Source organism: Perna viridis, chromosome 5 (assembly GCF_037379345.1).
Source record: "Perna viridis isolate PV_CMFRI_1.1 ecotype Kerala chromosome 5, ASM3737934v1, whole genome shotgun sequence".
In the NCBI taxonomy this organism is placed as follows: Eukaryota; Metazoa; Mollusca; class Bivalvia; order Mytilida; family Mytilidae; genus Perna; species Perna viridis.
Genome location: NC_142449.1, coordinates 15176215 through 15277499, shown reverse-complemented (window position 1 = coordinate 15277499; position 101285 = coordinate 15176215). Strand labels below are relative to the sequence as shown.

The 101285-nt window shown below is 32.4% G+C and overlaps 2 protein-coding genes and 1 long non-coding RNA gene across 12 annotated transcripts; 1 reads left to right on the top strand and 2 right to left on the bottom strand.

Moving 5' to 3' along the window:
* Positions 1 to 4010: 4010 nt before the first annotated feature.
* LOC148616205 (uncharacterized) lies at positions 4011 to 12843 on the bottom strand. Of its 5 annotated transcripts, none has more exons than XM_088583019.1 (2): positions 12707 to 12843; positions 4011 to 5359 (listed from the first exon to the last, which is right to left on the bottom strand). In XM_088583019.1, the coding sequence occupies exon 2, from the start codon at positions 5243 to 5245 to the stop codon at positions 4424 to 4426; it is 822 nt and encodes a 273-aa protein (XP_088439145.1). In that variant the 5' UTR covers positions 5246 to 5359; positions 12707 to 12843; the 3' UTR covers positions 4011 to 4423. The 5 variants fall into 5 exon arrangements, with proteins under 5 accessions (XP_088439145.1, XP_088439142.1, XP_088439141.1 ...); XM_088583016.1 differs by lacking the exon at positions 12707 to 12843 and adding an exon at positions 11600 to 11700; XM_088583015.1 differs by lacking the exon at positions 12707 to 12843 and adding an exon at positions 11197 to 11291.
* A 10218-nt stretch (positions 12844 to 23061) lies between these two features.
* LOC148616203 (neural cell adhesion molecule 1-like) lies at positions 23062 to 99045 on the bottom strand. 6 transcript variants are annotated; one of them, XM_088583009.1, is made up of 22 exons: positions 98904 to 99045; positions 69802 to 69958; positions 68825 to 68964; positions 64860 to 65000; positions 59318 to 59449; positions 58349 to 58461; positions 56574 to 56736; positions 55354 to 55502; positions 54392 to 54557; positions 53534 to 53733; positions 52070 to 52175; positions 51150 to 51296; positions 49976 to 50107; positions 46273 to 46400; positions 45365 to 45575; positions 44596 to 44616; positions 34125 to 34190; positions 31848 to 32043; positions 30747 to 31241; positions 27493 to 27561; positions 27053 to 27122; positions 23062 to 23806 (listed from the first exon to the last, which is right to left on the bottom strand). In XM_088583009.1, exons 1-22 carry the CDS (start codon positions 98959 to 98961, stop codon positions 23711 to 23713), a joined length of 3156 nt encoding a protein of 1051 aa, XP_088439135.1. In that variant the 5' UTR covers positions 98962 to 99045; the 3' UTR covers positions 23062 to 23710. The 6 variants fall into 6 exon arrangements, with proteins under 6 accessions (XP_088439135.1, XP_088439137.1, XP_088439136.1 ...); XM_088583011.1 differs by lacking the exon at positions 34125 to 34190; XM_088583010.1 differs by lacking the exon at positions 44596 to 44616.
* LOC148616204 (uncharacterized) lies at positions 34930 to 42678 on the top strand. Its single transcript, XR_015922121.1, has 2 exons — positions 34930 to 35137; positions 42370 to 42678. It is a non-coding gene; the product is annotated as an uncharacterized LOC148616204 (long non-coding RNA).
* Positions 99046 to 101285: the final 2240 nt, after the last annotated feature.

Here is a 101285-nt window from a genome sequence, read left to right as displayed (position 1 = left end):
ATGATATTACATTTTTAATTTTTGTATATACTCACGGAACTACTGGACGTTATCTGTAATTATATACAATTAACATAAAGGTTGCTGACTTAAATAATAATTAGTAGCACTACTGATTGTTCAAACGACGGAATTCAGTGGACAAAACAATGCTTGGACCACCAAAAGAAATAATAAAAAAATCCGGGGCGAGCACTCTGGTGTTATTGAATGCAAGACAACCCGTATGCTGATGGTTAAATTTCGAGTTTAAAAGAGGAAGAATGTCAATGACAGATTGATGTCTTTTGTAATATTGGAAACGGATACTATATATATATATATATGATGTCATGGTGACGACCGTAGAATTTCTTGAGAGATGACCTTAATCTGTTTACAACGTATCTTGTCAAAATGACTTTTGCTTAAGCCGCTGAGCTCTATACAGAAAATGTGTAATCGCAATATCTAGCAAAGTGTAGGAGCTCCATACATCGGAGAAGCTTGAATATTACTGCAAAGAAATAAAAGTTGAAATTGGGAAATCATAGTCATTGCGTTCGTCATAGAGTTAAGTTGAAGGCTTTCCTCTGTTAACAATATTGAGATGAAGGGGTAAAATGTGAGGCAGACTACAGTTTATTTTATTTCAGACTCTCATGAGTATATCACCAAATCCAAAATTGTTTATTGATTAAAAAATAGTTATCTAAATACTATTAGCTGAAGATAAAATTGTAGGCGTTCGTTTTTTAAGTACGTTTTGGATACGTCTGCCTCAAAAGAGTGTAGAAAAGATAAGCAAGTAGAGGAGCGCAATGGCTTATAAGACAGTTTTTCCCTTTCCAACAAGATATTACATACATTAATGAATACATCTTACAAAAAAGTAACATTACATTGTGTCACACTATAGATGAACGTAAGACGTGCAAATGTACTTAAAATCGGCAAAAATACCGAAGCGCCAATATAAGGACAAGTGACGTCATAATCCAATGAGAGCTGGAGACAAAGACGATAACCACATAAACAAGGTAGCGAACGGAATGAAATTACATATAAAGCATCATGAGGTAAATAAAGTAAATACATGTAATGCGAATATGGACAAATTAGATTAAGAATATCAAAAGTCACCATAAAGCATGACAAATATCAACTACATATGTAAAAACGTCGGAACATTTGATCGTGAATTTGATATAACATGACTATAAAACATACGAAAAAACTGACATCGTGTCAAGAATTTTGTAGAGGATTTCAAAGGAAATGAAATTGTATTTCTGCATTATTTTAACACCCTCGCATGATGGTAATGTATTTAATAACTGCAATTGAGACAATAATGTAGTGAATTATATGAACTTGACTTGCTCCATTGACTTGTTCCAATACAGCTCTGTCAAAAGAGCTACACTACTGCATATAGTAAGTGTCAAGTTCGGTAGGGTGTCAATTCGGTAAGAAGTGGAATCAGATTGAAAGAGAAATTAAGGGAACCAAGATTCTAGCGGAAATCAGAAGAATATAATCAAGGGACGAAGACCAGATATGGAAACCAGACCCACACAACAAAGAACATTAAATAACCAAAATGATGCATACAAAGTAACAAAAAAAATGAGCAACTCGGACTCCACTAAAATTTACTGGAAGCATGGACAACGTGTACCGGTAGGGTAAGCGTCCTCTGCTTTTCTAGAAACACCCGCCAATTTGCTCATATAAAGTCAAGTCCAGGGTAGACAAAAGAGGAAAGGAAAACTATGACATGGTAAAAAATTAGTTCACATTGTGTCCAATGGATACACCATAATGATCGACTAGTTCATAATGACGACCATAAAACTTCTGTAGTGATGACTTTAATCTTATAGCAACATAACCCTGTTCCAGAAGCCTAATTGCAAGAAGTCTAGCGCGATACAAGTAGTCTGTGTAGTTACAACAAGCTTTTGAATAACGTTTGAGATGTGATTTGAAAACTCCAAACGCAGGTGCAGAGGGCTTGTTGCAACAGATGAAAGGAAAGTTGACAATACGGGATGAAAAGTCAACGCGTTCGTCGTATAGTTTTGTAAACAGTTTTCCATTACCATCGATCTCTAAGTGTACGTCAATATATGAGGATGACTTCACAATGTCTGTAGTATCTCAAGTTGTTTGGGGTAGATGCGATGTATCAAATCCCCGATATATGGTATTTACGGAGGCTGAACGTACCCCTGTTTAAAATTTTGATTTGACAATATCCAAGCTTTACAGAAAATGTCCATGTACCGATCACAGCCACGACCATAACGGATCAGCTGTGAAACTCCACAGGCTAGGAATGTAGGTAAATTGCAACTTAGGAGGGGAAGTATACAATTGGGAAGTTAACATCATCACATCATAAAGTTTTAATTTTAAACGTCCTGTATTATATATGTACAAGTTAAGGACTACGTATGAGGCAGATAAAAGGTGTATCAGTTGTCTCTTTAATTTCAAGTTCATTTGATAAGCCTTTAAACCTTTTTTCAGAGATAATACACCTTTTATATAACGGAAAGTGAAATTAAAGGAGTGGGCTGCTCGCTTCTCTTTTTATGTAGTAGCCGTTTTATAAATCTGGCTTCATACGAATGTATGAACGTTTAATATCGACCAAAAGTAGCATACAATTCGTTCCAAAAGTTCTGTTGGCATACAAAAATGTTGTAGACCAGAATTTCCAGCATTTTAACGTCAGACTCGGAACACTTTTTGTTGGATTGTTTATGGTTCTCCACAAATAAGCCCTTTCTCTTTCTAATACATATGCTAGATAAGCATATCTTTAGTTCCATGCTTTGTATAAAAATATCTCGTAGAACTGACTTTAATTGTGATGTACAAGGTAGGAAAATCAAAAGTTTGTATACTGTTACAAAAGGTAAGATTACTGGAAAAAAGACACTTTTGTGGGTCTTTTGAATTCTTGAGAATCCACACTTGATGAATATTACTTATTATGAGCACAAAACATCAACTAAGAGAACTATCAAGTTGAAATATATTTGTTGTATTTCATTTTCAATTTCATTATGTAAGTTTGTTTAGTAAAGTTGGAAGGAATAAAAAATAGTCATAAAAAATATAGAAAATTCATATCTATATAAGTTCATTGTGTAACTTGACAGCACTTTATCATTTACAATTACCATACCAGACATACTTTTTTATTGCCCAATATTGTATTGGGTATTTCATTTTATGTATAAGTAGTCGTTAAATGATACAATATAGCATTCACTGATATATAAATCAGCTACAATTCTATTATTGAACAAACACGTCTAGAGTTAACTCCCGTAAGCTAATTTTATAAGGCTCATCAGCTATGTGTTGTTTCATCATTTCAGCAAGTTTGATTAATCGTGCGGTTATATTAATATAAAGTCATTAAACCTTTGTGATGATCGGAGGCCTTTGATGAAGTTTATGAATATTTCAGTAAGGCCATCTTTAACCGTTGCACGTCTTTGAGTAAAGTAAACCCACTATTTGATGGCTTGTAATGGATTCATTACGTGATGAACCTGAAACAAATCTCATGAGAAATAGTCTACAAAATGTTGTTTCGTGGCAAAATGATGCATCAATTCATTATTTTCAGCCAGTCGCTAATTTACTTTTGTTACTTTGTATGTATTATTTTAATTACTTTATGTTTTTGTTGTGATTGTCTGTTTTCCATGTCTGGTCTTTGTTCCTGGATTACATTAATTTGATTTCCGCTAGCATCTTGGTTCCCTTGATTACTCTTTCAGACAGACATAGAGCCAAAGAGCAATAGACCATACGCAAACATTTTTCTTCGGACGTTGCGTTTATACCTTTGCGTTTGAACTAATAGAAAAAACGCTAAAATTTGTAGTTTATGGATGCAAGGGAAAGATCAGAACACAACCAACCGTATACTATTTCCTTCATTGTTACCAACTACCGGTATTTTTTTTGTATGCATAACTTTGTTATTCTAAATAAATCACGTGCAATTCGGTGCTTAACATTTACTTAAAAATACACTCAAATTGTTTTATGATTTACAATAAGTTATATTGTTCAGCATCTCAATTATTGATATAACGATTGAAAAAAATCCTATCTTAAAAAAAATTGATGTTTTTAACAACTTTTCTTTGTAACAACATGTATTTCATTCAGACAATGTTCCCATTAAACTTTTTGGCAGTTTAATAGCGCATATTTTTCTCGTACCAGGAGATATTTTTCACAATGTAATAACCGACTGAAATAAATCGGATATGACAAGGGCTGATTGCACTTGTGGTTAAAACCAACTCACCGGTGCCAGTACAAATGACAAGTTAGCAATTAATGATTTTACATAATTTCACTGTTTAATCACTTTAATCCTGGTTTCGAAACAAAACTGAATGTTTGCATTCTATACGTTATTACCGTTTACCCTGAATGCCTCGTTCACATATTTACTGTATCTGAGAACTCTTTGCATTTCCCTAGTATTTGCTCTATTTACAGCCCCTATAATGCCATTTGTCTTTCTCAAATACGACAGTCTGTGAGCTTTATTTGGATGATCAGGTATATGTTCTGATCGGAATGACCTATCGCTACCGCGTGTTTCGATCAATTTTGTCATACTTGAATTCAATGGTGTGTTATTTTTGTACAACCCAAGAGCATCCAAACCTCGCCTGCTAACATGTTCACTTTTCATTTTAGTTTCATTACTACACTCTCCTTGAAAACTATTCAACATTGCCTCGTTATCATCCCTACCTCTACCACGTGATTCTCTTGAATCTGATCGCTGTTGGAGCTTTATAGTTCGTGGAAAGTAATTCGGCTTAATTGGGGGTGCACATGATAACGACATGTATCTCTGTTTTGTTGGCTTGTTGGCCTCGTAAACGATGTCAATATAGTCCAAATCTATCTCCTCGTCTAACACTGTTCTCAATCGTTCTGAATTGTATGACATTTTCTCTATTTCGTCTACACTTCGATGATGATATTTCAATCGATGTTCATCACCAATATCTAAAAAACTAGATCTGTGATTTAAAGGAACGGATACAGCAACTAATCCCTCTCCATCTAGTTTTCTTTTAAAATGTTTTACTGCATTTTCAACAGATGGAAAATCATATGCCTTTGTTAATGGAAGTTTATCTCTCCTACGTAGACGTATTAGGCTCGATTCAGAAGAAGCCCGTTTCGTTGAACGAAGTGACGGTTGTTCCATTCTCCTCTCATCCAGTGTTTGTAAAGCAACTTCCAAATTGTTATTACGTAGTGGTAAACATGCTTTGTTGTCAGAATTACTGCTGTTGTCACCACAGATAAATTTCACTTGTTTCTGTAAAAAAAAAGATAAATTTTTTGAAAACAGTGCTTCTCCAAAAAAAAAGAATAACGTTTGGGGCTTGATTGTTAAAACTAACACATACTCACAGTTATTTAACTAATTAACTACATACTTATGTAAAACAATCTTGATTTTAATACGTACGATGTTTATTTTAACCCACGTCTTAATAACAACCCCTTTTTCGTTAAAATGAACAAATATGTAACAAGTGAAATCAAGAAAAATCAAAACTTGAAAGTAAGATTAAAATCAATTTGGATACAAATTCATGTTTAGAGAGTACTTTATACCAGTAAATGATATTGTACGACTTTCGGTGGAGATTCGTAACAGTTGACAACAGTTTTAATAACTAAATTTATTTCTACATGTTGGTTAAGAGCCTGTAATAAATGGGTCGTAATAATAGTAATCAACACTGCCATTTATTTGCATGAAGTGATCACTGTTGTACAATATTCAAATAATCTTTCAAATTAAATCCAACACAGGCTCATACAAGGGTTTGTGTAAATACTTAAAAATGAAATTTACTTTCATCATGTAAATGTAGAACGAATACAGCTAATATCATCTTTAAAAATGTTATCTGTTCAAATGAACAGATATCACACGTATAAAGCTTTTTATTTTATATATTTTCATTGTAGACTGTAAATATTTAAAGAATATGTTATTATATTCAGTTATTAAAACTGTTGTAAACTGCTATGAATCTCCACCGAAAGTAGTACAATATTATTTACTGATATAAAGTACTCTCTAAGCATGAATTTGTATCCTAATTGATTTTAATATTTAAAACTGTTATCTGTTCAAATGAACAGATATCACACGTATACAGCCTTTTATTTTATATCTTTTCATTTACTTGAAGACGAAAGTCGTGTATAATAAGGTTCTATACCAACATCCAGAAATCTCTCTGATATAGACGTGAGCACATATTAGTTATATAGTACTGTACATATGTTATATAAGTTAATTTATGTTTGAAACATACTTTCTGATTGTTTGGTTCCTTTTGAGCAAACCAGGTTATTCTGTATAATCTGGCTTGTTACTATGACGTCATTAACGCCGATTAGTCCCTATACTCTCCCGATTTGACCTCAGTAACGCCGATTAGTCCCTATACTCTCCCGATTCAATTAGCCCCAAACAAAATTACATTTTGATTAAGAATAAGTTTTATTTTTCACGTTTCGCTAGTATAGTGAGAAATTATTGCATTTACGGTACTGGTGTATAAATTTTGGTCACAGGACGATGTCGAAAGTTTTAGTGGGAATTTTCCCAGTGGTCACTTTTTAGCTAAACGCAACTTGAGTTCCTAAGATTTATTTCTAGGTATCATTTTTGCATAATATACAGTACGGGTATATCTCTTAACACGGTTCTCGCATTGGATTCGGACACATGTTTCCTCTTCCCTAATAAAATGGAGTTTTCATGGCTGCCTAGGTCCCCCATGATTGAGTATGCAGATTATTATTAGTGATTGTATTTCATATTGTCATTATTTTATGAGTCACTTTTTCCAGTTAAGTTATGCATTTTTTGAAGATATGTAAATTGCAGATGTTTTGGTTAACAACATGAATGTTATTTGTAATGTGTTAAAACCAAGTGTCCGTTTTGGGTAATATCATATATTATATTATATAATTAGGTATTATGAGCGTATAGAGTATTTTTAATATCTAGACTGTCGTTTATTAGAAATTTAATTATAAGGAATGTATCTTATTTTTGAACAGGTTATACTCAATAATCTGGTTTTGGGCAAGTTTACACCTTTTATAAACCGCCTTATTAAATGTTTGAGTACCATGATTCTGGAAAGACAGACAAGCAAGCAGTGCCTCTGGTTATTAATTTCAATTGGCTAATGGGAAATCAATTTTATGTGATTATTAAAACTCAAATACTGTTCTCAAAATTGATATATTTGACACTTTGTAACCTTTCGTTAATGTACCGCATTCTATAAATTGTTTTATCTCTTTTGGATAATCTTCATACATTGTAAAATTATTTAATTTTTTTTTCGATGGAATTGGAAATTCCCATTTAGAGTTTTGTAATGATATTATTATTCATGCTTTTACTGATAGTAATTTGTTACGAAAACAATTTTTTCTGAGAAAAGTTGTAGAAAAAACAAAATGTAAGGTTAATAAATTATAGTTTAAAGCAGATTGTAAAATAAAAATTTAATATCACCAAGACAAATGTTATACTTGGGTCCCAAATCCAAGTCAGAATGTCTTACTGTCGTTGTTAAATAGGTCAAGAATAAAGTACTTGAAAATGTCGACTAAATGGTTTTATTATAGCATTTTAAGAAGTTAAACAATGCATAAGAGGATGATGATTGTGATTTTGTAGAGTTTGGTAGAAATACTGTTACTCATCTAAATAATAATGTTAATGCTGTTATCACTGAACAAGAGGTTAGAAATGCAATTAAAATTACAGGGCTTACTATACTTAGTTGTTATATCGACACTTTTTACTGCTGTACTAGATAACACACTTAATTTTTATCTTGAAAATATGAATGTTCTCTGTGAAAAGCAGGTAGGTTTAAGAAAGAAATGTGGAATGAACGATCGTATATTGAATCTTAAATGATCAATAGATTTGTACTTCCTCAAGAACAAATCATTGTTTTGTGCCTTTATTGATTATCGTTAGGTTTTCGATTCCATAAATAAAACAGTTTTATGCAATAAGTTACTGCCAAAATGTATTGATGATAAAATGTTTACTACTGTACATGCAATGTAAGGTAATGATAAATCTTGTATACGACAGGGTAGTAAAAAGTGTCAGATTATTTCCAAAGTAATGTTGGTATTAGACAGGGAGAAAACATGTCTCCTGCACTTTTTATTGTTACTTAATTATTTAGATCAGTTTATATCTAATCAATATAACAGGTTATCATATATTTAATATTTATAATGCTGTTCAGATGCTTTGATGCAGGTGGAATTTCTGTTTATTTAAGATTGTATCTATGCTGATACTGAATAACAATCTGCACTTAATTCAATGTATTTATATGGTAAAACATGGAAACTATAAATTAATGCTGTTATATTAAGAAAACGTAAGTATCCCGATAAACCTGTTTCAAAGCTGAATGGGGAGTATTTGAAAATTGTTGATGCATTTGCTTGTTTAGGTATAATACTCATGTATATTGGTTCATTTAAAAATTACCAGGATAAACCGTAAGAACAAGGTAGAAAATGAAGAAGTTCAGGATTACCTATTGACTTGCAATTATATATGTTGACACAATGGTAGCACCTATATTTTATACGGTTGTAAAGGAATAATAAAGAGAACCAAGATTCCATCGGAAATCAAAAGAATATAATCCAGGGACAAAGTCCACACATGGAAAACAGACTAATACAACAAAGAACATAAACTAACCAAACTGATACATACAAAGTAAAAAAGTAAATTAGCAACTCGGACTCCACTAAAATCTGGGAGCATAATCCAGTTGCACCGTTTAGATAAGCGTCTCCTGCTTTTCTAGTAACACCCACCGAGTTGCATTCTTTTGATTACCGCTTTAACCTTGGTTCCCTTGATTACTCTTTCCTATTGATATATATATAAGATTCATGTGCAGTAAGCAAGATTGGATTTCATCCATTTTGCATAAATTGTTATGCACCATGCATAACAGAAATATGTACCATTCTTAATGGATATACTCTAAATGAATGTGGTTGTTCTGAATATTGGTTTACTCAAAATGCATCTAAATATGTGAATCTAGATGAGATTATGTGAGCAATGTAAGCATAAATGGTGTATTTCTATGTATGTATCACATAAATGTATCAATTATAATTTTCTTTAAAGAAACCATTATTTCGAAGAAAAATATTCGATAGATCTTCCTGCAGACTTAAAGAAATCTTTATGTCATTTTAGATGTGTTAATAACAAAATATTAATTGTATTTATTCTCATACATTGAACATTGAAATAATTCCCTAAGAGACAACTTACCTTTTTCCTTTGTGATTGACAAACCATGATCCACAAAATATCATAAAATAATTCAACATTATTGATATGAATTTTTAAAACAAGTAATTATTTTCTCATGTTAAGCAAATACATGTAAAACATTTCACCAGGTAAGTCAATAAAATAGTAGTATCCATCACTCAAACAACAATTATAACAAGCATATCACATTTTCACTCGGTGTCAAAATATACATATAGTTTCTAAATGCAGGTATAAATGCCTAAGTGTTGATTAGATAACACATTAGCTTTCATTGTGCTTTATATAGTTTCCCCTTTGTTCCACAATAAAATTAACAATCTGTACAGTGCCATAACCATCCAATGGATCATTAATCCCTTAGTCCAATACAGAACTACGTAATTTTGGGTCGACATGACACTTTCACCCTCTTGAACAATGAATATATACAGAAATCATTATAAAGTATTCATTCAAAAGCTTCTCGATTTTTCAGTATATTCTTATTTTGTTTTATTAGCCGAAGAATGAATGCATTAAGTGAGGATTTATTTCCCATATTACACTTGTATTAGTAGGACTTATCGTTGCTGGATTTGGCTCCCTTTTTCATAATTTGTGGTTTTGAGTAAATCTGGTATATAATTTGTTTTTTATTAAGATCTATTTATTTTGTTATAATGTTGATGATGAGAGGTCAAACATTTAAACACGTTTACATCATACCGGCATTTGCAATTATAATATACGTGGTGTTTTTTGTATTTTCTACTTCGAGAATTTTTGTTGTTGATGAATATGTAGTGTATTATTTTCAATGATCTTGAATTAATCCAAAATATGGAAATTTTCATAGAATTTCTCCCTTAAGTGGATTACTATGCTACAAAAGTGATAAGTAGACTTTAAAAAGATATAAGATACTCTTATCAACATCAGACAATCATTTACGTTGATATCGTGATATGTAGAAACCCATCCCACGATTTCCTCTCTGCCTTTTACGATCAATGGGCTGTATATTACAATACATCACATTAAATTACAATGAGTTGGTAACTTTGAATTTTCATCATAGTGACTATGAGAGATGAATTTCTAATATTAATTGTTATTGAGATGTTTTATATCTACCATATATATTTAAACGACAATTTAATGATGTTTAACATTTTATAATTGTATTATTATTCTTTCTTTGATGTTGCAAATTTAAAAATAACGTGCAGTAAAGTAATTAAAATACAAACAGAATCTTAAGTAGAGTAATGGTATGAAGATTGCTGTTTCGTCCAATTTTATTTGACGTTTTGACCAACAATAATTTGCTATTATCTGCTAAATATCAATTAATGGAGTTAGATTAAAGTTAAATTGTCAAGTGACAGAGAAAAATAAGTGAAATACAGAAAAGTGCAAGGATCACAGATCGTTTGTTTATCATATGAAAATCAAACTCAAGAACTAATAACATGACTGCCCTATGTATTTATAATGTTTCGTGTTTCGTTCTCTCTCAAGAAACCATTAACAAGACTGTCCTATGGAATTAGAACGTTTCGTCTTTCGTTCTCTCTCGAGAAACCATTAACAAGACTGTCCTATGGTATTAGAACGTTTCGTCTTTCGTTCTCTTAGTTTAATGCACTGACAACGGTCCATTAATTTTACTTCGAAATTCATCACTAAACGCGTACTCCATAGCACTAAAACTACATATATTAATTAACAACATACATGTAGGATAGTTAAGATGTTAATGATTTATACTACAAACTATCATGTAGAATAAAACTGACCTTCATATTGTCTGACAGATAGTTTTCCAATATCCCCAATGCAGTGTTCACCGTAACATCTTCCATTGTTATAAGGATATTTTATGAAGTCAGTAAGATACTTACCATGCATCACCAGTTGTAACGCTATAACAAGTCTGATTTATCTTTCATGGAACTTTTATGTATTGGAATATTAATTGACATGATTATGAGAGCTTATGTGAATGAACCAAAAAACAAAATATAATAGCAAATGCACATGTCAAAAACCAAAACCAAACAACTGGAACCAAAACTAACACAAAAATATAAAAATATAGAAAACTCAAAAAGGGCAGCGCAACAAGGGCATAATATGTTTGTTTTAAAGCTACATACAACTGTTTAAAATTTAATAAATTTGATAGAGTTAATTTCATACCGTATGAAGTACTCCAATGCTTCCATTCGCCACCATGTGGTTATTAAGTTTGAGTATCTTATCATTTACATCAGAAGATTAAATAAGATATATGATTTACAACAGAGGAATAATTTATTTTTGAAACCACTTTATATAATCTAAGTTACGGATCAAATTGTAAAATACTACATGCTTTTGTGAATACATTGTTGTCCGAGAGAAGCTAATACCTTTATATGATAAGAAGTGATTTCTGTATAATCTTGAATTTTTCAATTCATGTATGTTTGTATTGTCTATAAAACGCACTTGTGATACTATTTTTCTAACGTGTGACACGCCTCGGGATTATTGTTAAGAACTATAGTGTTACAGTGTGTTTAGATTAGATCAATATATGATGAATGAAGATTTAGATCTATATCTATAAGCATGCATTATATAATGGTACCTGTAACGGATACTTATTGTTCTAGTTATCATAAAGGAGTTATACACAAAACCAAAAATTAAGAAGGATAAACCTGATTTTTTTCAATACCCATCAGAAAGATCGTTTGCTTAAATGTATCTATTTACCAACTTTTTTGTAAGAGGAAATCTGTGACAAACATGTCTTCTGTGCGATTTTGTTATGCTGGTAAAATTAAATAAAGCGGGTTGATATTCAAAGTTTACAAGTTATATAATCTTTTTCTCTATGATTCGTCAGCAATTCCGCTCGACATTCTGCATTTGCCATGACGGAAATTTTAGCATTTGTCATTTATAACTAGGGTTTGCGAGAAAACAATGTAACAAAACTCATAACGTCGCTTTTTGACCAATTGAACATTATTGTCACGAACAACCAATCACAACGACGAAATTTTCATATTACTGGTTCATATCACATCGATGATGTGATATTGGAAAATATCCAGCCGTCCAAGAAGTAGATAAAACGACAAAAATATAGAGAAAGATCAAAGTTAACATCAATTCATTTCTCAAGGGCGAGCAATGCTCTGTTTTATGTGCCTTTTATGAAGAACTATTTCCAAAAATTCATTCTTTTGGATGACCAGTTTTGTTATGTTCAAAGCGTATATAATGATTATTTCAAAGATAATATAACCCTCTTACCTTTGATAAATTTATCCTACATGTATATTATTATTATTTTTCAATTTCAACAATCATTTTGTCGTAAAAATCCTTCGAGTTATAGTTTTAACAGAAATGTAAAGCTCTCGACTTTATTCAATATTACTAAATGTAATACCACAGTGAGTAAATTATTGATAAAGTGTTTGATCAAAGATGGACTTGATAGAATTGTAATTTTTGTTATGACATTGTTTGCTTTATATTCAGGCAGTGAAGTGACGTTGATACAAATCGTTCCTTTGTCTCTGAATAACATACTGATAGGGTCGCTGGTATCAAATTTTATACTATGGAAATATTATATTGTATATATCGACACAATTAATCAGAAGTTAATTTCAAATCATCAATTGTATGAATGTCAAAAGTGTGATCGTTAATATTTAATCATTAATGATAACAATTTGAACATCCTGCTTGCGAAACAAATATTTCTATTTCGCTTTTGTAACTTATGTTCATTCAGTGGTTTAGATTACTTATGAGTGACGCTTATGGACGTTAACAGAGGACTACAATCACTGATCAAGATCATACCAGCTTTGAAGAATCAGTTGTTAATATACAAAATAACAAGCGCCCTTAAAATATACAGACGAGAACCCTGTATGGCTCAGTTCTGTAATGTTGTTTCACAGCAAAAGAGTCAACTTCTTTGCATAGATCTCAGATGTACTTAAATACTATAAAAACTGTGCATATTACAAACATTTGTATATCCGGGTTGTTTTGGATTATGGATTATGATATTCACGAAAATTGCGCCAGGGTCTCATTAGTAATAAGTACAAAAAAAAACCTTCCTTACTGATCTTGTCAAAATTGAAATATAGCCATGGCAGCCGACCACAATATTTGTTTTATGTGTCTTATTTTCGCGGTTTCTCTAATGGTTTTTTCTGTTCCAATTTTTGATTTTGTTTGTGTGTTTGTTTGTTTGTTGTTTTTTCGGTTAAGTCTTTATCCCTTAGCGTTTGGGTTTCTGGTTTTGCTGATACCAAGTTTTTTTTCTCGATTTTACTTTCTATAAACAACCATACAGTATGTTATTTCATGTTATTCATAATGTATACAAATTAATAAGGTTTTAAAAAAACTTTTGAAGTATTAAAACTTTCTGTGAGAATACTTATAAATTTCGGCATAGTCTTTAACTATATATTCAAATAGATTTGAGATTTATTAAGCAGGATGTAACGAAATAGAAATAAAAGGATACTAGAAAAACTGTGTGCAAATTTTACTATTTAAGGTATAGGTCTCACTAACCACTTCCGGGTCAAATGGTCACCCCCCTATGTAGTACCAAAAACACACTGAACCTAGACATATGCATTGTAAGTGCATTATTTGTGTGTATTATGATTAAAAGTAGTCAAAATGAAGCTGAGAATGTGTACTTTAAAATCATATATGTAATTAACTACAAAAGTGTATGAATATTGTTTACATGTGTGAGTAATTTGCCTCCATGCTGTCAGTTAGCAGAACAGGTAAAAATGTGGATTTTCAGTATTATTTATTCAAGTAAATTTTGTGAAGAATTTCTACTATCATCGTACCATTAGTATAATGATTTTGGAAGCCTTTTTTTCCAAGCTTCGCAACGGTATGCAGCTTTAAGATGTCATTTGTCCTGGGAATTCACAGTGAGACTTTGAAAATTATTTTTTAACATGTAAAGTAATGGAAACGTTAGAAGTGGTTAGTGAGACCATACCCCCTCCGAAATTATATTGTCAAATTTAAAAACATGTTTCGTAAATCATGATTTTTTTTTCAAATTCATAGCGTGTTCAAATTGTGCACTGTATGTGGTATTAGATTGTCGGTAAAATCAAACTTATAATAAAATTGTGAAATAATTCGTATCATGGGATACGACGAAGCAGATAATATTGTCAGGTTGAAGTTATCACTACAATTTATTTTCGTCACCGTTGATTATTATGATGTATCCATCCGCGCCATAAGAACCGTCCTGTCATAGATTTCCTTTACTAATTCGTCTACCGCGGACGTGACATTCTATTAGCAACTTGCCGGGTGTTTCCAGAAAAGCAGTAAACGCTTCCTTTACTTTGCACCTGGCCAATGCACCCAATGTTCAATGGAGTCCGGATTGTGTGTGTTTTTCCTGTCTAATGTTCATCCTTTGGTTTTAATTCATCCTTTTGATTACCATTCGAATCCTGTTTTCTTGATTTCCCTTGCACCAAATTAAACCATTTCATTCTACCCAAGTACTTTAATAAGCATTGAGCTTGAGTTATCTCTCTTGTTCCCTAGAAATTTTAAGTCTTATGAGAGAAGTTTCCAATCGATTGAACTTGGTCGATTTTTTCTATGGATCTTTAGTATATATTCCAGAAAAAACCGTCCTTTGTTGCAGTTAGTCCGATGTATTTCTCAATTATTGCTAGAATATACAAAGTCTGTTGTGTCTTATCCACAAATATGGTTACAGATTTCCTATGGTGATGGCACATTAAGGCGGGAAAAAATCAATCAAAGCCGATACAGATATTTGTAGAGAAAAACATAAATGTTTCCTTGTTTACATCACGTTACTATCGACCATGTATGAGGTTTTTGTTATAGAAGTCAGATAATGTAAAGAGTTGTACATTATTATTTTTATGTATCCAGTGGTAGTCTTCATCAACAAATGGACCGTAAGATTTCAATGGTTAGAGAATACAATTTTCGCTCTTAGAGAACATTCTATTCACCAATGATAAAATTCGGATATAAGGCGAAAAACGAAATAATATGTCTGTTTCCTGCTACGATACTTAGCCTAAATTTTTATGACCATTTTGGCTAAAGCACCGTTAAATTGTTTCCCCATTAACTCAGTGTAAAATGTTTTTTGAAAAATAAAATAATTTTCCCACCCACCTACCTATCCTATGTTTTTCTTGCTGATAGTAGGAAACAAGACTAGAATAAAATGATATTTATTTCCATAGACAATCTCGAGTACATATACACATGGTGACCCATGAAACATTTTGAGCTAAAAAAGCAAAAGAAATGGTTTTATATACGATTTAAACAATCATTGTAGTTCTTTGCCTTGATTTAGGAATCAGATGACGTTATTGACACAACAAAACATGGTTAAAGAAGCCAGAAATACTATACTCTTGTAAATGTCGATTGGTTTGTTACTTTGTATATATGATTTTATTTACTTTATTTTTGTTGTTGTGTATGTCTGTTTTCCTTGTCTGGTCTTTGTCCCTGGATTACATTCTTTTTATTACCGCTATAACCTTGGTTCCCTTGATTACTCTGTCATAAAGGACGGTTATAGTTTCACAAGGTGAGAGTTAAATAAATTTACCCATCTCAAACAATGCTTGAAGTTCCATCCTACTCTTTCGGTACATTTTAACAAGATGAAGGTTCGAGTTTGACACCATCTTGTTCATTCTTTATGAAGGTTCAAGTTTGATACCATCCTACTTACCCTTTATGAAGCTTCCGGTACATTTAACAATAGGAAGAATAAGGTTTGACACCATCCGACTCATCCTTTTGTTCTATTTTGACAATATGAATGTTTGTGTTTGACACCATCTTGTTCATCCTTTATGAAGGTTCGAGTTCGACACCATCCTACTCATTCTTTCCATTTTAACAATATGAAGGTTCGGGTTTGACACCACTCTACTTATCATTTATGAAATTCGGGTAGAATACCATCCTACTCATCCGGTACATTTTAACAATATGAAAGTACGGGTTTGACACCACCCTACTTATCCTTTATGAAGGTTCGAAAATGAATATTTGGATTTTACACCATCTATTTCATCATTTATGAAGATTCGGGTTTGATACCATCTACTCATTCTTAAGAATATTCGGATTTGACACAATCTATTTCATCCTTTATGAAGATTCGGGTTTGATACCATCCTAGTCATTCTTTAGAACGTTCGGGTTTGACACCATCTATTTTATCCTTTATGAAGATTCGGTTTTTTATTCCATCCTACTCATTCGTTCTATTTTGACAATATGAAGGTCTGGGTTTGATACCATCCTACCAATTCTTTATGAAGTTTCGTGTTTGACATCATTCTATTCATACCTTCTTTTGCGGCATAATGAAAGTTTCACACCACAAGAAGTTTCGGTTTTGACACCGATCTGAAGGTTTGGGTTAGACACCGGTCTAAAGGTTTAGGTTTGACATCACCCACCTGAAGGTTTGGATTTGACACCTCCTGAAGGTTCGGTTTGACAACACCTGAAGTTTCTGGTTTGACACCAGTCTGAAGGTTCGGGTTTGACAACACATGAAGTTTCTGGTTTGACACCATTCTGAAGGTTCAGGTTTGACACCTTGTGAAGGTCCGGGTTTGACACCAGTTTGAAGGTTCGGGTTTCACACCACCTGAGAATTTGAGTTTGATACCATCTGAAGGTTCGGGTTTGACACCACCTGAAGGTTCGGGTTGGACACCACCTTGCCTATCCTTTCTTTTAAAAAGTAATCAAGGGAACCAAGGTTATACCGGTAATCAAAAGAATGTAATCCAGGGACAAAGACCAGACATTAAAAACAGACATACACAACAAACAACACAAAGTAACTAAAATCATACATACAAAGTAACAAAAGTAAATGAGCAATCCGGACTCCACTAAAAACTGGGAGCGTGGACCAGGTCCACCGGTAGGGTAAGCGTCCTCTGCCGAGTTGCTCATAAATAGTCAAGTCCGGGGTAGACAAACGAGGAAAGGAAAACTATGACCCGTTGAATAAATCAGTTTTCATGGTGCTGATGGATACACCATAACGATCCACGAGTTCATGATGACGACCATAAAACTTCTGTAGTGATGACTTCAATCTTGTAGCAACATAACCCTGTTCCAGAAGCCTATTTGTTAGAGTGCTAGCGCGATACAAAAAGTCTGCGCAGTTTCGGCAAGCTCTTGCATAACGTATGAGTTGTGATATGAACACTCCATACGAAGGAGCTGAAGGGATGTTGCCACAGATGAAAGGAAAGTTGACAATTCTGAATGAAAAGTCATCACGTTTATCGTAAAGTTTGGTCAATAGTTTTCCTTTGCCATCGATTTCTAAGTGTAGGTCAAGATATGAGGCTGACTTTACAGTGTCTGTAGTATCCTTTATCTCAAGTTCTTTTGGGTATATCCGATGTATCAAATCCCCGAAATTCGGATTGTTTAAAGATAATACGTCATCTATATAGCGGAAGCATTGCAATTATTTGTAAATTATTCTTTTCATAAATTGTCTTAATTGCAATATGACTGAAAAGGAAAGAACAGGAAAAACAAATTTAAAGCTTTAATTAATTGACACCACCTGAATTAATGTTCATTTAATTTATATGATTTAAATTCCTGTTTATATGCTTTTATTATGTAAGAATTTGTTTCTTGGTACAATTAGAAAAGGTTTCAGATGTAGATGTTTATCACTACAAAAGAAAAATCATTTATAAGCCCAGTGCTAAGGAAATTATGTTTTTTTTTAAATACTATCTCTCTAAACGCAAAAAAATGTTTAAAAAAGTCTTTGCAGCGAATTTCTATTTTCCTTTTACTTAAGAATAATCAAGGGAACCAAGGTTATAGCGGTAATCAAAAGAATGTAATCCAGGGATCAGGACCAGACATGGACACACACAACAAAGAACATGAAATAACCAAAATAATACATACAAAGTAACAAAAATGAACAACTCGGACTGTACTAAAAACTGGGAGCATGGAACAGGTGAACCAGTAGGGTAAAAGTCCTCTGCTTTTCTAGAAACACCCGCCGAATTGCTCATAAAAAGTCCAGTCCGGGGTAGACGAAAGAGGAAAGGGAAACTATGACACGCTGAACAAATCAGTTTTCATGGTGCAGATGGATACAACGTTACGGTCCACGAGTTCATGATGACGACCACAAAACTTCTGTAATAATGACATCAATTTTGGAGTAACATAACCCTGTTCCAGAAGCCTAATTGTAAGATGTCTAGCGCGATACAAAAAGGCTGCTTATTTACGGCAAGCTCTGGTATAACGTATGAGTTGTGATATGAAAACTCCATACGCAGGTGCTGAATGGATGTTGCCACAGACGAAATGAAATTTGACAATACAGAATGAAAGGTCCCCGCGTTTGTCGTATAGTTTTGTCAATAGTTTTCCTTAACCATCGATTTCTCTAAGTGTAAGTTAATATTTGAGGCTGGCTTGATAGCGTCTGTTGTATCCTTTATCTCAAGGTCTTTTGGGGTAGATGTATCAAATCCCCGAAACTAGGATTGTTTAATGATAATATGTCATCTGTATAGCGGAAACTGAGATAAAAGGATCTAACCAAACGATGTTCATTCTTTTGAATCAGATCAGATATAAAGTCAGCCTCATAAGAGTGAAGGAATCTTAAGAGAAATTCCAAGGAGTAAAGGTTCTTCAAAATGTCAAAGCGGTCTTTACAGGCCATCGTGAAGATCACAAAGCAGACATGCTGTCCGTACATAATTACATTTAAATACAAAAAATAGAAGATGACAACGTTAAAGATCTATCAAGGGAACGAACCAAGGGAAAAGCAAATGAGTAACTCAGACTCCACTAAAAACTGGGAGCATGGACCAGGTAGGGTAACCGTCCTCTGCTTTTCTAGAAACACCTGCCGAGTTGCTCATTAAAGATCAAGTCCGGGTGGACGAAAGAGGACAGGAAAACTTTTACACGATGAACAAGTAACAGACTACGATATCGTTTGGTTATCATATTACCAACACTCCGTTGATAGAATTAAGTAACAGATTATTAAGATCTTATGTTTTTTCGCTTTAGACTGGTACTGGTAATAATACAAAAATCATCTTAATATAAGTTGTGTTTCATATACATCTGTTGTTTCATAAGTGTGTCAGTATAAATACAAAATTACCAATCATATGATGAATACGTGTTTCAAGGAGTAATATTTCTTCAGCAACATTGAAATAAAATATATAAGAAGATATAAATCCAAAAATTACTTGAAAACAATAAGCACTTAAACCAAAACTATCGAAATAAGACGTCAGTTCCACCACTAAGAGGGTCTACCATTACAGTACAAAGATTGGAGTCTCCGTGTTTTCGGTATTTTGAAATTTGTATTTCTGCAAATTTGGATAAATATGATAGATAAAATATAATATGATTCGGGGTCAGACAAGTCTGATTACTGGGTTGGTGAATACCCTTTGGGACCTTTGGTCCACCATCAGTGGCATCGACCCGGTGGTTAAATACAAAAATTCAAATCAAATATATTCCGAAGTTCAATATGTTTTACACACGTTACACAAGAAGTAACCTCTCATCAGCAGCAAAGATATTTGTACTATGTAATGATGCACGTGTTTCTCTTTTTACATTTGTATTATCGTTAATTTCAGTAAATGTTTAACGTGTACTTATTTGTAATTATAATTTCTTTTTTCTGTATTTCAACGATTTTCTACTTTCATTTATATTTTAAAAAGATGTCTCTAATTCCTTCATTTCATTCAGAAAAAAGCCGAATCAAAACATTTTTCAATTTTTTTTATTACACACAACACATACAAAATGTGATCATAAAATAGAAATAATTACAATGTAAGCGACTCTATGCTTGGAAGCACCACTATCTATCTACAACATTTAAACCAAGGTGCTGGCCGTCTCTCTTGGTACAATATGCTGATTAAATATCGAAAATAAACCACAGACATTGTTGAATCGAAAGTTATGTCACAGTTTGTCTTCGGTATTAAAGCTAGATTCATAGACTTATTGCTTTTATGTACATGTAAAATCATTTTTCATTCGTAATGTATCATAACTTTTTCTAATTTTTGATTTAAACAAAAATAGTGATCATCTTTTTCAGCTGAAAAAAATCCTGACATTCAAATTAGAAAATGGAATAAAATACAAAACTATACAGAAACTCGTGTTTAATTAGCTTATTCAATTATAATTAAGCTGTTTATTCATTTGTTAAGGAATGCTCGCCGACATAAATATTAGTGTTTGGGATTTCTATTATTTAATAAATTAACTAGTCACAACCAAACAATATCACAATTCTTAACACGCGAAATGAAATAAACCTTAGTATTATTTTCTTTTAAGTATTGCCTATGAATGTTGAATGGTAAGTTAGGGTAAACCAATTTGATGTAATTTTTCAATAATTTTAAAATTATTCGTCTGTTTTATGAAAAAGTTGCCTTTCCCGAAGATACTAGCTCTATAGTAAAATTATCAGCAAATTACTAATATGGCACATTTGTTTAAAAAGCACTATCAGTAAAATTATAAACGCAATAATTATGTGAAATGGCAGTAATTTGAGTATAACTTTATTTTTATTGCATTCTTTATCTATTCAACATACTAGTTTAAATCGCATTTTTATAATGCGTATATTTAAATTTTCTTATTCTAACCCTATCTATGAAATAAAAATGCCTATGTAAATTTTGTTTTCCTGTAAGTATTTTTAGTTTGAGTATTCTATCCAATAAATTTTGTTAGGAAATCTATATATATATATACCCTGAAATATTGAGCAAGACGGCAAATACAAAACCATTCAATAAAAATCCTGACTCTCACATCTATCACATTCCATTCCCGAATGCCTATAATCTGACAATGAAATGGACAACAAATCTGACTAATATTTACAGAATATTTCTCCATGTTTTACATTTTTGTATAGCCGTATTATCCCGTTTTACCCTGAAAGTATCGTTTAAATGCAATATGATATCGATTGATTAAAAAACCAACATATTTTCCTGTTTGTACTGTCTTACTGATTGATTTATTGATTATTGGGGTTTAACGCCCGAGCAGCATTAAACCCATATAATAAATCAATCAGTAAGCAGGAAAATGTGTTGGTTTTTTAATCAATGGTTATTATATTGTATTTACTACTTTAAATTCCAGTTGATTGACAATTATACAATTAAATGATTATCTCATCATTGCAAAAGTGTATTTGTGACAATTCATATATGTATAAATATCTCTTGTATATTCTTTCACAGATTTTTTTAAATGCATTTAATTAAATGAAGTCTGTATATGAAAACATACTCTTAAAATACTGTCAGCTTCTAAGCATACTAAATTTCACAACATATTGAACACTTAACAAAGACCTTGATATCAATAAATGCATTAATATATTACAAAGCACAAACTATGAACATGGTCCAGATGAAAGTAAAATGTTTCCTCTTGTGACTAATGGTAGTCATAAGTAAAAAAAACATCCGATAATATTCCAAAATAATTTGATAAAACGCCATTTTTCACATAAAAACAATAAAAGCTTCATAAACAAACCAATTATATCTGTATTTAAATTATGGTAACAAATCTCGTATCAATGGAATATATCATATTTAATTTTCATCTGGCCAGAGTATGGTGAGTTATGAGGTATACATGTATAAAAATAATATAATCAAAACATATAACATTAGGAAAAACATAACTAGAAAATGATAGATGATTTACCTTGAGTATAAATGGTGCATCACATTTGAACAGAGCCCTGAATATTTCTAAAATACAGCTTCCCTTCCTAAATGTTTTTGCAAAGGAACAAAAAATACCGTACCGAATTTTGAATTTCTTCAACTGCACGTGGTTTAACTCCAGTAAACAGCTAATTACAAAGCGAGTAAGGTAAACTAGGCGTAATAGTCCCGACTTAATGAACTGTATGTATTTCAATGAACATTTTTCTGAATAGAGAAGAACAGACGTGAAATATAATGAGTAAATTATTAAAATGTCAATTTAACATGCACAAAATTTTACATCATTACTTAATATTACAAAGATGCTGCACATGGAAGCTATAGATATTATTATACAGGAACTTGGTCCCTAATCTTACAACACTACAATAGACTGACCAAAATTTTAAAACATTTCAAATAACAACAGTAAACAATACAGATTGCATGTTTGGAAAAACGAAGTTGCCAATAACAGTCAAGACTGGTAATAGTGCATACTTTCGCAGAACATGATTTATCGAAACCTGCTCATTTCACGGGCGTTAAAATGTCATACTGTTATGTTTTTTGATAGGCTTCCCAAGCAGTTTTGAAAAACAAGTTCTGCGAAATTTTTCACGGGAGTATTGAAAATAGTAAAGGATAATCCTATCGATTATTGTATCATTAGCATCTAAAGTATCTTTGCATTGTATTTTTTTAAAAGAAGATACATGAAAGAAATCAAGTTTGATCAGTAATTTAAATAATAAAATAGAATCATGCAGCGAATCAATTTTATTCATCTTAAGAACAAACAAAAATATTACAAGTAACCAAATTTACATAATTACTGCCTATAACCAACGAACACTGAGATTATTTTATTGTTCACTATTTTTCCAAGATTGTCATTAAGGTATCAGTATCAAATTACACCAAATTTCAAATTCATTTCTTCAATCAAATTAAATTTACAACTGATATAAGTATTTTACAATACTTTTATACTTGCATAATCAATTGTTGCTTTCCTGAAAGTTTACAGATGGTTTTGTGGTTATTTCGCTAATTTTCATAAACTATTTCATCGCATATAGGATTTCATTTAAGAAATTCTGATGGAATGTTTACATGGACAGTCCATGGGGATAAAGGTTTATCGACTAAAACATACAAAAATTACGTAACTTTCAAAACAACATGTACAGAAAACGTTTAACCAATACTATTCAAAATAATATTCGGAAATCATTCGCTTTAAAATAACAATGATACAATAGGTCAAAATAACTTCCTCCTTCGAAATGTCTTCTTCTGTGAGTTCTCTGACCTTATGTTTTTCTTGGAACACGTTTGATATCCAGAAATTGAAATGTTTTTATTGTAAATGTTAAGAACAAAAGGCTGTTTAAGACATTTTTCCCGATTACTGCTTGCTTTCATCTGTCACTCCTTTACTTTCTTCCTTTGGAGACTCGGGTTTCTCTTTCCCTTCTGGCTTTGCCTCTTCAGCCTCCTCTATCTATTTTTAAGAATGTGAATTGAAATATAACTTAGTGCAAGGTTTGCTTACTAGGGCAGTATTTTAAAACCAAAATGTTCAGTGTACAATAGCGGTCAAAAAATGGAAATATTAAACAAAAAATCAGGGCATTAGTGAGTCTCTGTGAAATTATGAAATACAAGAATACATTTGTACGTTTTTTCTATTGTAGAAAGGGAAGTGCGGACTAAATGATAATAAACATATTGTGTTCAGAAAGACAATATATATATATCTTCTTACGGAATTATTAAAAATTGGAGTCCAGAATAGACCATTGAAATAAATTCTAAATTAGAAAAATTGCGAGTAATGCTCACTAACTTGATACCTTTACTAACCCATTTGATAATATGCACCTTTGATCACCAAATTGATTCCGATCAAAATCTTAAAGCTGAATTAGCTGTCATTTTCGTAATTTTTTGTTTCTGTTGGAATATGCGTTAACTTTGAATTATTTCTACTAAATTGCACTTTTCCTGTATAATTTCATTTGATATCCACAAATAAAATGCATTAAATACATGAAGCAGGTGTCTATATATTTATTGCCTTACAAGACAAAAAATCGACCTAGATAAATTCGTATGCATGTGACTTCTGGTGACCTTAATCCGCGCATGTGCTATAAGGGTCGCTTCTTTAGTGACAAATATGATTGCAAAGCGAAAGTGGTTATTTAACGGCAAGGAAGACCGACGGATTCAATCCGTAAAAGGTAAAAGTTCGAAAATAATGCAAGATTCCATTTGAATTTACGTATTGTGATATAATGTGGCTCAAATATGTCATTATTTTTTTTGAAAACTAATCAGGAAATAGATGAAGTGAAATGAAAACAAGACACGTGCTCACCTGGGTATCCGTTATGGCTATTTTTTTTTACCGAGATTAAAGTATTTTTAACCCAGCTGTATGACCTGTCGACAATCTCCGGAAGTAATGGCGAAAAATAATTAGACCAGAGCTATTGATCTTCTCTAATTAAAAAAACGTAATCACAATATTCTATAGGTATTATTGACATTTATTGCTTCAACTGCCTTTCTACAAATTTATTTCATTGAATCAGCAAATTTCAGTAGAATCAAAACTGAACAAATTTGGCAGCTAATGCAGCTTTAAACAAGAAGTGCATAATGGGAACATGTAATCAAGACTCTGTGAAATTTTCAAACAATTCCATTCAGTGGTATACTTTTTTTTATGTTTTTCGAGAGGGTTACACAGTTTACAAGCTAATCTTCACTGAGCCCCTCACACACCAAACTATTACTGATAAAACACACACAAATAAACTAAAGCTGTTCTGACAATATCAAAGCACTTAAAATCAAATTTGGAACATTAAAAACTGTGAACATTAAGAATTCTCTTTTATGATACTCTTTTCAGAAGTCTTTAGGTTCTTCTTTATATCGATTTCGAATGTGTTAGTAGTGGCTTGATTACGTAAATGTTTGGGTAACTTATTACACAGGACAGACTCAGAATATATGAATGATTTTCTGAAAAGTTCAGTTTTAATTTTGGGGATTATCAAGTTTCCTTGTTCAGTATTTCTGAAGGAATAAGGTATATTTCCTGAAATATAATTAAACTTTACTGATATGTTACTTGGTGCATCCCATTGAATTTGATTTATAGATTTATAGGTATTTGTGATATTAAATCCTTGCTTCTTCTTTCAAATTTCTAATTGTTTGAACAAGGGTTCTAATAGAGATAAGGCTTCTGCATCTAGAATGAGGCCCTTTTTGAATTTTAATAATTTTGTATAGACCTTCAGAGTCAAACCTCCATACAATACAACAGTATTCAATTATTGGAAGAATGTACCCATTAAAGAAAGTTTTTTTTTTCTAATTTCATTGTTCAGATCTTTATTTGCTAGGATATACTATCGTGATAAAATATTAGAGCATATATGATCAACATGAAATTTCCAGCTTAGAGTATCATCAATATTAACATCCAGTAGTTTTTTTTACAGGATGAAAATTTAAAAGCATTATCATCAGCTAATAAAGAGGGTATATCAACATTTGTCAGTATTTGTCTAGTTCCAATAATAATATATTTTGTCTTGTTAGCATTTATAAGCATACAATTATTACTACACTCATTTTCAACTTGTCTTAGCATGTCCTGTTGAATATTTTTATCAGATTTATGTAAAGTGGTATCATCAACATGCATATCAACATATCTATCGGGGTAGTAATGGGTAAGAGATGGGTCCCCCATGTCCCAAAATTTACAAATGACAAAGTTGATGTTTTGCTTTGTGAACCCCCCAAATTGATTCGAAGCAAATTTGAAATAGAAGTGCACATTGCGAACATGTCATTTAAGATTCTGAGAAAGCTTTATTAAATTCCATCCAGGGATATACAAAGAGATGGGTCTCCCCACGTCCCAACATTCACAAATGACAAAGTCCATGTTTTGTTATGTGTGATCCCCAAATTGATTCGGAGCAAAATCTAAAATAAGAGATGCAAAATGGTAACATATCATAAAGATTCTGTGAAAGTTTCAATTAGGTTCCATACAGTGGTATATGAAGAGTAACGGATGCCCCCGACTTTGTGTAACGGAAGAGAGGAAGGAAGAAAATCCTTCTATAAGTTTACGTTATCTTCCCTGTATCAATTTGATCCGATGGAGCAGTGTAGCGAATAGAGTCGTCACATTCTGAGACGTTGTATAATATTGATTTGTTGTGACATGCATCATTAAATTGATCCTCTATCCTACATAATAACACCTAGATGAACTGTCCCGTACTACCATACATCGTGTACTAAGTTACAGCCCTAGATTAATCCTACGAGGAGGAATGACCCGGCCAGCGAAAGCTATATTTTTATATAGCCTAGCTGACCGAGTGGTCTAGGGCGCTGGATTAAGTGCAGGCGGTGTTGCCATAGATGTCACAGCGGTACGAGTTCGATGGGAATTTGGGAATTTTTCAGACCCTTTTATAAGTTTACGTTATCTTCCCTGTATCAATTTGATCCGATGGAGCAGTGTAGCGAATAGAGTCGTCACATTCTGAGACGTTGTATATATATATATATATATATATACCAGCCATTATGCGGGTGGGATTATAATAACAAAATTAAATGCAGTACATTTACAAGTGTTTTAGTTTATATCATCAGATATATTAAAAGACCTATTGACAAAAGTGTACACAAATGATAATCAACATACATCTTTTGTTGGTGTTGCTGGCTTTTCTTCTTTGTCCTCTGGCTCTTTCTCTTCCATCACTTCTCCAGCTCTGTAAAGGGCCAAAGTTTAATTAAAAGATATTTTTTGAAGTACTTTTAATGTATTTCATGTGTCTTGAAGACGACCTTTTTTCTGAATCCAATACGTTACTGGATTTAATGATAACGGAAATAGCTTGAAGGGACTCTTAACTGATGATATCTTTGCTACGATACTTAGTTTTTGTCTAATATGCAGGGGTTTCAAACAAAAAGTTTACTGTCCACTGTTTTAATTGTAAATACAATAGGCATAAACTTTCACGGAAGCAGGTTTTTTATGGCTTGAATTTAAGTTTAGCCAATTTCAAGGCAATTTGTGTATCTGACTTATTAATCAACGATTTTGATGCAAGACGCCGAATATTGTATTTTACATACTCGACAGCCTCTTGATCAGCCTCTGTTCCTTCCTGGTCCTTGTCACCCAGTAGCGGCACTTTTTTATCTCTAAAATATACAATCAATTTTAGAAATGTTAAAATGTAATCTTATCACCAGACATCATTAGTTATTTGACAACATCAATACAACAAAATACCCATACAAGATAAGCATTTAATTGTATTTACAAACATTTAATAAATGAAAGTTTCGGGAGACAAAGAGAATAAAAGGAGAAAAAATATGGTTAATAAAATTCAAAACATGAAGCAATCGCCAGAGAATACTGCATTTTTATTCTACTGAAAATAATGAAAGGCATGCAGGACAAAACATTGTGGTCAATCTGTATTTTTGTGTGAAACTCGTGAATATTCTATACTTTTTGAGAAATAAAAATGACGTTTTACTTTCTTCATTGTCTATATTTGTACTTTGTTGGGAGTAAATTAGAATAAGAGTAATCAAGGGAACCAAGGTTATAGCGGTAATCAAAAGAATGCAATCCAGGGAGAAAAACCAGACATGGAAGACAGACATACACAACAAAGAACATAAAGTAACTAAAAATCATACATACAAAGTCACAAAAGCAAATGAGCAACTCGGACTCCACTAAGAAATGGGAGCATGGAACGGAAGGGTAAGCGTCCTCTGCTTTTCTAGAAACACCCGCCGAGTTGCTCATAAAAAGTCAAGTCTGGGGTAGACAAACGAGGAAAGTATGAACTGTTGAATAAATCAGTTTTCATGGTGCAGATGGATACACCATAACGATCCACGAGTTCATGATGACGACCATAAAACTTCTGTAGTGATGAAATCAATCTTGTAGCAACATAACCCTGTTCCAGAAGCCTATTTGTTAGAGTTCTAGTGCGATACGAAAAGTCTGCGTAGTGTCGGCAAGCTCTGGTATAACGTATGAGTTGTGATATGAACACTCCATACGCAGGTGCTGAAGGGATGTTGCCACAGATGAAAGGAAAATTGACAATTCTGAATGAAATGTCATCACGTTTGTCGTAAAGTTTGGTCAATAGTTTTTCTTTTACCATCGATTTCTAAGTGTAGGTCAAGATATGAGGCTGACCTTACAGTGTCTGTAGTATCCCTTATCTCAAGTTCTTTGGGGTAGGAAAGGCATAGTTTTATTACTACATGAAAGGAGTCATACAATCGCATGCAAAAAAGAACTAATACATTGGTTATAAAGAAATCACTTGAGTTTATAAAATGATTAAGAAGGTTTGTATAGCACTTTACCATAGGAATGCAATATTATTTGACATCTTTGTAGAATAGTTGAATTAAAAATTTCGTTTAGGTGTTTATGATTAATGAATGTGTAAGAGATGTCAAGCCTTTATTCATGCAATATATTGAATTACAAAGCTAAAGAAGCTAATGCTTTTGACGAAACAAACAAATGTTTGACTACTGAATAGGTTCAATCATAATCCCGACTTAAAAACATTATATATCGTTGTTTTTTTTTTTAAAAAAAAAAAAGGGTACACCTAGATATAAATATATAGTTCTTGGTAGAGATTCCTCATACTTTGTAAGAAATAATTCCAAATCATCTTCCAAATATACACAGGAAGATGTTTACAAAATGCTGGAATTTTTAATCGACAACATATTTGTCCAGTGTGGTGGACGTGTTTTTCCACAAACGGTCGGCATTCCAATAAGAAACAAATTGTGCTCCTTTACTTGCTGACCTATTCCTTCACTCTTATGAGGCAGACTTTATAGCTGATCTGATCAGAAAGAAAGAATGACGTTTGGCTAGATCCTTTAATTTCAGTTTCCGCTATATAGATGACGTATTATCTTTAAACAATCCTAATTTCGGGGATTTGATACATCGCATCTACCCCAAAGAACTTGAGATAAAAGATACTACAGACACTGTAAAGTCAGCCTCATATCTTGACCTACACTTAGAAATCGATGGAAAAGGAAAACTATTGACCAAACTTTACGACAAACGTGATGACTTGTCAGAATTGTCAACTTTCCTTTCATCTGTGGCAACATTCCTTCTGCGTATGGAGTGTTCATATCACAACTCATACGTTATGCCAGAGCTTGCCGAAACTGCGCAGACTTTTTGTATCGCGCTAGTACTCTAACAAATAGGCTTCTGGAACAGGGTTATGTTGCTACAAGATTGAAGTCATCACTACAGAAGTTTCATGGTCGTCATCATGAACTCGTGGATCGTTATGGTGTATCCATCAACACCATGAAAACTGATTTATTCAACGGGTCATAGTTTTCATTTCCTCGTTTGTCTACCCCGGACTTGATTTTTTATGAGTTTTTATAGGTGTTTCTGGAAAAGCCGAGAACGCTTACTCTACCGGTGCACCTGGTCCATGCTCCCATTTTTTAGTGGAGTCCGAGTTGCTCATTTACTTTTGTTACTTTGTATGTATGATTTTAGTTACTTTATGTTCTTTGTTGTGTATGTCTGTTTTCCATGTCTGGTCTTTGTCCCGGGAATACATTCTTTTGATTACCGCTATAAACTTGGTTCCCTTGATTACTCTTTCGCCCATGGGAACATGGCAGTGCACCGTAATCAAAGAGTTTGACAGGGTAAATCTTAGATTCACAGCACTATTCATGGCTGTTTTCGTACTAATTGTCCAGAAAATATTTTTAAATAAAGTCATGTTTAAACTGTTTATTCACAGCAAACAATTTGAAACCTATAGTAGTGACAGTCAGAAAGGCAACCCAAATATAATTTGTACATCTTAAAGGTAGTTTAAGGGCACACACTGAGCTCCTTCTATTCATATTCTAGGCATATTCTTAAATAAAATTATTTTTAGAAATGCTTTCATTTTGGCAAACTTTGTCTCAATGAAAGCAAACTTTGTCTCTCCATACACTAACACAGGGGTGGGGAGGGGTTAACTGTTGGAAGACTATTGATAACTCGTGCAGTTCATACTAACATGTTAATGAAAGAACTTGTTAGTCATGCATAAATACAATGCAAGTCTATAAGGAATTTCCGTGTTGTACAAATAATTTGTCGATCAAAAATAAATGAAAAAATGTACGATATATTTTGGCTAAAGGAAAATGCGAAATCAAATTGGCTTTGCCTCCACCAGGTAATGTATGCTTTGCATGGTTATGTAAGTGCTAGACGTTTCATCACTCTGTGCACATGTCTGCAAATTTCATGCTATTAGTAAAAAGTGTAACTGTCATTCCTTGCGGCTTACGCGTCAGGAATATCTTTGAAGTCCAGTTTCTTTTTTGCGGATTTTGTTTCATCCGTTACTGTTGATTTCACTGGCACAGTTGAGTTTTCAGATTGTTTTTGGTCCTGGCTTGAGGGTTGCTCTTCATTTTTTTCTGCCTTGTTTACGTCTTTTTCAGTTTCTTTGGTTTCCTTTGCGGTCTTATTCGTTAGTTTCTTCATCTCAATTTGTTTTCCATCAGCCTTTTGTGGAGTTGTTTCGGTCTTATTTTCAGTCTTTTCTTTTGGTTTAGCATCTTCTTCAGATCTGTGTTGTATTTTCCCATTTTCTGATTTCGTTTTTTTTGTATCCGATTCAGATTTGATGTCGCCTTTATTTCCATCTGCATGTTCTGGTGTAGTATTCTTTTTATCACTATTGTTTTTCTGTGTATCGTTTTCATCTGGTTTGTTTTTAACAACATTATTCAGATCTTTCACTCCATTTTGGTTTGGTTCTTTCTTTTTTGTCGCCTTCCTAATTTACAAGTATGATAGTGGTTTATTCTAATAGTTACAATTGGACTCTTTGTTCAAATGAACTTGTTACGTTCATTCAATTTTCTTTTTGCGAATAGTATAACTAGACGAACTAACGTTGGACGTCAACCAAATAGAATATATTGACAAAACAAATATATTGACAAAACAATATCCGAAGTATCAAAATAAAAGTAGAATTCTGACATCAGAATCCATAGACAATGTCAAAACATATTGGAAAACAGGAAACAGAACCGACTCGTATACACAATGCAGACAACAGAATAAAACACAATTACTTGAACAAGAAGTACTTAAAATATTTCTTGTTACAATCAGCGAGGTTTTTCACAAAATAAGGCTTACTAAGGAGGTTTTTAACGTCCTTGACTACCCTGTCGGGTCTCGCGCGGACGGTATAAGGCTTTTTTACTTCCTCGTATTAAATAAGCATAACTCCCCTATTTTTTTTATTTAATCATTGGTGAATAAGACAAGATCACGGATCATGGAAAGTAGGATTTCAACAGAAAATGAGTGAAATTCATATCGATTGACATCTGTATGATTAGGTGATTTTCGACCTTAACTTTAAACTTACCCATCAGCATCTCCCTCCTCTATGATCTTCTCCTTACTTCTGGTTTCCATGGAACCAGTTCTACCAACCTTCTCCTTGATGCACATGAAAACTCCGCATTGCCTTTTGTAGTAGCACGTGACGTCAATCACAATAAACAGGATGATTACGATGATGATGATGATGGCGATGATGAGCCCAAGAGGAACACTATCGGCTACAAAAGTAGACATTGCCTGGTACAATAACGAATCGTTATATTTTGCTACTTTTGTAAGTAAATGCAACTCATATGAAAAGGATAAGCATATTAATTTGGTATGAAATTATTTAACCATTTTTTTCTTAAAAGGAATAAAGAAACATACGCAAAAACTTATTAGTCTTACGAAAAGTTACATTGTCGCAGAAATTATAATCTATTGGCATCATTACAATAGATCTCAAAGATGGCATTAAAAGTCATGTAAATAATAATAAACCGAAAACTTGCTTTGATGTAATAATATAAGACTGTCTTCTGTCTATTGAAAATATTACTTACCTGGTTAGTACTTTGCAAATGCATGCAAACAATATGCATAAAATGCACAACATCGAAAAAATTCTAAAATATATACAAACAACAATGACAAACAACACGAATAATTTGTAAATATCAAAGACAATAGATGCATAATTCAAAATGCAACACAAAACTGAGAGTGAAAACATTAAAATTGAAAATAAAATGACAGTTGAAAAAGTTTAAAAAAGAAACATGATTTTTTCAGCAGTTTTTCTCTCTCCTATTTGCAATTATTTTCAGATTTTGACGTTAAACTAAGCCTGTAAGATGTGGTATATTTTCATTGATGACAGAAAGTTATCTAAGAACGTTTTTTTCTTCATTTTTGTTTCCGCAAAGTTTTTATATGGACAATTAACATCATGCCAAAACATGTTCTGTTATACATTCATAATGAGTTTAAATGTATCAATGTTATGAAATGTCAGAAAACAACATTAAAACATGCCAGGGAAATAATCAAATAGATGCTAACTTCATGACAAATAAATAAACTGTGAAGCTCTGAAAGGCAAATATCTGCCAAGGTGAAGCCGTGTAATTTTATTCAAGGCATGGGTCTAGCCTAGTTCTATCTGCACACAATTGAGCCTTAAGAAGCAAATGACCAAAGCCGAGACTACCAAAGCTAACCATGTACAGACTTATTGGAAGTTAACGTTCAAAATAACTAACTCAGCTTTGAAATACTCATTTCACCATGTTTTTTCACAATACTGATAACCATATAGTAGGTAACCAACTATAAAATAAATGTAATCAAATTTCTTTCAAAATGAACAAAGCTTGCTTATTTTAAAATGTTTTAAAAATGTTAAATATAAGTAATAAGTATTTCAATAACTGAAAAGCCAAGCAATCACGTTCCAAACTGAAGAGCGAGCTGCAAAAATGTTATAAACCCATGACCTATAAGGTTAAGCTTACAATGATGTTTTCATAGCGCAGTCAAATTAAGAAAGCACGGGCTGATAATTTAGAGTGAAATTTTTGTTTTCTTGTTCGGCAGTTCTTTGAATGTTCTCATTAACATAACTTGATACATTTGTGAAAAAGAAATATCTTTCCATGAGGTATAAGACATCAGTTATCAGTTCATCTAAAAAAGTCTCTGGAATAATTACCTAATTTTAATTATGATGTGTAGCGAGGTAAAATAGAACATAGATTTGGTCTTCATAAAATTCCAATACGATAATCGAAACCTTTTTAGGCCAATACAAACTTGCATTTCTGCAAGTGTACAGTATATACGAGAGCATGCATTCGAAATTCGGATTTTTTTTTTATTACAGTTGACCATTTGAATGATGTCCAATTAACATTTAGGTCTTAATCAAGGACTTACCTTCTATACCTTACTTCAGAAATAATATCAAAGAGAGCCAAAGGAAATAAGTTGATGGAAAGGAACAAATCTCTATGTCTTTCCAAGTACTTGCAGTTATAATGAACCGGTTAATAATTGAAGGTGCATCCAATTTCTGTTGACGTATCATTTCAGTTAATGTATTCAATTTGTTGCAGTTTCTGCGAAAATAATCTACAAAATGTTGCTTTCGTGGTTCTGAAGTAAAATAAAACTGGAATATAAATTGTAAACTTATTATGGTTCCAGAAATAAATCAGCAAAACTCAACTCCCTACTGTTTGTATATTTGTGAAGATCATCAGGTAATACTAATGAGAACGTTCAACTTTGAACTGCCATGAAAACACGTGACAAGTACCAGAATCAGAGCCTTGAGATTTTTTGCTAGGTGGTTTCCCAGGTGTTGTAGGTTCTTCAGTATTCTCTGTGAAAGAGTAACAAGTAAAATATAATACTAGCTGTGTCTAATAGGGCGTTAAAGGCCATAAAATGCAGTTAATATTGTTAAAATGCCAAAATAAAAAGCAACATATCAAAATTCAAATACGTAGAGAACTATAACCTCTAATAACCAGAAGATAGATTTCTACCATGACAATGAAAGGTAAAAGTGTCTCTTCGATGGAGTCTTGACAACAAAGTAGACTAAAGTTACTAATGTGAACAGAATGACATAGTTGTCAAAAAAAAAGAGAAAACCACTGAAATCCTTCTCACACAATCCAATGCCCACACTCCTCAAGAACTGAACAAACGTTTTGCTTTCAGCGATATTAAAAACAGAAATGTGAAATGAATTATTTAATGTACTATTTTGTAAATAGTAATTACCAGAGACACGATTGGCACTGGCAAAATTAACCGAATAAATGTTTATCCAGGAGTCACTTCAAAAGTTGTTAAGGAATGACAAGAAGGTTGGTGGGGAATGTTATCTACAAGGGCAAGTCTAGTTAAAAGTGTTAACTGCAGAGGCAAGTCTAGTTGAACATTTCATACAATCACAAATTTATCACTTGTTTGTATCATTATGAATAATTAAGATAGACTGTAATACTATACATAACTCCACAGCAACAGACATGTAAAATTGGTAAACACAATTCTGTGTAATAAAGGTCATTTTGTGATGTTTTATGTAAAATGTCAGCTTCATGCTACACATTCAAATTGATTGTAAAGTTCGTTAAAAGTTTCTTTTTTAAGTCACTATTACTTGCTATTGTTGCTGCGACATGTGAAATAGAATTACTGAAAAGATTGAAGTCTTCAAAAATCTTTGCAGAGTGTAACTTGATATGGAAGCAGAGGAAATGATCCATAGCTCTTTTAACATGTCGCAACATTCTTTTTCTAGAAAGGAACCTACTTGTAAGTACAGTTTAAGTTCATACACTTTCTCTAATTTAAAAAAAAACAAAAACAAATAAACCAACAAAAAACAGATACGTGTTGTTTTGCCATTTTGGTACCCCATTCCTTCATGGAAAGTAACCATCAATAAAATAATTCAATGAAATCCGACTTTAAAGATATGAAATCCTGTGGTACAATTTCAGAGATTCATACACATATAATTGAACTAAAAATTGAATTCTTGTTTTAGTCCCTCGTAATCCCTATTTCTATGCAGTGATGGTTTTAATACAAAACAATCAAATAAAAACAATTCCTTTGTTGTATTACTGATTGAGGTACAAATAAACGTTTACTCATGCTATGATTGGAAACCAGTAAATTATTGTTTTATCCCTTATCAGACTCTAATTCTATTACTAAATAATCTAAACAATCAGTTTAGACATTAGTGTTATAGAACACTGTTACCATTGCATTCTTACACTCACACTTGACTTGTGAAATGTTTGTATGTTTATGGCCCCTCACCCCTTAAATCAATGCAAACCTTCCTTTTACGATTTAAAGCCTTGAGGTGAAACAAAACCCATTACTACTTTTGAAGTTATCACACAAAACTCATGGGTCTACAGATGATGAAGAAGATGACAATGACAGAACAATACGTCATAAGTACACAAACAAATAGCGGTTGTCTAAGAATTCAAAAGCTTAGTATTTTGTCGGCTTTTATTTTCAAGACAAGTGTAAAATACTGAAGTTAAAAAAAAAGAATCATGACATAAAATGACTATCACTATAATTACTACACAAATCAAGTTATATTTACTCACACCAACAATAAGCAGTAACAATGTATGTAGGAAACAGCAGTTATCTGCCAGCATCAATACTGTAACTCGTATACTTATCTGCCACGTTATTTCAGATTAACCAGTAAAGACACTTACAATTATTGACAAATCTCTTCTTTGTTTAAGTCTTCAAATTGAAAATCACTGATGACATATAAGATACAAGAATTGTACAAAAACAATGGCATTCCCAAATTGTAATAATTTCAACAGATCTAATACCGGAAACAAGTCAGATTCTGATGTTATTACTAGTTAAGTCTAATAAATAAAAGTTCATCACATTAGGCATTAACTGTACATAGATCGACAGATAGATAGATAAATAAACTGATATAATTTGAGCTTTGTATAACCTTTCTAACATCAGCCTGAGAAAAAAAACCCTGAACCATATTGCATGTTATTTGCAAATTAGATACAAAAAAATTTAAAGTATGGTTTGCTAAATTCTGACATATTGTGGCATCATCAGATAAGATGACACTGATTGCCAGCACTTGTGACCCACTTTTTAAAACAATTAGTAAGGAGGTATTACTGAATCACAGAATAAAATGTTCCATGAGCGCAGCTTGATACATCTGCAGATGTCCAAGACTGATTCAAGAGCTAGTTAAGACACCAAACCTAAACTTAGCCAAACACTTATGGAATGCCGTCATCCAAAAATTACTTATTTTGTGGTTAGGAACATTGCTGTAAAATGATCCATAAACTAACACCAAAATCATTGCATCAAAACAAAGTGTCTACAGACAACAACAGAGCCATACCAATATATGACCTCAAAGTTTTTGTGATCAAAATCCTACAATACATTTCTAAATCCCTGTTTTATCTGCAGTTATGTACAAAAGCCATTCAACATCTACACATGTTATCAGCACACTGGGTTACTAACTAATAATATCATTGGCAACAGCTTCCTATAGCATTTTATGAAAGAAATGGATCTGTATATGAAATACATATACATCAGATCAGACAACGTTGTCATCATATATATATGACATAGTATACAATGATACAAGAAAAGCATAAACAAACACAAATGATACGTATACTAATGTTTATACAAACATCCATAAAATCATATAAAATAATGACTACTGTTTATACAAACGTTCATAAAATCACATAAAATTATGACTACTGTAAAGGGACTATAAAATTCAAAAGCAAACTGCTTTTTGATTTGGTCATAAAAAATAATAACTAATTATATATAATATATTTGTAAAGAAAGAAATAAAACAACCACCATGAGCTGCATACAACTTGTTCTAGTAATTAATGAATGTAACAAAATTATTGAAGAACTATGCATTCCCACATTACTTGTTGGAGCTACTTATATGTAATAATTTTCAATGCATCTTTTTATTTGTTCAAGTATAACACTCTTGGTCACACATAAGACTGGACTCATGATTGATCTTAGATGATAGACAATGCAAATGTGATGTTATGATGCTAAGGGTCTTTAAAATTGGACTAATTGTTTATGAAAACTATCAAATTTGTAAAAAGATACCAAAAAATTTCAATCATCCCTCAACTTAAATACAGGGTTTTTAATAACAATTTTACGAGAATTTTAATGGAAGTTTAGCATGCTATAAGACCTGGTTTGACCGACCTTTTATTTTGAAATGCCTGCACCAAGTCCTTTGCTGTGGTTTTTGAACTTTCTGGTTTTGGCCTTGATATTGCCATTGTTAGACTATTCTTTTTGACTACTGCCTAGATTTTATCAATTTGGTAATTCTGCTAATACCCTTCATAGTCATATGAAATGTTAAATGAAAGTGTCATACAAGAAGAATTTACATAAAAAATCCAGTAAGTTAACAAATCTTATGTTGAAGATAAAATTATAACAATCGAGAAGTCAAAGTATTAATATCAATATAAACTTTTAAATATTGTGTTTTATTGGTTTTAGTGGAGTTTTTAGTGGAGTCCGAGTTGCTCATTTACTTTTGTTACTTTGTATATATGATTTTAGTTACTTTATGTTCTTTGTTGTGTATGTCTGTTTTCCATGTCTGGTCTTTGTGCCTCGATTACATTCTTTTGATTACCACTATAACCTTGGTTCCCTTGATTACTCTTTGACACTAGAACTTTTCTGACAAACATGGAAAAGTTATACATGAACTCCAAAAAAGAACATGTAAAGTTAAGAAGCAACAATATGTATTTAAAAGAATGTTTAAATGAATATATGTACTGAAATACAGAATTAAGGGAAAATGTGCATCTCAAATTATGTAAAATACTGTTCAACTTACACAACTTAAGATAATTACTTCACTAATAAAGATTTAAATGATAGACCAAATCTTTCCTTACTTTTTAAACACCTGAACTATAAAGGAATGTTATGCTGATACCAGACTCAGCAAGGAATGACTTAGTAAGCACTATACAATACTACAGCTCAATCTAAACTCACTACAAACAAAACAATTATACTGGGTAAATTAGGCTTTTTGACCTTAACGACAAACATTTCACATCATCAAAAAATCAAAAATAAATTAAAAAATTATTTCAGCAACAAATTAACAGGTCACATAATAGATATATCATTTTTCATAAGCCTTCTTCATTTCTTTCTGAAGGAAAATTAATACTTGGTAACTTTGACATGTATCATCATTATTAAGCTACAGTTGGCACAATGCCATAAAAGCTTAAGGATTCTATGAGCTTGCATCCAATTTACCTGAGAAACATGTGTGTGCATATTTCAGTGTATGTTTTTTGTTTTCTCTATTTAAAAGTTTACAGGAAGCTTTTCTTATGTTTGTTTAAGTGTACCATAAAAAGTAGGTAAGTAGACATTTTGGAAAGGAGAAATATAGAATCTAACATGGCTATAAATGAAAAAGTGAAAAACAGTGAAATTACGAATATTGATACTATACCAAGTGACAAAAATGTCATTTCTTTAAGATTAATATACAATTAATGACATTGACATAAGCTGCTTTTTTTAATGCAAATGACTTGGCCAAAAGAGAGAGATGAATACAACATTTTTAGGGTCAAAATAAGAATTGTTTTGGTCTATGAAGAAATAATCTCAATCATGTGGTGCTCACTAGACAACTTGTGTAGCAGTTTATTTTTAGGTGTGAACTATGGGCATTGAGGTTATTTAAAATAGACCGGAAAAATATAACAGTCAGTTCTTATAATTTAATTTTAGTATCAAAAGTCAACAAGAAAACCATTAAAAAAGGCTGATGATGTTGCAGTCACATTACAAAATTTTGCCCATGAGATGATGGACAAAATATTTAATCCAATCAGAAAGGGTGTTACTTCTAAATTAAATTAAATTTTCTTATATCAAAATCATTATTTGTTTATGACACGAATCAAGACAATTTTATTCAAGCATGTGAACTCTTCTAACTTTCTATTTATAGGTTTAAAACTATTCACTATTCAGTGAATCTTAGTAAATTTGAACTTCTTTTAATGATTTGACACGAACTGAAAGTAATTTAAATGCCAATCAGTAACTAGACAAAAATCTATTCATGTAATAATTTGAATAATAGTTTTGCTTGTTCAATCTTTTCAATGATACTAGTATGACAAGGCCATCATTTCATGTGCATCTTCTTATACATAAGGTCACATTGAAATTTAATGAAAATCAATTGATATCAGAGAACAAAATGAAAGGTCTTGAAGATATTGCAATATGTATTAGATACTGTAAAGCATCATAACTTTAAGTAGAGACCAAATTTAGAAGGATTAACCTTAATGTCCCTACAAATATAGACCCTATGAAATAAAGTAGTAAATTTTCCTGTATAGAAAGAAACCAGAAAATCTACATAAAATGGAGCTACAAATAGAGTGGCAATAAATTAATAGAATACTATACTATGTGAAAACTGACTGACATCAATTCTGTGCTGTAAAATATATTTTACCAGAGACAAATATCATTTCCTCATAAAACATCAAATTCTTTGTAGATTTCCTATGCAAAACAATCCTCCCAACTGTTAATGCAATAATTCTCTAAGATATTGTTATTTGACATATCTACATAGTAAAGAAAAATATTTACAGATTATAAAGTACAACTCTATAACTTCACCCTCAATTAACATATACTGTAGTACTCACCAATAAACAAAATCTACATTAATTACAAGACATATATATATATATATACAAAATAGATACAAAATATTGCACTTAATATGATGCACATCCATATGCCAACCATGGCAACAAATTTAAATACACACAATGAAGTTTCCATACAGCCACTTAACCTCAACTCATTTTCACCAACCAAATACATTTTGTTGCTGAATTATGTGAGATTCACGATATTTATCTATTAAATATTCTTACAAAATCTACGATCTTAACAGACATCTTAAATGATATCGTTATAAGGGTATATTCTGGGAAGTGTATTGGAGGGTTGGACGGCACATTACCCACTACACATAGAATTAAAATCAAATTTTCAAAACTATGTTTAACTATGTATGCTTTCAAATACCCCCATCCATACAATTTAAAAAAATAGTGATGTCTAACCCACCTATACACTTTTTCCTGGAATAAGTTTTTAAATCAGGTTACTTAATCAGTTAGTTGCCAAAGATCATGTATTACAGAACTGTCACATCAGATAATCATTGCCTAATTTTCTTTTTGCCAAAATGGCAACAGAGTTATATACAATACAATACTTTAACTCACATTTTGGAATTTTAATATAAAACCTGATTTTTTTCTCAGTACAGCAAAATTTAGATCAATTTATTCTTCCATTAAAAGACATAATAACAGTATGGATGCAATAACTTCTCCATTCTCAGTAATTCTAGTTATCAATACAAAGAATTATGTTTTATTTCTCATTTGTATACTTATAATTTGATATTTCTTCACTGCACAATGTAAGTGTTTGTAAGAATCAGGCAAAAAATCAAAAATATCCATGTCAAAACGCCACCAATCTGACAATGTAATATCACTCTATTTGAAAAGACCATTATTTGATCTCTGCATCACTTGCTAGGCTCAGAAATTTTTCAATATAATGTTAGAAAAATAAGGTTTTTGATAGTTATCTATCCTTGAAATGTTCATTTTCAATGCATGTCAATGAAATCATAACTCAATGCACAAAAATGATATCTAAAATATTGTCTTTATTCCTTGATTCTGATGGTGCAAATAGTCAAATTACATTATCAAAATGATGTTTTTTTTTCATACCATGTTTCATCCACTACCTGATTTTTACAAAGACTGACACTTAACTGTATAACTTTATCATAAAATATGAATTGATCATGTTTTGACATTCTATGGCAGATATTTCATTTCATAAAGAGAACAATTACCAATCAAACAAATCTGTGAAAATATAGAGTTGAATAAGTATACATACTTTATGAATGAATGACAAAACTATCCTGATAATTGGCAACAAACCAACAGAGTATTTTATAGGCAAAATTGTTCTCGCTTATATAATACAGTAAAACCTGTCCTTGGCAAGCATTGAATTCGGCAGGCAAGGAACTTCATTCATACCATTGTTTAAGCAATTTGCCCATGATGTAATTTTGATATGAACATAGGGAGTTTGATCTGGACAAGTTTTACTGTAGCCTACCAACAGCAATATGACAACAATATACAATGTTATATGCCCTACAATCAAAAGATTTCTGGTTTTTTTTTAGTTGTCATCATGATTAAGACCTTCAACAGAACTGTACATTGATATAAGAAATGGAACTTGTCAAAAATGCCCATATACAGTAACAAATGCACAAATCACACATTGGCTCATTCAATCCTAAAATAACTTTCTTCCCAAATATATGAAACTATAAGAAACAGTTTAGCAATGGTCCCAAGCCTTTTTCAATCATGTGTACATTAAACCTGATTTGAACCAATGTGTGAATGAACCATAGCATAACATGAATATTAGCATATCTATAACATTCAGAACACACTATACATGAGTCAGTTACAACAAAAAAAACTCAATGAGCAGTTTAGAGTAGTAGTTATTTGAATTGCACTCATATCAAAAACAGAACTTTTCACAAAAATAATTCCTCTTCTAGCCTTGATAGTACAAATGTACTTTGATAATAGCAACAGTGATCCATTATATTAATATCTACAGTTATTTTAGAATATATATATTCACTCACTAACAGTGTGTTACGGTAACTACAGAAGCTATTACAATGTTTTGGTAATGAGTATAAATTGAATGCATACAACATAAATATGTTTTTGATCATGCTCTTAACAAGATGGCTGGTGTCCATAGCATGTTTCATGCATAGTATTTTTTTTTATTATTTAAAGGTACATTCAATAGTATGGCACTGTCTTTGTGGAATTCTTCAGTTGAGAGGAAGAAAAAGAGACTTGCAGAACCCATCTGTGCTGAAGGTTACAATAGTATTCCTAAGCATGCCGACAGAACAGTTGCCATGGTGACTACAAGTTTAGACGGGAGCAAGGCTTGTGCAAAATCCACGTAACCAGATGATTGAACTGAAAAAAGCAGAAAAAATAAAAAAGTGAGTCACTGAAGCAACAAAATAAAAGTTATCACATTGCAGACAACAGAAAACAAAGGACAATCAGAGAGACTGAATCTGCATTACTGCAACTCATTTTTACATCAATACTACTGTCATTCAATTTGTAACTCTTTTTAAAGGAGAAAAGACCTCAAAAGGCATGGAATACCAAGCAGTACCTGTGCATGAAAATATTTATTTTAAATATAAGTAATCATAAAATGCCATGAGGACTAACTAGAGCAATAAAATGAACTATTTTTTTTTAACAAATTCTCTCTGATCATACTCTGTTCAAGGAAGCAATGACATGTAACAAGGTACTGTGTGAAAATGGAATTAAGTTTGATTTTAAAACACTGAGTTGTACAAATGTTTCAGACTAACATCAGAGAAGAAAAGAACTCAATACTAGTAACTAAACAATATCGTAAGCCCCATTTTTGTGACTTTAGCCTAAATTAGAGTAAAATGGTGTACTGATATATTATGCACATCTATAATAGAATAACCAATTTTAGCAAAAAAATGTTGGTCTTGTATGTTGATAGAAGTAAATTTTCCTTATTTCTCTCTACTCACATCAAAAAAGCAAAAATAATTCCATATTCAACTAACTTGTTTCATATATAAAACAACATTCGCTATACTAAACATATAAGTAAAACATGATGACAAAGTGCTCACTTCTAGTTATCATATAATGAAATTAAAGTTTTTTTTTCTTATACTGTATCCTTCTTGCTACTTTAATTATCTACAGTTACATTTATATATCCGAAATTTTGGTCTGAAAAAAATGGAGTATTATGCAAAAATATGAGATGATTCTGTTCACTTAGTAAAATAAAAACTATTAATTACTGATACGTTGTACATGTCATTACTAGGTCATGGAGCAACACCAGTAGAGTGTTAAGTTCTCATTTTTTTTTAGGTTGTAGCTATTCTCTTCTTTCTCTAATCTTCTGCTGTAATCTTCTGATTTTGATAAACAATTTATATTATATATATCAGATATACATGTCTGATCACAAAATATACTGTTAATTCAGAAATTATTGCCATATTTTTATCATTACCAAAAAATGTGACAACAATTATCAAAGTGTTGCATTCCTTTATAAAAATCACAAAAATTAAAATCATATTTTTGTTTAAAATACAGTATACTGTTACTTCAGAAACCATTGCTGTTTTTTTAATACTGCCAAAAATGTGACAATATTTAAAATATACATTGATGGGGATTCCTTTGTAAAAATCACAAAAATTAAATTGCAATAATGCATATATCATTTCCGAATTAAAAGAAACAATTACACCTGCCTGTGCAGTTAACCGATTTTTGTATGTGAAAATAACAATGAATTACAAGCAAAGGGGAATAACCCATTGACATAAAAAAAAGTACCTCATTAGAAAGTACTTAGCAAAATAACAGAACAAGGTTCAATTATACACAATAGCTCAATAATCTTATCTAATATTAAGTTTTTACAACTCTCCAAGGAATTATTAGAGGATACTTAAACCTATGGTCCATTGGGGAACCAAAGAAGACTTGTAACAAATGAAGAAATGCAGGGTATACATCATCCAAGAAAATAAATGAAAAATGACCAGAAATATTTGACCTACAAATTCTCCTAACCCCCAACAACTTCTCCACAACTACCAAAACTCTAACATTTTCCAAGAAAATCAAACCTATTTAGTAGTGTAAAAACTTGAGGCTAAACACAAAAAAGTAGTTTGAGTAACACATAAATATGCAGTATATGAGGGTGTTCTGGAGGGACCAGTCAAAGAAGACTTAGCATTATCTGTTTATCTGTAATTTTCAACATTATTCTGAACTAAGAACCAAGAACTTCCAGACAATAAATGTCCCATACACCTTATGGCAGGGATTAAAAACTGAATCCCTTTAACAGGTCCCATTAATCACCATCTAATACATGCAAGACATCTGAAGATTCACACGATTTCTTGTTTTCCTTACCAGGCCCTGCAATATACGCAGCTGTAATAAATAATGGCCAATTGTATCTACATATATTTATCATTGGGCATGTTTTCACAATCATAGCTACATAGGATTATCATTCGGCATGTGTTCACATCTGTAGCTACATATGTTAATCATTGGGCATATCTCCAGTAACAAACAACTTATATATGCATTACTTTATCATTAATCATTAAAATGTAGAAAATCAACCAATAATATCTATGAACAGTAAAAGCTTGTTTACATTCATAAGGAAAAGTTCTAATTAAATGTTGATGTGACGGTCCATTTAATTGCCTATTAGTTATATAATGAACAAAATTTACTCAATTTTGTTAAGTACTGACCTTAAAATTTTTTAACTCCTTTTTTGATTTTTTTTTCTCATTTATTTGTGTCCTTGAACCTGACACATAAACTCTACTAATAACTAACCTTCAATGATTATGAAATCACTGAATTTTTTTTATAATTTTCATATAAAATATCAATTGAGAAGATCACAATTGGCTAGGCAAAAACAATAGTATTAAACTGTTAAGAAAATATTAAAACATTTAACATTCTTTTACAACTACCATCTGAAAGATTTCTTTTTAAATTACCAATTAGACAAGTTTCACTTTAAAGGATTGTTATGAAGTGGCACAACATATTTCATGTTGTATTTCAGCCTGAAAAACATTTTGAACATAAATTTTGTATGTAGAAATTTGATAACTTGTGTGAATCAGAGGGGTATATCAAACTTGAAACCTACTTGAACTGGTTCTGAAAATAAATGCTTCAGGATCTGATGTTCCCTTTTGGTTTGTAGCTGTTACTTCTACTTCATAGTATTTTGAATGATGCAGGCCTTTCAGCTGATAAGATGTGGCGTCATGTGGCACTTTTTGGGTTGGGTACCATCCAGACAGATGTTGCTTCAACTGGTATTTATTGTCAACGGTCTTATTTGAGAACACTTCCACCTGTAAAATGATTCAAGGTAGTCAAGAGAATCTTAAGTTTTTAGAGCCAATACGAAACGATCCCAGAGGTCAAACCCCACACAGTTAGAGTAAGTATGGACTTGATGCAGCTCTGAACTTGGATTCTGATTAAGTATTTGAGACATCATAAGAATCTAACACCAAATCAGTGTATTGTATCTTATTATTGGTTCTAAGACCACCTACCTCCATATATCTTATCATTGGTTTCTAAAACTATCTACTTCCCAATGTCTTGTCATTGGTTTCTAAAACAACCAACCTCCCTATACCTTATCATTAGTTCCTATGACAACCTACCTCCCTATATCTTATCACTGGTTTCTAAGACTACCTCCCTCCATGTATCTTATCAATGGTTTCTAAAACTATCTACATCCCTATGTCTTATCATTGGTTTCTAAGACAACCTACCCACTTATATCTTATCACTGGTTTCTAAGACTACCTCCCTCAATATATCTTATCATTGGTTTCTGAAACTACCTCCCTATGTCTTATCATTGGTTACTAAGACTACCTACCTCTCTATACCTTATCATTGGTTTCTAAGACAACCTACCTCCCTATATCTTAACATTAGTTTCTAAGACTGCCTGCCTCCCAATATCTTAACATTGGTTTCTAAGACTACCTGCCTCCCAATATCTTATCACTGGTTTCTAAGATTACCTACCTCCCTATATCTTATGTTTATTTCAGATATTGGAAATCCTCCATTGTTAAAAGGCTTCCACTGCAAATCAAATTTCAAAGGATGTGTTCCATCTGGTCTAGATTCAATAATTATAGGATAAGGTGCACCTAAAACCAAAAAAAAAATATCTTCAGTAATTGAATAATTGTGTCAATATGAATCTTTCTTGTCTAAGTTAAAGATAATTCATAGCCTTAAATCATTAAAGGACAAAAAATTGCACTGCAAAAATTTACAAAAATCCAAACAGATGTCCTGGAAACACAAAAGTTGATAACATCCAAGACAAAAACAAATTGTAATACGAGTTTAAGCACAGCCTGTAACTGAGTATCACACTTATGAGGCTTCATTCCTTGCAGTGCTTATGGTAGAACATCTCAGTGATGGATTTGGCTTCTTCTTTCAAAAGTTTTTGCTTTGAGTACTCCTTGTATACAACTAATATTTTGATTATGATCTTCCTAAATATTTGATTTTAACACTGCTGATGAGAGGTTACTCCTTGAAACATGTGTACAGCATATTGAAATTTACAGTACATAAAACTGGTATTTTTTGTATTTTAAATCATTGAAAAAAGGGACAACAGCTGAAAGGGATGAGATAGGATAGGTAAATCATTTGTCTACTTAAAAAAATAATAATTAGGCTTACCGGATCAAGATACTGTAATTAGTTATTTTAAGTTTTTTCTTGGTTTTTGGATTGCATATTTTGATTTTAAATATAAATTTATAGGCTACTGTCACAGTGAAAAATGATGGGTTTGAGTCTCATAGTGTGGCCAATGTTAAAAATTGAGCCGTCCAAGGAAATATAATTTTATTCTGAAAGTACATATCATGGTTCTGCATTTATAATATTGAAATGCAAGTAAATTTGAGTAAAATTAATAAACTCTCAAACATAATACATAAAAGGAACAACCTGAAACCTGGGAAATTCAATAACATGCAATGCACGTAACATGCAATATCTATATAAAGTATTTCCGCAAAGTAAACTAACTTAGTAATCATGAATTATGCAAATGTTTGAATCACATCTTAATTCAATTTCCAAACTTTAGAGCTTTTTATTCACAAAGTAAATGCTCTAGTCTCAATTACTAAAACCCAATCTATAAATTACCCCTCTTAATAATAAACTTATAAACCAAAAAGAAATTAACAAATAGAAATTTTTAGATATTCCTCTGCCTTACCTATCTACTAGACAACAAATATTGTCCTATTCCATTTAAATACCAGTGAAGTGCAGATGTTCATGCAGTAAACATATACTGTTAAACATAGTCTGTCCATGAATTAAAGTCCATTTCTAAATACTCGTTAATATGATAAAAGTAAAAAATGAATGGATGGATGGATGAATGAACGAATGAATGGATGGATGAATGAACGAATGAATGAATGGATGGATGAATGAACGAATGAATGGATGGATGAATGAACGAATGAATGAACGAATGAATGAATGAACAAATGAATGAATGGATGGATGAATGAACGAATGAATGGATGGATGAATGAACGAATGAATGAATGGATGGATGGATGAATGAACAAATGAATGATTAAAGAAATTTATTATGCAAATAAACCCAGTGACACTACTTTCATTTTGAATTCACTTCCCTGATCCATTTCTGCAGGCCTGTCTGATACATATTCCAGTTTGACTGAACGTCTTATCATTAACCTCACATGCTATGGATGGTATAAACTGTGTGACATGCTGAAGTTTCATAAACGGTCAAAAAAGCAAAATTCTGCTTTAAAGCAGGGATGTAGCATGATAAATGCCAAAGGTTGAAACTTGAACTGTTGGGGCAAATATGGATACAACATTCATGCTTAAAACAGCTCTGAATTTGAATTATGAATACATATTTGACATAAGGTAACATTTTGACTGGAATGGAAGTGGTCAAATAACTAATATACTAGCAATAAGAATAATTGAAGATTACACTGAAAAACAAACAAACTAGTAAACAATGTGATATCTATATATTCCAAAAATATGCTTCTGGAGGGGAAAAAATTCAACTTTATCAATGAAAATAAATTCATCAAAGGTCCATGAAAATGATATTTTTTTTTGAGTTATTGTTTGAAAACAAGAAACTACTTCATTTTGGTAAACAAAGTACTGTTAGCACTAGGGGTTTTTGATTCTTGTCAAAATAGTACTATTCACTGAATTTTAAAGATTATATGAAGTAAAATAAAACAGTAATCATAAAATTGCATTTCTCATTCAATTTAGAACTGGATCTTTTATTTGTTTTTTTTGTTTTTTGTGAAACTGAATGTTAGTCTTGATACATGTACTGATGTACGAGATATGCATATTGTTAACCTTTATAACAGTTCCTGCCGGAGATTCTACCCAACTGATTCAGTCTCGTGTGGAAATTTTTTATGTAAAAGCAAATTGTTCATGTAAAAATTTAATTATTTCATATTTTTCAGAGAAAATAAAGTAATTTTAACCAAAAACCTAACACAAATCTTACATATTTATGTGGGAGATTCTAGTTTTTTCACTGATTTTGTCTCTTCCCTAATGTGTGAGGGTTAACAGGTATGGATATCATCTACATCCAACTTTACACACATTAACAGATTTGGTTTCATTCCATCTTTTTTTGGCAATGTGTTGATAATGTGTAATATAAAAGAGCTTTTAATTTGGGATAATGATTATTTCTAGCCGAAAAGATCTGCATCAGTTGTTGATTTTTTATTGTTATCAAGATGTCTCTATTATCATTAAAGACAAATTCTATTTTCAGCATTTCTGTGTATTATATTATATATAATATGTAATGTATTAATCATGACAGTCCTATAAGCTGTACTTGTCTCCGGAATAAATCATTATTATTATCATTATAACTCGTAGTCAATTTATAGTCCTGACTTCAAAAAAATGCTTGATTCTGGCTCCTTTTTTAGCCCCTCACTATACTACAGTTCAAATCTAATCCCCTAAAAATAATCCCAGTATGACCTAAGTGGTATTGAATATTTAAGAAATAAATCATGGAAACTCCATTTTATCATTGTTTTACCACAGGCTGGCCATTTATGTCACATTGTTTTACCCCAAGCAATAACCATTGTAAACAATGATAAAAAGGAGCTTCCGTGAAATATTTCAATTCTAATAGGACTAGGTATTCCATATTTTTGAATAGATGCAGCCTATGAGTTGCATTAAATTTTGGTCATGTATTTATCATTTTTTTACCATGGCTGCGGTCTAAAGAGCTTTAAAGCACGACATATTAGAATATGGAACAACATCAGTCGAATAGCTAACTTTTTAGTTTGTTTTAGCCCCTTTTTGGCCCCTAGTTCCAGAAAAGTTGGAGCCATAACCATCAAAATTATACATAACCTTCCTTTTGTTGTTTGAAACTTTGGTGCAAAATGTATAAAGATTAACACACTACTTTTCAGTTTTTCAAACAAAAAAAACAAATTTATATGGTCAACAACAATAGTGCCACATTTTCATTTGCAGTCATATTATAGATTGAAAGGAAGCAAAATGTAAACCATTTTCCTTAAGTTTTTTGAAAATGGTGGAGTTATAGTAAAAAAAAATAAAGGGAAATCCTTCCATTATTCTGTGAAGTAAGTCCCAATGAGTTGGTAATATTACTTACGTGGTGCAGGTGTAGTTAAGGGCATTGAAAATGCAGGTCCTTTATCAACATCATTTTTGGCATATACTTTAATATTGTACTGTGTACTGGGTGTTAACTGGTCAATCATCACTTCTACCTTCCTCTGTCCAACTGAAAATATTTCACCCATAAGAGATTTTAGTTATTTATATGTTTTAAACAAGGACAATGTTACATGTGGCATCCTATTATCATGCAAAGTTTTAACTCCATGACATAAAGTTTTGATTGAAAGTGGCATTTCTATATCAATTCTGGTTCTCGTATTTTCACAAATAATGTGTTACTTAAGTCCAGTGCCATTATTATATTTATTCTATTTTTCAAGTGTTCACTGTAACTGTATCAATTTACATTATTGTTGGCTAAGCTAAAGATCTTCTAAAAATTGCAATATTCTAAAATTCACAATCATACTTATTTCTGCCCTATCACCATCATACTTATTACAGCAGTAACACTATCATACCTATTTCAGCAGTACCACAATCATACCTATTTCAGCAGTACCAAAAATCATACCTATTTCAGCTGTACCACAATTATACCTATTTCAACTGTACCACAATCATACCTATTTCAGCTGTACCACAATCATACCTATTTCAGCTGTACCACAATCATATCTATTTCAGCTGTACCACAATTATATCTATTTCAGCTGTACCACAATCATCCCTATTTCAGCAGTACCAAAAATCATACCTATTTCAGCTGCACCACAATTATACCTATTTCAGCTGTACCACAATCATACCTATTTCTGCTGTACCACAATCATACCTATTTCAGCTGTACCACAATCATATCTATTTCAGCTGTACCACAATTATATCTATTTCAGCTGTACCACAATCATCCCTATTTCAGCAGTACCAAAAATCATACCTATTTCAGCTGCACCACAATTATACCTATTTCAGCTGTATCACAATCATACCTATTTCAATAGTACCAAATTCATACCTATTTCAGCAGTACCAAAATCATACCTATTTCAGCTGTACCACTATTATACCCTTTCTGTCCTACCACAACTGTACATATTTCAGCACAATCATACCTATTTCAGTGCTACCACAATTATACTTAATTTGCAAAAGGTATAATGTGATACTACAATAAATCTACAACTAAGTGTGAAGATACCAACCAACAGGATAATTCCTTGGGTTTCCACTCCACTCTACCTCTATTGAACTAACTTGAGGTCCATTGAGTACAACAGGTACTGTTACGTCAAATGTTACTGAGGTAGGGGTCGTCAACTTGATGCTACATGCTGGACTATCTGGCCTGTCTGGAAGGGAAAAAAACAAACTGCATCTACAGATGTATGTAAAACCAAATCATAAGATGTGAATAAGAAATTTTTATGCCCCTACTTCGAAGTTGGGGTGCCATTTATTCTTACCATGTCCTTATGGACACAAGTACATCTGTCACATAATTTTTTGTTGAATAAATCTAGGCACTCCTTCATTGGAATGATTTGAAATATGATATGCAGCTTCAGCATGATGAGTTCTATCACTGAAAAAACTTTTCAGCTCATTTTTTTGTCACTTGTGTCAAACATCTGAGCAATTCTTCATGAGGAACAATTTGAATTGAGTATGCAGCATCAGCTTAATGGGAAGTACTATGCATATCTTCTTGACACAGTTTCATCATTTTTTGTCAAATAAAAGTTGATCAACTTTCATTGGAACTACATGTATTTGAAATCGGTTTAGTGGGTTGTACTGTCTTCAATGTCACTTAATCACTTTTGTTGTATTAACTTATGGTGCAGCCATCAATGAATAAGGAAAAGAGTTTTATTTTTTATGAAATTACAATAACCTGATGAACTGGTAGTAAACTGAACTAATGAAGACAATTTTATAAAATGGAGAATTTTTCATCAGAGTTGTAACAGGGAAATTTTATATTAATGTACTTTTTATAGCAACTAACTTTTTTTCTATCAAAATCAGAGTAAGTAAGAAATTTAATGGAAGGTGATTTCTTTCGATCCTCAACTTACTGTGGAAAGTTGTAATCAATGAACAATTACAGCACACTAATTACCTGCTCTCCTTAGTGTGAAGTTTTTGCTGCTTTCACCAATCTTATTTCCAGCTTTACAGGTGTAATCTCCAAACACTTTGTTTTCATTGGCAAAATCAACTTCAACCTATAATTGTAATAAAGCCTTCATTGAGTCTCAAATAGTAATAACATTTCAAAGCAACAGAACAGATTTATGGCAAAAGACAAGGCCAGATTAAATAAAGATGTGTGTTTCCTATTACCCTACTCACCATATTCTTTTTCAGCATAATATAGTGTACCCCAAATTTTTTTATCAATTTTCAAGAAGTATATTGAAGTCCAAATGTTTCTTCTATAAATGCATTATAATAAAACAATCCCTACCTACCTACCCTATTTTTTTATAGGTGTAATAGGAAACATACATTATTTTTTATGGCCTAAAAAAATTATTTCATGACTCATGTACTTGTTTTTTGTATCTGACCCCTCCATGCATGTTTTATAATAAGGCATTTAAGTTGTCTGACCCCTCCATGCACAATATTCTGTATCAGGGCATTAAAGTTGTCCGACCTCTCCATGCATTATGTTTTGTGATAGGGCATTTAAGTTGTCTGATCCCTCCATGCACGATGTTCTGTATTAGGGCATTAAAATTGTCCGACCTCTCCATGCATTATGTTTTGTGATAGGGCATTTAAGTTGTCTGATCCCTCCATGCCGATGTTCTGTATTAGGGCATTAAAGTTGTCTGACTCCTCAATGTACAATGTTTCGTATTAAGGCATTTAAGTTGTCTGACCCCTCCATGCATGATGTCTTGTATTATGGTACCGTATTTAGGTCTGTATAATGCATACATTTTTACATAGAAATCATTTCCAGAGCATGGGGCGTGTATTATGCATCAATATAAGAATTGACCACGAAATGAAAGATTTTGGTACGAGAGAAGACATGGCGTAATGTAAACAAACTAACCAGAAGTGGAATGTTACTGAAAGAAATTTTATCTAATCATCAAATACATCTTTAAGTATTAAATTTTTAGTGATATGTTCTTCAGATCATGTTCAAATGACTAATAACATGTTCCAAACAAAAGTTGTACAATATTTCCTTCTTATAAAGCATGGTTAGAAATTAATATGAAACAACTAAAAACCAAAAAGTAAGAGAGTCCTTTTTTTTTTGTCAAACATCAGAATGTTTATTTATCTGACAATTCACTTTCAGAATGTTGATTTATTTCACTCACTTTCAGAAAGTTTATGTATCTGACAACACACTTTCAGAATGTTGATTTATTTCACTCACTTTCAGAAAGTTTACTTATCTGAAAACACACTTTCAGAATGTTGATTTATTTCACTCACTTTCAGAAAGTTTACTTATCTGACAACACACTTTCAGAATGCTGATTTATCTCACTCACTTTCAGAAAGTTTACGTATCTGACAACACACTTTCAGAGCATTTTTTCTTCTGACAACTTACAGTTAGAGTATTGGTTGTATCATCTCCAATGGTGACTTGTTGCATGGAGTAATATTGGTCTCCTTGAGTGATTTTTTGTTCATCCTTATACCATGTTATATTAGCTGTTGGGACACTGCTGGCAACACATGGTATCCCAGTGCTTTGACCTCCCCAGCTGTATATCACATCACTCTTAACTTTGGAGAAATTTGGTTTGTCTATAAAAAAGATTTATTTCCAATTTTCATTCATAGTTTTTATTCATTATAACATAAACATTTGCCATTTCAAAAACAAAAACAAAAATATGACTAGCTGAGGATGCTATCTTATAAAAAAGAGGTATATCAAATAGAGGGTAATGAGGAATGTATCAAAAAGAGGTATATCAAATAGAGAAAAAAGGGTAATGTATCAAAAAGGTAACAATGCTACTAATCATATCAATCAGTGGCAGATCGGGTCAAAGACAGTCTATGGGACTGCAATGAGTGAGGAAAAATTTCCGAAATCAACAAAGTACTGTGCAAAATGACTGCATCTTTTAGCCATTGTTAACAAGACTGTCAGTAACACTTACATTGGACTGTAAGATCAACACTGTCAGTAATACTTACACTGGACTGTAAAATCAACACTGTCAGTAACACTTACACTGGACTGTAAGATCAACACTGTCAGTAAGACTTACACTGGACTGTAAGATCAACACTGTCAGTAAGACTTACACTGGACTGTAAGATCAACACTGTCAGTAAGACTTACACTGGACTGTAAGATCAACACTGTCAGTAAGACTTACACTGGACTGTAAGATCAAGACTGTCAGTAAGACTTACACTGGACTGTAAGATCAACACTGTCAGTAATACTTACATTGGACTGTAAGATATGTCCCTTTCTCTTCAGTTCTAGCTTCATTAGTAGCTTTACACAAATAAAATCCAGCTTCACTAGACTTCAAGTTACTGATGGTCAGACTACCAATCACTTCCATTCTATCTACATGCTGCTGACTTGATACAACAATGTTAGTGTTATCCTGTAAAACATAAAATCCTGCATCACACAGCTTCCTTACAACAATAAAATGAGTGTATCTCTACCCTATTGTAGCATTTTATAGTCAAAAAATATTATTAGGTTATCAGAATTACCACTTTGTTATTTTGAGACTCTTAAAATAGAATAAAATAAAAGGATTAATTTCAGAAAGGCTACAGTAAGTGACATAACAAGGAGGTAGACCTAGGGTAAGGGACACAACTCTTACAAATCATTGGAATGTTTGTATTTACCATTTTACAACCATCTCATGTAAGCATCAAAGTACCTTGGGACTGATTTCATTCTGTTTCAAGGCAAAGCTTGAAAGGCTTCGGTGAAATTGAATATAATACAAATATATGGCTGATTTAAAGAGTTATGTCCCTTACCCTAGGTCTACCTCCTTAAAAACATCGTATAATTCTGAAAACATTTACACTGCAACCCTTATTTTGAAGAAGTCAACATGTTATATTCATATATAATATACAATTACTGACTTTTTTTTTAATGAGAAGTCACATTGCTTTGAGTTTTCTTTGAAACTCTTGCTGTTAAAAGACATTATAAGGACACTGACTTGACATGATTTAAATACTTGAATTTGGCTTGAACTAATGTAAATACTAAGCACAGCCTCTAATTTACTCACAGAACAATGACCAATTGGCTATAAATCAAGTAAGTACTAAGCTGTCCATGTATTATAGAAGTCATACAATAGCACTGTTGTATACAAATATTTTGAACTGTGTGAAAGTGAAAGTTTTTGTACACAGTACAAAATGTACCTGTTGTGTTCCATCAGTAAAATCATTCTGACTTCCTTGTCTCTGCCAGACTATCTTAGGAATTGGATCACCATGAGCGGTACATTTCAATGTAGCAAAAGTGTCTTCATCTGCAGTGGTATTGTCTAGTTGTACAATAGTTGGAGGAACTACAAAGAGGCAATTTTATAAGTAAAACCAGGGTCATAAAGGATAATAAATATAAGTCTTTCTAAGAGGGACATAACTGTTTAAAAAAAATAGTGGTCTTCAGCAATGCAAAAAACAAGCTGTAACCTAAGTTGTTTCAGAGGTGCAACAATGGTATGATACTTAAAGTATGTACTTCAGGAAACATATTTCAAAGGGGTTTAACTCCCACAATATTTGAGGAATCCTAATTTCCAGTTAAAATACACAACTACATATTATGTCCTTACTAAATACAAAAATTTGTGAAATTATGTTCAGTATTTTGAGAGCAGTGGAAATGACAAAAAGAGGACTGACATATAAAAAACATTATACCCTTTATGACATAGTTGTTTGAAATATAATAATTATATGTGTAAATACATGTTCATTTTTACACATTTGAAATAATTTCTGATTATTGACACATGAATATTTCTCCAAAATCACTTAAATTGAACGCTTGTAAAATGCATTAGAGTATAAATCCAGCAGTTATATACAAACTTGCTACAAAAAGAGGTCCCTTTGAAGTTTGCACCTTCAAATGTTGTTGGTCAATTCAAAATTTAACAGAAAACATAATATGTTATAACTGTTAATTGTGTAACACACAAATGGCAAATGACAAAAAGTACCAACCTACAACATATATACACTTAAAATTTACTTAAATAAATAGTACTGAAAATACATATTTTTACATTTTCTGCTAACTGACAGCATAGAGGCAAATAACTCACACACATCTTAACAATATTCATATACTTTTGTAGTAAATTACAAATATGATTTTAAAATGCACATTCTCAGCATTATTTTGACCTCATTAGATCAGATGCACACACATTATGCACTTACAATGCATAGATCTTGGTTCAGCGTGTTTTTGGAACTAAATATGGGGTGGCCATTTGATCTAGTAGAAGTGGCAAGCGAGACAATAGGTGTTCTTCTGCACTTGTGATTATATTTCGATTTATCAATCTTTCCAAGTATTTATCCTGTTAGTATCTTTTAAATCTTATTCGAGTGCAGCTATAACTTACTTAGCACAGTTAATACAGCTGATCTTTCATCCGTACTATCTCGACTCTTTGCTACACATCTATAGCTTCCTTCGTCATCCTTTATGACTTTCTTAATAATAAATTCTCCAGTCTGCTGCGAAATGACGTATCGTTCTCCGCCCAACTCAACTCCACCATTATCCTGAAAAATTAGTGAAATAAGTATTGTACTTCTTCATAAATGAGTTCCCTCAAACCAACTTCAGTATATTTAATTAAATTCAGGAATTATTGCAAAAAATGCGCCTAAATTTGAATAGCAATAATTAAAACTTGCATTATGAGCTTTTTAACATAACTAATGTGGGAATTTCTCCCAATCACAAAAAATATAAAAAATTGCATCATTTACCAAAATGACGCAATCACAGTACTTAATACATACAATACTTTCTGAATTTACAGTAATCAATGAGACAGATAATCGGATTTGCTGATTTTTATTCAATAACAATATTATAAGTCACAAACAGTCAAAATATTTACACGTGTCAGCCATTGTAGACAATACTTTATTTTCTTGTTGTCTTCATGCTTTTTTTCTTTTTTAAATTATTATTTACAGTCAAAAAGTCATTTGAAGCAAAATCTACGTTCATTAAAAGCAAAATATCAATGGAGAATTGGAATAGACTTGTACACAAATGCAACACATAAGACTCCCTTAATAAGGAAACATGTTTGTAGTAATGTATAATATCATGTGGTATATCTTATAAAAACAGGGTATAAATGGAATACTAAGTGATATCCTGCCACATAATGGTGAAAAAGGGAGATGGCAAAATGTTCATAATGGCCTTACTGGAAAACTATAATTGGATTTAATCTGTAATCTGTAATCTGAACTTAATCTGTATTTTATAGGACTTAACAAGTGTGCAGAGTTTCACGATAATTAATAGATTCTATCTCAAGTTATCATCTTAAAATCGTGAGGGGACATATAGATAGATGGACACATGACTTTTTGGAGGGTATCGCATAATATCTCACCACATTGTGTAGCAGGGTATAAAAGGTGGATGAATCTTGGTAGAAGTATGAATAAACTAAGTTAGTATGACATAATTATACCAGAAGATGAAGCTGATTTAGTATGACAAAACTTATACCAGAAGTATGAAACTGATTTTTTTCTTTTTTTTTCGTTGGAGTAAACAAGGTATGCTCATCAGTTGCTCTTGGATTTTGAACAAGCTTACAGAAAAAGCAAGTTCTCTTTTGAGGTAGGTACAGTATGCCGTCTTTTGTCCTCTTTGTTAAAGCGTTTGTATTCTGTATCTATCTCAAGAGTTAAATCCAAATTTAACAGATTTTTATATTTCATTTTATTGTTGTATTTTCACACCACTGTCCTAGGTTAGGGGAAGTTCAGAGCTCACAAACATGTTTAACCCACAAAATACTTTCAGTGGATGTCATTTTTTATTTTGCTTTATGGTATGGGTTTTGCCCATCATTGAATACCATGTAGTGACCTGTAGCAGTTTAATTGTTTGTTGCTTGGCATTTGTTGGATGACTGTCTCATTGGCAATCATACCACAACTCCTTTTTTTATATTAGTATTACATACATTATACCACAAAAGTATGATCCTGATTTAATATGACATACCTTATACATGTACCAGAAGTACAAACCTGATTTAATATGACATACCTTATACATGTACCAGAAGTATGAACCTGGTTAAGTATGACATACCTTATACATGTACCAGAAGTGTAAACCTGTTTAAGTATGGCATACCTTATACCAGAAGTATGTTGGTTCAGGTTTAGCTGTAGCTACACATTCAAATCTGGCACTGTCATCTACAGCAATACTTTGTGATACAGGAGCCTTTACTATCTTTGGTGGTACTGATAATGAAAAAATTCTTATACCTCACTTCATCAAACAGATATGTACAAGGCATAGATATTTTATTACATTAAAATCAAAAATCTTATGCAAAATTGAACAATATATTCCAGCTTGGTCCATAACTAAATTTTAATGGTGATATGGTACTTGACACAAGAATTTCTGACACAGCTGTGGTCTAAGCACTTTAAAAAAAAAACAAACTTTTACTTATATACTACAGATGAAAATTAAAAATCTGAATACATGTTGAATTTAGTCTATAAACCACAGAACTTCAATTTTTGTCCAAGTTGAAGTTGATTTTGGATTTATTTGACTCTGAATCGGCCAACTTAACATCAAATGTTCTGCAGAAAGCAGCTTAATACAACCACAGAGGTCGATTCCAGAACAGCAATCGTTTCTGGTCCCTTTCACCTCTCATTCCTTACTGGTTTAAGTCACAACTCCTAAAGTCAACCACATTCTTCCTGTTAAGGTATGGCACATTGTGGTGTAATTTAAAAGAGATCCCTTATTTACCCATAATTCCTGAACAGTTTAATCTTAATTCCACAATTTGTCAGACTGTCCTTTGTGATAAAGAATATCATGTAACAATTATAAAAGACACCCATATGCTTTTCCTGGAGCATGAAATGCTTTTTTTGGTCCCCCTTTTGGCCTTTAATTCCAAAACTGTTGGAGACCTTACGCTAAAAAATCCATTTGTGGTTTGGAACTTTGATGTAGAATTTTATAAGGTCAACCAACTACTTGAGTACAATGATGCCATACTATTGTGCAACTGCATTGTTCTGCTGTCATATAAAAAGGGTACAAAAAATTTTTTTTTTAAATATAACACACCTGTTACTGTCACTTGAATTGAAATCTTTTTGAATTCTAAAGCTGCCAAAACCAAACAGTAATATGTACCATCATCAGTCCTATTTATGTTGGGGATCTCCAAATACCCAGGATGTATAGTGTATCTATCACCTAAATTATTAACAAATAATCAGTTAATTTATTGCATAATAGAGTACATTGAATCTGTTGCCTAAATTAAGTATTAACAGATAAGCATGAAATCTATTGCCTAAAAATATAATTAACAGATAAGCTTTGAATCTGTTGCCTAAATAAATTATTAACAGACAAGCATTGAATCAACTGCCTAAATAAAAAATTAACAGATAAGCATTGAATCAACTGCCTAAATAAAAAATTAACAGATAAGCATTGACTTTATTGCCTAAATAAAGTATATTCAGATAAGCATTGGATATATTGCTTACAGAAAGTATTTTCGGAAAAGCATCAAATCTGATGCCTAAATAAAGTATTTTCTGATAAGCATTAAATCTATTGCCAAAATATAGTAGTACGTGGGCTGAGATAACCCCCGTGCATCCCCCTCCCATTCATCATCCAAAATATGATTTTCATGTACCCTTATACCTCCCATTTCAAAATATTTTTGACACCTAAAAATTCACTGGAGCATTTTTTGTATTTTTCGGATACTTTTTATACCTCGTTGAGGCAAAAATCAATTTTTTGAGTATTTTGATTCTATGAACTTCTTCTTTCTTCAAGAAAAAGTAAACTTACATATGTATGAATCATTATGCAGCCCAATGTCTCAGCTTTACAATGGTACCAATACCGTTGCAGTAACACTTAGGGTTTTGGGTTAAATGATTAAAATGTACCCCAACCCCGCCGAAAAATTGCTTAAATTGACATATTTTTCAATGCCAAAACCCCTCGAATATTTATACGTCAGTAAAAAATGGTTTATTTAGTATTTTCTGTTCCGTATTATCACAATTTATACTTCTGGGGTTCTTTTGATAAATTTTGCCGATTTTTGTAGTCAGAATTTATCCAAAAATGCAAAAAATGGGATTTTCAAATTTTCCGTAAAGGTTGGATAAATTCCACTCTGCAAATTATTGCTCAACTAAAACATCTCAAATTTGGTATCATTCGATAGATAATTTTATTTTCTACATAAATAACCCATAAAAAATTAATTTTCAAGAAAGATTTTTCAAAAAATGGTAAAAATATTACCCCTACTCCTAGAAAACTGGTCACAGTATCAAATAGAATTCTCATTCACATCATACCAAGATTGTAGAACTCATATTTTAAGCATTCATTATTAAGATAAAGATGTATAAAACATTGCTTATCAATGCAGGTGCTTAGTTTTTCCTTTTAGGGTGACAATTACTATAAAATCGGAAAAATGGGAAATTTCAGAATTTCAGAATCTTCTTTTTTTTTTTTTAGTATTCCGTAGTTTAAACAAGCCTCAACATGAATTTAAATGTGAATTTTTGGCAAATAGAGGGTGTACAATAGACAAGTTGGGTTCTTTTGTTTTAATTAGCAAGGATACTTGAAAAACAATACCCATTACATGTGCGATGGAAGAAAATATGAAATTCCGAAAATTACCCATTTTATGAAAAAACTCGTTATTGTCAGCTTCAAACTGAAAATACTCGCCTGAAATAAGAACATGTTTAATACATCGATATATAAAACACAAGTACTCAACATGTCTTTTTTGCATATATATTATATGCTTAAAATTAACATTTTGGTCCATGTTGAGATATTCTTGGGTAAGGGTTGCAGTTTTTCACTTAATTGATCTTGGAAAAGTTCAAATATTTATTACTTTGGTTCATTAGCTAGACACTATATAATTGTGTTTGAATATACAAAAGCTTGTTTGAAGTACAGTATTTGAAAAATGTTGACAATTACATGTGAAATATCAAATTCCGAAAATTCCCCTTTTTTATGAAAAACTCATTATTGTTACAATGAAACTGAAAAAATGGCGCTTAAAATGAGAAGATATGTTAGATACATCGCTAATTAAAATAAAAGAATCCAACTTGTCTTTTGTACACCCTTTATCTGCCAAAAAATAACATTTAAGTTCATGTTGAGGCATTTTTTTTCATTGGGGTGGCATTATCCCACCTAACATGGCATGAAAATGTTCAAATATTTATTGCTTAGGCTCATTTTAAAGATTAGACATAACATTAATGAGCTGTATCATGTAAAAGCTTGTTTAAACTACGGAATTCGAAAAAAAAGACTTAACGGGTGATATAGAAGAAATTTCTGAAATTCTTAAATTTCTGATTTTTCCGATTTTATAGTAATTGTCACCCTAAAAGGAAAAACTAATTGCCTGAATTGATCAGATATGTTTTGTATGTCTTTATCTTAATTATGAATGCTTAAAATATGAGTTCTACACTCTTGGTATGATGTGAATGAGAATTCTGTTCGATACTGTGAGCAGTTTCCTAGGGGTAGGGGTAATATTTTGACTATTTTTTTAAAAATCTTTCTTGAAAATTAGTTTTTTGTGGTTTATTTATGTAGAAAATAAAATTATCTATCGAATGAAACCAAGTTTGGGATGTTTCAATTTTTTGCATTTTTGGATAAATTCTGACTACGAAAATTGGCAAAATTCATCAAAAGAACCCCAGAATTATAAATTGTGATAATACAAAACAGAAAATGCCAAATAAGCCATTTTTTACAGAAGCATAAAATCTCTAGGGGTTTTGACATTGAAAAATATGCCAATTTAAGTGATTTTTTGGCAGGGTAGGGGTATATTATTTTCATATTTTCCTTTAACTCTAAGTGTTACCGCAACTGTTTTGGTATCATTGGAAAGCTCAGACATTTGGCTACATGAAAATACCTAAATATATTAAGTTTGTTCACACATGCTATCCCAGGAAGACTTAGACGGTCAAACAATTGAGTCACAAAAATCTTGGCTTTTAGACCCAGTTGGGAACAAATATAGGTTTATACTGAAATAGATTCCAAGAATATTCTTTAGCGACAAATTGAATCGGTAATGGGAGGTATAAAGGTATCTAAAAAACATCATGAAGTTGATGAGTTGGGGGGGGGTGCACAGTGAACCCTCCCAGCCCATGGACTCTAGTATTAACTGATTAACTTTGTATCCATGAATCTTACAAAAACTAGAGGCTCTAAAGAGCCTGAATCGCTTAAATGGTAAAAGATAATCTTTTTCATCTTTCTAAAGCTGGACTCCTGACCTTACTGTACTATTGTCACAAGAATCATTTAATCAATAGAGAGCATCTTAGTTATCTACAAGGTTTTCATATTATAAAATTAATTTCTCAAAGTCATCTTCTTATTCAGGGGCAATAACTCCAACATTGGTCAACCAATCTTCATGAAAATTTTGGCAAAGATGGTTCTCACACAGCTGATCAATCTTACACTGTCAGAAATTGTTTACAGGCTATTTCCAAAAATCATCACCTATGGTCTATTTTTAGTAACATTGGCCATGGTTTATGCTAGATCAAAAATATCCACATATAGACTGTTAAGGATATTGTAAGGTACATTCATGCAAAGTTTGGTTACAATCAATCCAGTAGTTTAGGACGAGAAGATTTTTAAAAGTGGAAATACAAAAATTCTGGAAAAAATCCATTTCAGGACCCATAACTCATTTGTCTGTCAATTGATATTTCTGAAAATTTTGGCATAGGTTCAACTCATCATGTTGAACAATTTTTCCCGCTGCCAGATTTTAGCTAAACCCAACTGCTTTTGAGTTGTACACAAAATTCTGCAATTTTATCCAATGGTTTATTTTAAGTAATGGCAGCCATGTTTTTCACAAGATCAAAAATCCACAAACACAGATTGTTAAAAATGTTATAAATAACATTTATGCTAAGTTTTGTTTCAATCCATCTAGTAGTTTCAGAGGAGACGATTTTCAAAGTTCAAAATGTAAAATTTGGGAAAAAATCCATTTCAGGACCCATAACTCATTTATTCCTCAACAGATCTTTCTTAAAATTTTGGTGTGGGTCTACTCCATCATGCTGAAAAATTTTGCCCTCTGCCAGATAAACACAACTCTTACTGAGTAATTTTCAAAATTCTGCAATTTGACTCCTGTGGTCTATTTTTAGTAACAGTGGACATCTTTTTTTGCCAGATCAAAAATCCCAACCCAAGGATTTTTATAAATACCCACAGGAATATTCATGCAATATTTAGTTACATTCTATCAAGTAGTTTCAGAGGAGAAGATGTTTGAAAAAGTTGACGGACGATGACAACTGACACATGGTGATGGTAATAGCTCACATGGCCTTTCAGCTAGGTGAGCTAAAAAGTTATAACTTTAGAAAAAAATGAAAACAAATAATAAATTTTTACAAGGCTTAAAAACCAAATAAATAGTTGATAGAACAAAGTCATAAAGGAAAGATTCCTTACAAAAGTAATGACTAGATACCGATATCCATCATAAATGTTTCTACACAGTTTCCAAAAAATAAGTCTTCAAAGTGGTTTAACGAAAGATTGAATATTTTATCACCTGCTGTGATACAAAAGGCCAATTTGAAAAAAAGTATTGAGACTACCAATGCATGCAGCCTAAATTTCCTATATACCAAGGCTATGGAAATTTTGACAGGCCATGTCGATCATTTCATCACACTTCAGGATTGAAGTTGGGTGTTTGTGTTGGTCTTTTATATGCTTAGATTGAGAATAAACTTAAAAAAACACTTTTTTTGCAGTCATTTCAAGATAAATACAGGAATGTGTGTTATTTCATCACATGCTATGTCTGTTACAAAATATCTGAAAGTGTAAAAAATTAACAAAGTTGGTTTCAACCACACGTGGACATTTGAACAAGTAAACAAAACATTGTATTTCTCTGACTTTTTCATCACATCAGAAAACAGTCAAGATGTTCCTAGTGATGACCATGTTGGTAAATAAAAGAGAATCATGAATATATTGTTTCAAATGGTGTGTTGTCTGTAATTAAAAGATTCAATCGATAAATTAATGATTAAAAACTCCAACTGAATGATTATACTTAACAGACTGTTTCAGCACCACATGCCTCCTTTACCACTGAAAGATTGACAGGAAAATGATGGAGTTTGTAGAATTTTGTATATCTTTTTCTTAAATTTATAAATCAATTATTCACTATGTAACTTCAATTCATTCGTAGACGCATTGGTGCCTGGCAAAGGCATGTGTACCCTAATATAATTATGCAATCAACTCATCAAATACAGACAAAACACTATCACAATAATATGTTGCACACCAGTCAATTACTTTCCAATAAACAATTAGGGGACATTTCCTAAATATTTTGACTTAATGGTCAGATCCTGTGTTTGTCAGTAATGTTTTCATTGATTTAATAATACATTCACAAAAAAATAGCAATTAAACTAAAATGATTTTAAATACTCAAGTTCATGGACAATATTTTGTAAGTATGAAACATACTCCACTTTAATTCTTACACTGTTAAAAATCTTACCTGTGGATGTGATGGGGACTTCGTTACGATCTGTCCAGCTCACAGTAACATCGCCTTGAGGGTTACATTTAATACGGGCATCTGACCCCTCTGCAAAGTACTGTGTTCTAGGGGCTTGTTCCTCTGTAACTACCAATGGCACTGAAACAGAGGGTTAGAACTTAAACACCAAGTAAATGTGTACAGCTATGACACAAAATAAAAACATTTGAAATTCCCTTTACTTTCATAAGTTCATACTTTGATGAGCTGTTATTCTGTCATTTTTTATGTGAATTCACATATTAATTTGATTGGTTAATGGAGGGAATTTAAATTGACTAGAAACCATTCGAAACTACCAAGTCCATATTCCAAGATGGAAAAAACCTTATTTATCAATCATCAAATATCTACATAACAGAAATTAATACTTTAAATGTGCCTTTGTCACAGTGGAAATGATGGGTTTGGGTCTCCTAGTGTATAAATATGGCCACTGCTAAAAATTAAGCCATCCAAGGAAATATAATTTTATCATGAAAGTAAATATTACAGCACAGCATTTATAACATTGAAATGCAAATAAATTCAAGTAAAATTAATAAACTCTCATAATATTGAAATGCAAATAAATTCAAGTAAAATTAACAAACTCTCAAACATAATATATGATAGGAACAATTTGTTATTATGAATTATGCAAATGTTCGAATCACAGCTAGATTCAATATCCAAAGTTTAGAACTTTTTATTTAAAATGATGATGTTCTAGACTCAATATACTAAATTCCGATCTATAAATAACCTCTCTAAATTATAAATTTATAAACCAAAAAGAATTTAACAAATAGGAATTTTTAGATAATTGCCTGAAAGATCGCATTTAATTCCTCTGCCCTACATGTAACAATCTACTGGACAAGAATATTGTCTAATTCCATTTAAAAACCAGTGAAGTGCAGGTGCTCATGCATACAGAGTGCAAAAGCATATACAGTTAAGTATAGTAATCCATAAGTTAAAGTGTGTTTCTTCAGAAAGTAAGTACAGTCGACTCCACTTAATCGCATATCGCTTAATTGCATATTTCGGTTATTAGCATAATTTTCTCCTGCACAAAACCATTTCCTATTATTCTATTAGGGAAAAAATCGCTTATTTGCATAGGCCTTGGAGGTGCATTTCGGTTTATTGCATAGAGAATTTTGCCTCACCCAGGTAAAGACAGGTTTTCCCAAATTCTATTTTAAGCCTTCGGGTCATAAATATGTCAATCATATTTATTGTTGTAAAAACTAGATTATCATCAATCAGGAGGTGGTAATAATGGATTAAAAAATCATGGACATAAAAGACAATATAAATGATTTCTAATTACATTAAAATAAACAAGCACCTAGGTGAACAATGACTTCTGATGACATGCCGAACATCACCTTATGATGCGGCTTGAGGTTCGGCTTGGGGTATTTTTTGTTACTATTTAAATTCTTCCGACTACAAATGATTATCAATGTAAATTTAATTTTCTTTAATGAGCTGAACAGTTTTGAGTGAGCTTGGGTTACTAGGCATAAATATCATACGAAAATTAAAAGTCATTCATTCAGTACAATGTCTAATGAAATTCAACTACCCTAAGGTGCCCCATACTATCCACTCTTCATAGGAATATATCGAGGTCAATGACGCGTATAATACACAACTATCAGTGTAGGTTACAGACCACCAATTCAACCAATGAGCATTTGGAACGTACGCAAAAATAGTCCTATGCAGAAATTACCCCTGTTCCTCATAGTGCTGTGAAAAAAGTTCTCATCTTATTTAAAAAATTTAAACAGTTTCTGAAAGGAAAAACATTTCTGTACATTTTATAGGTGCATTTTGCTTCTTGTGATGTGAAGCCTAATCTCCATAATGATTTTTAAATATACCCCTATCTTGTGAAAACACTGGGATTTCCCATGCTATTTATAGACCCTTCACTTCCGGTGACCAGTACTGCACTGCAAGTCTGCTAACCCCACTCTGCCATTCTGAGGATTGTGAGCTGACATATGTAGAATCATGCTGATATATAGTCCTCTGCAGGTTAAAGTTAAGGTAAAGTCCAGAGAAGCCATTGAATATTGTGAAATTAGCATAGAAGCCTATGGAAAGTGGAATTAGTGGTTTTTAGCCTGTACAATGAACAGAGGAATAAAAACACACAGACCATTTCAAAAGCCCAAAAACTGCAAACATTGATGATTATTACACTGAATCCTGCCTGAAATATGAAATATGGGATTTGCTTTCGTAGAAAGTTCAGGAAATTACTTGACTATTTATAGATGAGAAACACGTGGTTTTACTTATAAATACACAAAGCGTAAAGAAGGTCAATAAACAAGACAAACACAATATATATTATTATTTATTGATAAAAGAACAATACAATGAGAAAGTCTATAACAATTAAATACCAGATCAGAAATGTTGAACAGTGATATCCCTGGTTGATCTACAGTATCGTCGTCTTACCTGAACTCGCACTTCCGGTAAAATCGAAATTTCGGTTATAAGAATAGCCCGGTTATTTGCATAATTTTTACTGGCAAATAGGCTATGCAATTAAGCGGAATCTACTGTAATGAAGAATGAATGAATGAATGGTTGGATGGATGAGTAAATGAGTGAATCAAAAAATTTATCATGCACATCAATCTGGTGACACCTTGGATTATCTTTTAAAAAAAAGGTTGTTTAAAGGAAGAATGAAGATAGGGCAAAAAAAAAAAAATATGGGTGTTTACTGTCATATGCTGAAAAAAAAATAGGGTCTGTAGGTATATTTATTTTTTCCCCTGGGAGGGGGAGTTCCATTGTTGTTTCTTGACTAATGAGCAATACAGAGAGAAAAAGAAGACACTGTAATGGTGCACATGCATGTCTATCAGCTAGTTTTCTTTTTAAATTGGCCCCTGTGCAGGTCCGGGTGTTAAGAGAATAGGCCTGCAGCAGCACTAAGCTTGTCGTAAAAGGCGACTAAAAAGTGCTCAGAACCCTAGCCGGGGGCAACTGGGATGTGTACCCCAGGTGGTGGAATGGGTTATCCCTGGCGTGTTACATGCTGGGGTTGTCAGGCTATAATACGGAAAACCTGACCGCAAACCATAGTGGTGCACCGTGTTGGGAAAGATGCCACGTTTCTCATACGTTAAAGAACCCTACTGTGGTATTCTCCCAGAGTAGGAACCATAGGGCTCCGCCACAGGAGGCTAAATTGCCCAACCCTACCCACCTCTCCCTATTTCCAGTGGCAATCAAAATTTGTCGACCCCATTGTCCTTGTGTCCCATCCCTTTTTCATTTTATCATCATTTCATGTTCATTTTATCATCAATTGCATGTTCATCGTCTGAATATAGCTGGAATATTGCTGCTCGGACGTTAAACCCCAACAAACAAACAAACAAACAAACTTTTAAATTGCTGGGAGTGCTGGCACGGGAGGTTGCCATTGTTGTTTAATAATAAATATTGTGACCAGCAGGAATTTCCAGAATTTCAGAAAATTGCTGATAAAAAAAAGTTAGGGTCGCAGCGATAAAATGAGGGTCGGTCAGGTGACCATAAACACACATTTTTTTTTTTTGGCCTAACTGCAACATATTTTGAATTAGCGTTCTAATCTTTACCTAAGATACCATAGGCATTTATGAAGCTTCACCTTGCTACGCCTCCTGTATCTCAATCCTTAAACATGTTGAACTTCCTGTTTTTACGCATTTCAGTCTTGTATTTCTTCTACAACCAGATTGTCTGTATTCAATTTCACATATATGTATTGAACCAGAGCTTGAATTGGTTATTTTAAAATAAATACATTCATAGTTGTAGGCAGTGTGCAATCAAGGTACCTAGCCTGAATTCAACATAGTGTATGCAATCTAAGAGTGGTTAAGCCTTTGCCTACAACAAAGGGAAGAGGTACCTACTTTTTGTTTTAACAAAGACATGAGCACTTTCAAGTTTGCCATTGATGTTTCCTGTACAGTTGTATGTTCCAGCGTCATCCTCCTCAACGTCATTTATTAACAACTTCAGATGGTGATTATCAACTTGCAAGACCATTTTTCTGAATAAAATAGTAAAACGCATTAATGTAACATCACTAAGGCCAACTTTCCCAGTATTTTGTTGATAGAGAAATTTCCAGGCATTTAAGGCAGTGTATCACATTCAGTTTTAAAAATGTTTGGCTTAAAGGGGTATATAGGTATTATAACTTGAAATTTAAACCAAAAAAACTATCATTTGAAAAAATTAGACAAAATGGTCAATAAAACTAAGAAATGTCAAAATTATGGTTAAATTTAAACCATAGACAATAAAAAAGCCTACACTGAAACAAGGCTTAGAGGTTAAACAAAGTGCTGTTAGCACTGAAAGTTTTTGATTATGGTGAAAAGTTAGAATGAACAAACTTTCAAAGAATGCACGATGTAAAATAATTCAATAAATGTTTTATTACTAAACATCTTTCTGGTTTCAAGGACAAAAAGGAGTCCCTCAAGTCTGCAGTTGATTCTGATTTTATTTTGCAGAAATAATAAAATATTATGAGCTGAAAAATTGCTAGAAACATATTTACTGGTTTTAAAAGAGATCTTGAATGATATAAAATTAATTACATTTGGACAATATTTTTGTGCAGAGTTTAGAAACATTAGGGAAGTTCCAGGCATAAATTGGTGACATAATGTATTTTGATCATAAAGGATAAAAAAAACCCAATACTTTTCACTCTTTTCTGGATTGATTGTGTAGTACTGAATACTTGTGACCATGTATGACACAGACACTTTTAAAAAGAGTAAGTAATGACCAGAATTGAGGCTGAAATCAGCATTCATTTTGAAAAGATGTACAACACAATCTAAAATGTTACTAGAACTACATGTACATGTATTACCTCCCACCTGATCCAATTCGGTTTCCTTTTTGATCATACCATTCTAATTGTGGATTTTCACCTGCATCTGGCCCAGATGCATCACAAGAGAGAACTAAATTGCTTCCACCATCAGCTGTCAAAGGGTTGTCCCCAGGAATCTGTATATTTTGAGCATCTGGAAATATATAAGTATCAGAGAACTTTTAAACACAAGACAAACTGAAACCACTAGCAAACATATTTACATTACTTCATAGCAACCCTAACTGAAGACCTTTTTGGTTTCAGGAGGTAGACCTAGGGTAAGGGACACAACTCTTAAACATCATTGGAACATTCGTATTCAGCATTTTACACCAATCTTCTATAAGCATCTAATTAACTTGGATTCATTTTATTCTGCTTCAAATGAAAGCTTGAGAAGCTTTGGTGAAATTGAGTATAATACAAACATATCACTGATTTCACGAGTTATGTCCATTACCCTAGGTCTACCTCCTTAAATACTAATATTGTGTATGACAAAATTGAAATTTTCCTTTAAAATAGATTGTTAGGTCTATGTTGAGTGCTTGCAAGATGTCATGACTTTATTGCTTTATTTGAGTATTGATTTTGTTCAGTTTTATTTGAACATAGCATCTCTTGAGACTTACAATAACTAAAATACTTTTTTTCCAGCTGATGGTAAACACACTAATTTATTTATCTCCTAATACTACAACCAATAAGGTCTTTCTATGGGTATTTAAGAACAATCTTTCAAGTAATGACCTGAACATCATTCTTGAAAGGTCTAGTCTTATCAAAAACAAAATAATGAGATAACTAGTAAATGCTAGGTAATTCTATTGTTAGGATGGTCCCCCCATGAAATGGTAATGGGCTACTATTTATTAGGTCTCAAAATCCCAATGAAATGGTAATGGGCCAATTTTTATAAGGTCTCAAAATGGAATTCTGTTAGTAGAGGTTAGTAGTCGGAGGTAGCAGAGTCCAGCCTTTGGGATACCTGACCAAAGAACTCAGAGTGTCCTACTAGCAGCTGGGCTGCTCTATCGACACTCTGGCCTACTGTGATAAAGACTGGGGTATTTATATTCTGGCCAATTTAGGGTTCACATTTTTGTTCTTTATGATTAGAATTAAACCCTAAAACCAACCCTCTGATTGCCATCTCTCCTCAATAATGATTACAATGAAAGTTCAATACATTGTATATAAGTTTCTAAGCCTTGGCAATTTTAACTTTAAGATGGTATAAGATGAAACCAATTAATTTATAACTGAACAAAATCTTGTCATATCACATAGATTCATACGCAAGTATAAAAGAAACTCAACAATAATAGTTTTACTAATCACAATTATATAATGTACCACCATAATTTTTTTTAGAGATTTAGATATTAAAATAAAAGCATATGCTATAAGATAAATGACATCAATTTTTCTGCTTAAATTGACCATATCTAAATTTCTCATCCGGTTTACATCTATATTTAATGCAGTCTCATTCAAATAATATGGATATCAAATAACTTGAACACAGCTATTTAAAATCTTAGAATTCAGTGAACTGAAGCTGAGGAACAATACTACACATATCAGCTGAAGGGTGAATGAGACGGTGAAGTTAACCTTCGATATATAGACACAATCGATATTCATCCCCATATTTACTTAAATTGTCAGTTTTCCTTTATTGATTGGCTGGGTCCTGTATAAGTCACATTCAGATATTTTAACACATCTCTTCCAGCAAATCAAAATGATGGAATAGTTGATGCCAAAACCAAGTCAACTGAGTCGTACGATCTATGAGATGATAGGATACATATTGGACTTGTAGGCAGACTACAGACATTGATATTCCATGGGTGATTTGTCAGACTTTCTAATTTTATATTGTGTGCAATCAACAATAAAAACCTAAGCCATTAAGTTGTCCGGACAACAAAAATGTTATTGAACAAAAAGATTTTGACTTTGGTACAATGTCTACATTCTTCATCAGGCAGAGTCCATTATTAAAAGAGTATTTTTCATGGCAAGATTTATTCTTGTAAGCTGTATGTTTAAAATTAGATGTTTTTTGTTTACCATTTCAATATCAAATGAATATAATGTCACTTCATCTCCAAATTCTGTCGATTGCTTTTACATACATATGTGTATTTGATATGTATCTTAGCACTATCATTCACGATTATAATATGAGGCAGGTGTAACCTGTAATTAGGATAAAGTTGAATAGGGTATTTCCAAAAATAATCATGCCATTTACAGTTTAACATTCACTAGAATGTTCCTTCAAAGATATAAGCTACAATGTATTAAATGCTAAATATTTATTTTTGTCAAAAATAGAAAACTAATTAAGATCCCTCTCTGTCAATCAGTTGTTTTGAGTTCAAAGGTGAGAATATTATTGATTACCTTTATGAGGACTTCTTCCTTTACTAATTTCACAAGAAGTATTACCTTAGCTAATATCAAACAGGAGGCTCCAAGGAGCCTGAATCACTCACCTGGTTCAAGTCTTGCCTTTCAGTGGCAATAACTATGACAAGGAGTTGACCTAATATTTTGACTCATTGAAGACTTTTGTAGGCCTTATTATAAGGATCAATTCATAATTGAAAGTTTCTTTCTATTCAATATATCTATAAAGATATTGGATGAAAATATCATTTTTCACCTTTCAAGGGCAATAACTCAAACAAGGAGTCATCTGACAACTGTGATTCAAATGCAGACTTTTGTAGGCCTTATGATTACGATCACTTTAGTAACAGCAGCCAAATTTTTCAACGGATCAAAAATCCCCATGTCAGATCTATGCACAATAACCTAATGAATATCCATACCAAATTTGGTTCAAATTGGTCCAGAAGATTTTTTAAAGAAACATTAAAAATAGAGAAAAAATTGTCGAAAAAGGGCAATTACTCCAACATGGCTTAATAGATTAGAATGAAAATTTGACCACAGATGAATCTCATTATTCTGAACACTTTCACCCAATCAGAATTTTGCTAAACCTAACGGTTTCGGGATATATGGGGAAAACTTCTATCTGACCCCAATTTTTTTTTTTTTTTGGTAAGTGTGGCCAAATTTTCATACGAATCAAATATTCCCCCACTCCTGTTTTATGCAGAATACCCTAAGGAACATTCACATCAAGTTTGGTTCCAATTGGTCCGGCAGTTTCAGAGGAGAAGAGTTTTGAAAAATTGTTAACAATAACGACGACAGATGCCAAGTGATGACAAATGGGAATTTGGCATAGTTGTTGATTCAACACAGTTTTGATATAAATTTGAGTTTGAATGGAAGTTAAAATAAAACTTTACAGGGGCATTCAAGAATTGATGTTATAAGAAGAGTACAGGTCATAGAGCTGAGTAGTTTTTGATACTTTTAAGTAAAGGTGTTAGCTTAATATTTTACTAAAATCAATTTATGCAATGCTTTTGTAATTCATGCCCATAACATAAAATATAATGCACACCTTTTTGGTTGCTTCAAACAGAGAAGAAGAACGACTTTCAAAATATCAGGATCAATAATATTTGATCTGAAACCTCTAAGGGTAAGATCATTAATGCACTCAACAGGTCCCAATATATGTTGATCCAAATTTGCCTACAGCAATTTTGATAGTAATTAAGGGCTCATTTGAAAATCTTACAATATCTACATTTCTATATTCATATATATAGTTGCAATATGTACATCTTAGAGTAACAAAAAAACTATTTTTCACTAACAGTAATTTTACCTACATGTATCAAATGCAAGGAATTTGTTAAGCAAAGAACCTTAAATCTAGACTGAAATCTTATATTGTCAATACCAATGTTATCACACCACAACATTTGTATATACTTTAAAACATTCCATTGAGGAAAACAGTGACATATATTACATAACTTCTACATCACTCTAAGGATTATTATCTCTACAGCAATTTCATGCATCACTGAGATGGGGTACTAAAACAGTTTGTACATGTGTATTTGATGGGTGGAGTTAAGTTAGCTGGTAATGTTATTAAAATTGGACAAATCAGTTGGTAGGTTTCTAATTGAAGTAACCTCACAAAAAGTTTCCATGAGAATAGTGGAAGGTAAACACATACAATGTGTATAATACTTGGCAATATTTCATTTATATAAATGACTTGGAAGATAAATCAATTAAGCTGTTGCATCAGAATCTGGGTGCAAAAATGTGAAACTGAGGATACAAAGAATAAAAATTTTGTTATCAGTTGCAATAGTTTAATTCATAATTACATACATGTACTAAAATTATCTATCAAACTATAGGAGAACAGGTATCTGCAGAGGCGTAACACCCAAATCTATGTTCTTTGAACTTGTCTTAATTAGTTGTCAAAGAAAAATACTGTTTTTTTTTTTATTTTAGGTACTGCATGATGTACCAACAAAAAGTAATGGGTCAGTACCTACCATACGCTCCAGATCTAAATACTTGCATTGCCCCTGGTAGAAAATCATATCAATAATTTGACCATAAACATTTGGTTCCATTACAAAAAAAATGCAGCATTAATGATGAAATGGGTTTCAACTGTACCACTATTTAAGGTGATGTGCCATTATTTAGTAGTCTTCCAATTTTGGCCACAATCCTGTTGGTCTTGGGCATGGTCAAATAAAATACACAATTGATGTTATTTTCTGTCAGACTTTTAAGTAAAGATATCAAATCCAGAATATGATGACAGCTGGCAAAAACCTTAAATGAATAAAAGATTCTTTTCATGCTAAATTGGTATTTCAGAGAGGTAGGTGCAATACTTTACCCATAAAAAATTGATTGGAAACTATTAAGAGTTTTTCATAGAAGGTGCTGCATACATCTTGAAGAAGTACTGTAACCCAACTAATATTCGCATTAGTAAACTTTCGTGAATTTTACTGAATGGACTGATTCCCAGGATACTAATTTTTCGCGATATTGAAATCAATGAAAATATTCGCAGATCTACGACTATCTTGTCAAATAAAATACAAAAAAAAATGAGTTATCTTTCTTTATCTTGTCATGTCTTCCTACAGATATCCCTCCTATAAGACGGGGAGCCGCCATTTATTGTATTGACTTTGTATTAACAACTGCCTATCAATATTTTTGGGGTGAATGATTTGGTGAACACCAACTCAATTTCGAGAAAGATAACTGTATTTGATCAACCAGAAGTTGAAAATTTGATGGTAAAATTGTACACAAGACACCCAACCTGATCAATCCAATTTCCCCAACTTGTTCGTGGATATAAACTTTCACGATTTTACCTCGCGAAAACTGCAAAAGTTTATATCACGCGAAAAATTCTTGGTTTACAGAAAAGGTTCTATTGCAGTACACATAAAAACAAAATTGTATACAAATGTGTATAGACTTAATTCAGCCTCTCCCACTCAAAGACTGCCACCATCTTGCAATATTGAAAGTTAAAGTCATCTCAGCTACCCGATTCCCATAAATGATAATTCCAAAATTAATCATTTACCTTCACATTACAATGACAAAGACAAGATTTGAAAAGGCTATGTAAGTCTCATATTGTTGTTTGAAAATTATATTATAAGTAAAACAACTATCAGAAAAGCCTATACACAGTCCTTAGTTCATCTAATATGGCAGTCTGTATGAAGCTAATATCATGACAAATAGCGGTGGTCTCTGTAAGACGCCTACAAAGAGACATACTGGTGGTCATTATTAACTAGAAGCTAATATAATGACATTTGGTGATGACAGCTAGTATTTGACTCTCCACTGAAAACAGATAAATCTATAATTGACTTAAACTATGAAACCTCCATCAATCAGGATGTCTTCAATGTCAAACTACTACTTAGAGTCTGCTACAACCATGTAGACTGATTCTCCTAATGAATTTTATGTTTTGTAGATACCATGTACTATTACCTGAAGATGTCTGTATTTTAGATAGAAATATCAGTATGGAAAGTTGAATATCAAGATTTAGAAGGAAAGAATGCAGCAATCACTTCTGACATTTTCATCTCAGTGAGGTTGTTGTCTCTTTGACATACATGTATTCATCATACCTATTCTTGTTATATTCATAGATTTTTTCAGAACAAGTGATTTACATTCAGAAGATATGTTTATTTTCCTTTAAACACTATGAAATAAAATATTGTCATTCTTTTAAAGGCAAAATATGTCAATGTTGTATACTCTGCAGATACATGGTGTATTACACAGTACTTTTGGACAAAATACACTGTGCAAAGGAGTTTGACCATGGCTAAGTCATTATGAAGATTTATAAATTTGATTATACTTGTTCAGCTTTTATTCAAAAATGAAAAACCAAATTTGTAGAGAATAGATTGAAAAAAATCATTTCTTTCCCTAACTATGTATAGTATCAAAATAAAATTCTGAGCTTGTCAAGAATGTCATGAAAGTAGTAACAGCAAGCCACAATGACTCTTTTGCGATCTTAAGTGAGAAATATATATAATTTTAATTCATTTTCTTCTAAGTTGTTGTCTGCACTTGCAGCATGATACTTGGGTTAGAAATGAATTAATTTGCCTGGGAATGTCAATGTTGGTCCTTAATGTGTCTTTATGTCTGTATTTTGACTTTTTTAGTTTATTTTGAAGAAGTGTCATCATTCTGGTTACCATGGATATCATTTTCTTCCTCAGGCAGTCTTTCAGAGCTTACTCGAAAGTGTGTTTAAACTTATTGTAGACATTTTGGTGATCTCTGTAAGTATTTACTATTTTCATAGGGGCTACACAGTGGTGCATCTGTTACGTTTCATCATATCTTTTTCTAGATTATTTATTGTCAGTTATCAGTGCAGGCATACTAGTATAAAAGTTGTGTAGTCATATTAATAAAAATTTCTGGTCATATTCCCTGGCAACTGCTGATATGCCATAGCTAGATCACAATCATTTTATTTTATTTTGGTTTAACAGAACATGTCAGCAGAATGATATACAATAGGAGAAATAAAAAAAATAATACAAGTAGATACACCATATGCATGTACTTGAAGTCATGAAGATATTAATTATAGTCTTTTTAAGAATATTTCCTTACAAAAGTACATCAACCACTTAGCAATGCACTTTACACTCTATATAAGGAAGGGAGTCATTGTATTATTTTTAAGTACACTTCATGGTCAAATGATACAAATTTTTTTTATTCATTTACATCATGATATAAAATCACTTGTTCAATAATCCCATATAGAACAAAATACTGTTCGACCATATTCTTAACTGTGCATTAGCCCTTAGTAAAATTATCCACTTTAATAAATGAACCAGAAATCAAATAAATTAAAGAATATTATCATAATAACTAAGTGATGCCCTGACATAGCCAAACCATCTGCCCCTAATTTGCATAATATGATCATTCAACAAAGACAAAACTCCACATGTTCCATGATGACAAGTCCTACCCCAAACCAACCAAGCTAAAGTTAACCTCAACAGATGTAGAACAACCCAATCATGTTGAAAAATCAATGTCGATTATCATTGTCAGAGAAATGAGTCATAATGTTTCCATCTTGTTGTTTTCTCTTGTAACAATGATTCATTAATATCATGAATGTACACTTAAATGATTTGCAAAGTGATTAAATATCACAATTTCTCCCTTCATTACAATGCTCCAAGGTAAATGGTTATTTAATCTTAATGGCCCATGTCCAACTTACAAAAAGTTAATCATGGGGTATGCTCAGAATCCATTATGACCCAATGTGACCCTTCCTATCTTAAAACCTACTTCACAGTTGATTCATGCTTATCAAATGATGCTGAAATTGAAGCTTAAAAAAAGTATGATTAGTTGAACAAAAATCTCGTTGTTGCTTTTTCTGATGATATCAAATGTAAACTTGAAAAAGTAAAGGCAAAAATAGTCAATGAAATTCAAATTATAGATAAGATTGAATTACCATGCCATTCTCTAGGTATCAAGGAACATATTCTATCTTTATCTACAACATTTACAACATAAGCATACCACAGAGAAATAAAAAAATGAAATATACAAAGGTCAGTGAAAACAACTTCAGCCTGTGATCTTTGAAAATGTAATATAAAAAAGAGTTTTAGACTAAAACAAAAGTTGAAAATGATCCATACTGTACAGCTGTATATGTCAGCAAATGTTTAACCTGAGCCACTAGAACACCAAGTGTTAACATACTAATGGAAAAGTGGTACATAATGTACCAATATGTGGTACCAATAACTTACACTTCGTTATTTTACTTTTTCATTAATTTTGAAGAAGGGTTATTGATTTGTTACCATGGATTTTATAACTTTATTTGTCAGGGCCTTTCAGAGCTAACTTCGAGGTGTGTTTACACATGTAGAAGACCTTTTGGTGATCTCTATTTACTATTTTGTATTAAGGTTATATACTGGTGCATTCATTGTATTTCATCATATCCCATCCTTTGTAATGCAAGTTCACTAGTACGCAATATCCAATAGCAAAAAAATTTAATTACTTAAATAAAGTGTAACAATATGAACAACATACAATGCACCTACACAATGCATCTGGAGTTCAACAAAACATATGTTTCACTGTGACTGAAATGAAAACTATTTACCATTAAACCAACAGAAGGTGTCATCATAATAACCTGATGGTACATTCACTATCTAAAAAATTGTTCATTATCATGAAAAATACTTCACTGTTTAGTCATTGTTAATTATCTGTTAGCTGTCAAAACTTCTCATGAAATATCATATTGTCCAATAAAAATTCACTTTTGATTTCTCTTAGATTTAGTCATTGAGCCAAAACTTCAAAATATCATGATACGATTTCAAAACTTTCAGATAAGTTTTTGAACAGGAGGAGAATAAAGGGGAGAGGAAAAGGATTTTTACAACTTTAGTTTAAAATAATAAAACCCACTTTAGACATGATTGCCAGATTGTCCTAATAGACCATGTGGTTTATTATAGTAAAAGCGGAAAACATTTTCATAAACAGTTAATTAAATATTGAAAATGAGCTGAATTGCTACAATCTTGAGTTGATTTACATATACAGTCCCCAAATAAAATGTTGGGTGATGCTATCAAAGTCAGCAAGACCATCAAGAGATACAGCATGGAGAAAGGTCAACCATCAGAGGTCAACCAGAGGTCACAAGACAAGGAATTAAAGATAGTGATCGTATAGAAATGAGAACAGGCAGGAATTCAAGGAATCAAATCAAATTTAGCAACTTACTATGCATTTTACAAATTACATACCTTTTCTCCTTCTAATTTTTATCACTGAATAGAAGGGTACTCAGGCGCGGATCCAAGGACAGTCGTACTGGGTGTACGCGCCCCTAAATCAGTAAGAAAACAATTTTTTACCAGAAATTTTACCCCATAATATTTTTTGCCTGGCTCTGCACTGAATTTAATTCAATTAACGCCCCAAACTCAAATCTTGGATCCACCCCTGGCACTTATTAATAAAGGGAAATGAAATTTCACCCAATAAATAACACAACATAATAAAATTTTGTTTGGACCCTTATGACTTCCGTATTATACATGTACATATATATATCAAATAAAATTTGAAACTAGTGCCTATTAGAAAATCTTTAAATATGCATGACACATCAAAATTAATAAAGCCAAAGGTCATAACTATGAAAATAAACTTGTCTTTTTATAACCATATATAGACAAATCCTCTTTTATCAATTGGTGTAATTCATGGGGTTATTTTAAGATGTAGCTCATACAAGACAGCTGACAATTGAGAATAATTGCTTGTGTCTAATCGATCAACTTCTTTGTACGATTACATAATCATATCTAAGATAAGAATGGTGCTCAGTCGCAAAGAAAACTGCAAGTACAAAATCCAATTAAAGCCAAAATTTCCTCCTGAAGTGTAAAATTTTGTATATGTTTTACACTAACAATTTGTTTTGCTCCAACTACTCTATCAATAATTATTCTTAGGACTCCCCCATGTTGGTTAAGGGTAATTGAGACGATCAAAACCATAGAATTTAATCATTGATGACTTTCCAATATCTTAGAGCTAAATTTAGCATGATAAACACAGTGATAAAACAGAAGATGGAGGAGACCTTGAGTATTCCTTAGATTGATACACTGCAGCATGGAGTGCAGGGAAAGATACATTAAGGGGCAGAGAAACCATAAAATGGAGTCTATAAAATGCACAACTGACTAGTCCAAAATATTCTAAATGGTTTATACCTGACAATTTAAGAGATTGTGTGCTTTCAAGCCACATGCATTTGTCAATGTTAGTCAATTATAAAGGTGGCATCATGAAAGGCCTTCACTGCCATCAAAAGCCTAATGTTTGATGTCAACATGTAAATTGTATAAAATGAAATCTCCTGACATCACAAGGAACTTTTACATGTCTGGGCCATGGTCTAGTGGGTAACAATACAGACTGAAGTCACACTAGGAAATCTTACAAGTCAAGGGCCTTGGTCTATTGGGTAGCAGTAAGGACTTAAGTCACACCAGGAATTTTCAATAGTCAAGAACCTTGGCATAGTGGGAAACAATACAGACAGAAGTCACATAAGTAATTTTTACATGTCTGGGGCATTGATCTAGTGAGTAATAATATAGGCAGAAGTCACACTAGGAATTTTTACAAGTCTGGGGCCTTGGTCTAGTGGATAAAGAACAGACAGAAGTCACACTAGTTATTTTTACAAGTCTGGAGCACTGGTCTAGTGGGTAGCAGTAAAGACAGAAGACACACTAGTTATTTTTACAAGTCTGGATCATCTGTCTAGTGGGTAACAGCATGTACAGAAGTCACACTAGTAATTTTTACAAGTCTTGAGCATTTGTTTAGTGACAGTACAGACATAAATAACACTACCATTTTTTACATGTCTGGGACTTGGTCTAGTGGGTAAAGTACAGACAAAAGTCACACTGGTTATTATAAAAGTGAAGGGCCTTTATCAAGTGGGTAACAGTATAGACAGAAGTCACACTTGTATTTTTTACATGTCTGAGGTACTAGTGGGTAGCAGTACAGACTGAAGTCACACTAGTAATTTGATATACAAACCTATTCATATTCTGCAACAAATTAAAGTTCTCCAGGAATAACATTTACAGGATAGAATTCCTACAGGAATAATTCATTGGCTACAACAATAGTTCTGAAATTGACAATATGTCATGTAAATCAAGTTTTAATCAATATCATTCTATTATTATGCAATGCTTCAGAACCAGTTTCAAGTGAAGTTTTGTGTCTCTATTCTGCTTCAATGAAGCTGTTGCTGCTAAAGAAATTCCTTCATACATCAAAACAAGTGTGTGTAGTGATACAAGAACTTCCTCCTTCAATAAAGAATCGGACCTATGAAAGAAAGAATTAATACATGAATATTACATGTAAATTGGGGTGGCAGGTTGGGTCATGTCATTTTTCATTCATGTTTTAACCTTTCAATCTTAGATACATGTACATGTACATAGATTGTATTCCAAAACAGACTAAAATGTATACTGCTTCAAGAAACATCTCAGAGAGTTATGAATTCACTTCATTTTGAATATTAATACAAGTATATCATTATTGTTACAGATCAATGAAACTTCTCAAATGATTCAATAAGGGGTTGCCCCTTAAAATCAAGGCCTCAGCATACTGTGAGCAGTTAACTCACCAATCTTTTTAATATGTAGTTGGAATATACCCAATCCTATATTTGTAGTTATAGATTTTCTAACACCCTACACCAATAAAGGACAATTATCAAAAACCACTATAATATATGTCTGACCTTTTACTAGATATGTCCAGTGAAATGATAAATAATGGGCCTCATGAGGAAATTGATATCCAAATACTGTCAATCTACCAACACAGCAATCATAAACTGTTTCATAGGACAATATCCAATAATATCTATGGAAGTTGTGTAGACATTTACTGTCAGAATTTGCTGTGTGTGCAGTTTGGAACTGAGATTTCACAACTGGTTTTTTATTCCATAATTAAATTAGACAATTTCTGTACAAACTGTATTGTTCCCTCTTTGTGCAATGTACGTTATTTTGTAAAATGGCAGTTTCAGAACTTCTGAAAGGATTCTGATGATTTCCATTTTTTTTTCTATGTAATAAAGCCATTTTTTTCAAGCATTAGCAGGGACTGTAGAGACCTGGGTCTGACTATAACGTAGATAAACTTTGTAGATTGAGAACATAATATAAAGATCAAATATACACTGGAATTTTCTTCAATAAAAACATTACACCATTTCTATACCAGGTACCAGTCTTGCATTGCATATCCCAGAGCAGGTGTATGTCAAAACATCTAAGGTATAAAAATATTGTGTGTTTTCTTTTTGGTCTCTTTACAAATTAATGTTTTGTAAAAAGATCTGAACAATGACTTATAAAATGGAGCAAACATAACACTGTAAGATGACAAACTTTTTGTTAAGAAATTTAAATTTAACATTATAACATAAAAATGTTCCTCTGAAAAGGTTGGGTTGATGAGTGCAAAATGAAAGTGAAAGTAGAGTAAATGGATATTCATATTTCAAGACTACTTTTCTGTCCGATTTTCGTGAACTGACTATTTTTTTGTAGCAAATTAATTTTCACATGTCCTTAGAAATGCTACATGAGAGAAAGTTTTATTAATTCAATTTACAATTTTTTTTAAATATCCTAAAAATGTGCACTTCACTATAGACGTCTATGAGAATATTAATACAAAACTGACACCACTATACTGCAATGTCACATAGCAAGTGTATATGGTAAAATTCAACTACATGTACTTTCTACTCACATTATCCATATCAGAAGTACAGGTACATGTACTCGTAATTGTTTATAATGATTTGCATTCCATAGTATATTTATTAATAGAATTAGTAAATGTTGAATGAAAACATTGATAGATACATGTAGTATTTAACATGGAGGTACATAGGGATGTCAAAAAAACTTATAAATCTAAGCACTATTAGTATATAATGTGTTTGGTCCTCTTTCATCAGTTACAGTAAACAATAAGAAAATGTAACTAATTTAAAGTATTATGAATCTTGACTGCATCATACTACTATCTTCAAGTGATCAACATGCCTAAGAAAACTTTTAATAGAAATAAATCAAGTTTTTAAGACACAGCATACTAGTAAACTTGCATTCTCACTAGTTAAACATAGCAAACATTCCTGAAATTACATAATCAGCAATGCTGATATGCAAAGTCTATAATCAATAATGCTTGGAGCATCATCACAGTTAAGTAGAAATAATTTGATTTCCACCCTCTTAGTCAATTAATGGACTAGCATTTAGGGTAATGGCTCAAAAATTATTAGGGAGTAAAAGAGACAATGACTACTGATGTTGATAAAAACATATAACACATGTTCACTATTGATCCATTACAGCCATGACAATATTTACAAGGCTGTTGTCATGAACAGTGAGGAAGGTAAAAAGAGCATGGAAATGCAGTGAATAAGGTACAGAGAGCTAGGGAAAGCAGTGAGTATAAAGTATTGAAAGCCTTGGTGAGAAGTACAGTAGTGAGTTACAGAGAGCCATAGAATGCAGTGAGTAAGGTACAGAAAGCTAGAGAAAGCAGTGAGTAAAGTGCACAAAACCATGAAAAACAGTGACTTTGAATCAAAGAGCCATAGAATGCAGTGAGTAAGGTACTAAGAGCCATGGAAAGCAGTGAGTAAAGTTCTGAGATCCATGCAAAACAGTAAGTAAGGTTCAGAGAGCCATGAAATGCAGTGAATAAGATTCAAAGAGCTATGGAATGCAGTGAGTATAAAGTATTGAAAGCCTTGGAGAGAACTACATTAGAGAAGTTACAGAGAGCCATGGAATGCAGTGAGTAAAGTACCAAGAGCCATGAATAGTAGTGAGTAAGGTACAGAAAGCGAGGGAGAGCAGTGAGTAAGATAAAGCAGTGAGTAAAGGACTGAGAGCCATGGAATGCAGTGAGTAAAGTACTGAGAGCCATGAATAGTAGTGAGTAAGGTACAGAAAGCGAGGGAGAGCAGTGAGTAAGGTAAAGCAGTGGGTAAGGTACAGAGAGCCATGGAAAGCAGTGTGTAAGTAATATACCAATGGAAAGCAGCAAGAAAGGTACTGAGAGCCATGGAAAGCAGTAAGTGTTGTCCTGTGCTAACAGTTTATGCATCGATATTTAAACCAGGTATAGAAAGCTCTTCACAAATTTATGCATTTTGTTATTCAAATAGTCATATTAGAGGCCTCAGAATTTCTACTGGGATAAATCATCAAAAAGCTTCTACATGTATAAGGGTTAATGATACAAAATAAAGGAGATAGATGTAAGAAGAATTTAATAATATAAATATAGATATTACAATATTGTATCTTTTTTCCATAATATAGAACAGTCCACAAATGAATGTACTTCAAATGATTCTGATTCATGTACACGCATATTTGCACATATGTTTAAAGAGCCCAATATTTAGGAAGATGAAAGATAAAGGCAGAATAAGCAGAGTTGAATACTATGACACTCTTTAACAAGAATGGATATTCATACACACAACTAGCAATAAAGGGTGCCTATTAATTGAATCAATAGTAATTAACTAATATCATATTTACATTTTTCAAAGTAAAATATAAACTGTATTGTTATCCCTTAGTATCACAGAAGACAAAACATTTACACACATAAATTTGTGTACATATGCTGAGTAACAGCAAGCTTCAAAAGTGCTCAAATAACAACCCTGGTCTGACCATCTTCTTTGATTCGATACTTTCTTAACATGACAAAATCTATTTGTGACTTAACAGGAATCCTAATGTGTTCTACAAATTATTCCAGCTTCACTAAGCTAAAAAGAAAAAAATATACCCTGGCATACAAGATCAATATCAACCTCATCTCACTACTTTTAATATAATTATAGTAACAACTTGTTTCTTACAATATTGTATCTTTTTTCCATAATGCAATTTACAGAAATACCAATGTAAGTTGTTAGGTGATTTGGTTACAAGCTGAAAACTTATAAACAATCCCTACTTCCTGAAAGAAAATCAATTTAGGTTTCTTATGACCTGATATAGTATGAATTTTTTTTAAGCTCAGAGCAATGTTTGATCAGAAACTAGGTTTTGTCAAGCTAAACATCTAATCTGCTTAAAGACAAAATAACAGTACTTTATCGAGAAATTCATTGATTTTAGTTTAGTGCTAAAACTTTCTGACTGTAAACTAATTCATGGTGGTTTCATATAAACCATGCTCCACTTCTACAGAACAAGTGATTCAAGAAATATGAATCCCAACATCATATGTGTATTTACACAGTACAACTGCAACAATTTCCAAGGAAAAAAAATTAACAACTTCATTAAACCAGACCTTCTTATGGCATGTACTATCATGTTCCCATTAACAAAGGCATGTGCTCTCCTATTACAAGCAATCAGAAACTTTCCTATCAACCTTCAACCAACGAAGACCCCATCCAACATTTACCATACACGATCTGTACTATTCAACTTAAATTAACCAAGGTTTTTACCTTCAAAATTCCACTAACAAGGGCATGTACCCTACAACTTCCTCCAATAAATGCTTGTATCTTGCAGTTTTCTCCAACAAGGTCTTGTACCTTACCATTTCCACTGATAAAGGCACATGCCTTCCAAAGTCAACAAACCAGGGCTTATATTGTACTACTAGACCTTGATAGACCAAACTTTTCTATCCATCAACCAGAATCTGTTCTAATCCACATTCTTTAACCAGAGTCTGTTTTATCATACATCCTCAAACCAGAGTCTGCTCTATCCCATATCCAATCCACCAACCAGACTCTGTTCTATCCCACGTTAACCAAGCCAGCTCTGTTCTTTCTCACTTCCAATGACCAGACTCTGTTCTATCCCATGTTAACCAAGCCAGCTCTGTTCTTTCTCACTTCCAATGACCAGACTCTGTTCTATCCCATGTTAACCAAGCCAGCTCTGTTCTTTCTCACTTCCAATGACCAGACTCTGTTCTATCCCACGTCCCCTAACCAGCAAACTCTGTTCTATCCCACATCCCCTAACCAGCAAACTCTGTTCTATCCCACATCCCCTAACCAGCAAACTCTGTTCTATCACACTTCCCCTAACCAGCAAACTCTGTTCTATCACACTTCCCCTAACCAGCAAACTCTGTTCTATCCCACATCCCCTAACCAGCAAACTCTGTTCTATCCCACATCCCCTAACCAGCAAACTCTGTTCTATCCCACATCCCCTAACCAGCAAACTCTGTTCTATCACACTTCCCCTAACCAGCAAACTCTGTTCTATCACACTTCCCCTAACCAGCAAACTCTGTTCTATCCCACATCCCCTAACCAGCAAACTCTGTTCTATCCCACATCCCCTAACCAGCAAACTCTCTTATATCCCACATCCCCTAACCAGCAAACTCTCTTATATCCCACATCCCCTAACCAGCAAACTCTGTTCTATCACACTTCCCCTAACCAGCAAACTCTGTTCTATCCCACATCCCCTAACCAGCAAACTCTGTTCTATCCCACTTCCCCTAACCAGCAAACTCTGTTCTATCCCACTTCCCCTAACCAGCAAACTCTGTTCTATCACACTTCCCCTAACCAGCAAACTCTGTTCTATCCCACTTCCCCTAACCAGCAAACTCTGTTCTATCACACTTCCCCTAACCAGCAAACTCTGTTCTATCCCACTTCCCCTAACCAGCAAACTCTGTTCTATCCCACTTCCACATTCAAGACACTATTCAATCCAATGTCTGCCAAGTAGACTTTGGTCTATACCACATCCACAAATAAGACTCTGATATATCCCACATTGACAAACCAGACTCTACTGTATGTTCTATCCCATTCTCACAAATCAGGCCCTGTTCAATACATGTATGTGTATTTCCACTCACTAGACCATTTTAGATGCCTTTTGAAAAAAATAATGAACCAGTCTGAGTATGAAGCAGTAAACTTCTTCTCTAATAAAAAAAAGTTTGAAAGCAACTCGGGGTTCATACCCTGGTCACAACCAATGTACATTGTTGAATGTGTGCATGTCTTATCTCCTCTACCCATCAGTATTACTGCTGATGACCCCACTTCTGACAAAATAAATCAGGAAATTTATATCCATAATAATTCTGGCACTCTGCAGGAAAATTTGTCTGCTAATACCTATAAATCAATGTTTAGTGGATACAGGAGTAATATGATGGAAACTATCTAATAGAGCAATATAGTATTGCATTAATGATTACAAGAAGAATCTGATTCAAAGAATTATATCATACTTAATCAGGAGGCAATGCCAGAAAACTGACTGATGACTTAAATATAACATTAAATATTCACTTCTTTCATTTTTGTTGTAGAAACAGGCAAAAAAAGCAGTATGAATCACTTGCACAAATATATACTTATTTGTGTAGATTACGTGTAGATGTGACAACTTTTAAAGGTGTAAAACTACTATTTTGGGAACCAGTCGCCTGCCCGCACAAGAAAAGAGTTCATTATGACCCGACTATTTTCTAGTAGTCTCCTAGTTTAGTAGAGGTATACAAATTGGCATCATTTGAAAGCTTAATGAATCAGCAATAATCTAATAACTTCAATTTCTTTATTCAGTGTAAGGTAAAAATATTCAGAACAAAGACTCTAGACTCCTTGATATGGTAAAATTTCAAAATGAAAGCAGTGATTTCTGCACCTGTCTACTTTCACTGAATGGTTCTTTCATAAGGTTTGTTGGTATTTTTATGAGAGTTAAGGTAAAGGGTGACCACCATTATGAAACCCCTAAAGCACCATCTGTACTGATGTAGAAAAAATTGAGCCTTATAAATAGCTGAATTTAACATAGAAAGTAATGGAGAACAGAAATAGCGGTATGACACCTAAAATGGACAAAACTAATTGGTTTCATTTTTACCTGCTGCTTGTGCTACTGCAAAATTTCCTTCCCAGAGCATAATATTTCCTTTAATTTAAGCCTAGAACAGCTTTTATGAAGACAAATAAAACCTGTGTGAGCTTTTCATACTTTTTAAGCAGACAGAAAATCACTAAAAATAATGCTTCACACAAAAATCATTGATCATTCAGTGCTTCAAAACTGAAAAATTAATTAATTCCCTTGAATATGTCCCTATAATCAAATCTATGAACAGCATTTATAGTACTCAGTGCAACAATATGCAAGGAAACAAATTTATGTAAAATATATTCTTTCTACCATTATTTTGTGAACAGCCAAACCACACAACTATAATACTTAGTAATTACATCAGGATTCAGAGAAAGAATTTTAACCAGACAAGACACATGAATGACAGATTGCATCCTGACTTCAATGTCAATGAAAAGTCTACGATCTTTTAGCACAAGTTTGGCACATCTGGTGAGCTGAACTGAAACTATTCAGAGAGTGAGTAAATCATAATTCATCTTTACAGAATTTCATTATGTGCAAGAAGAATTAATTAAAACATAATTTTTGCCAGACATTGTGCCTATCAGTTCCATATGGATAACTGACAAATGTTATGACAAACAGAGAAAGCTTATACTATGTAAACATGGTCAATCATTCTAAACCACAGATTTGGCGCCATTCAAATACACATGTTTTAGAAAGAGAAAGAACCATGGCATATACAATGTACATGTATGTAAAAGAGCAGCACAAATTGACAAGCATTAATCAGAACACATACATGTACACTGTACATATACATTATGTACAGAGGTAAGATTTGAGTTAACTTACATCTTCAGTACTTACCAGTACATGTAGATGAACATTTTACAAAAAAATGAAAAGAGGAATATGGTAAGGTCAGGAAACAGTATTCATTTTCAACCATCATGTTTTTTCAGCTTTGACATAAAATTGAGTGAGAGTAGATTTCTGAAATGCACTAAATATGCAATGAAGGTTTACAACAGAAATAGCTTAATATAATGAAAACATGGTAGCATCTTCTGATATTCATGTATGTTCAATGACTTAGAAACTGAGCCAAAGTGGCAAAAAATCTTTCAAGAATCAAGAAAAGTTGAAGAGTCAAAAACTGAAGCAACTTGTTAGATCTTCGACAGCTTAACTAAGCCAAGGTAAGATCTGTAATATCTCCTGATTAATTTAACACAAGCTGAAGGGCACTCAGTTTGATGGATTCCAAATCACCCTAACTTTTCATAATCGCTAAAAGATGTAGAGCAGATTCACAGCAAGAATTCAGATGAACTTAACTTGTATCTACAAGCATCTAAACATAATTTGAAAAGCCATTGTTTTAATGACTTCCAAACAAATACAAACCATGTGATAAGAGTTTCACAGAACTAGAAAACAATTGAACCCACACTGTAACCTACTACATGTATTAAAACAGCAATTTTACTGATTATTATCAAGTCTAAACATCTGGTATCAAGCTGCCTCCAATATTAATTTACATTTTCTGTGTAAAAAGTACACAGCAACAGTAAGACCTTGATCTGAGCCAATAAGTCATGTTATGCTGTCTTGGTTAACATTCTGTAAATGCTTCAGACATGTATGAACTAAACAACTGCCATGAACATTTGTGTTTGGCTTGTTTTTCTTACTGACAATCACTTTTATGATATTGGTGATGTAAACAAGTCTAGCAGGTGCTGTATAACCTTAATGATAGTATACAACCCTATATTCTTGAAACAGTGTGCTGCAGGTGGAAACCTCCCTGAGGAGCTAAGCTTGACAGTGAGGACAGTCCCTATATCCTTGAAACAGTATGCTGCAGGTGGAAACCTCCATGAGGAGATAAGCTTGATAGTGAGGACAGACTCCAGCAGATAAAGCAAACCCCTTAAAACATCTGGTCATTGCTGATAGAACAATTGAATACAACACTGCCCTACAGATAATTTCTACTTTGATATCAGCTGGCCATACCTGATGGAATGTATAGACTATAAAGATCATTGTTTTATCATTAGCTATATCACTTAAACCCCAGTATACAAACCAATGGTTAACAAACATACTCCCTTCAGTGATGATTCTATCACCTGCTGAGAATGATACCATCAACATACAGAGAGTAACTGTCAACAATTGCCCCTCTCATAGCATATCTAATTAATCATCATAGACTGACCATTGGCTATAACCCTAATTACTCAAAGGTTGATAGGACTATAGACTCAACATCAATTAACTTCTCCTTCCTGTCAGATGCAGCAAACATGGACATGCAAATAACAATGGAATGAACAAAAGAATAAAGAATACACTGTACATTAATTCTACAAAAACTAAAACAAAACAGTTGTCAGTTTCTGACAATTAAAGAAGCATTTTGCATTTTGCCATAATACATTTAGATTTAGTTTTTAATAACAGATATAAAAACAAAAATTATGAATTGAATCCAACCTCAAGACTAAAATATGCACGTACATTTATCTTGACAGAGCAAAGATATGTTCAGATCTGCATACTACTGAAATAATCTTAGGAAAACAATAAAACATAATGACCACCCAAATTCTACAGTAACAGTAGCAATGTATGGTATCTGTAGGTTAGGTCAACATGACATGAATCATGAACAAAAGCCATAAATTACAAACTGTTCACATTATGGGTATGCAGCAGTAAAATAGTAACAGTAGCATTTTTGTCATTGACCCTCTACCTTCGATAGAAGAAAGATATTCTGTTCAATCAGTAATATACACTTGGTAGTACATGTAGGTTTTAATTTACTGTGCCATAGTCACTTAAAATTGTCTCACTTTTGAAGCAGCACTTCTACATGTTTTCTATTTAAGTACTTGTCAGTTTAAGAATCTGGCAAAATCTATGTTACAGCTTTAGATGTTTTCTAGATGTATTGAATATACACTCTATTTGAGAAAAAAAACATATTGAGAATAATGATGTGCTACCCATTGCCTGATTCTTACACAGAATGGTACTTTTAAAAATACATTTTTCCTTTTACATGTACATTGTAAGTCCTAACAATAATTAATTGGTCCATTATACATTTGCAGTATTTGTCCTTTACAATGAACAAGTGTCCATGTTCACATTTTAATATTATTAACAACATACCCTTGTCCACATAAAAATATATATGGATAATACCCATAACATAACATCTAAATCAAGCAAATTTGCCCATCCCCGCATCACCTTTAGCATCTTAATTAAATACTATGAACACTAAAAAAAGAAATTATCTACATTTTTGAACAACCATTGATTACCATGATAGAGCCTTTTGTAATGCACAGTGTTGGGAAATTTTTCCTGGAACTGGATTTCCATTACAAAAATCAATAGCTTAACTGAGTCAGAATTAAACTGAAATCATACAGCTGAGACACTGTGTATATTTATATCTCTAAATCATCTAATACAGCAAAATCGATCTTAATCCAAATCAAAATGCCAAATTTTTACAGTTTGTTCAACTGATATGCATTTTCAGTGTAAAAAATCATTTTTACATTATAACCTGAATCTACACAGTCTGACTTTCTATAAATCAATCAAGCATCTCGCTGCCGCTTGGTAAAGGTTATGCCTTTCGAGAAACATACTTGTGGTAGGAGTATAATGGCGTTGTATCACATAGGAATATCTGATTTCATCTTTTTTCTTACTTGCCCGATTTATCGGAAATGTTCCCAGACAAATATAAACTAACAAAGGATGGACATGAAAAGCTCATTATTTATCATAGGGCTAATACATAGTAAATAGATGTAATGTTGCTACAAGAATAAGATTAGGACCTTGTCTGTGTTATACAGGAAGGATACATCAGACATTGTGACATCATTGATAAGATCAAGCTGACTTTTGTGTCTGTTTAAAGTCTCAGTTCTAACAGTTGCAAATCCAAGGGGCAGGAGGTGGAACCCTCTTTTGTCGGCAAATGCAATAAGCAAACAATAGCTTGAAACCCCTTCTTTTCAAAATCTCTGTATAACATTCACCACTGTTTTGTAGATGTACATACTTTCCACTGATTGGAATACATGTATATGTACATGTAGTACTGTACAGACAGCTGAACTAAAGAAATAGTAAATTAAAGGTAAAATTTATGAGGTAAATGTCCATGAGAACACAACCAAAGGAGTAGTTTATAAAAATACAACAAAAAAACACATTTTAGCTTTCAACACAGACCAGACAAATACAGAGGCTTATTATTAGATGTACATGTTGATAAGCACTGCTGCAAGAGAAAAAACAAATAAATTGAGTGCAATAAAAATACAAATGTATTATATATTCAATAACATTAACCAAAGTTTACAGCAATCTACAAAATATTTGTACATGTACATGTATGTCATATTATATTTTAATTTAAGGACAACTGATACATGAAAAACAAATATCATCTCTTTCCTTCTACTTGATACAAGTAACTCTGTATCACAATGAACAATCTAAAAGTCTATTAACCATCTATCTGTTGTACAGATTGACTAGAATAACCTCAATAGCCTATATAATAATGTGATTTTACTGTCTAACTGGACCACAATTGGATAGAAAGAGTATTTTTTATCATAATGATATGAAGCTTTGCCAAAAGAATCTTTGTAATATACATACATGTACATGAATAACGGCAAAACTATTCCTTCCTTTCAACTACAATAACATATGTCTGTGAAACAAACCATCAAGGATTACATGTAACTCAGAAATAAAAAAAAAAGTAACACAAGAAAATGCAACAAAGCAACAAGGATTAACTCAGAAGTCAAAAAATAGTTACACAAGAAAATGAAAATTTTAATCCTCAAACTGTATCCTTTCCAGGAAAGTGAAACATACATGTACATGTACATTTTGTATACTGGCATTCTTTAAGTCAGAGTACATTTTTTTGGTCTTAAGTACATACACTGCATGTTTAAGCCTGCATTATATAACATCATTTATGCTTAGGAAACCTTTTAAAAATTGTTTGTACAAATGTGTAGCAGATACTGCAGAGTTTCCAGGTGGGATGAGATATTAAAACATCAACCTGACACAATATGTATAGAGAACAGATAATGAGCAAATTATAATACAAATGTATGTAGTCAATATACGTTCTCCAGCTAACATCAACCAACACCTCCATAGCTTTAGTTTATTGCAACTTAAGCCATTGTGAACTGATGAAATTGCTATAAGAACATTCTCTATTTTGTGGCATGAGTAGGGACAATGCAGTAGTGACCTGGTTACAAGAGTTTTCCCTAAATACAGAGTTTTTTTAGTTACAGAATAACCCTTAATTAATATTTCCAAGCATTGTGTCTAATTTTAACTTACATGTACATGATTGGATACAAAATTTAATATGTTACTACACAGACTTTCTAAAACTTAGGTCTACTGGTAAGTTGCTGTTTCAAACATGTAAAATGTTAATTTGTCCTACATGTACATTGTACATGTAGCTTATAAACTTTGTATCCTTATCAGTGACCCTACTGACAATTATTTGTACATAGCAATGTGGCTACATTCAGTTATACAGTAAAATCTATCTAAACCAACCATAAATGATCAACCAGACATTTTCAAGTCCCTTTATGTCTTAGTTTAAAAGTATACTATTTTGTGTTATATCATGAATACACTTTATCAACATAAATCTGTACCTGCATGAATGTTTTATCATGAATACACTTCACCAACATAAATTTGTACTTGAATGAATGTTTTATCGTGAATACACTTCACCAACATAAATTTGTACCCATATCTTATCATGAATAGCTTCATCAACAAAAATTTGTACCTACATGTACATGTATGTTTTACTGAAAAATTCACTTCACCAACATATTTGTACCCCATTTTTTAACATGAATAATTTTATCATGATTACCCTTCACCAACATAAATTAACTTAGTTCAAGCAATCAAGTTATTTTTCCAGCAATGAAGCACGAACAACTTTTTTGCCCCTGGCTTGGCAACTAATGAATAAAGCTGAAAACAAAGTTAGAGTAGTATCTACATGTAGAAAGAATCAATAAGAAATCCACCTTTCTGTCGATGGTGTTTGATTTGTCTAGTAATGTCTACAAGCAGTTAAACTAAATTACATATACCTCAATCATTTTTACAGCTCAAGAGAGTGTTAGGTTATTACAAGATTGATTTTAGCATCAATTGAATCAACTTCATAGAAATCAATTAGAACTTTAGCAGGATGCAGTGAGGTGCATTATGAAGTCACCAAAGATCAATAAGACTTAAGAAGGCCTAAAATAAAAAGTGCTGTGTTGACAATAACTGTGTTTGTTCTTATAAACATTCATGTGAGCAGAAGGATATCCCCTATGTTCACGTGTGCCCTAACTACTTGACGTAAACTCTTTAGTTGAATTATCACCTGTATAACTAACGTATTTCCTCTTTCATATCTACATATACACAGGTAATACTCAACCTTTATAAACAAAACAAATTCATCAACATCCACCTCATAAATCCTGAAGATTTCTGCTTACAATGGATGGCCAGACAGACTAATGGACAATGGTGTATACCATACATTGAACATGTACCTTATTTTCTAGGTATAAAAATGACCATTTCTCATACCAAAGTTATTTCCAAACTACACATGCTTTGGACATATCACAAAGTCAACTTAAGGATTAGGAAAAATAAATTAAAAACAGATCCAAGAGAAGGCATGCCAAGTTTACACCCCCCACTAAAATTGAGAAAAAATATCTTTTTTTTAGCATGATATTGATCTTCACAGCCCCAGTGATTTCTTGTCCGGCTTTATTTGGCCTTTAATTCTATTTGTGCCACTCCTAACCTGAAATTCTTGATCTGCCCCTGTGAATAACATGTGAAACCAGTCAAAATTGCAGAAAACCCCAAAGTCATACTAATCGTCTTTTCTACACAAAATCAAGTATTCTAGAATTTAAGTATCTATCTGACAAGTATTTTCTAAAGACACACTTAACTTAAAAACATTTGAACTATGTGCTATGGAAGTATGTTCTTCTTAAAAATTAAATGAGATCCTTCAATATACATTGAACATGTAGGTACATGCGCATTGCACATGTACATATATATTCATTTACAGAGTACAGGTTACAAGATTTTATCTCTCTCATTTACAGAGCCAATTCCCCTCCAAAGCCTTTATTTGTTTATGCCATACTCACTAAAACGGTATATAATATAGACCAAAGAATTATTTGTCTCGGCCTTTAGATGAGATCACCTGTGGAATTATTCATAGATGTCTCTAGATTGCTATACAGAGTCAACTGCATCATACTGCAACCAACAATCAATATCCTACATAGAGCTTCTAGATTTCAATGACAAATTCATTCCACTAAACATGCTAATGTTTTGTATCAATTTTATCATGAATTTGTAACAAATATGGAGCTCTGTAGCAGAATGTAAATTGAAGAAGTAAGGCTGCTACATGTACTAAGCACATTTTTTTTCTTTGGAAACCCTCAATAAAGAGCACTACAATTTTTTTTTTACCAAGTGTAACTTTCAAAATTATCCTTTAGTTTCTTTTGCACTGCCTGTAATACAATGTACTTATTGTCATTTTGTTTTCTTGGAAAAACAGTATAAAATTGAAGTAAGAACTGTTGACTCTGAAATATATGTACATGTATATGTAGGTTGTCTCAGTCAGATATGAACAATTTTGGTAATGCAAGATTTGCTTAGTAATGACTTTTAGAAAAGCAAGACAAATAACAACAGAAAAAAAAAACTTGTCAACAATGACGTCTAGAGGTACACCGTAAGTATCATCAAGCAGAAAAAGAGGCAAAAATTATAAAGTGCAAAAAATTTTGATCAGTATATGCAACTTAGATATGGCATGAATCCAATAATTGTTAAAGTATTCCATGTACACTGCAGGACAAGCAATGATGGCTTCTCCGAACAGTATTACAGCTTGTATAATTATGATCAGACCAGAGATTTACATGCATCACAGTCTCTTCAGTTTGACTTGTACAGAGATTTACATGTACTTTTCATATAAACTTGTTATTGATAATGAAAGCTGAATACAATGTACAAATGGATGTTGTACATAGTATTACAATGTGTAACTGTTTTTTTCCCTTAATCCACTGCCAGTATATGTATTACAACAAATACAAATGGATATACATGTACATCAATATCACGTTTCTACAATTCAGCATAGAGAGCAAAGCTGGAGAAAAATTCAGTGTGAATCCTTTATCATATTTACAAAAATTTCTGTTTATTATTCTGTTAGCATATTTACAATTCATAGCACCAATCAGAATGTCTATGAGTTTTCAGAATAAATAATGTTGTTCCTGTAAATGGATGTACTGTAGTAGCAGAACTATTAGTATGCAGTTGGGTGGTGGTGGTTGTCTCTTTTGACATATCCATTATCGTTAAATTTAAAGCTTCAACAGTTCCTGTTTTTCCGAACTGAACAACAGAACATCGACTTCCAGAAGCATTAACTCACATTTAATAGTCTTGTAAAAGTTCCATTTCTTGTACCAACCAGTATTACATGTACCCTATTCAAAGAGTTATAAAATACGTGTATAGCCTTGACAGTAAACTCTGCATGTTTGTTCACTGCAACAGTAACTGCAGAGTTTATTGCATCAATTAACTGTGATTATTACACTTTTCCAGAAACAATCGGTTTAATTCCTCTGTAATGCAGCCAACATTCCTGCTCTGGTTCACATCTGATGAGTGAAATCAATGTTTATTGTGTGTAAAAACTCTGTCTGTTCATTACATTCTTTTACAAATCATGTTGCATAATCATTAGGAATAGATAGTAAAATCTACATTTTCTTTAAACCCTGTTGTGTACAAGACTGCTGAATATAAGAATTCTCTAAGACCATGAAGGTATGAAGAAGTCCTGTTCTAAATTGGTGGGGAAACCAGTATCTTGAACAATTGAAGTTTATAAGCCTTTCTAGTCCTGAAATATGATTTCTTACAAAGGCAGTAAACAAAAAAACATGTAAATCCATTATACAGTTTGGTGTACTCGATTTGGGAGCTTTCATGTTTATAAGTATTTTATTCCTATTGTTCAATTGCATTAGAATTAAGATTGGAACTCCATACATGTATATTGTACATGTATGACTACATTGTACATGTATCACAGAATAGAATGGACAAGGAGTCAAGGACAGAAATCAATGAAGTTGACATAACACAGACAACCTCTGATGTGGATCTTAACATGTAAATTAAGGCTTCACAATACAATATTCCAGTCTTAATTGAACCAATTAATCAAGGATCATATTTCTAAGACAAAGACAAGTCATTGCAGATTATATCAATATGGTTCAGTAGTCTATCTCCTAGGGTTACCTCACTCCATTGGCTGCCTTTAGATTAATCAAGTCAAAGGCAAATTCATTTTAATGTACATATACAAAAATGTATTCAAAGTGATAAATCACAGTTAAAATGCAAGATTCATGTACATGTATTACAGGCCATGTTGACATTGAAATCAATACAAATTTCCTAAGATTTGAGTAATGTTTTTAAAAAAAAAAATAGTTACAAAAAATTCAAAACATACATTGTTCATGTACATCATCTTCAACACAAGCAAAGCAAAAACTATTTATCAATTTCTCATTACCAGTACAGACTAAATCATAATTTAAACAAGTTTTCATACATCTGTCAAAATTTCTCTTTCAAATTCCTCATTATAAGGAGAAAGAAGGCATCTGTTGCCAAGAACTTGCAATCTAATTGAGAGTATCTACAAAAATTGTTTGCTGTTGAATAACCTCTTCTTCCAAGATAAAAGATCCTTTTCAACTTGATTTCCACTGTCGATTCATTGTTTTATGTTACCAAGGTCAAATGAATTGTAAATGCAGATTAAACAGAAATTTTCCTTTTTGTTCTTACATGTACATTTAGGGTAAGGTTCTATTAAAGAAAACCTTTTCAACTGAATTCAAAATCTCAGATAAAGTTACAAAATTTACATCAAATTGATTTGCCAATATGATGAAATCCTTTTCCACTTGGAACAATAGGGTCTGGAGTAATATGGAGATAAAAAGCAGACATGTATAATTATACCTGAGAAGTAATACACTGTTTGAACCTCACTTCAATCTAAACATTGTTATTTTTGTGCATTATTGATAAAGGATAGCTTAGGACCTCCTCCCCTCAAAATAAAAAAAAATATCTCAAGATCAGCACCTGAATGCAGTGATTATTTCGAATTATTGTAACTGTGTCCCAGTGGTTAATTTCATGAAAATTGTAGGATTACATTGTAAAGAATAAGATTATTACAGTTGCGATTTACATGTATCATCTTTTTACACTTTAGTTCAAATATTAGTGAAATAGACTACAGATCTTTCATTCCTTTTTATTTGCAAATTTTTTCCATTTTCCCAAATTTCTAGAATTTGAAATAATACTCATAAACAAAAGATTTGTTAACATGTACAAAATGTGAATGTACAATATACATTGTGAAACCCCTTTTTTCATTGAGCATATGATGGAAACAGTAATAAATAAACCCTAACCAATGTGAAACTTATTTTTCAATTCGGTATGACCGCTGACATTAAAATGAAAAATGACAGATGAAATACACAGAAGCAACTATGTATTTCCATTTAGTGAAATTATCAATACCAAGGATTATATTTGTATTTTTATTCAACGTAGTGAGGAGGTCTATTATCACTATAAAGCTCAATTGGATAATCAGATCGGAACATATAGCACCAATTACTTATCTAATCAGATCTTCACACAACTGTGAAAAAGAACCAACGCATCTTATTTTCAAATTATTCGATCAATCTTCTACACAGTTTCTGTTTCATGGAGAGCTGTCATTCGAAATAATTAAAATTCTAGCAATTATTAACATATTTACCGACCTACCTGTGAAAATTAAATATATGAAACATATATAAACTATCACAAATATATTGGATTTCATTATCTTTTAATCCAGCTTGATTAATCTGTCAATGTTTATCAAAATGAAACACTTTCTGTTTTCACCAGCACTGTCCACAACTGTGTCATAAGCGTTCGTGGGAATCGGATTTGATGACTACTCACTAAGTGCGTGATTAATACGCGAGAAAAAATAGTTCAAAACTTTGCAATATGAATTAGAGTAATCAAACAAAAAATAAGGTATTATTGAATTGCTTAAAACATAGTCCTTTTCACAGTATTCATAAATAGGATGAGATATATTTATTTGCATAATAATATCTTAAAATGTATTCATCCGCGTTTCCACCCGCAATATTTTTTTTTAAAAAGACGGAGAGATGAATCATAAATCAATGGGCAATTATTTTTATTACCACATTGTCTTTGCTTTTCTCACGATAGACGCACCATAAATGTCTTTATACAAGTGTTCCTATTTATATTGAAAAAGCAATGAGACATTAAAAAATCAAGTGCTAAATTTGAAGGGCTGTCCGAATCAGGGAGTGTGACCCTGAATTTCTTAAATAGGATACAGGAATAACTTTCTGTTAAATCAGCCTGTAATGTTATATCGTCAGCTGATGTCTATTGTACTGAATTCACGAAAATTAATGTTTTATATGTTTTATTTTACTTTATTTCATCATTCAGTAAAAAAATATCTTCTCTACACCTGAGATTAAATAAAACTGTTTTATTAGTCCCAGTCTACACCATGCACATGCGGCCGGTCAGCATTTTGTTCAGTACTTGTACTAGATATATAGGTGCTGACGGGACCATTTGCATCGTCACCTGGAGCATTTTGCAGGGGAGATACTTCAGGTGAAACTCTATTTTGAACTAAATTCTGACCCTGAATCTGAGGCTGTGTCTGTCAAACCATGTATATAAATTACTGTAACAGTGGCGGATCAAGAGGGGATAAAGTGGGGTTGGCACCCTCTTTTTATTGGAAAATTTGTTATTGTCATGTGTAAAATTTACCCAAAAAATGGTGAATAATGTCCTAGCACCCCCTTTTTCTGAGGAACCCCCGGCTGGCACCCCTCTTTTTCATTCAGTGTCAGGATCCGCCCCTGTGTAATACACTAAGATAATAAATTTTATTCTCTATGTGCGTTAATAGTCTATTCTTTAAATCATGAACTCTCTCTCCTTATTGTAACCGTTGTATTTTCATGTTTGCGCCCAGTGGGCAACTGATCTGTGAATAAAGTATTGGTATCTTTGTATACAACAACAGATCTGTACATAGTATAAATTACATGTATATACGACCATGCATGCTGGAGTTGTACAATTTCACGGAAGGGACATTAAGGCAGTGCAAAGATGTAAATGAGTTGTAAAATTAATCTGTAGTGGCGCACAAAATGCATGCATTTACACGAAAAAAATACACTATTTTCATAAATGTTGCACATTGATAAAGGGCCAGACCCTCTTGGATCCGCCTATGGAAATCGTCTAATCGGGTCATGTATACATATGTATAGCCTGTTTATGTATTAACTTATATCTATATATATGTTTTTAATCGTTGAAGCTGTACCACAGGACAATCCCCTTGCTCAACGGCTGCTGAATATTAAGGCTCCTATGCAGTCAGACTAGTATAAGCGCTAACTTATGCTCAATTGAGGAGCATACATGTAAATTTGATAAATGGGTACAAATGTGCAAAAAAAAAGACTATTAAGGTGGGTGTTCATTCAATTGTTTATTGGAGCTACAAGATGTACATAGCAGTGACTGCATGATCCGGGGAGATCCGAGGTTTGAACCCCAACCCCTTTGGGAAATTTTGTTCATTTCGTGCAAAATTTCCGCAAATAGCAGTCAGAAATCCCTTCGTCATGAACGCTTATCTTTTCAAAATATCTGGATCTGCAGCTGTACAGGTTGGACATTGGATACTGAATGCAGGGAAGTGTATATTAAATAAGCTAGTGCATATTTTATCATATTAAAATTCAGACAAGTCTTCAAAAATCGTGGCACTCAAATAAATGAAATGAAATTGAATAACAATTTTTGAAACGTTACAGCTGATTAATTAGCTGCAATTAACAAACCGGAAACTAATTTCCAGTGGTGGATCCAGAGATTTACAATATACATAAGGGGTATAACCCGGGGTCCCAGTTTTTGTCCAAGAGAAATGTGAAATTTTATACACTATATCCATTGATACACTACGAAAGCATTTTTCTGATTGTTTATTCAACTGACTATTTTAATGTAAAAATATATCATTTCATTCAATTCCACGTAGGGGGAAACCACACCCAAGGCCCTTTGGACCCGCCAATG

Coding starts and splice junctions, on each gene's coding strand:
- LOC148616203 (XM_088583009.1), bottom strand. CDS start 98,961: ATGAAATCCAATATATTTGTGATAGTTTATATATGTTTCATATATTTA. Junction 65,001..68,824: donor TGTCTTTGTTAAAACAAAAA/GTAGGTACCTCT, acceptor CCTCTGTTTCAG/TGCCATTGGTAGTTACAGAG. Junction 46,401..49,975: donor CTTAACTACACCTGCACCAC/GTAAGTAATATT, acceptor TTTTGGTTTTAG/GTGCACCTTATCCTATAATT.
- LOC148616205 (XM_088583015.1), bottom strand. CDS start 11,262: ATGGAAGATGTTACGGTGAACACTGCATTGGGGATATTGGAAAACTAT. Junction 5,360..11,196: donor ATCTGTCAGACAATATGAAG/GTCAGTTTTATT, acceptor TTTTTTTTACAG/AAACAAGTGAAATTTATCTG.